This window comes from Hemiscyllium ocellatum, chromosome 5, assembly GCF_020745735.1.
Source record: "Hemiscyllium ocellatum isolate sHemOce1 chromosome 5, sHemOce1.pat.X.cur, whole genome shotgun sequence".
NCBI lineage: Eukaryota > Metazoa > Chordata > Chondrichthyes > Orectolobiformes > Hemiscylliidae > Hemiscyllium > Hemiscyllium ocellatum.
Window position 1 is genome coordinate 140,987,516 of NC_083405.1, and position 117,743 is coordinate 141,105,258.

General features: G+C 46.2%; 1 protein-coding gene across 2 annotated transcripts; it reads right to left on the bottom strand.

The window, feature by feature from the left end:
• Positions 1 to 22,002: 22,002 nt before the first annotated feature.
• On the bottom strand, positions 22,003 to 90,621 carry LOC132815910 (poly(U)-binding-splicing factor PUF60-like). Of its 2 annotated transcripts, XM_060825287.1 has the most exons (12): positions 90,550 to 90,621; positions 84,947 to 84,988; positions 81,836 to 81,922; positions 77,294 to 77,383; positions 52,375 to 52,440; positions 50,794 to 50,955; positions 46,966 to 47,058; positions 43,048 to 43,261; positions 35,245 to 35,435; positions 31,119 to 31,260; positions 26,885 to 27,123; positions 22,003 to 23,002 (listed from the first exon to the last, which is right to left on the bottom strand). In XM_060825287.1, the coding sequence occupies exons 1-12, from the start codon at positions 90,574 to 90,576 to the stop codon at positions 22,703 to 22,705; spliced, it is 1,653 nt and encodes a 550-aa protein (XP_060681270.1). In that variant the 5' UTR covers positions 90,577 to 90,621; the 3' UTR covers positions 22,003 to 22,702. The 2 variants fall into 2 exon arrangements, with proteins under 2 accessions (XP_060681270.1, XP_060681271.1); XM_060825288.1 differs by lacking the exon at positions 52,375 to 52,440 and having other exon boundaries at positions 90,550 to 90,619.
• Between the last annotated feature and the right edge of the window lie 27,122 nt (positions 90,622 to 117,743).

The window sequence follows — 117,743 nt, forward strand, 5'->3', positions numbered from 1 at the left end:
GGATGAGGAGGAATTGCTTCCCTCCGCGGGAATGGAGTCTGTGGGATTCTTGACCACAGAAGGGCTAGCCAGGCCGGGTCTTACACTCAGTACATTCAAGGCTGAGACTGAAGTTTTAATCCATCAGAAAATTAATGGTTATTGGGAAAAGACAGGGCACAGGATAAGGGATGATCAAATCAGCCATCATGCCAGTGAATAGCAGAGCACCGCTGATGGACTGAATGGCCTCACTCTGCTCTGACTCTCTTAGTCTATCTCTCCTGTCGCTCTCCAGCCTGGATGTGGTCTAGGAAATGGAGGTGCTGGGTCAGTTGGAGATCTTGGATGGAGCTTTGAGCTCTCAGTGAACTGGGACACAGGCTTCAGGTCAGACACGGAGCACATAAAGCAGCTCTTGGTGTTGAGGAGCTGAACTGTGCAGCTCCGTGTGTGTGTGTGTGTGTGTGTGTGTGTGTGTTACAGGCTCCGTTCCAAGGGGAGGCTGAAGGCCCAGAGACTCTCACTTTCCTCTCCCACTGCCAATCACCGAGACTGGGCTCCTCCACCAGGGGCTGGGAATAACCAGAGGAAGCGAGTGCTCCCTGATACAGTCTGAGTGAGGTTCTAACTTCACTCTCTCTCCCTCTCTGTCCGTCCCTCCCTCCCTCTCGGTGTTTCTCGGTAGTGGCTGTTCTCACCCTTTTCTTACGGGTGCTGCCTACCCGAGCTGGGAGCTGGCCACTGACTCCCTGATCCTGGCCAAGCGCGCTTCTGGAGCTGCCCTCGGGAGGTTCGTGTCCTGATTTGGAACGAGCCAGCCCCTTGTGTTGTTGCTGAGGGGGCGTAGGGTCTCTGTCTAATGAGAGAACAGCCCTATGGTCAGACTACTGCAATACAACAACAACCAGCCTCCCTGCAATGAAAGTCCATATCGGCAACATCTACCACTCTGCCCTTAATCATTTAGTCACTTGGTATGGATTAGACCAAACCTCTAAATAGATCAAGGAGATAGTGTAGACCCCAGCGTGATCTTATTTGAAGGGAAACGTAAGGGTCTGTGTTCCAGATGTGATTGGATTGGTTCTTTTCCAGACTTTTAACAAAACACCCTTCATTCTGACAAGACCATTAAAATATAAACCAGGGAACTGGCATCACTTTAACTCTATTCAAATATTTAATACAATAATATAGGAACAACTAATCAACGGTCCACATTTCACAGCAATGCATAAACACACCCTTGGCCAATTCAGCCAAACTTTCCTGACTTGCTATCTCCTCTAGTCCAAGAGGAAGGAACACTTAAATAAACGGCCTAACGGCAGAGAGGGAGCGAGAGAGAGAGTGAGAGTCCAACTCAAATTGAATACAAAACTTATACCCAGCTCTGAGAGAGCCTGACAACATCTGCACAGGCTGCTTTTATCAACCTCTAAAATAAACTCCAGCAGCTTTTCTCTAGTCATACATCGGGTGTGGGTGTCCCTGGCTGGGCCAATGTTTATTGCCCCTCCCTAATTGCCCAGAGGGCAGTTAAGAGTCACCCACATTGCTGTGGGTCTGGAGTCACACACAGGCCAGGCCAGGCAAGGATGGCAGGAGAGTAGGAGGATTGCAGGTGCTGGAGATTAGAGTCGAGTGTGTGGTGCTGGAAAAGTACAGCAGGTCAGGCAGCATCCGAGCAGCAGAATAGATTGCTGAACACAAAGACCTTGGAGTGCAGGTTCATAGCTCCTTGAAAGTGGAGTCGCAGGTAGATAGGATAGTGAAGGTGGTGTTTGGTATGCTTTCCGTTATTGGTCAGAGTATTGAGTACAGGAGTTGGGAGGTCATGTTGCGGCTGTACAGGACATTGGTTAGGCCACTGTTGGAATATTGTGTGCAATTCTGGTCTCCTTCCTATCGGAAAAATGTGAAACTTGAAAGGGTTCAGAAAAGATTTACAAGGATGTTGCCAGGGTTGGAGGATCTGAGCTACAGGGAGAGGCTGAACAGGCTGGGGCTGTTTTCCCTGGAGCGTCGGAGGGTGAGGGGTGACCTTATAGAGATTTACAAAATTATGAGGGGCATGGATAGGATAATAGACAAAGTCTTTTCCCTGGGGTCGGGGAGTCCAGAACTAGAGGGCATAGGTTTAGGGTGAGAGGGGAAAGATATAAAAGAGACCTAAGGGCAACCTTTTCACACAGAGGGTGGTGCGTGTATGGAATGAGCTGCCAGAGGATGTGGTGGAGGCTGGGACAATTGCAACATTTAAGAGGCATTTGGATGGATATATGAGTAGGAAGGGTTTGGAGGGATATGGGCCGGGTGCTGGCAGGTGGGACTAGATTGGGTTGGGATATCTGGTCAGCATGGACAGGTTGGACCGAAGGGTCTGTTTCCGTGCTGTACATCTCTATGATTCTATGTTTCGAGCAAAATCTCTTCATTCCTGATGAAGGGCTTTTACCTGAAATGTCGATTCTCCTGCTCCTCAGATGCTGCCTGACCCGCTGTGCTTTTCCAGCACCACACTCTACAGGTAAGGATGGCAGTTTCCTTCCCTAAAGGACATGAGTGAGCCAGATGGGGTTTTCCTGACGATGGATTCGTGGTTATTATTAGAGTCCTAAATCCAATCTTTTCTTCATTGAATTCACACTCCACCACCTGCTGTGGGTCATCACAGCATTACTAGAGTCTCTGGATTAACACTCCAGCTTTAATACCATTAGGTCATCACCTTCCTCCACCCCTGAATTTAAAATGTTAAACATTACTGTCCACTTACTAAAAAACAGAAAATCAAAGAAACACAGTAATTAGTTCAACACGACAGTCTGTAAGTGCTGAGTCACACTGCAATCGCACTCCTCACGAGGCCTCAACCTCTCACTGTAGCTGTGTAGAATGGTACATACAAAGAACAAAGAAAATGTACAGCCCAGGAGCTGGCCCTTCGGCCCTCCAAGCCTGAGCTGATCCAAGTCCCCTGTCTGAACCTGTCGGTCAATTCCTCAGCATCTGTGTCCCTCTGCTCCCCACCCACTCAGGCATCTGTCCTGACGCATCTTAAATGAATCTCCCCATGCCTGCCTCTACCATCGCTGCTGGCAACGTGTTCCAGGCACCCACCACCCTCTGTATAAGGTACTTACCGCGTGTATCCCCCTTAAACTGTTCACCTCTCACCGTGAAAGTGTGACCTCTCGTTGTTGAATCCTTCACCCTGGGAAAAAGCTTATCTCTACCCACCCTGTCTATACCCTTCATGATTTTGTAAACCTCGATCAGGTTCCCCCTCAATCTCCTTTTTTCTAATGAAAACAAACCTAACCTACTCAACCTCTCTTCATAGCTAGCACCTTCCATACCAGGTAACATCCTCGTAAACCTTCTCTACACCCTCTCCAAAGCGTCCACATCCTTTTGGTAATGTAGTGACCAGAACTGTACACAGTATTCTAACTGCGGCCGAACCAATGTCTTGTACAATATTAACATGACCTGCCAGCTCTTATACTCAATACCCCGTCCGATGAAGGCAAGCATACTATATGCCTTCTTTTTTTAAAAAATTTGTTTTTTTATAATATATTTTTATTAAGAAAAATAGATTTTTAAATATTACAACAAATACAAAACAGTGCAAAAATAGTACAAAACTAAACCCAAATAATAAAAAAATTCCCCAACCCACCCTCCTATATGAATGTATAAACATATATAGAGAAGTATAAAATTTTAAAAAAACCTAAACTAGCTATTTAACTAACAAAATAAATACCTACCTAACAACAAACAAATAAATCGTAATAACTCAGCTCACCCAAACAAAACACTCATACATTCACAGTTCCTCCTCCCTGGATATTGGACTCATGAAACACAATTGTTACAGCTATATAAAAGCCCTTGTTAGTGTGGCAGATAAATCTGTGTCCAGGTATTTCAAAAAGAGTTGCCATGTCTTGTAAAAATTCTCAGTTTTGTGGTGTACCATATTTATGAGAAAATCCAGGGGAATATGCTCCATAACAATCTTCCGCCAACCCGACAGGCCTGGGGAGTTTTTCTGATATCCAACCTAGCAAGATATTCTTCCTTGCACAGAATGTAAGAATATTGAAAAGTTTTTCCTTATGCGAGTCTGCAGGAAATACAATGGGTAGGCCCAAAAGGAGCGAAATAGGGTCCTTCTCCACCCCTACACCTAAAATCCCCTCCATTGCACCCAGCACAGCGCTCCAATATGTTTGAAGCCTGTCACAAGACTAGAGACAATGGGTAAGAGTGTCCATACAGACCTTGCACTTGGGGCATGCTGAAGATACCCCTGGTTTAAATTTTGACAAACGGTCTGGGGCTAAGTGGACCCTGTGGAGAATCTTCAACTGTAAAGCATGGATCCTATTGTAAATTGATATCTTCCTTGCATTCTCCCAAATATCCTCCCGTGCCTCTGAAGAAACTTCAACACCCAGCTCTCTCTCGCACATCTTGCAGAGTCGATCAGACTCACCTGAGGTGGCACCCCCCAACTGGTGATATAGAGTCCTGACAGAGAATGTACTCTTAGCCCTTAGTACCCCTCTTTCTGTGTCAGATTTGTAAGGATCAGTCAAAAGTGTGGTCCTTTTTTGAATAAAATCCTTAACTTGAAAAAAACGAAGGAGGTCTCTATGAGGTAACTCGTACTTCCGTCCTAACTGATCGAAGGACATCATTACATCTCCCTCAAATAAATCACCCATGCAACATATACTCCTAGCTGTCTGACATTTAAATCCTGAATCTATCATACCCGGTTGAAAACTCAGCATACCCACTAAAGGTGTAAACAAAGATGTTTTGCCAATATTACCTTGCCTCTGCTGAATTGCCCTCCATGCTTTAACAATATTGATGACTATTGGGTTATGGCAATATTCCCGAACTGTCCTCACCTTGTCCAAAAACAGCGAACTGGTAAGGGGGCACCGTGCCTGGGAGGCTTCGTTATCTAGCCACATTGAAAGAGGGTCCCCACAAACCCAATCACTTACATAGGCCAAAAGTGAGCTTAATTGGTAATTTTTAATGTCCTGAAGGTCTACTCCCCCAATCTGTGAGGTAACTGCAGTTTAGCTAATTTAATGAGGGGCTGTTTACGGTGCCAGATAAAGGCGCCGAACCAACCGTTCAGTCTCCTGAGAGTTTGTTTATTGAAAATCAGGGGGAGCATCCGTATAGGGTATAGCAAACGAGGGAGAATATTCATCTTAATAAGCACTATCTGACCCAACCACGAGACTGGAAGTGCCTCCCATCTTTGGAGATCTGGTTTAATTTTTTCAAATAATTGAGTAAAATTGGCTTTGACCAGCCGATCCAGAACTGGAGTAATGAATATGCCCAAATACACACAACCCCGCTGTGACCACCTAACTGGGAATCTATAGGCACTCTCAAGAGCCAACTCTTCCATAAGACCACCCATAGCCTCTGATTTGGCAAAATTAATCTTATGCCCTGAAAAAGCGCCAAATGCGTGAATGCATTATATCGGGCAAGGCACTGAGACTGCTGGATTTGTCAAGAAAATTAGAACATCATCTGCATGCAGCGAGATCTTATGTAATTTTGACCCCACTTCTGGAGCTGATATACTGAGATCCCCACGAATGGCCTCTGCCAACGGTTCAATCACCAACGTAAAAAGTAATGGTGAAAGGGGACAGCCCTGCCGGCTGCCCCTAGAAATATTAAAATTGCTTGATCGTATCCTGTTGGTAATGACCACAGCGAGAGGTACACTGTAGAGAACCTTCACCCATCTTATGAAAGCTTCACCCAGACCAAACTGGTCTAGAGTATAGAAAAGGTACGGCCACTCAACTCGGTCAAATGCCTTCTCTGTATTGGGAGAAATCACCAATCCCTGTACTGACTGCTGTTGGTATGCTTGACTTATGTTAAGCAGCCTCCTAACATTATTGGAGAATCTGCGACCCTTTATGAAGCCCATCTGATCCTCTTTAATAATAAAAATAATTTAAAAATAAAAATAAAAATAATAATAAAGGGTAACGCAAGAACCTTAGAGAGGATCTTAAAGTCCACGTTTAAGAGCGAGATGGGCCTGTATGAAGCACAGGAGAAAGTGAGGTTTGCAGATGCTGGAGATCAGAGCTGAAAATGTGTTGCTGGAAAAGTGCAGCAGGTCAGGCAGCAAAGGAACCCTGAAGAAGGGCTCATGCCCGAAACGTCGAATCTCCTGTTCCTTGGATGCTGCCTGACCTGCTGCGCTTTTCCAGCAACACATTTTCAGTTCCGTATGAAGCACAGTCTTCCGGATCCTTCCCTCTTTTAAGGATAAGTGAAATATTGGCCTCTCTCAGAGATGGTGGGAGACAAACATGACTGTGTGAATCATTAAACATACTCAGCATCGGGCCTGACAGTATACTTATAAATTCCTTATAGAATTCACTGGGAAGTCCATCAGGACCGGGCGCCTTTCCACTCTGAAGCTGCCTCACAGCTTCCTGCACTTCTTGCTCTGTTAATGGGGCATTGAGAAAGGACTGTTGTTTGGGAGTCACACCCGGGAGCTTCAGATCTCTAAAAAAGCATTCCATTTTGGCCTGCCCCTCCTCACAATTCTCAGACTGATACAACTTCGAGTTATGTGGCTGGAATGCCACATTAATCTTTTTAGGATCACATGTTAGGTTCCCAGACCCTCCCCTAATCGCTGTAATGGTTTGTGGGGCACTTCTCTTTCTGGCAAGGCATGCTAAGTATTTGCCTGGCTTGTCACCATGCTCGTATAACCTTTGCATTGCAAAAGCCAGCTCCTTCTTTGCCGTCTGCATGAGCATGGAATTTAGTGCAGACCGCAGTGCCGTAATCCTCTGTAGTTTGACCAACGAGGGTCTGTCAAAATAGGCCTTCTCAGCTGCCTTCAACTGTGCTTCAAGGAGACGTTGCTGCTCACCCTTCTGCCACTTCCTACTTGTGGAATATGAAATAACTAAGCCCCCAGCATAAGCTTTGGCAGTTTCCCAGAGAACAGATGAGCTATCAACCGAGCCTATGTTGATGTCTAGGAATGCCCGAAATTCCCTAGAGAAATACTCCACAAACCTTCTATCCATGAGAATAAAGGGGTCCATTCACCAGTACCTTGAATCCACCTTTCAACCATGAGGTACACTGGAGCACGATCAGAGATGGCAATATCACCAATCGTACAGGATGCCACCAGATCCAGGGTTACCGCAGGGGTCAGAAAACAATCAATCCTCGTGTGACATCTGTGCAGATTGGAGAAAAACGTGAAATCCCTACCTGTAGGGTGGAGACACCTCCAGACATCCACCAACCCTAATTCCCCACACAAACCCAATAACTGTTTAGTTTGTGCAGAGGGTATCGAGGGACCTTTAGGCACCCTGTCTACTGTGGGGTCCATGAGGCAGTTAAAATCTCCCCCTATAATGATGTGCCAAGACTTGAGACTTATCAGTTTAGAAAAAGCATCTACCAAGAATTTAAGAGGATGAGCTGGGGGACAATAAACATTTAAAATACCATATTCTTCCCCATTTATCAAGGCTTTAAGAATTACAAACCTCCTGTGTCTTTAACACATTCCAACAATTTAAATGAGAGATTTTTCCTTACCAACATAGCCACTCCCCTACCTCTGGTATTAAATGATGAAAAATAAACTCGGTCAAAGCCATTCTGCTATAATTTCAGATGCTCCTTGTCATCCAAATGTGTCTCCTGTAACAAACACCTTCTCCTTTCTAAGACTCAAGAGTACCTTCTTCCTCTTAATTGGGGAGTGACTTCCCTTGATATTCCAGGTACACCATTTAATCAAATCATTAGCCATTGTCTTCTGCAATTATATTTAAATTCCAGAGAGGAGGAACCCGAACCACAAATTGCTGAGCCTTAGTGTCGCATGGTCCACCAAATACAAAAACTACATAAACTAAAACCACTACATTTAACAAACATACAAAATTATTAAAAATAAAAAACAACAAAAACCAGAAATCAAACCAACATATAAAGTGCCAATAGCGCTGAGTAGGGGAACTCACCCCCTGCCCGGAGGGGGCAACTACCTGACCCGAACTGCCCATAAATAGGCATCTAACCATCTCAACCACCTTCACTTCTCCCAGCTAGAGCCGCATCGTAAGCACAAGCTAAAAAGAATAAACATCCCATAGAATATCAATATGAATTTAAAAAATTTTTTATGAAGAATAGGGAATAAATACCCACCCATCCTTTGGTATGTCCTAACTTAGAAATTCAAAATGTACATCTTAACCACCGCCAGACATAGTTTGAACAAAATTATTATCATCAATAGTGGGAAAAAACAGGGGGAAAAACAAAGCTCCAAATGGATTTCCTCCATTTCTTTTACAGAATGATAAACACATTCCCATGCAACAATATTTATACATACTACAATTGTTTAAAATTAGGTTAGTTTGTCCACAAAGTCTCTTGCCTTCTCCGATGTGTCAAAGAGATGCATGGATCCATCTAAGGTGATCCGAAGCACTGCCGGATATCTCAGGGAGTACTGAATCCCAAGCTCCTTCAATCTTCTCTTGAGACCATCATATGATTTTCGTTTCTGGAATCACTGCCGCTGAAAAGTCCTGAAAGAACATGATCCGAGACCCCTCGTAAGTTAGGGCCTTTGGATCCTTCCCCTGGAGACTGGAAGCCTCCATGACTCTCTCCTTATCCCGGTCATAGAACATAGAACATAGAACATAGAAGGATACAGCGCAGTACAGGCCCTTCGGCCCTCGATGTTGCGCCGACCGAATCCTACCTAACCTATACTAGCCCAATAACTTCCAAATGCCTATCCAATGCCCGCTTAAATGACCATAAAGAAGGAGAGTTCACCACTGATACAGGCAGGGCATTCCATGAACTCACAACCCGCTGTGTGAAGAATCTACCCCTAACATCTGTCCTATACCTACCACCCCTTAATTTAAAGCTATGTCCCCTAGTAACACCTGACTCCATTAGCAGTAAAAGGTTCTTAGTATCTACCCTATCTAAACCCCTAATCATCTTATACACTTCTATCAGATCTCCCCTAAACCTTCTCTTCTCCAATGAGAACAGCCCCAAGTGCCTCAGCCTTTCCTCATAAGATTTTCCTACCATTCCAGGCAACATCCTGGTAAACCTCCTCTGCACTCGTTCTAAAGCTTCCACATCCTTCCTATAGTATGGCGACCAAAACTGCACACAATACTCCAGATGAGGCCTCACCAGAGTCCTATACAACTGCAACATGACCTCAGGACTCCGGAACTCAATTCCTCTGCCAATAAAGCCCAGTACACCATATGCCTTCCTCACAGCACTATTTACCTGGGTGGCAACTTTCAGAGATCTGTGTACATAGACACCAAGATCCCTCTGCTCATCCACACTACCAAGTAGCCTACCATTAGCCCAGTAATCCATCTTCTTGTTACTCCTACCAAAGTGAACGACTTCGCACTTAGCTACATTGAATTCCATTTGCCACATTTCCGCCCAGCTCTGCAACTTATCTATATCCCGCTGTAACCTACCACTTCCTTCCTCACTATCCACAACTCCACCGACTTTTGTGTCATCCGCAAACTTGCTCACCCAGCTTTCAAGTCCTTCCTCTAGATCATTTATAAAGATAACAAAAAGCAATGGTCCCAAAACAGATCCTTGTGGTACACCGCTAGTAACTGCGCTCCAAGACGAACATAATCCATCAACTACTACCCTCTGTCTCCTTCTAGCCAGCCAATTCCTAATCCAAACCTCTAATGTATCCTCAATGCCATACCTCCGAAGTTTTAGCATTAGCCTACCATGGGGAAATGCTAATTGATGGAACCGCACCAGGAAAGGACGAGGGCGTTGACCCCGACCCGACCTCCGTGCTGCGGCCCAGTGAGCCCTCTCTATCTTCAATCCAAGTCTCCAAGTCAAGGAATTTCGGAAGCCAATCTTCAACAAATTCCACAGGCCGCTCACATTCCTTACCCTCGGGCAGACTGGTGATCCGAATGTTTTTTCTCCTGCCCCTGTTTACAAGATCATCCATTTGGTCACACAAATTATGAACCTGTGTCTTCAGGGTTTGGATCTCATCCTTGAATGAACTGGCATCAGCTTCCACCACTGTGACCCTGTGCTCCACCTCATCCATCCAGCTCTCCCAGCTGCTGCCCATGCTTCTGCAGCATGAGAGAGACTGGAGCCAGCTTCTCTTCAATCTATTTCCCCAACAGATTTCGAGAGCTGGTTCACCAGGTCCTGGAGAGTAATCGGCTCTGAGGCTGCTGCAGGCTGAGCTGCAGACCCAGCCTCAGATGCTCCTCCTCTCTTTTTAGGTATTTCTGGACAGCTGAAAATACGGGTAAGGCAATTTGTAAATGTTTCTTGGGGCTCCACAATCTTTCCAACGCCTCAAGAAATCCGGATGACCTGGGTTGGGTGGGTTAAAGGATCGTCTTGCTCCTACTGCGATGCGAAGCTCTGCAGTGTGATCGTCTCAGATCACTGCCATCTTAGATCCCCCCCCCCCCCCCCCCATATGCCTTTGTGACCACTCTATCCACCTGTGCAGCAACCTTCAGGGTACAATGGACCTGAACTCCCAGATCTCTCTGCTCATCAACTTTTCCCAAGGCTCTTCCATTTACTGTAATGTTTGCTCTTGAATTAGACTTCCCAAAATACATCACCTCACATTTGCCTGGATCAAACTCCATCTGCCACTTCTCCACCCAGCTCTCCAGTCTATCTATATCCTCCTGTATTCTCTGACAGTCCCCTATGCTTTCTGCTACTCCACCAATCTTCATGTCATCTGCAAACTTACTGATCATACCAACAGTGTCTTCTTCCAGATCATTGATGTCTATCACAAACAACAGTGACCCCAGCACTGACCCCTGTGGAGCGCCACTGGTCACCTTTCTCCATTTCGAGAAACTCCCTTCAACTACTACTCTCTGTCTCCTGTTGCTCAACCAGTTCTTTATCCATCTCGCTAGAACACCCTGCACACCATGTGACTTCACATTCTCCATTAGTCTACCATGGGGAACCTTATCAGATGCCTTACTAAAGTCCATGTGTATGACATCAACAGCCCTTCCTTCATCTATCAACTTGGTCACTTCCTCGAAGACCTCTATTAAGTTGGTAAGGCACGATCTCCCCCGCACAAAACCATGTTGCCTCTTACTGATAAGCTCATTCCTTTCCAAATATAAAGAGATCCTATCCCTCAGTACCTTCTCCAGCAACTTTCCCACCACCGATGTCAGGCTCACTGGTCTGTAGTTACCCGGAATATCCCTATTACCCTTCTTGTACAGGGGGACAACATGAACAAACCTCCAGTCCTCCGGCACCTCACCTGTATTTAATGATGCCACAAAGATAACTGTCAGGGCCCCAGCTATTTCCTCTGTCGCCTCCCTCAGCAACCTGGGATAGATCCCATCCGGTCCTGGGGATTTGTCCACTGTAATAACCTCTAGCCTACCCAACACATCTTCCCTACTTATGTCAACGTGATCCAGCCTGGTCAAACTTCTATCTCTAATCTCAACATCCATCATGTCCCTCTCCTCAGTGAACACTGATGCAAAGTAATCATTCAGAATCTCACCCATTCTCTCAGGCTCATCACACAGCCTTCCTTCATTATCCTTTAGTAGATCAATCCTTTCTCTAGTTACCTGCTTGCTTGTTATCTAAGAATAAAATGCTTAATTCTGCTCGCTAAAGCTATTTCATGACCCCTTTTAGCTTCTTGATTCCTCTTTTAAGGCTGGTCCTACTTTCCCGATACCCCTCCAGGGCCCGTTCTGTTCTTAGCTGCCTAGACCTTATGTACGCTTCCCTTTTCCTCTTGGCTAGTCGTATAATTTCTCCCGTCATCCACAGTTCACGAATCTTGCCCTTTCCTATCCCTTATTTTAAGATTAGATTCGATTCTCTACAGCGTGGAAACTGGCCCTTCGGCCAAACCAGTCCACATTGACCCTCTGAAGAGCAATCCACCCAGACCCATTTCCCTCTGACTAATCACCTAACACTACGGGCAATTTACCATGGCTAATTCACCTGACCTGCACATCTTTGGACTGTGGGCGGAAACTGGAGCACCCGGAAGAAACCCTTCTGAAAGGGGAGGGTGAACAGCCAGTTGTCTTGGTGCATACAGGCACCAACGATATAAGTAAAAAATGAGATGAGGTTCTGAAAGCAGAATTCAAGGATCGAGGCAAGAATGTAAAGAGGATTTAACAAGTTGCTAATCATCATGCCCTTCCTTCAACCAAGTCTCTGTGATTGCAATAACATCACACTCCCAGGCCCCAATCCATGCCCTAGGCCCATCTGCCTTACCCACTATACTCCTTGCAGTAAAGTAGATGCACTTCAGGCCACCAGTTCCTTTGTGCTCACCTGCTCCCTGCCTACTCCTCCCTTTATTAATGCTATCTTCATGATCCTTACAGTCACCAGTCTCCACCTCAGTGCCAACTTGTTTTCTCTTCTGGTTCCCACACCCCTGCCACATTAGTTTAAAACCTCCCCAACTGCAGGAGTAAAAACTCCCCCAAGGACATTGGTTCCTGTCTGGTTCAGATGTAGACTATCCCTTTCGTAATAGTCCCACCTTCCCCAGACCCAGTCCCAGTGTCCAACAAATCTGACCCCCTCCCTCCTACACCATCCCTCAAGCCACATGTCCATCCAGCCTATTCTTTCATTTCTACCCTGACTAGCACCTGGCACTGGGAGTAATCCCGAGATAACTACCTTTGAGGTCCTCCCCTTTAACTTCTCTCCTCGATCCCTGAATTCTGCTTTCAGGACCTCATCTCGTTTTTTTACTTCTATCGTTGGTGCCTGTATGCACCAAGACAACTGGCTGTTCACCCTCCCCTTTCAGAATGCTCTGCAGCCGATTGATTAGATTAGATTAGATTACTTACAGTGTGGAAACAGGCCCTTCGGCCCAACAAATCCACACCGACCCGCCGAAGCGCAACCCACCCATACCCCTACATTTACCCCTTACCTAACACTACGGGCAATTTAGCATGGCCAATTCACCTGACCTGCACATCTTTGGACTGTGGGAGGAAACCGGAGCACCCGGAGGAAACCCACGCAGACACGGGGAGAACGTGCAAACTCCACACAGTCATCCCTGACCTGACCCCTGGGAGGCAACATACCACCCGGGAGTCCCGTTTTCACCCACAGACCCGCCTATCTACTCCCCTCACAATAGAATCCCCTATGACTATGGCCCTACGAGTCGTTTTCCCGCCCTTCTGAACAGCAGTGCCCACCACGGTGCCATGATCCTGGCAACTGCTGCCCTCCCCTGGTGAGCCATCCCCCCCAACAGTATCCAAAACAGTGTACCTGTTTCGGAGGGAGATGACCCCAGGGGACACCTGCACTGCCTTCCTACTCTTTCTCTGCCTTTTGGTCACCCATTCACTGTCTCCCTCAGCAACTCTAACCCGCGGTGTGACCAGTTCACTAAACATGCTATCCCTGACCACCTCAGCACCGCGGATGCTCCACGGTGAGTCCATCCACAGCTCCAGAGCCGTCATGCGGTCAGACAGCTGCAGCTGGACACACTTCCTGCCAGTATAAGAGTCAGGAATGTCAGCCATGCCACGAGTCTGAGGTCTCCTGCCATTGTAAGCCTTAGCTTTATATCAGCAACGGCACGGTGGCACAGTGGTTAGCACTGCTGCCTCACAGCACCAGAGACCTGGGTTCAATTCCCACCTCAGGCAACTGACTGTGTGGAGTTTGCACATTCTCCCCGTGTCTGCATGGGTTTCCTCCGGGTGCTCCGGTTTCCTCCCACAGTCCAAAGATGTGCAGGTCAGGTGAATTGGCCATGCTAAATTGCCTGTAGTGTTAGGTGAAGGGGTAAATGTAGGGGTGTGGGTGGGTTGCTCTTCAGAGGGTTGGTGTGGACTTGTTGGGTCGAAGGGCCTGTTTTCCACACTAAGTAACCTAATCTAATCTCAGTAAAACCAAACAATGCACTTAAATATATAAAAGAAGAGAAAAAAAATAAAAGCCTTACCTTACAGAGTCTTTTTCTTCTGGTTGGGTTGGGTTGGGGTTGGGTGGAGAACGGGAGGGAGCTACTATACATGTAGTATCTCGGGTTCAGCCATTGCCCAAATATATACTAAATCCTTACCTTCTTGGCACCCTCCTGGTCTCCACATCACCTCCGCTCTGTCTCCCGCTAGTTATGAATGTGTTGCTGGGAATGCAGCATCCGAGCAGCAGGAGAGTCGATGTTTCTGACATAAGCCCTTCATCAGTGCGAGAAACAAAACTCACTCACAAATCAATCAGCCTGAGACAAAGCCTTGAAAACAAGGACAATTTATTACAGCCTTGCAAGTACCGGACCCTTCTGCAATCAAGCAGAAATGCGCGCGAAAACAGAACCTGTTAGCTTTCTTATTCAGTTTACAAGTTGCTGAATCATCCCTCCCTTTTCCCATCCTATGATAAGCCGGTTACCTCACTTGTGTTTTTTTCTCTAGTTATTTTCTTACCTGGCCATCCTGCTGTCCTTGTATGTCTGCATTCTTTGATCCTTGTTTGTTACAGCTTGTTCTTTTATCCAGTTTCTCTTATCATACTATAAGCTTTATTGGGAAATGCCCCGCTGTTTCTTTTTGTGGTCAGCTACAACCCTTCATAGCTATTTCCTCGCTCAAAACTATTTTCTTTAAAAGACCGTCTATATTCATTTAAGTCTTAGCCTTAAGTATGCTACATACTACAAGAATTCTGCGATTGTTTGTATAATATCCCCTTACCCCACAGCACCCCCTCACCCATCTGCAAAAACATTTCTAATCTCCCACATCAGGAATAAGGTTTGAGGGCTGGACAGGGCATATGATCTATCTGGACTTTAGTAAGGCGTTCGACAAGGTTCCCCGTGGGAGACTGATTATCAAGGTTAGATCTCATGGAATACAGGGAGAACTAGCCATTTGGATACAGAACTGGCTCAAAGGTAGAAGACAGAGGGTGGTGGTGGAGGGTTGTTTTTCAGACTGGAAGCCTGTGACCAGTGGAGTGCCACAAGGATCATGCTGGGTCCACTGATTTTCATCATTTATAGAAATGATTTGGATGTGAGCATAAGAGGTACAGTTAGTAAGTTTGCAGATGACACCAAAATTGGAGGGGTAGTGAACAGCGAAGAGGGTTACCTCAGATTACAACAGGATCTGGACCAGATGGGCCAATGGGCTGAGAAGTGGCAGATGTAGTTTAATTCAGATAAATGTGAGGTGCTGCATTTTAGGAAAGCAAATCTTAGCAGGACTTATACACTTAATGGTAAGGTCCTAGGGAGTGTTGCTGAACAAAGAGACCTTGGAGTGCAGGTTCATAGCTCCTTGAAAGTGGAGTCACAGGTAGATAGGATAGAGAAGAAGGCGTTTGGTATGCTTTCCTTTATTGGTCAGAGTATTGAGTACAGAAGTTGGGAGGTCATGTTGCAGCTGTACAGGACATTGGTTGGGCCACTATTGGAATATTGCGTGCAATTCTGGTCTCCTTCCTATTGGAAAGATGCTGTGAAACTTGAAAGGGTTCAGAAAATATCTACAAGGATGTTGCCAGGGTTAGAGGATCTGAGCTACAGGGAGAGGCTGAACAGGCTGGGGCTGTTTTCCCTGGAGCGTCAGAGGCTGAGGGGTGACCTTATAGGGGTTTACAAAATTATGAGGGGCATAGATAGGGTAAATAGACAAAGTATTTTCCCTGGGGTCAGGGAGTCCAGAACTAGAGGGCATAGGTTTAGGGTGAGAGGGGAAAGATGTAAAATGGACCTGAGGGGCAACTTTTTCACACACAGAGGGTGGTGCATGTATGGAATGAGCTGGTGGAGGCTGGTACAATTGCAATATTTAAAAAGTATTTGGACGGGTATATGGAGGGGTATGGGCTGGGTGCTGGCAGGTGGGACTAGATTAATCAGGGATAAGTGGTCGGCATGGACAGGTTGAATTGAAGAGTCTTGTTTCTATGCTGTACATCGCTATACCTCTATAACTACTGCATATTTCCCGAGGTGTCTCTTTCTCTACTTGTAATTCTTGTCTTTTCCTTTCCATTTCCCTTTGTCTTTTCCTGATCTTTGATCTTCAGGTGTTTTAATCTTATTTTCAGGTCCAATATGCTTCATCCATAACTGACCACCACCGGGGTCTGATGTTTCACTACCTGGAGTATTTGATCTTTCTTGCATATTTACTAATTCTTCAAATGCTGTGCTGGTACAAAGATTTCTGCTTTCTTACCCCGAGCAGACAAACATACCCCAGAGTGGGTACAGACATACCCCAGATGGGGTAAAAACAATGACTGCAGATGCTGGAAACCAGATTCTGGATCAGTGGTGCTGGAAGAGCACAGCAGTTCAGGCAGCATCCAAGGAGCAGTAAAATCGATGTTCTGGGCAAAAGCCCTTCATCAGGAATAAAGGCAGTGAGCCTGAAGCGTGGAGAAATGAGAGATATCCCAGAGTAATTCAATTCACCTGCTTTTCAGACGTTTGGCAGCATTTCAGCAACAATTCTGCCACCTGCAGGAAAGCCTTTGTAATGAGCAGTGCTTTTGTCTCATGTACACTACAGGCCATGGTTATTTATTTAACTTTTATTACTAACTAATATCCCAGTCAGATACTTGCTGTCTCTATTTCAAAACAACTTGGCTACAAGCCCAAATCTCTTGCTGTAACTCACTTGGGAAATGTGTTTATTCTTGAGTCTCATTGATCCTGGGATCACCACAAAAGTTAACGATTTAATCGAAGTGCTCCAAGTCACTGAATTATCTGTGTGATGGAATCCAGCTTACCGAAACTCTTGTGACACAGTGGTATTGCCCCTACCCCAGACCAAGAGGCCTGTATTCAAATCCTAACTGCTTGGAACAGGTTGATGAGAAAAATAAGTTAAATTAAACAACAACAAAACACTGATTATTATAGATAAGTAAATTTGCATCTCACTGGTTAAAGCCCTAACCACCTTTTTGAACCTTTAGATTAGATTAGATTACTTACAGTGTGAAAACAGGCCCTTCAGCCCAACAAGTCCACACCGACCCGCCGAAGCATACCCCTACCCCATAATTTACCCCTTCACCTAACACTACGGGCAATTTAGCATGGCCAATTCACCTGACCCGCACATCTTTGTGACTGTGGGAGGAAACCGGAGAACCCGGAGGAAACCCACGCAGACACGGGGAGAACATGCAAACCCCACACAGTCAGTCACCTGATTCGGGAATTGAACCCGGGTCTCAGGCGCTGAGACAGCAGTGCTAACCACTGTGCCACCGTGCCGCCCAAACCTCTCCAGACAAACACATACAGAAAAAAACAAAATGGCGTAATGGACAGGTGAAACGGAAAAGTAGCCCAGGAAATCACAGTCTAAAAATTCAATTGATTCGAATTAGAATTAGCTGTTATTGTCACATCTACTCAATGACTACAGCGAGAAGTTCAGATATCACCACTTAGTAAACGTAAAAGTACAATGTAACTTTGCTCAAAAACTGCATGAATCCAGGTAAGGCTCTGTTCATTCATTTTTTAGATTAGAATCAATCTAAACATTATGGCACAGACAACACACAGGGGGCTAACATTATCTGGGCTGACACCAATTGTTAAAAGTTAACCCAAGAATGTAACTTTTAAAAAGGTTTGTGATTTACATATGACAGAAGCGACCCTGTCTTAGACAGTACTATCTTTTGTGTTATGCTATTAATTTAGCTTTGATTTTTACTGATATTTTGGGTGGTTTGACCCTAACTCTGTTTTTCCCCATAGTGCACCATAAGTAACAGGGCCTATTTTCTATAATAGTGTTGCACTTGAACACAACTACAGTATTATAGGAGAACTATTTGTACTAGAGGCAAGAGAGTCCATTCAGTCTAATAACGGACGGGAGGGAGCTGTTCCTGAACCTGTTGGTGCGTGTGTTCAGATTTCTGTACCTTCTGCCTGATGGAAGAGGGTGTAGGAGATCATTCCCGGGGTGTGATGGGTCTTTGATGGTATTGGCAGCCTTTCCGCGGCAGTGAGCCGTGTAAATGGAGTCCGTGGATGGAAGGTTGGCTTCTGTGATGGTCTGGGCTGTGCACACCACCTTCTGTAGTTTCTTACAGTTACCGTACCAGGCCGTTACCCACCGGGACAGGATGGTGTCAATGCTGTACCTGGAGACGTTGGTGAGGGTCCTTATGGACACGCTGGATTTCCTGAGCTGCCCGAGGAGGAAGAGTTGTTGTTGTACCTTCTTGACCATCACATCTACGTGGGAAGGCCAGGATGGGCTGTCAGTTACCGTCACTCTGAGGAACTTGACACTGTCCACCCTCTCAACCCCCACTCCGTTGATGTAGATGGGGATATGTCCTCCTCCTCTCTTCCTGAAGTCAGTGATCAGTTGTTTAGTTTTGCCGACATTGAGAGAGGGGTTGTTCTCATTGCACCGTGTCACCAAGGCCCCCACCCCCCCTGTATTCTGCCTCATCGCTGTTAGATATCCGTCCCAACACTGGGGTGTTGTCAGTGAATGTGTAGATGGCGTTTGTTGGAATTTGGCTACACAGTGTCTAGGGAGTACAGTCAGGGGCTGAGAACACATCCTTGGGGGGCTGCAGTGATGAGGGTTATTGTGGGGGGGAGGTCCTGTTGTCTATCTTCACTGATTGCGGTCTGTGGGTCAGGAAGCTGAGGATCCAGTTGCAGAGGGAGCAGCCGAGACCAGAGTTATGAGAACAGTCTGGAGGAGATAGTGGTGTTGAAGGTGGAGCTGTATTCAATGAACAGGAGTCTGATGTTCCAGGGATGAGTGCAGGGCGAGGGAAACACCAGCTACTGTGGACCTGTTACATCGATTGGCAAATTGTAGAGGATTGAGGCAGGCTGGGAGACTGGAGTTAATGTGGGCCATGACCAGCATCTCGAAACACTTCATGGTTACTGAGGTCAGAGTCACTGGGTGATAGTCACTAAGGCACACTGCGTGTGCTTTCTTAGGAACTGGGATGATGATGGTCTTCTTGAAGCAGGTGAGGACTTTGGCTTGAAGGAGGGAGAGGCTGTTGATGTTGGTGAATACCTTTGTCAGTTGGTCCACACACAATCTGTGTGCTTGGCTGGGGACATCATCCAGGCCCATCACTTTCCTTGGATTATCTCCCAAGAAGACTGATCTAACATCTGGTGTCCGAGGGAACAGGTCTGTCTGGGACGGTTGGGGAAGGTGACCCCACACTGCTGGCATTCTGCTCAAACCCAGCATAGAAAGCATTGAGGGGTTTCAGGTGGGAGACTTGCTACAAAACATTCCAATTTATTGAAAAACAAAACTTCCCAGTGGGTATTACCACATGGTATCGTTTACCACAGGCTTCAGTCAGCAATATCAAAACTCCAGTGTTTGGCTGAGTCAGTTTTTCCATTGCCCTGTCAGTGTACAGATGGTAACTCTGTCTGAGAGAGTCTACATTTCACAAGTTTTGCTGGACAATGCTACCAAAGGTTATTCCCAAGCTGTCCATAAGATATATAAGCAGATTGAGGCCATTCAGCCCATCGAGTCTGCTCTGTCAATCAATCATGGCTGATATTTCTCAACCCCATTCTCTCATCCTCTCTGTGACCCTTGAACTCCTGACTAATTAAGAACCGATCTCTCTCTCAATGACTTGGCCTCCACAGCCTTCTGCAGTAATGAGTTCCACAGATTAACCACCCTCAAACTGAAGAAATTCCTTCCCATATCTGTTTTGAAGTGTCTTGCCTTCATGCTGTGGCTGTGCCGTTGGCTCCTAGTCTCTCCTGGGAGGAGAAAGTGAGGACTGCAGGTGCTGGAGATCAGAGCTGAAAATGTGTTGCTGGAAAAGCGCAGCAGGTCAGGCAGCATCCAAGGAGCAGGAGAATCGACGTTTCGGGCATGAACGTCATTCATTCCTGAAGAAGGGCTCATGCCCGAAACGTCGATTCTCCTGCTCCTTGGATGCTGCCTGACCTGCTGTGCTTTTCCAGCAACACATTTTCAGTTGTGGTCTCTCCTACCAGGAAAATATCTTCTCCACATTCACGCTGCCCAGCCCTCAGTATTCTGTAAGTTTCAATCAGATTCCTCCATAACTTTCTAAACTCCATCCAGTACAGACCAAGAGTCCTCAACTGCTCCTCATAGGACCAGCCCTTCATCCCAGGATCATTTTTGTAAATACCCTCTGGACCCCTTCAACACTAGCACATCCTTCCCGAGATACAGGACCCAAAACTGTTCCCCACATTCCATACACAGTCTGACCAGTTCTCCACAATCTCATTCTTAATAATCAACTCGAACATCTTATCAATGGCTGAGGTCAGGCTAACCGGCCCATCATTTCCTGTCTTCTTAAACTGCGATGTTCCATTAGCCATTTTCCAGTCCTCCCTGATTCCTAAAAGATTACCACAATACCTGCACAATCTCCTCAGGCACCACTTTCAGAACCCTGGGGTGTCACCCATCTGGTCCAGGTGGTTTATCCATCTCTAGGCCTCCCCAGCTCCTCCTCCTGAATGGCAGCCACTAGACTCACCTCTGCCCCGACTCTCAAAGTTCTGTTTTTTCTACCATGAGGAATGATGCAAAGTATTTATTCAATTCTTCCAGAATTTCTTTGTTCCCCATTATTACTTCTCCAGCCTCATTTCCCAGCAGCCAGCAACTACTTTTGCCTGTTACCTTTTAGATATCTTCCTCATCCTCCCCTGTGCAGGAGTCTTATTCCTTGGGGTGAATTGCTGCTGTGCCTCCCAAACTACCCACAGAAACCCCTGCCATTACTGCTCCACCATCTCCCCTGCTTGGCCCACCTTTCCAATCCACTCTGGCCAGCTCCTCCCTTGTGGCTCTCTACCTTCACTCAACGGTAATACTGTTACATCTGACTCCAGCTGCCCCCCCCCCCCAAACTGCAGGGTGAATTCTATCATATTATGGTCACACTGCCTCCTAGGGGTTCCTTCACCTGGGCAGTTTGGAGACTGCTACATCAGAGATTTGATGGATTCCTCGACAGGCAGCAGTTACTAGAGATACTCAGACACCAATTCTTTCGCTGACACACGGACAGGCTCTGGTCAGAACCACCTGCAATATTTAAAGGTGTAAATCTACTCGCCTGGACAGGGGCAGCTCCAAAACCACAAACAGCTTGACACTATCCAGAACAAAGCAGCCACTGGACAGGCACCACATCCACTCCTTCCAACACTGACACTCAGTAGCAGCAGTGTGTACCATCGATAAGATGCACTGCAGAAACTCACTTAGACAGCACCTTCCAAACCCATAACCACTTCGTCTAGAAAGAAAAAGGACAGCAGATACATACCACTGCTTCCAAGCCACTCACCATCCAGAATTGGAAATATAGTGCCATTGCTTCATCTTGGTGGGTGACAATCCTGGAATTCCCTCCCTAAAGGCAATGTGGGTCAACCTATAGTACATGGTCTGCAGTGGTTCACGAAAGCAGCTCACACTACTTTCTCAAGGGCAACCAGTGATACCCAAGAGAAAATGAAAGGGGAAAAAAATCAACTATTATCTGTTTCAGAGGTTATATTTTAGTGGACAGGTCAGTAACTACTGTCCTTTGTGTAAACATTCCAGAGCTCAGGTAACAACAAGCAATGACACCATTTCACCACCACTCAGGATTACACACAAGTCTCTCACCAAGTGCTGCAGCAGCAGCTTGTGGATAGGAGTTTCCAGACAATCAACACCAGTGTCCAGGAAATAAGGCTCTAATAGGCTGAGAGCATTGTTCAGAGGTTTCACACCAGAGAAAAACAGTCATACAACAACAAACTTCTTCATACAATGACTTTAATAGAAATGGAACTTAACTTTGCTACAACACAGTTAACACATCGAAAAAAATAAAAAGAATTGCAGAGTTTAACCATTCTGAAGGGTGAACTGGGCAGTCCGGTTCATTCCATGTCTAGAATTGGTCAATGAAAAACAAACAAGTCTTGTTCTTCCAGCCCTGAACATTAACAAGTGTCAGCTTCTGCCCAAACCCAGCAACAATTCACAGGGTCCATTCTCAGTGGAACACTAACTCTGGAAATTGTGCCTTCCTGTACCCCTCCCCACACCCCCAAATCCATGCCCAACCCCAACCCCCCCCTCCCTCTCACTGATAGGAATCAATCGCTGAACAAATCCATCTAACCAGTGACACTCTCAAAAACAGGACTAAACAAAAATCAGAGCGTCAGCCAGACAGCTCATGGATGTGAACTCTCAGGCTGTTCTACACTAGTACAAAGACTGCACTTTTACCCATTAAGAGTTGCTATTAAATGGAGGAAATGCACACTAGAACAGTTTTAACAAAAACAGCATTGTTGGACTTCATGAGTGGAAACCCACTGGATTCTTCTGCATTTGACAAAGGTTCCCAGGTCAGGACACATGTTGAGACAGAAGGCGTTAGGATCAAGTTCCTGAATATTGGACTCCACAACATGATGAGAGTTCCTTTAACAGAGTACAAGTAGAGTTCATGCAGATAGGTCACTGTTATCAAATCGATCCTGGTCATATATCTCAGCAATAACTTTCCGTCCTCCAAACCAGCGCCCATTCAAAGCTTGGATGGCTTTGTGCATCTCTGAAGCCAAGGAAAACTCGACAAAGATTTTGACAATCACCTCAGCATCTTCCTCCTCGCCCTGTTTTTCCTGGTAAATGATTACACGATTCACAGCCCCAAATTTACCACATTCTTCCGTCACTTCACCTTCCAGATCATCATCAATGTCCTCAGGACCGACCATGTTCCGTAGGACCATGACTGTGGACTGAAATGAAGGGAAAAGGTCCAGTTATTGTTCACATAAACACCACTCTTAACACTGTTCCCTCCATACTACCACCGCATACTCTCACACCTTGCTAAGGTCAAGCCCCCCCTCAGCCTGTTGCACCGATTAGCTTAGCTGTACACCAACTCAGTTCTTCAGTCTTTCACCCATTTCTTGTAATACTACTAGATTATCTGATAATTCTAGTCTTTACCGGACACTTATTTTGGAGCAGCAGCAGCCAGAAAGATGGGAGAAAAGCTGCAGGATCACAGCAAGAATCTTTAGTGCGGCTCTCTCTTTTTTTAAATATATAGAATATCTTCATTGTGGAAACAGGTCCTTCAGCTCAACCAGTCCACACCGACTTTCTGAAGACTGTCCCACCCAAACCCTTTCCCCTACTTTATCACTCTAAACTTACCCCTGACTAATGCACATAACCTGTACATCCCTGAACACTACGGGCAATTTAGCATGGCCAATTCACCTGACCCGCTCATCTTTGGACTGTGGGAGGAAACCATAGCACCCGGAGGAAACCCACGCAGACACGGGGAGAACATGCAAACTCCACACAGACAGTCGCCAGAGGCTGGAATCAAACCTGGGACCCTGATGCTGTGAGTCAGCAGTGCTAATCACTGAGCCACAACTTCAAAAAGATGAGAAAGTTTCTGCATTGGTGAGTATTGGGCACCTGACAATTACAGAGGAACCGTGACTATCTGAACGAGATGGGCGGGCACTACTTTGTTCAGATAAACGATTATTTGGTTAATTGATTAAATGCCTTTCACATAACATAGAACAGTACAGCACAGAACAGGCCCTTCAGCCCATGATGTTGTACCAACCATTGATCCTCGGAGTTTGAAAAGTCTGCTCCCTATTCAAGAGACTGCAGCAGCGCACAGCGTGCGAGACCCCGACCCCCTGCCCGGGGCAGCCAGACTGTACACTAACAAGGCTGCTGCTGCAACTGTCTTTGTGGGGTAAGTCTCCAAATAGCGCAGCGCACACACAAACTTTTTGACAGGGGGTCCCACCTCTGCCTTGTACAGGACAATGTTAGAGAGATTATCTGGGGAAGGGGGGTGGTGGTGGTGGGGGGTTAGGGTACACCCGTGTAGAACTCCAGGGAAAGCGTGGGGAGAGAGAGAGGATGGGAGGTCAATCATTTGGGGACGTGCCTGTTTAATCACTGTAAACAAAAGACATGATCAGTGTTGGAAATAAGACTTTGATGTAAGATTTCTATCCGGACCTCGAGATCGTCTTCGGATAATTAGAATTGGGATAATCGAGGTTCCTCTATACTGGTTAAACCCTTTCTTATCCCATGAGAGCATAATGTTGAAAGATAAAATTGGACTATCTCCCTGGACATTAATGTAATATTAAAAGGGGTAAACTGCATTGTCTTTGGGTGGAGGCGACATTCATGCAGGAATGTGGATGGTTTGTCATTCATTTGGGCAGCCATTTACCAACACTCTCATTCAGTTCCTTCCACTCAGAAATGCTTTCATAGCCATCCCCCTGAAGGTCAGACACATACCACCTACATGGTCTTGGGGAAATCACCGAGTCAGGAAATCATTTGCATAATGATTTGCCAGGATTAGGGCATTTACATTTGCATCAGCTGAGGATGACCTCACCCTACATTGTACCCAGGGTAATGTGGCTGTGTGTGTGTGTGTGTGTGTGTGTGTGTGTGTGTGTGGGGGGGGGGGGGGGGGGGGGGGGGGGGAGAGGTGTTGGGAGTGGCCGGAGTATCTGTGAGCATTACCAACTATCCTGGATAAGGGGTGTGTGTTTTATTTGTTCAGGGCCTCTGACTCGACCTGTGATGAGGGTCGGGGGTGGGGGGCACCGAGCTTGTACAACCTTTACTAAACTTCAACTGTTTTCAGAAGTTGGCAAGAGACAATATTGATGAAACAGAAACACCTCATGCTACAGCAAAGGAAGAAAGCCACAGTGAGTTCAGCTATATTGAGTGTCGAGAGAGTAAGGCAAGGCTGGATGGGTTTTAAATGCTAGGAGTCATAGGTAAGACTGATAAATTCAAGGTATAGATTGACATATGGAAACATGAGGCAGCACGGTGGCACAGTGGTTAGCACTGCTGCCTCTCAGCGCCAGAGGCCTGGGTTCAATTCCCGCCTCAGGTGACTGTGTGGAGTTTGCACATTCTCCCCGTGTCTGCGCGGGTATCCTCCGGGTGCTCCGGTTTCCTCCCACAGTCCAAAAGTGTGCAGGTTAGGTGAATTGACCATGCTAAATTGCCCGTAGTGTTAGGCGAAGGGGTAAATATGGGGAATGGGTCTGGGTGCGTTGCTCTTCAGAGGGTCGGTGTGGACTTGTTGGGCCAAAGGGCCTGTTTCCACGCTAAGTGATCTAATTTAATCATGATATTGTTGCCATCAAAGAAACATGGTTGAACACAGACTGGCTGGACTGGCAACTTAACATTTCCGGCTACAGGATTTTTAGGTGTGACAGAGGAGAGTGTAAAAAGGGTGTTGGTGTAACACTATTAATTAAGGAGCCAATTACTACATTAAAGGAGAGATGATATCTGGGAATGGTCCTCAAATGAGGCTTTGTGGGTAGAACACAGGATTATTAAGGGATAGTTACTTTATTGGGGATGTAATATAGGTCCCCAAACAGTCAGTGGGTATTGGTGGAGCACATAAGTAGACAGATCATACAGGTGTTTAAGAGTAATAATCCGGTATTTATACGGGGGGGGGAGGAGTTTCAACTTTCCCAACGTAAATTGGGATGAACATAGTGTTAAGGTTTAGAGGGAGCACATTTCTTGAAATATATCCAGGATAGTTTTTGTGTCAATACGTAGAGGGTCTGACAAGGGACAACCCAGTGCTGCATCTGGTTCTATGGTAGGCTCATCCAGAAGATTAAGATGCATATGATCCATGGTGACTTTGATTCAGAATTGGCTTGCCCACAGAGGGTAGAGGGTAGTGGTGGAAGGGTGTTTGTCAGGCTGGGGGTCTGGTGACCAGTTGTGTTCCGCAGGGATCTGTACTGAGACCTCTGCTGCTCATGATGTACATAAATGATGTGGATGAAAATGTAGACGGGTGAGTCAGTAAGTTTGCAAATGATACAAAAATTGGTGGAGTTGTGGATAGTGTAGAAGGTTGTCAAAGGACACAATGGGATATAGATCAGTTGTAGATATGGACGAGAAATGGCAAATTAAATTTAATCTATGGAAGTGTGAGGTGCTGCATTTTGGGTGATAAAATATTGTGTTCAATTCTGGTTTCCACATTACAGGAATGATGTGGAGGCTTTGGAGAGGGTACAGAAGAGGTTTACCAGGATGCCACCTGGATTAGCTATGAGCTATAAAGAGAGGCTAGAAAAACTCAGGTTGTTTTGTCTGGAGCAGTGGAGGCTGAGGGGAGATTTGAAAGAAGTCAATAACATTATAAAATGCATAGGTAGGGTTAAGAGTCAGAATCTTCCCCCCCCACCAAGAGTTGAAGTGCCCAATATTAGGCAGCATGCATTTAATGGGAAAGGGGAGAGTTCAAAGGAGATACGAGGAACAAGGTATTTTTGCAGAGTGGCAGGAGTCTGGAAATCACTGCCAGTGGTGGAAGCAGGTGTGACAGGGGATTTAGAGACAAGTACATGAATATGCAAGGAATGGAGGAATATGAACCAAAGACAGGTAGAAGGGACTAGTTAAATTAGGCATCATGTTTGGCAAAATATCATGGGTTGAAGGGCTTATTGCTGTGCAGTACAGTTCCATGTTCGATATCTTTTCCACAAATCCACTCCCCACACCCAAAGCCACTCAAGGCATCAGGTTCAATTATTAGCTCTTACCTCCTGCTTGCGTAGCAGCTTCTGCATCACCATGTGCCTTGCATTACTCCCTGAAATGCTCATGTGTTCTTGCTCACTCAGCATTTCCAGCCTTTCAGTATCAAGTAACTTCTCCTCATCCTCCTTCTTCACTTCTGTGGCAGTGCCAGCTGTAGGTGGGGTGGCCAGGACAGGGTTAACTACCCCCACCTGGGGGATAGTCACTGGAAGCGACACTGTTGGGCGGGTTGGGGTCACACCTGGAAAAAACAAGGATCCTCATGTTTACAGCGACTGGCCACCATGCAGAAATGCTGCAAATGTTACAGCCTTGATCAAAAAGAGGGCAGTAAATTCATGCCTGTAAGATTAATCTCAGGGATAGGAGAACTTCCAGAAATAATATGGAATAATATAAAGTCACTTGGACAAAAATGAATTAATAAAGTTAAGCTGGCTTTGTTTAAATCTTCGAGTAAAAAATGAGGTCTGCAGATGCTGGAGATCACAGCTGCAAATGTGTTGCTGGTCAAAGCACAGCAGGCCAGGCAGCATCTCAGGAATAGAGAATTCAACGTTTCGAGCATAAGCCCTTCATCAGGAATAAGAGAGAGAGCCAAGCAGGCTAAGATAAAATCCTTGTAGAGGGAGGAAGAGAGCTTCTTCAAGGAAGGCATCCTTGTAAGAGGATTCGCAGTAGGTTAAAATCTTCGAGTAAAAAATGAGGTCTGCAGATGCTGGAGATCACAGCTGCAAGTAAGTCATGTCCAACTAACTGGATTGTTTTTTTGATGGGGCAATAGTGTTGATCAGGGTAAAGAAAAATAAAAAGACGTTCTTGTTCGAGCAAAAACAGCAGAAAATTGAAAACATACAAAGAGAATACAGTTTGAAGATGCTGCACTCAATCTAGAATTCAGAAAAAACAGAAGCGCAGTATTTGGTTGATCCCCATTATTCAGGGTCCCTCAATGGCATCTTCCCTTGGATTTACTGCACAACTTGTCGATTAATGTTCCCAGTCCATTTAAGAGCAGTAACTTTATTCTCAGTGCAATAGAATGGGACACCCACAATCTAAGAGTGTATCTCGGACAGACAGTTACCCCTCATACTCCTTTAGAAAAGAGCTTCTCATTGGAGCAGATATCACACCCATCACTCACTCCATAATACAGCCCTGATGCTCACTGCATCAGTCCCCTCAACACCTACTCTCCCCTGCACAACCCCAACACTCATCTTCTTCTAGTGACCCCCTTTCCACTCACCCATTTCTTCCCCCAGCCCCAACTCAAACACCAGAACTCCCAGCAACCAGGCCACAAGGTAGACTTATAGACATAGAGATTCATACAGTGCAGAAAAGACCCTTTGGCCCATCGAGTCTGAACTGACATAACTATCATTAACAGCTCGCTAATCTCAATGTCCTGCAATTGTCCCATATTCTTTAATGTTACGATATTTCAACTGCTCATCCAAATATTCTTAAAGTCTGTAAAGTTTGCGTTGCCACTGACCTCCCAGGCAATGCATCCCAGATTCCTACCCTGCTGAGTGAAAACATTCTTCCCTAAACCCTCTCAGAATCTCCTTCCCGTTACTAAAACTGTGTCCTCTTGAGACTGTCAACAGCTGCTCTCTGATCACCCTGTCCATACCCCTCGGTCTGATCACCCTGTCCATACCCCTCGGTCTGATCACCCTCGGTCTGATCACCCTCGGTCTGATCACCCTGTCCATACCCCTCGGTCTGATCACCCTCGCTCTGATCACCCTCGGTCTGATCACCCTGTCCATACCCCTCGGTCTGATACCCCTCGCTCTGATCACCCTGTCCATACCCCTCGGTCTGATACCCCTCGCTCTGATCACCCTGTCCATACCCCTCGGTCTGATCACCCTCGCTCTGATCACCCTCGGTCTGATCACCCTGTCCATACCCCTCGGTCTGATCACCCTCGCTCTGATCACCCTGTCCATACCCCTCGGTCTGATCACCCTCGCTCTGATCACCCTGTCCATACCCCTCGGTCTGATCACCCTCGCTCTGATCACCCTGTCCATACCCCTCGGTCTGATCACCCTCGCTCTGATCACCCTGTCCATACCCCTCGGTCTGATCACCCTCGCTCTGATCACCCTCGCTCTGATCACCCTCGGTCTGATCACCCTCGGTCTGATCACCCTGTCCATACCCCTCGGTCTGATCACCCTCGCTCTGATCACCCTGTCCATACCCCTCGGTCTGATACCCCTCGCTCTGATCACCCTGTCCATACCCCTCGGTCTGATCACCCTGTCCATACCCCTCGGTCTTATCCACCTCAATCATGTCTCTCTCAGCCTTCCCTACCCGATAAACAAAACAATCCCAGCCTACCTTGTCTTTCCTTCTAGCTCAATTTCAGGGTTCACCAACCTGGTGAATCTCCTCTGTCCCTCTAGCGCTAGCATATCCTTCCTGTAGTGAGGTGACCAGAACTGCACACAGTACTCCAGCTGGGGCCTAGCCAACAGTTTATACAACATTACCTTCTTCTCGCTCTTGTACTCGATGCCACACCTAATAAAAGCAGATGTCATCTAAGCCTCCTTATAATCTTATTCATGTGCTCTGCTGACTTTAGGGATCTGAGAATCCTTACCCCAAGATCCCTCTGTTCCAGATGTAGGTTTGCTCAGTGAGCTGGAAGGTTCAGCTGAAAATGAACCATCAGCTCAGCAAGCAAATCTATATCCAGAACCTCAACCTGAGCTACAAATCTTCTCAAAACTCACTCATCCTTCTGTTCCTCTGAGCTACCCAGTGTCCTGCCATTCATTAAATACTCCTTCAACTTGTTCTTTCTTCCAAATACCATCTGCCATTGCTCAGCATATGACCAATCCATCTACAGCCTCGCACAATAACCACTTTCTATGCTGTTAGCCACATTACCGATCTGTCATCTGCAAACTTGTTAACATCTCCCCACACTTTCATTGGTATTTATCTATCTATATAATAAACAATATGGATCCCAACATCTCAGAACTGTACTGAGGAAGGGTCACTCCACTCTAAACATCAAGTTGGATTCCTCCCCACCAATGCTGCCAGACTTGCTGAGCTTATCCAGCAAGTTCTGGTTTTGTCTCTGATTTACAGCATCCAAAGTTCTTCCAGCTTTTGATTAAGATCCCAATACTGATCCTTGTGGTACCACCACTGGGCACCGGCCTCCAGTTATACAAACAGCCTTCTCCCACTAACCTTTCTGTCCTATTTCTGATCCATGTCACCAAGTTTCCCACAATTCCATGTGCTTTAATCTTCTTAATCAGTTTCCCATTTGGGACCTTGTCAAAACTTTTGCTGAAATCCATATAAACTACATCAACTGAACTTCCCTCATCCATACACACTTGATCACATTTTGAAAACCTTCCAACACATTTGTTAGGTCTGACTTCCCTCTGACAAAGCCATGACGACTATCCCTAATTCTCCATGCCTTTTTAAGTGGGTATTAATTCACTCCTTGACTCTCAGTCTGTAATTTCCTTGTTCATCACTACACCCTTCTTGAAAAGTGGAACCACATTAACCATTTGATACTTCCCCCATGGCCAGAGAGGAATTAAAAATTTTATCAAGTCCTCTGCAATTTCGGGCCTCGCCTCCCACAGCAGCCGGGGATGCAATTCATCTGGGCAGGGGACGTGTCCATTTTTTAAAGCCAGATGTGCCTCCAGTACTTTCCCATTTCCTAATGGAAACTGTGCAAGTTCCTCATAGTTCCTTTTCCTGAATTCCATACTTTTCCAGAGTGAAGCGAAGTATTCATTCAACATCCTTCAAATAGCCTGCACTTTCACATATAGGTTACCCCCTTGATCCCTAATGGACTGTATTCTTTCCCTAGTTAACCTCTTCCCTTTAATGTATTTATAAGATACCTTCGGATTCACCCTAACCTTGTTCACAAGTCGTTTCTCATGCCCCCATTTTGTTCTAATTGCTTAAGTTCCCTCTTGCACTTTTCACATTCCTCTACAGCTAAATTACTCCTTTTGGATTTGCTAATAGCCTTTCTCTTCGTCCTCATCCATTCTTGAATTGTCCTAGAGAATCATGTTTCTCTGAACCTACTGCTCCTACCTTTCACCCTAAAGGGAACACATGTTGGACCTATACTCTCCCCAGCTCCTTTCTGAATGGCCCCCACTGTTCTGTTGGAGACTGTGCGAACCTCACTGAGTTACTGACCTGTTATAACTCCTGGGGCTTGTGCTGCCATGACAGCCTGTGGCAACGCTCCGAGTGGCTGTGCAAGGGTCAGTGCTGGAGTGACCAGACCTGGTGCAGAGAGACCACTTACACCAAGTACAGCTGCTCCTGCAACTGCTTCCTGCAGCAAGAAAAATAGGCAAGGTTAGGCAAGTGCAAAGACATTCTCAAATAGTTTACAAGTCACACTTGCCAAAAGTTCAATTTTGTAGTATTCAAATAGTGCATTAGTAACAAGCTTAACTCCCCCCAACCCTAAAGGTTACAAACATCCCGATTATAAACAAGGTTCAGAATTTCAATGTATATGCAATATTACAACTGCATCCAATAGGTGGTCTTCTCTCCCACAATAGGAGAGCAGCAAGAGGAAGACCAGTCTGCTCAACAACCCTTCAGCCTCAGGGCACCTTTTATTCCACAAATATTTTGTACCTGAACCGTTTAGATGATGCGGAATGAGTTCAAAACTAAGCTGCATTGTGAACTGGAGAGAGCACCCTGGGCAGCCTGTTTCTGGGGGCACAGGGGAGAATGTGTGTCCCTTCATGGCAACGGTTGACAGTTATTACACATATGAATACTGCAAGACAGTCCCTGTCACAGGGTGCTTCAAGAACATGAACTGCAATCAATGTTTTTATTCTGGAACTGGTCAGTACTGAAATTAGTTCATTATAACGGGTCCCTTTTTGATGACAAGGTAATCACATTGGCTTGTGCCAAATCCTCTTTCAGCCCCACCAGATGATGTCAGTGTTTGTAGTCCACTCTCACCTTTGACCATCTATCGGAGTAATCCTCTATTGTCCTTCTTCCTCATCTGCTTGTCTAGTTTTACCTTAAATGTACTGTTCCTATCTGCTACAGTAATGCATTCCACATGCTCACCACTCTGCATAAGGGAGAGGTGTTTTCTGAATTGCCAACTGGATTCCTCAGTGCTGATCTTCATCTGATGGTCTCTAGTTATGGTCTATTCCACCCCACAAAAGGAAACATTCTTTCCGCATCCATGTGACCAAAATCTTTCATTTTACAGAGCAGACCAGACATCCCTGAGCCTTTTTTGGAGGTAAGAAACACGCTATTAATTCTGGCTTGCTATGCTACCCCTAGTATCGTCCTTAGGAATTTTCCCTGCATCCTCTGTAATGCTTCTGTATCCTTTTCCAGCATGGTGACTAGAATGACTAGGACTACTCCAAATTCTGGTCAAATTAATTGCACTATAGTTACTCCTCTAGAAATAAAACAGTGCTTGCTATGCTTTATGACCCTGCAGTGATTGGTGTATTTCCATCTGTTCCTCTATATCTCCTGGATTTCCATCGTCCAAATAATCAATGACATCCCAATTTGTCCTCCCAAAATGAACACCACACCAGGCTATCTTGAGAAAATTCTCTATGCTCAGAGACGGCAACATACAGGTATAGGATCTGAACCGCTCACTTACTTGCGTGGAACTTAATTTACCAACTTTTCTCTATTCTGCAGATTTAGTAGCATTCACCTGTAATTTACTGCAGCTTTCTTCGGTATTGTCCTTCCCCTAATTTGGAGTCACCCACAAATTTGGAATGGTGTTTTGGCTCAAAAGCTATCATCAGTATAAATTGCATACAGCAGTGGTCTTGGCAACTATCCTTATGGAATATCCCTTTGTACCCTCTGCCTCTCTGAATAACTATCCCTTGCTTCCAGAGACTGGCTCCCATCTTGAAGCCAGTGATGGATACTTGGTCTACATGTTATAAAGCACCTTATCAAAAGGCCCTTTGAAAATCCAGTTAAACTGCATCTGCTGTATTTTCATTGTTTACTACATTATATTTTTAAATACATTTAGTACATTTATCAAATAAGATTTTCCTTTTGAAATCCATGCTAAATGGTCATGATAATTTGTTTCCAAATGATTTTTCTTTATTCTTCCATGGAAGGATTCTGAATGTGTTAGAAACGGTACAAAGAAGATTCACTGATAAATTAGTTGATAGATATGAAGGAGGAGAGCTGAAAATGTGGTGCTGGTTAAAGTACAGCAGGCCAGGCAGCATCCTAGGAACAGGAAATTCGACGTTTCGGGCCAGAGCCCTTCATCCTGATGCTGCCTGGCCTGCTGTGCTTTAACCAGCAACACATTTTCAGCTCTGATCTCCAGCATCTGCAGACCTCACTTTTTACATGAAGGAGGAGAGGATGGGCTTGTATTTGTTTCAGTTGAGAAGAACAAGAGGTAACTTTATTCAGAATTACAAGATTCTAGGTGACTTGAGAGGGTAGATACTGAGAAGATGGTTCCTTTGTGAGGCACCAGAATTAGGAGGAAAACATTAAAACAAGGTGATCCCTATTTAAGACAAAGAGGAAGAGGATTTTATTCTCTCAGAGGATCATTAACCTTTAGAGTTCTCTTCTCAGAGTGCAATAGGGGCAGGTCACTGAACATTTTTAAGCCAAGGCAAATAGCTTCTGGACTAAGAAGGGAGTAAATGGTCAACAGGTTTAGCTGAAGACAACATGACTTCCCAACTCCTGTACTCAATACTCTGACCGATAAAGGAAAGCATAACAAACACCTCCTTCACTATCCTAGTACTCACAGGTAGATAAAACATTGAAGAATGCGTTTGGTATGACTTCCTTTATTGGTCAGCGTATTGAGTACAGGAGTTGGGAGGCCACGTTGCGCTGTACAGGACATTGGTTAGGTCACTGTTGGAATAGTATACACAATTCTGGTCTCCTTCCTAAATTTACAAGGACGTTGCCAGGGTTTGAGGATTTGAGCTATAGGGGGAGATTGAATAGGTTGGGGCTGTTTTCCCTCAAAAAAAGTATTGGAAACTGAGGGGTGACCTTATCAAGGTTTATAAAATGAGGGGCAGGGATAGGATAAATAGATAAAGTCTCTTCCTTGGCATGGGGGAGTCCAGACTAGAGGGCATAGACTTGGAGTGAGGGGGAAAGACATAAAAGAGAATTAAGGGGCAACTTTTTCAATGCAGATGGTAATATGTGTATGGAATGAGCTGCCAGAGGAAGTGCTGGATGCTGGTACAATTGCAACATTTCAAAGTGATCTGGATGGGTATATGAATAGGAAGGGTTTGGAGGGATATGGACTGGGTGCTGGCAGGTCAGACTAGATTGGGTTGGGATATCTGGTCAGCATGGACAAGTTGGACTGAAGGGTCTATTTCCATGCTGTACATCACTATAATTCTTGACTCTATGTGGACTTGAGGTCTACCCATCCAGGTAAGTGTGGAGTTTTCCATCACATTTCTAACTTGCATCTTAAAGACATTAGACAGGTTAAGAGGTGAGATACACACCACAGGATTCCTAGTCTCTGAGCTGCTTTTGTATGGCTAGTCCAATTCAGCTTCTGATCAAAGATAACTCCAGAATGCTGATTTTTCTCTTTATTAATTACTGGTATGAGGGTGTAGGTGGCTAGGTCAGCATTTATTGCTGTTCCCAATTCCCTAGAGGGCATTTAAGAGTTAACCACATTGTGGGTCTGGAGCCACAGGTAAGGATAGCAACTTCCATCCCTAATGGAAATTAATGAATCAGATGGGGTTTTCTGACAATCAATGGATTCATGGTCATTATTAGACTCTCAATTCCAGACAGTTTTATTTAATTCAAATTCTACCATGTGCCGTGGTGAGAATCGAACCTGGGTCACTGGAGAAACACTCTAGGCCACCAGCTCCCCAACCCAGCAGACAGGGCATCACATCTGGAAGAGGCAGCTCCAGTAGTGAAATGCTCCCTCAGTGATTCTCAGCCTTGGCTGATACTTGCTAATCATTTTGCACTTTCAGAGTCGTATACAAAGCCTGTAGCCTGACTACACATTCGAAGAGTCATTCTAAGAACTCTCAACGTGTCATTCAATCATGAGCTAGAGGAGGAATGGCAAAATAATTTTGTTTAATTTCTTGTGTACTCCCTTTAGCAGGGACTGGAGGTTTTAGCATTGGCACAGGTTCCAGTAGTCTTAGCATGAACAGATATGGCAGCATAAAGTTTGCCAACAGAAGGTCATCAGGTTCTGATTGGTATGACTGAAAGTGCCCATACCCACCTGAGCTGTGATCTTGGCTGTTGCTGCAGCTGCTGCCACTGCTGCTGCAGGGGGCAATCCACCAGGGGCTGCAGGTGTCATCAAAGGCATCGGGGGGGTCACCGCTTTGCCAACACGGAGAAACTGGCCACCAAGGTCAAACAGGTTCATGGAAGACACTGCATCTTGTGAAGATTGAGCCTTCTCATATTCTGCACAAAGCAAATAGGTTTAGTGTTTATATGAACAGGAAGGCTACAGATGAAGCACCTTAAACTGGGTCAGACGATCACAGTCAGATCCCACCATTCCCACACACACTCTGTTACAGAAGATCACACAGCCACACCCCAGCATTCCTGCATACGGTCACGTGATCATACAGAAGGCCAGCCCTGAGCATTTAGTGAAACTCCACGACGTCCGGTGGACTCTTTGCCCATAGTCCAAGCATCTCACTGAGCTCCCCTACATCACATCACCTGCTCTCAAGGAGCAACCACAAACTGGTTCAGTAGTGGGCTACATGGAACAAAGTAGTGCAATGAACAAAGGAACTAAAGAAAGGAGGAAGGTGAATGAAATTTGGTGTTTGGTAGCTTATTGGTGATGCTACACATTAGTTATTCACAGGCCTACTCTGACGATCTGAACTATAATCCCAAGGCAGCCGGGGAATTTAAATGTAACTTATTGGAATGTCCAGCATAAAAGAGAGCTTAAATAATGGTAGCCATGAAACTACCAAACTGTTATAAAATCTCTCTGGTTCACTAATGTCCTTTAGGGAATGAAATCTGTTGTCCTTATCCTGTCTAGTGACTGCACGCCCACAGCAATGAAGCTTATTCTTAATCCTTCTCCAAGACTGCTGAATAAGTCACTCAGATGTATCTAAACACTGAGTAACACCAACCTCAATGGCGTACCTACCAGTCTTGTCAGATACACTCATATACCAGGAGCAAGGTAGGAAGGGGACTGTCACCGAGCATGAAGAGCACAGAGGACGATGAGAGGTAGTAGACAGCTTTGGTGCTAAGTAGAATACGTTTGGAGGGGTGTAATTTGTAAATGTTGAGAGATTTCAGCAAACCCAATCAAGGAACACAAAATTGGCAAGCAGCAAGCAATTGTGAAGACAAATGTCATGTTAAACATCACTTCAAGGGGACAGGAGCATAAGAAAAAAGAAACCTTTTAGTATTTTGGCGTGGCCACGTCTGGAATAGTGTGCAGCTTTGGTCTCCATATTTAGGAAAAGTAGTATAGACTTCTGGGAGACAGTGTAGCACAAATTCTCTCGATTAGTTTCTGGGATGAGAGAGTTGCCCTCTGACGAGATACTGGGTAAATTAGAATCATAGACTACCTATAGTGCAGAAAGAGGCCATTTGGCCCATTGAGTCTGCACCAAACTTCCAAACCCAGCCTCCTACCTCTCTCTGTAACCTTACCATTGACAATCCACCTAACCTAATCTTTAGATTGTGGGAGGAAATTGGTGCACCTGGAGCAAACCCACACAGATATGGGGAGAACAAACTCTACACAGACAATCACCCAAGGCTGGAATCAAATTCGGGTCACAGAGGTAGCATGCTATCTACTGAGCCATTGTGGGGAGGAAAAACTGGGCCGTTATTCTCTGGTGAAATGAGAGGTAATATCATAAAGCACAAGATTCTCAAGGGGTTTGACAGAGTAGACATGGGGTACTCTCTCCTTGCGAGGAAATCTAGAACAGATGGGCACAGCCTAAGGATAAGGGATTCATCAAAGGCTGAGATCGGGAGATGTGCTGACAGTGATAGAGGTCTACAGCACAGAAAAGGGCTCAGGTCTGCATCATCAAATACTACCACCTAACTTTCTAGGAGTCAGCTCATATCATAGAACATTACAGCGCAGTACAGGCCCTTCGGCCCTCGATATTGTGCCGACCTGCCATACCAATCTGAAGCCCATCTAACCTACATTATTCCATGCACGTCCATATGTTCGTCCAATGATGACTTAAGTGCACTTATGTGCTTTGGCATCACAAATGTACATCTTGATAAGTCTCAAATATTATGTGTTTTTTTGCTTCTACCACACTTACAGGCAATAAATTCCAGATTCCCACCACCCTCTGGGTGAAAACAAACCTTTCCTCATCTTTTTCTAAACCTTTGATCCTCTATCCTTAAATCAATGCTCTGATTACTGATCTCTCCAGCAAGGGGGAACATTTCTTCCTGTCTTTCCTGTCCATGCTCTCTCAAATTTATACATCTCACTCATGTCCCCTTTTAAACTCCTCTGCTCCATGGAAAATAACCCCACGGTCCAATCTCTCCTCATAACTGAAACTCTCCAGCCCAGGCAACATAGTGGTAAATCTCCTGAGCACCCTCTCCTGTGCACACACATCCCTCCCATGATGTGGATTCCAGGACTGCACACCGTAACCTCGCTGTGGCCTAACCATCACCTCCCTGCTCTTAAATTCTATGCCTCAGATAATAAAGGCAACTATTTTTATTTTGCCATTGCTTACCTATTATTTACTTATCTATGCTATTCAACTCTGTGATCTGCCTGTATTGCTTTCAAGGCAAAGCTTTTCACTGTGCCTCGGTACACGAGACAATAAATTTAATTCAATTCAATTCAACTATCCCAACTGCCTCCTTCCCTTTATCCACCTGCCCTGATACCTTAAAGGACCGATGCACATACTTGAAGGTCTGCTTCCCAGGGTCCTACTGTTGATCACATATTCCCTTGACTTGTTTGTCCTGCACAGTGCATCACCTCATTTATCCAGAATGAATTCCATTTGCCACTGATCAGCCTCTCTATCTCCTCCTGTAAGCTGTACCCTTCCGCTATTTACCACCCAATTTTTGTATCAGGTCTAAGGGTTCTTCACTCATAGGGTTTTGAAGATTTGGAATTCTCTACCCTGGAGGGCTGCAGGTGCTGCACTATTGGAACATATGTGAAGCTGGGACAAGCAGGTTGTTGGTTCTCAGCAAATCAATGGATACTGGCAGTGAACAGGAACGTCAAATGAGGAAGCTCAGCCTTTTGAATGGCAGGGGAGACTCGTTAGCGTGAATGGTCTATTCCTGCTTCTATTTTGAGAGGTGTAATGGGAGGAGTATTGGAGAGTGGGGTCAATGAAGGAGTGAGATAGAGAAGGGAATGAAAGAGGGAGTTGTGAATACTCAATCGCTTGTTGGTCATCCAATTTTATAGACATTAAATCTGAATTCCATTCAAACCAACATGGACAGACATTCATGCTTATAACTTAGCAGCGGTAATGAGTGGCTCAGACACATTCACATTCAATTGAAAACTTAAAAGAATTTGAACTGAAATACAGACTTCCAATTCAATTTCTCCTTTCCCATTCCTGGATAAATGACTGGCTGTACCTGCAAGCCTCTAACTCCAGTGAACATGTACAAAAGTCAGACAATGCTCAAGTGCACGCTATTACAAATAAATCACAAGAGTCACTCTTACCTCTCTCTTTCTCACCTTTGTTCAACTTTCCATTATCTTGTTTACTACCCCTCATGGTGAGATCTGTTGCTCTCTGGCACACTTCCTTGTCTTTTCCTGAGGTCTCCATGCACTGTTGCTCCTCATTGCAACATGTTATGTTTCCACCAAAATTCTTCAAGAAATGGATCATGCAGTTTTTTCAGCTCCACGTGGAAAACGTTTCCCTCTCCTGTTGTTACTCAGCAGTTGAGAGTCGCCAGTAAGATAGCTGGTGGTGCTCACAGTACTGGTCAAACAGGAAAGCAGTCATACTAATCCACAAGGGCCCTCGGTGAGCTGGAAGTGCTATCATCACTTTGTCAGTAAAGGTTTGTATGGGCCTTTGGGCGATCTGTGAAGATATCCTCAGTGACCAGGATAGAGTCAGAAGCAGTGGCAACAACAATCTGCCCAAGATCTGAAAGTATCAGCAGGAAGTGCTGTATAAACTGAAGTCAAAACAACTGACTGGAAGATGCAGTTGCCGTGTTTATCCATCTAGTAGGAAATACAACAGCTGGTTTCTCGAGGAAAGTGCCAAGTGTTACCAGCTGTCCCTCAAGATTGGAATCAGGGCTCATCTTGGGGCATGGGAATTTTCAGCATCATATCGCAATCAGGACTTTTAGTAACTCTCATTATAATTCATTGATGGAATCTGAGTCCAAGTAAAAACTACAACAAACCTTTTCTTATATCACAGTAGAGACTGCACTATCTTGGAAGTGTGGAACAGGATCTGGAATATTGTTACAGTCAGTAATTGGACAGTGGCTAGCCATCCTGAACCCACACATCACTCAGTAAGCAATATTTTTATGGTGCTTCCACTGCTTCTTTTGCCGTTTCTAAACTGACTGAGACACTATTTTCCATTCTGCCTGCAGATCGCTGCTGTTCTGTACTCACCATCTTGAACGATCCACAAACTAGCAAGTGGCTTCTTCCAAATGTCATATTGTGGGTCTGCAAAGCGCTACAATCAACAAGACCTTCTGATCAAATCATTCATTCGTCATTACTCAGGAACTGGGCCCATTGTCAATATTACTTCAGAGTTACTTCTTCAGCAGTACACTGGTCTTCCACATTTCCCTTTAACAGGAGGTTCCCGCTCGAGACTAAGCTTGTGACATTTCACCATGCTGTTTGAAACCATTCGCTCTCATGGTTCACAAGTTCCAAACATGTAATGACACCCTTCAGCCCAAATAAATTAGTAGTAAGTCATTCATATGGCCGTACAAATAACTGATGGCAATTGGAGAGAGTAGTACATTCCTAGAGTGATCAAAATATCTGAATACACTAATTCCAGTAGTTCCAATCAAAGTGTCAAACATAGGTGCAAGTGGAGGAACTTATGAAGAAATAGAGGCTGAAGTTGGCATTTGCTGATGACATTACTTATTCATCAGAGTTGAGAAAAAGAAAGTTGCTTTTGTGGATTTGCTCCTTACCTTTAATGGTAGTTCAGTCTCATGTTTGATGAGGTTTGGAATGTACCAACCACATTTTTATGGTGAGTTACATTGTTAACTACACTAAGCAATAATGGCATCTACTGTCCAAATGAGTTTTCGGTAAACATATGGTCATTGCTCATCCAATCACTGGCAACTACAGTTGTACCAAATGAAGATAAAGATCATGCTCTTGTTTAATTCTTGATAGAAACCAGGCAGTGGAGACTGAAAGTTATATAAATACTGTGGCAGCTATAGCAGGCCAATACTAAACCGGGTCCATGGCATTGACAGATGACTGACTAATCACAGGTTAACTGTAGGGACCTGAAGGACCTACACAATCAACCACATGGTTCTTGCTAAGCCTGTAAGATAATACCAGCCCCAGCTGGGCAAGTAGTAAGCATTCAGGGCTCTGAAAAGGTGAAGTTACTTTTTGTTTACCTTCATATGTAGACTCAATGCTGTATCACCAATGGATATGTCAGAACGGTGAGAAACTGTGTACCATCTGTATTTGTAATTAGCTTTAACTGGACAATGCCAAACAGTTGATAGTGGAATCCAGGAAATCAGCCAAATTTGCCTGGTTTTCCCAATTAGATTAGATTGCTTACAGTGTGGAAACAGGCCTTTCGGCTCAACAGGTCCACACCAACCCGCCGAAGCACAACCCACCCATACCCCTACATTTACCTCTTTACCTAACACTATGGGTAATTTAGCATGACCAATTCCCCTGACCTGCACATCTTTGGACTGTGGGAGGAAACCGGAGCACCCGGAGGAAACCCACGCAGACACGGGGAGAACGTGCAAACTCCACACAGACAGTGGCCTGAGTCGCCAATCAACCATCAGCTGCATTAGCACTATGTTCCTACACAAGTAACAACCAAGCTCAGTCATTAAATAAGACTATTTCTTGTATAGACTCCTACAGAATACCAGAAACCTGTCTAGTAAAAGCACTTCTCATTAAAGGTCAAAATCCTTTGTCAGATCCAAGAATTCTATTTGATCCAAGCAGTAAATCAGTGAAATAATGTACTTTACAACCCCAAAGCTCCCCAATACAACTAGAAATTAATTACGTACCGTCATCTGACCCTACACAAATCTGATTCTTTTCTCAACCCATATATTAAATTACTTGACTATATTCAAATACCACCAACAACCCACCATTTCCACACCCAAAAATTAATAGAAATTTATCATCACGTGTACTTTTATATGAAAAATACAGTGAAAAGCTTTTCAGTCACCCCACCATGGCGCCTACATCAATGACAAGTCATTCAAAATAAATAAAGAAAAAATTAGTAAAAGTTCATTACAGCTGAGTTAATGGCTCCATTTAAATATACCCAAATATCACTCATCTTCCACCATCTACTCATAAAATTCATAAAGCCAGGAAACTCAATGCAGAAGAAAAGCCCAAACTAATAGCTCACGTCAAATGTTTCCTCAAGTTCTGCTTTCTACTACAGTGCAACCAATTTAAAACAGAACTAACTGGCAGATAAACATAACAGAAGACTTAGCAGGTGAATCATCAAATATCAATATAAAGTGCCCGTGCCAACTAGTTTTTCAGATGTAATTAATTACCAGGACCTACTCTGCCTCTACATTAGGCCTCAAATCCCTTCCGGTTCCAGATTTTGCTGGCATGTTAGTAAAAACAAAATCATTGCTCACCTTGTTCATTTTGGAGCATTCACTGAGTTCTAATGATTCTAAAATTGTTGGCTAATCACAACAATTGATCTCTATCAGGATCATTTCTCTACATTAAACTCAAACACAAACTGAGCTGAACATTCAGGTGTGGAAAGCTTTTTGAGAGCCACAGAGCAAAAGTCACCAGTGCTTTTCATTATTCTCCTTTACAAGATGTCCATTTAAATATGGACATTGACTGAACACATTATATAGTAGCTAGCAGACAGCAGTACAGCGTACATCAAGGTCAAGACAGAATGCCCAACAATGTCAGTCTTGAGGACAAAAGGCTGCTTATGTGCAACTTTGTATAGATGAAGAGCATCCAGATCCAGAAATTCAACGTGACAAAGATGGCACAAGTCTCGGATAAGTGAGTTACAGTGAAAAGCCAAACATTAAAAATGCAGTGTATCTGCAACCGTGGCAGTGCCCAGGACATTGAAGTGACTTTTGCATATATAACCTTTCCTGACAAGTGCACTTGTCAGCTCCCATGAATGTGCAGAGATTTATACTTGAAGCTGCAGGAGCAGCAGCAGCAGCTAAATGGAGGAGGAAAGAAGGGATGATGGTGCTAAGGAATGAATACTTTTCCACTTTGCTCCCAGTTCTGGCATTAGCAGTGGTTGAGATGAAGCATATGACTTGTCCTTGGATTCTAGCAATGAGATTTTTCTTCCGGTCACTTCTAGTGCATCAGGATATTTCTTCCAATTCTGATGTCATTGGTCCTAGCAGCCTACCAATGCTAGACAAGTGGCACTCTGACCACATTTAGAGGCCAGGATGCTTTGCAGCAGGAGAGGAGGAAAGAGGAAAACAGGAGGATCAAATGACAAAAAGAAATTGTGCAGAGTGTTGAAACTCATTGTTCAGGATTTACAGAAAGCTGAGAGGAGTCCTTCACTCCATCTACCTGGGTCGGAGTGATTGCCAAATCCCTGAGATGAAAGATAACATCATTCTGTCTAATTTAATCTTAGCTACCTGCCAGGCCTTTGATTTTAATTTTGTAAAATGTGTGTGCCTCCCTTTTTCCGCAATACCATCACAAAACCAGTATTACCAACAGAACACTCACCAATGAATCCATATCCTTTATGCTTCCCCGTTGTGGGGTCTCGGGCCAAGGTGCAGGATTTAATCTTTCCAAAGGCCTCGAACACACTTTTAATGTCATCATCCGACAGATCCGGGTGAACGGACGCGACATAAATTCTGTTAAACGCCCTGGCTTCCTCTGCAAGCTGGTCTATGATTGGTTGAGCTTGTCCTATGTTACTCGGTCTGCCAACCTGTAACAAAAGAAACCCCCGCCAATTACAGACCAAGCTAGAAATGAATACGAACCATGCCACTTCTCCTGGAAAACACGGGCTAGGAATAGAGATGCCACCTGAAATCTTCCCGGGACATTGCAAGTAACCCAGAAACATTGGCAAATGGCACCATTAGTCATGAAATTGGGGGCACCTCACAGTCTGTTCCCATTAGGAAGAGGCCATTTTTGAGTTAATATTTTTAAACAGACCTCGCTCATCAGGAACACTGAGTGTTCAAAAGGAAAAGCTTTGTGTGTTTTACAGGAGAGCATGTAGCATGCTGGCACATCTAATTAAAGGGAAACTACACCTCATTTAAAAAACAGTAAATTTCCTGCTCCCACGCACAGTCCCCTGCCAAGCACTCTGAGTCACATGCTGCAATGCTGCGGAGAAATCCACCCCGTAGCTTCGCGTTTGTTCACCACCGGGAGGGGATAGGGACACGGGGAGGGAAGGATATACGCAGTTCACACGCCTACTCACAGTGCATTCTAGGCAGAATGACATCACTGCAGCTGCACTGTACAAAACCTTCCACAGAATTTACTTACCTGTGGAAGACTTGTACAGGGCAGCTACAGAACAAGCAGACCAGAGTGATGCCACCCTACCTAGAATGCACTGCAAGCAGGAGAAGGAACAGCGACACCGGGCAGTGGGAGAAAATGCAATGTCACGAGCTGGACTTCTCCCCAACACAGCAGTGTACAACTCAGAACAATTGGCAGAAGTCTGCACCTGAGAGCAAGCTATTGAAACTTACCACTTTTTAAATGGGCTGAAGGCCCCTTTAACAGATATCAAATACAAGTGGGTTGTCTGTGCATGTTTACTGGGAGTGCCCTGACTTGTTCCCCCAGCCAATCGCAGGATATCATGATGGTGTGGTACTGTCTATCAGCACTAAAACGCAACCTGCTGCGGAGACAGGCCGGAACTATCACAGTAAACATAACGGGTGGTGAGAAAGAAAAGATCAGAGACTGGTTTCAGAACTTTTCAGCATTTATTGTTTAAAATAGGAATTACAAGTTGCTTTGATGTTGGTGGGAGAACCCTCATCCTCCAATCGATGTGAAATGTCCAACATGACAGATAACTTAAGAAGGAGGGAAGCGAATGGGAGGAACTGGGAAAGGCTTCCTAAAACAGGATATTCCAAGTATTTAATCCACTGAAGAATTATTTATAATTTATGTGGAACGTGAAATAAGAGAAAATCTTCGGAAGCGTGGGTCAGCAAGAGCTCCACCTAATATTTTCTTGTGATAATTGTCAAAGTCAATAAACCAGCTCCAAGCACAAAGGAGCTTAATGTTCCAAGAAAGAGAGAGGTGGTTTGGGATTGTAATGCAGGCCATCAGAGAGTGGTAGAATAAGATGAAGACATCTAGATGTCAGATGGAAAAGTAATGAATAAGAGAGACCAAAGAATACCAAGATTGGTAATGCCTGGATCCTAAGGGTCCAGAGTCAGTTGCCTCTTTTCATTCTCTGTGGCCTGGAATGCTAGGGCCCACTAGGAAATTCCATGTGGAGTCTTCGATCTTCGACTACTATGAAACAGTAGATTCTCTGATCAGTAAAGGTCAACGTGCGACCCACAGTAGCCTACACATTTCACTGGAGGCAAGTATGCAAAGATCATCGCAGTGCCTGCACAATGTCCTCTTTTGTATCTCACACAAAAGCTTTCAGAGTCAGCGGGAGCAAGACAAGAAAAGATGCCATGTACTTAATGAAAAGAACAGACCTCTTGTCAAATGAGAAGTAATTTTAAAAAAAAACTATTGGGGAAGATAAATACTTTTATTTCGAAGAGGAGAGAGAAACCATGACCCTGGCCCTTTGCCCTAATCCCAGGCAAATTAAAATATCAGGCTGGCTCCTGGAGGTGCAGTCGCTTAGAATGTCGAGTGTTCCCACTGGCTGCGGGCACCTTAATGCTGGAATTTACAGCTGCTGATCCTTCTGAACAGAATGGCTGTCGGACTGGTGAGGAGGGAGAGGTCTACAGCCGAGTCCTGTTCTACATAAAAGCTTGGAGGAGACACAAAGAAAAGAGAGGTCGTTTCTAAGCACATAACAGGAATGGTTACGGTAGCATTTATAAAGTCAGCAACAACCCAGAGCTTAAACAAAGTCACCAGAAATCTGCTTCTATCAGGCTGGAGGAACTGACATTAATCTTGGTGGGATTCATTGGAAAGCCATAAAAAGGGCTTCTCCCCTTGACTCCCAATCACCAAACCTCAGCTGCATCGTTACCATGCCATAGTGTCTGAGAGGAGACATTATCATTTCCCCAACTGTACATTAAACCTTCATACCCCCATTTGCTCAACATTATTCACTATGAAGTAAACTAGTCTTTCCACATCCCTTCTCACCCTGCATCCATTTTTAGATCCCCATTTCAACTAAGGTATTCTTTACCTGTCACCTAGATACATTCATTTTTCTGCCCCATCCCAAACACATTAATCCTCCAAAATCTAACATTACATTCGCATAAGGTGGTTAGCAGCTCTGCAACGCACTTCCTCATCCCTACTCTGTCTGATTCAACCTACTAGCTGAATAACCGTTATGGATTTCCTGGGAATCCCAGCCCCACACTGGTCCCATCACTCACCTCAGGTGAGTCTGCCTTTCAATTTGTCACAATGACAATGTCAGTACTTGGTTTTTATGGCATTACTCAGCCAACAGGTACGAGTCACAGTGAACCCCCTTGTATACTCTATTTAATTCTGGAATTAAACATGGACATTGCCAGAAAAGAAGGTAGATGTGTAGCTTGGTCTTAAATAGGCAACTCTAGCCCCCTCATGCACACCACACAGGGTAAACAAATGGACAGCCCTCTGCAGCTAATGTGCCAAAGTTCACTGTGCACTACATCAGTTCCTCCATTTATGCCACACTGATTGCAGCTACTATGTTTTCGTAATCCCATAACCTATTCCTAGCCTTACTTACCAACTCAGCTGAGAAGTCTCAGCTGGAGTAATAAACAGTTGACTCTGGTCCAGTTGTCACAGCTGATGTGCAGAGGTGACCTTATTAGCAGCTATGGCACGTACTGATCTATATCAATGCGCCTTTAACTTAACACCCTGAATCAGTGAAATCGGAATGTCTCGTATGGGGTTAAAGCTAAGCTTAGAAAACAAAAAGAACTGACTTTGATGAAAGAAATGTTCCACCATTAAGTGTTCATCAGAATTCTGGTGGAGTCATCCAATTTTTGACTTGATTGCTGGGATAACGAACATTGAAGGAATTAAACTGGCTACTATCTACAAACCATTTTAAAAGCAAAAAAAAATTCAGTTTTGCTTTGCATCTGAAGGGCCTGTTTTAATCATTGCTGACAAGATGACAATGTAATGAGTTTTCACAGTTGTCACCAAAATACCATATAGATAGCTGACTGTATCATTAACCAACATGTAACCATGAGTTGACAATCGTCACGTGTTTAAGGGAACAATGGAAATCAGTGGGGTCTTGGGATTTTCTGTTCTGAAGTCACCTTGTGCTTTATTTTTAGTGGAGCACATTGCATTTCATCATTGCATATTTGGAAAAAAAATTAAAAAGAATCAAAGGTTTTGTGGAGACTCTAATCTGAACAGATAGCTACACATTCAAGTGATGAAGTTGCTTACCTTAATGTTTCTGCCTCCCAGCATCACCGAGTTCATCTGCTCAAGAGCAAGCTGAGCTGCCTCAGGAACTTCGTACTCCACAAAGGCAAAGCCCTAGAAGCAAAAGGAATGGCCTCACTCTCAGCTCTTCCATAGCACAGCATAAGCTACAGATCTTGTACCAGCTGACCCCTGTCACCTGGTACGCGTAAAATGAAGACTTCACAACCACATATTAATCACTTAGGTGAATGCTTAGCCCAACATGACATTAGGAACTGCACTTAAGAGTTTCATGCTTAAATTTCTTCATGTTTCTCCTCTAAGCTTACCGGCCAAGCTACTCATCAAGGCCTGCAGTCAGGCTAGCTGATTCACATCGGCACACATCTGAAAGTGTATCTGGCCCATTCCAGTTTGACTAGAGTGCCGCATCAAAATGTTTCTTAACAAGCCCATAAGACATAGAAAAGTAGGCCATTCAGCCCATCCAGTCTGCTCTGCCATTCAACGAGATCACAGCTGATCTGATAATCCTCAATTCCACTTTCCTGTGATCAAATTATTAATCAAAATTTGCCTACCTCTGCTTTGTATATACTGAGCAACCAGGCTCAACAGCCCCATCTGGTAAAGAATCCCACAGATTCACTACCAAGAAATATTTTACTTACCTTGTCAAGTCTCCTAAGGATCTTGTATGTTTCAGCAAGGTCACCCCTCAAATGTTCTAAACTCCACGGAGTACAGATCCAACCTACTCAATCTCTCCTCATAAGACAGTCCCTCCATAACGGAGATCAGCCACGTTCACCTTTTCTGGACTGCCTCCAGTATATCTTTGCTCAGATAAAGCACTCAAGGGTGTTCACAATATTCCAGCTGTGGTCTGCGCAGATTTTCTAACTAATATCTTAATTCCATCTAACCGTGATTGCAGAATGCAGGAAACTAACTTAATAGTTTTTGCTGGAGAAGGTAAGAGGAGGAGGCCATTCAATTCGTGTCTGTTTTACTATTCAATCAGATTCTGGCTCGAGGCCCCCAGCTATTACTGCCTAATGAAGACCAAGTCGAGCCTGAAAGTTTGATTTAATCCTACATCCACAGGCCTGTGGGGGATACAGCTCCAGATTTCCCCTGTCAATTGAGTGAAGAAATGCTAGACCCTAAATGCTCAAGCTCTGGATTCCACCTGCAAAACCAGTTTCTCTTTGCCTACCGAACCAATTCCTTTGCCATTTTGAACATGTCAATCAGAAAAGAGTTTTCAAATTCAATCTATCTCCATAATTTAACCTTTTTAATCCCAGAATCATTCCAGGGAATCTGTCGCAACCTACAAGTACAACATATAGCCATCCTGTTGTGTGGTGGCCAGAACTGAACACAACTACTCTAGATATGTTCTGATCAAACACGTGAGAAACTTCAACTTCCTCGCTTTTGAATTCCAATCTTCGAGGTTTAAGCACACCACCCATTAGTTTTTTCAGTAGCTTTTAGCAACTTCTCTATATGGTTACTCAACCGTCTTTCCATTAAGAAAACTAAAGCGGAGATGATCCTGCTCTGCCCACAAAGTTCAGTTATGAAAATATGAATTAACAGGAACGAGCCATTCACCATTTTAAGCCTGGTCCACCATCATGACTAGTCTGATTGTGGTCTCAGTACCCCACATATCTCAATACTGTTTAGCTTCCTTGTTAATACAGATTGTACTTCAGCTTTATCCACTCAATCGGCCATGTCCCTTCAGAACTTCTTCGCGAATATCAGCCACAAACAATTTTTATTTGGTCACCCCATATCACTAATACATATTGAAGAATGGGTCTTAGTGTAAAGTCCTGGGGAACACCACTTGTACAGCCTGCCAAATGATCAGCCTTCTTAATCTCACTGTTTCCCACTTCCCAACTAGTCCACCTTGGATTACCTCCAACTTCATGCAAGCTCATTTTCATTTACACTTAGTGTAGACCCATACCAAAATGTCAACTGGAAGAGCACAATGATAATTCCTATTGACCTCAGTCAAAAAACAGAATCCAAATGAGGAAATTTCAGCTGTATTAATCCTCCTCTTCCAAAGCTGACTTCATTTATGCACTGTACCAGAGGATTAGAAAGCTAACATCATATCACTGCTCCAAAAAGGGACAAAGGAACAAACTCAAGCCAGTGAGCTGATCTTTTGGAATTCATTACCTGAGGTTTTGGATAAATACAGGCCAATCTGGGATTCAGCATGATTTTGTGAAAGTTAAAATAAAGTGGAAGCTAATGCTGGCAAATCACAGGGCAACACAATGAAAATGTCTAAAATAACAGAAGGATAAAGAGAAGCAGGCCCTCGCCAGCTGAAGGGTCTATAACAGTAGACCACAGAAGATTAAAAACTTAGGAAATTCGGTACAAGCAGGCAAGAGAGCTGCAATTCTGAGGAATTCCTGTCCAGACTTACTGGGCAAGGCAGAAACTATTTCAACTTTCAGGACTAAACTGGATACGTGAACGAAGGAACAAAGGGAACAGTGCAGATAAACATACCAATGCTGAGTTGAATTGGTCTGAATGGCCTGTTTTGGTGTTGCAAATCCTACACACTAGTGAAGATGACAAATTTTGAAATGTTGTGACTTCAGTAGCACTGAAGATAAAAGCAATGAATGATTGCACACAATAACAGTAACTCTCAGTTGCACACCATAGCAAGTATATATAAATTTAGAAAAAGGCCCATGGCCACTCAAAGAATGACTGCCTAGGATAAGGGAATTAGTTCTAATTAATTTTGGCTTATATTTCTTGGCATGAGGTGATCAAGTTTGTGGAAATGGGAGTTGATTTCCTCCTCTTGCATGGAAATTCGTAAAGATAGAAATAAACATACAACACAAAGTGCCAAAACAAGTCAACGCTGTATCCTTCCTCAAACAATACTTTAAGGGCATGGACAGTACAGCTGTTAATTAATGAAAACTAATACCTCCTTGGGAAGATAGAGATGCAGAATGATAGGGAAGAAAAATTAGGATAAACGAACCAAGAGAGCAGGCCTCTGGTCTTTTTGTGATCACTCAGTTCTCCTACTTGGAGGGAAGATTGCTCCAACTTCTCCATCTTAAAAAACACAATCCTCCCAAAGTCACCAGAGTGACCCTTCTCTGCATCACCTCCAGATCTCTCTCATGAACAAGAATCATACCAGACTTCAACTGTTAACAGGTTTCGCTCTCTGCAGAGCTGCTGAGTTCCTCCAACATTCTGTATTCATTCTGTCTACTCTTGTCATGTAATTCCAAACTGGCCAGTTGATTGCTGCTCCAATTACAGGCACTTTAAGCACGCAAGCCAATAAACCTCGCCATTTCCACCCATCCCTTAGCTTCACACTATGATACACCTCCATCTATTTAAAATCATGAAGTGTCAATATTCTAGGATTAAAGGGAACACCAAAACAAACTGTCCTCATTCTATACTTGTGACAATGTTGTGGTTCAACTCTACAGTTTTCCCATTTTACTACACTGCAGTCAGCTTGTTATCTACGTTTGAAATTAGCTCCCCAGCCTGCTAATTCTCATGACTATCTTGAGTCAATCCAGAACGTGACCAAATGTTGCTTATCCCAGAGTCTAAATTGCAACATTGTGGGAAAACCAGCAAGGAGATCAGCTTAATTACAAGTGGTAGAGGCTCCATGATGGTTAGGATCCTGAAGATGAATGCCAGTTTTAGTGCCACTAGTTTCACTGAGCCTCCAGTGATACTGAGCCACCTGTTTCATGCTAATTAGCCCTCAATAATACAAAAGCAAGCAATGAAAGAAAAGAGAACCTTGTGTTTCATTGTGACAGAGTCCCATGACATGTCGATGCTCTTGATTGGTCCAAATGGAGCAAAAGCCTGTCGGATGGTATCCTCCCCCAGCTCATAATAAATCGATCCAACGTAAACACGACACATGATCGCCAGCGCACGCTGTCTCTGTGCTGCCATCTGATCCAGAAAGGAATGAAACAAGTGTGAATACGTACATCCAGGCAACACTAATCAAAGCACCCTAACAGACAGAGTCTGGACAGTAGGGACAAGTAACACAGCATTACTGCATGTGGCTAAATAACAGGCTGTATCTTTCAGGCAACTTAGCTGCTACACTGCAATATGCAGATCTCAGTTAACAAATGCCATACAAAATAATTAACTAAATAGAGAAAAAAAGCTAGCACTTACTGTGGATTGTACAGCCTCAAAAAGCACATTTTGATTTGTCAGAATGGTCCCATTGGTTATAACTATCTTTTACAGGATGGAACGGTAAACTATCAGTTTGAAGAATGGCAGAAGGGGCCTTCACTTCAACTAAACTGCAGTCTCTGCTCACAATGCTCCAACGAGCTGAATGGCAGGGAGTCTTCTCTGTAATCCTATCTTAACATCCTGTCTGCAATCTCATTTAGTCAAGTTGTTTCACAGTGGGTCAGCAATGCAGCACCAACTGCACACTCACACTCAGTTTGGGAGGTAGGATGGGAGAAGATTGGAGAAAGCAAGAGAGATTCCCAGAACTATACCAGACCAGAACTTGCCATCAGATATGGTCAGAACTTGGGAACTCTGAGCCAGTTCAACACTGGGGGTGACACCTCAATCCTTGTGCAAGGGCCTCATCCTAAATGAAAAAAAAGGGAAGTGTTTAAGGAAAAGGTATGAACAGGCCAATCACAAAATCCCACAGCACTAATGGTGACAAAGAGGTGGCCTGGACTATGTTCTCCCCTTGAGTGGGAAGGAGACAAAGCACTGCTGCAAATTTAGAAAGGTCACAAGGGGACATGGAGAATAGAGGGAGAAAGAATTAAAAGGGGGGGGAAAAAAAAAGAGAAAACATAAAATCTCTACCCACCCTTTACCACCACTTCCACAAAAAGAAAGCTGACATAACAGTTGTGGAAATCGTTCAAAAAACAGTCCAGATGTGATGAGAAGGGAAAACACACAGACATGTAAATGTCATTGTAAACTGTAAAGCTATTTGTGCAACCTTCCTTGAAGCTTAACAATCCCACTTTTAAGTACAACAAAAGAACCCCTTTGAAAAACCTCCAAAAAAAATGTTAATCAAACCAGTATTCTCAACAGAAAAGAGCAAGTCCTAATTGCATAGCAATTGATAACATTTGGTCGCTCTCACTCTCTCTCTATCCTCTCCACTCCACCTGACAAACTGTCTAAAGCATTAGAATCTGCAGTTACCTTTCATGCCTGCACAGGTGCTTACTACGTCAGATTACGACCACTCTGCAGCAGAGGAGCTAAGATCGCTTACTGTGGGCTTTTAACCAAAAAAAAATCACATTGCTCAAGACATTTTCAAAACTCCAAGTGTTAGTGCTTTTTGACAAAAGTCCCTACCTGATCTTTGGAGTCGAGACAATCGCACAGTTCCCAGCATGCCCATTTTCGAAAGGAACCCAGTGTCTGATGAGAGGAAGTCACTTATGAAAAAAATCTAATAAAGCCTTTTTTTGTTTAACTTTGAGGTGACAGTAAGTGTTATGGATGTCGGTACGCCAGAGTTCCCACCAGGCTTTTAAAAATTTTAATGGTCTGAAAAATTAAGTCCCCTTTGAGTTTTTGTACTGAATGGCTAAAACCATAATTAGTAGTTTTTGTTATTAGTGTACTCTCCCATAGCCAAAACTTCCATGCATACTGCACTCATGACAGAGAATGTATAAGGTTAGATACAGTGAAGCCCCCTTATTGTTACTTCTCTATACCCCCCTTTTCACACTGTCTAGTATGCCCGAAAACACAAATCTGGTCCACTGTCAGATTGGTTCAATCAGTATCTAGTGCTTTAATCTGATCTCTGACTCTTCCTGTCCTGCTCCCACCTCTTGGAAATGACCAGGACATACGGACTGTATCATCCTCCCATCTCTGAAGATGGCTGCGCACTGACAGAATAGGGATGAGTTTTTGAGGAAAGTCATTATAAATGCTAAATTTGCAACAAAATTCAGAAATAAGGTGGGGGAGGGAGAGTGTGTGAGTGGAAGGGAGCAGGGAGTGGAGAATTTAAAAACAAACAGCTTACAGACCACACGCTGAAAAGGACCCAGAGTACAAGCAGCCACCAGACCTAGAGCCATTCACCAACAGCACAGCAACACACGGACCTTCAGTAGTTTGACAGGCTGAATGTGACAATAAAAGGGCTTCCATATCGAAAGCTTTTCACTATGGGACTTACTTTGTCTCTGGATTTATTACAATTCCTAATATCCCTTCCCCAAGCTTTAACTATCCTCAAAAGATCAGAGAAAGGGCAAATCTACAAGATTTTAAAATAATAGGAACCCTGATGTACACGTACACAATTTAAAGTAAGCTCATTATTTAAACAAAAAGGAACCCAGACTCCAATCAGAGACAGACTCAGGTTTTATATTATTGAGGTGACAAATAAAGTGAGGATGTGTGTACACAAACAAACAGTCAGAATGTGAAGACTTCAAACAGGAAGACAGAAAGTGCCCAGAACCCAGTGTTTGAACTGTCAAAACAGCAAAACTACTGGGCAAAAATAAGAAAATTAATGGATTGCAAATTGTAATTGAGAGCTCTAACCAGCAAGGGGGAGACTCCAGCCTAACACCATATGTGCAAAGGTAGGCATTGCGAGGATTTAAAAAGTTGAGAGAGATGCCCACTGCCATGGTTCAACAGCCCATGCACTAACACTGTTGCCTGTAGAAAAGCTCTGAGTGGGAACCGCCATTTTACAATGCTCTAGCAAATCATGGAACAAATTCATCTACAATGCAACCCTTTATTCAACCCTCCAGCACATTAAAAAACCTGCTTCTATAGCAGATGGAAGTGGAAGGCAACAGAGTAACAGCTAACTGGAATAGGGCAATGGAAAGCACAGCACAGTTCACACAGTACCACCATTAATTTACAACATTAACAGTTCCAATGCACAACTTTTATCCTTCATGTGGGTTTTTTTAGGACGGGGCAGGTTGTGGGGGGTGGAATGACTCACTTAAATCCATTAGAGCCCATCACTCCTCATTTGGACTTCTGGCTGTTGCTACAGTGCAAATAAATTCAATCAAAATGACAACTGATATCCTACATGGTGGTGGGCAACATTACCTACTCCTGTCAACCTCGACTTGGCAACATTTACATGCTGCTCCTTGATGACATCATCCAGAACGATAGGTTCCATATGTAGAAAGATTGTTCCTTCAACGTCACCTTCCAAATCCCAGCTCTACCATCTAGAAAGACAAGGGCAGCAGATGCCTGGGGTCACCAGCACCTGCAAATTGCTCAGTATCCTAATCTTCAACTATGTTCCTTCACAGAGTCAAAATCTGGCAATACTTACTCGAACAGCAGACGGTGAAATTAGATTCAATAAACCAATGTCCTTTAGGGAAGGAAATTTGCAATCTTTACCTGTTCTGGTTTACATGTGACTCCAGACCCACAGCAATATGGTTGACTCAATTACCCCAAGAAATACCATGGGTCAGAATGCAGCTCCATGTTCTCCAGGGCAATTAAAGATGGGCAATAAATGTTGGCCTAGGCAGCAATAATCAAATTGTAAACAATGTCACACCCCACATTCACTTCTCCACCCTGCCACTACATTTGATCAGACAATCTGCACGTCCACCATCCAGTGCTAAATAAACAGCAATTATCAGCCAAGAAATACTGGGAAGACACCTTCACACCTTTGTGGGCGGCACGGTAGCTCAGTGGTTAGCACTGCTGCCTCACAGCACCAGAGACCTGGGTTCAATTCCTGCCTCAGGCAACTGACTGTGAGAGTTTGCACATTGCTTGTGTGGGTTTCCTCCGGGTGCTCTGGTTTCCTCCCACAGTCCAAAGATGTGCGAGTCAGGTGAACTGGCCATGCTAAATTGCCCGTAGTGTTAGGTAAGGGGTAAACGTAGGGGCCTGGGTGGGTTGTGCGTCGGAGGGTCGGTGTGGACTTGTTGGGCCGAAAGGCCTGTTTCCACACTGAAAGTAATCTAATGTAATCTAAACATCTTTACCACAAATTCCACTCCCTCGTCACTAACTCTCCTTTCTCTCTGCCCACTGAAGCTGAATGAGCTTCCAACCAGTCACTTTTGTAGCAGTATCCAATCCTGCCTCATCTCCAATTGTATATTATTCTCATCTTTCACCATTACTTCTAAACTTGACAATTGCAAAAGTCTCCTGGACAGAGTCTCAAATTGAAAATGGCAATGTTGAGCTCATTCAAAAATCACTTTTTCACAATCTATCGCTCTCATCAATTTCTTATGGCAGCACCCCAGTGTTCTCATGCTCACTTTTAAATCACTTCCTCCCACCAGTCCCTCCGCCAAACCCAATAGCTCCACCATTCCCCATCTCCACAATCTCTAAAGTCGCCTTTGAGAACATATCAACTTAACCATTCCAGCATTGGTAGGCTACGTGAAAAGCTGTAGAATTCTCACCCCAAATCTCTCCACTTTGCTCTTACCACCCAAGCCCTTGTTCACATGTCTTCATAGCTCATGACTCAATCTCAAAGTTTATTTGATAAATTGGTTTGTTTGACCTATGAGGCGTCTTGGGACATTGTACAAAGCTGTAAACATTACATTAATGAGAATGATCACGGATTGAAAACAGCTCCAGAGCATCATACCAAGTTAAATCTCCAGGTTCATACAGCCATTAACCAGTTACCTTCCACCTAATGTATACTGCTGTCAAACTCAAGTGACTCATAAAAGCACCTTTAAACACATTCACCAAATTCAAAGTGTCACACAGTAGCTAATTTATAGACCTTTGAATTAATTCGTGAAAACAGGCATGGTTGGTTAGTGTTTAGTGCCAACTTGAATTCCCCTGGAGAAGCTGGTAGCGCGCTGAAAGGTTTGTAATACATATTACTTGGAACACAGATCATTTTAAATTCCAGGCAGATCGACATGAAGTTTTTTTTTAAAAAATGTCATCCTCAGTCTTTCTGGAACAGTGACCTAAATCCAGCATTACCCAGAGAGTACTTAACTGCAGATGCCTGTGGAAGAGGTTTAAAGTTGATGACAGCCATTGTAAAGACATTAAGGTCTACTCAGAAGCATCAGGACCAAGTCCAGATGACAACACGGATAAATTCAGAAACAAGTTCTAATGTTTTTCCAAGCAAAATGTTTCAGTGCAATTCAAGGGAAACTAGTCATGACAAAACAAATGTTTAGCTTGTGAAGTTTCAAGGCCAGGAGAGTTTTGAAAGAAATTTGCAAGTTATTACAACTGAGAAACTTGTGAAGAGTCCATGTCAGTAGACATGATATGCTCTCAAATCTCTCCTCAGTCTGTGGTAAAGAACTAAAAACAATTCACGTAGAAACTCTCACAATTGAAATAGGGATATAATTTCTCCATCCTGGAGCTGCTGCAATGGACAGTTTTGGGAAATATGTTGAAACTTTGCTCTGATGTTTAAGATATTTCTAAACTCAATCGGTAAGGTTCATTTCTTGTGCGTTTTCACTCGTGGGACATAGGTATCACAGGCTGGGTGAGCATTTATTACCCATTTCTAGTTGTTTTTGAGATGGTGGTGGTGAGTTGCCTCCTCTAACTGCTGCAGCCTAACTCACAATACCAAGGGAAGGAATTCCAGAATTTTACCCAGTAGCATTGAACGAATGGCGATATATTCCGAAGTCAGGATGCGAAGTAGCTTGGGGGGAAACCTGAAGATGGCGAGGTTCCCATATACCTGCTGCGTTTGTCCTTCTGGATGGAAATGGTTGTGGAATGTGCTGTCTGAAGATCTTTGGTGAATTTCTGCAATGCAGCTTGTAGGTAGTACATACCATTGGAACAGAGCATCAGTGGTGGAGGGAGTGAATGTTTGTAGGTGTAGCGGTAATCAAGAGGTTCTGGATGGTGTGAAGCTCAAGCTTTGTTTAAACTCCACCCATCCACACAAGTGGGTAGTATTCCATCACACGCCTGACTTGCATCTTGTGGAGGGCTATCAGGCTTTAGAGAATCAGGGAGTTACTCACTGCATTATTCCTTGCCTCCGACCACTTAGGCCACTGTTTATGTGGCGAGTCCAGTTGTGCTTCTGGTCAATGACAACCCCCAAGATGTTGATAGCTCGGGATTCAGTGATGGTAACACCACTGAATGTCAAGGGGTAGTGGTTACGTTGACTCTTATTAGAAAGAGTGAAAGCCTGACATTTATGTGGTGTGACTGTTACTTGCCAGACCAAATCTGGATATTGTCCAGACCTTGACGCATTTGCACATGAACTGCATAATTATGAGGAGTTGCAAATGGTGCTAATATTACACAATCAGCAAGTATTTCTACTTCTGACCTTAAGATGATGGGAACGTCATTCATGTAGTTGAAGATGGTTGGGCCTAGGACACTATCCTGGCAGACTCCTGCAGAGATGCCCTGGACCTGGGATGACTGACCTACAACAACCATGTGTTGCTGGTTAAAGCGAAGCAGGTAAGGCAGCATCCAAGGAACAGGAAATTCGACGTTTCGGGCAAAAGCCCTTCATTAGGAATGAGGAGAGTGTGCTAAGCAGGCTAAGATAAAAGGTAGGGAGGAGGGACTTGGGGGATGGGCGATGGGCGATGGAAATGTGATAGGTGGAAGGAGGTCAAGGTGAGGGTGATAGGCCGGAGTGGGGTGGGGGCGGAGAGGTCAGGAAGAAGATTGCAGGTTAGGAAGGCGGTGCTGAGTTCGACGGAATCGACTGAGACAAGGTGGGGGGGGGAGGGGAGAGAGAAGGGGAAATGAGGAAACTGGAGAAATCTGAGTTCATCCCTTGTGGTTGGAGGGTTCCCAGGCGGAAGATGAGACGCTCATCCTCCAACCGTCGTGTTGTTATGTTCTGGCGATGGCGGAGTCCAAGGACCTGCATGTCCTCGGTGGAGTGGGAGGGAGAGTTAAAGTGTTGAGCCACGGGGTGGTTGGGTTGGTTGGTCCAGGCGTCCCAGAGGTGTTCCCTGAAGCGTTCTGGAAGCGTTCTGCAAGTAGGCGGCCCGTCACCCCAATATAGAGGAGGCCACATCGGGTGCAGCAGATGCAATAGATGGTGTGTGTGGAGGTACAGGTGAATTTGTGGCAGATATGGAAGGATCCCTTGGGGTCTTGGAGAGAGGTAAGGGAGAAGGTGTGGGCGCAAGTTTTGCATTTCCTGCGGTTGCAAGGGAAGGTGCCGGGAGTGGAGGTTGGATTGGTGGGAGGTGTGGACCTGACGAGGGAGTCACAAAGGGAGTGGTCTTTGCGGAACACTGATAGGGGAGGGGAGGGAAATATATCCCTGGTGGTGGGGTCCGTTTGGAGGTGGCGGAAATGACGGTGGATGATATGCTGTATACGGAGGTTGGTGGGGTGGTAGGTGAGAACCAGTGGGGTTCTGTCCTGGTGGTGATTGGAGGGGCGGGGTTCAAGGGCGGAGGAGCGGGAAGTGGAGGAGATGCGGTGGAGGGCATCATCGATCACGTCTGGGGGGAATCTGCGGGCTTTGAAGAAGGAGGCCATCTGGGCTGTACGGTATTGGAACTGGGAACCCTCCAACCAAAAGGGATGAACTCAGATTTCTCCAGTTTCCTCATTTCCCCTCCCCCCACCTTGTCTCAGTCGATTCCCTCGAACTCAGCACCACCCTCCTAACCTGCAATCTTCTTCCTGACCTCTCCGCCCCCACCCCACTCCGGCCTATCACCCTCACCTTGACCTCCTTCCACCTATCACATCTCCATCGCCCATCCCCCAAGTCCCTCCTCCCTACCTTTTATCTTAGCCTGCTTGGCACACTCTCCTCATTCCTGATGAAGGGCTTGTGCCCGAAACGTCGAATTTCCTGTTCCTTGGATGCTGCCTGACCTGCTGCGCTTTAACCAGCAACACATTTTCAGCTCTGATCTCCAGCATCTGCAGACCTCACTTTTTACTACAACAACCATGACCATCTTCCTGTGTGTCTGGCATGATTCTAACCAGCAGAGTTTTGCAAGTGGCTTTAAAGGTTATTTTATTTTTTGAAAAGAGTTTGTGAAGCAGAGGTGCTCAGCAGTCTGGGGTAATGAAAACAAGTTGGGCAGCCTTGGGTTTTCTTTTAAACAACGTGAATGGGTGGGACCAGCTCTCAGATTTATTTCTGGGTATCAGCTTTCTCAGTAGCCTCAAAAGCTATTGGGGGTGGGGGGGTTGCAAAGTTGGAAGCTTCAGTGAATGTCACTTAGCTGCCACTCTGAATTTTCTCTTGAGGTTTTCCCTCCTGGATGGGAGAAGTGCATGGGACAATCTGTGTCTGAATTTTCCTTTCTTGCCAAAGGAGGAGTTTAGGAATATTACTGTAGTGGAACAGTTAATTGGCAATTACTGTATCTAGCTGAAAATGTGTTGCTGGAAAAGCGCAGCAGGTCAGGCAGCATCCAAGGAGCAGGAGAATCAACGTTTTGGGCATGAGCCCTTCTTCAGGAATGAGGAAAGTGTGTCCAGCAGGCTAAGATAAAAGGTAGGGAGGGGGACTGGAAATGCAATAGGTGGAAGGAGGTTAAGGTGAGGGTGACAGGGCCGGAGTGGGGACGGAGAGGTCAGGAAGAAGATTGCAGGTTAGGAAGGTGGTACTGAGTTCGAGGGTTGGGACTGAGACAAGGTTGGGGGGCAGGGAGGGAAAATGAGGAAACTGGAGAAATCAGAGTTCATCCCTTGTGGTTGGAGGGTTCCTAGGCGGAAGATGAGCCGCTCTTCCTCCAGCCATCGTGTTGCTGTGGTCTGCCGATGAAGGAGTCCAAGGACCTGCATGTCCTTGGTGGAGTGGGAGGGGGAGTTGAAGTGTTGTGCCACGGGGTGGTTGGTCGGTCTGGGTGTCCCAGAGGTGTTCTCTGAAATGTTCTGCAAGTAGGCGGCCTGTCTCCTCAATATAGAGGAGGCCACGTCAAGTGCGGTGGGTGCAGTAAATGATGTGCGTAGAGGTGCAGGTGAATTTGTGGCAGATATGGAAGGATCCCTTGAGGCCTTGGAGGGAAGTAAGGGGGGAGGTGTGGGCGCAAGTTTTACATTTCTTGCGGTTGCAGGGGAAGGTGCCAGGAGTGGAGGTTGGGTTGGTGGGAGGTGTGGACCTGACGAGGGAGTCACAGAGAGAGTGGTCTTTTCGGAACACTGATGGGGGAGGGAAATATATTCCTGGCGGTGGATCCATTTGGTGGTGGAAATGACAACGGATGATACAAAGTATATGGAGGTTGGTGGGGTGGTAGGTGAGGACCAGTAGGGTTCTGTCCTGGTACTGTATCTATTAAGTTTTCCAATAGTTTAGTTAAAATTAGAGGAATTTAAAATAACTTCAGTGTTTAAATAATCTGGAACAGATACTTTATGTTTGCCTTAAAATAAGAAAACGTTATGGTCTAGGCTACCTTAAAATATTTTGAGGGAGTCTGTACGCGGATTCTCATTGATTTTCCAAAACTGTATGGTGAGGCTCAAGTGTTTCCAGGTGGTCGATGCCAAGAATTCTGTCTAGTCTCATCTCTAGCTGTGGCTTTATAGTCACATATCAGCTGGGCCAGGTAAGTATGGCAGGTTTCCTTCCCCGAAGGACAATTAGTTCATTGAATTCAAATTCCACCATGTGCCATGGTAGTACTCAAACCACAGTCCTCAGAACATTAGCTGAACTTCTGGACTAATAATCTAGTGATCATAGCACTCGGCCAGCCCTTTCCCTTTTGTTAATATCTGCGGCTTCGTAAAATGTGCTAGTTAATTGCTGAAACATTCAAACAAATTAAACAAGTCAGATTTCATTCTGGGTTGCAACTTGCCCAGCAATACCATCACAAGTTGAAGCTTGTTTGGCATCAAAATTAATTGAAGTTAATAGGGGAGAGTGACAGGGATTATATAACAGTCCATTATTGGAAACCATTAAGGCTAAGTAGAGATGAAGCAGAAAACTGAAGGTTGAAATAAAAACAACAATGTCTGAAAACAAGATCTTGAAGTGATTACTTAATTTCAAGTTTACCTCCTCATCCAAAACATTAAGTCATTAGTTGAATCAGGCAGGTCTGATTCAGTATGTGGATGTACCTACTCAAGAAGGTGCAAAACCTCACCTACTCTTGGGAAATAAGGCAGGGCAGGTGATGGGGGTGTCAGTGGGGGAGCACTTTGGGGCCATAAACCATAATTATATTAGTTTTTAATTAGTGTTGGAAAAGGATAGACCAGATCTAAAAGTTGAAGTTCTAAAATTGGAGAAAGGCCAATTTTGATGGTATTAGGCAAGAACTGTCAAAAGCTGATTGGGGGCAAATATTTGCAGGTAAAAGGCTGGAAAATAGGAAGCCTTCAGAAATGAGCGAACGAGAATCCAAAGTGGGAAAGGGAAGGCTGGAAGGTATAGGGAATGCTGGATGACTAAAGAAATTGCAGGTTTGGTTAAGAAAAAGAAAGTGCCTACTTGCTATAGACAGGATAGATCGAGTGAATCCTTAGAAGAGTATAAAAGGTAGTAAGTGAGGACTGCAGATGCTGGAGATCAGAGCTGAAAATGTGTTGCTGGAAAAGCGCAGGTCAGGCAGCATCCAAGGAGCAGGAGAATCGATGTTTCAGGCATGAGCCATTCTTCAGGATTGAGGAAAGGGTGTCCAGCTTTTTGAACTCCGAGCTCCTCACCTACCACCCCACCAACCTCCAGATACATCGTATCATCCATCGTCATTTCCGCCACCTCCAAATGGACCCCACCACCAAGGATATATTTCCCTCCCCTCCCCTATCAGCGTTCTGAAAAGACCACTCCCTCCGTAACTCCCTCAACAGGTCCACACCCCCCCACCAACCCAACCTCCACTCCCGGCACCTTCCCCTGCAACCGCAGGAAATGTAAAACTTGCGCCCACACCTCCCCCTCACATCCCTTCAAGACCCCAAGGGATCCTTCCATATCCACCACAAGTTCACCTGTACCTCCACACACATCATCTATTGCGTCCGCTGTACCCGATGTGGCCTCCTCTATATTGGGGAGACGGGCCGCCTACTTGCGGAACGCTTCAGGGAACACCTCTGGGACACCCGGAGCAACCAACCCAACCACCCCGTGGCTCAACACTTCAACTCCCCCTCCCACTCCCCAAGGACATGCAGGTCCTTGGACTACTCCAGCGCCAGACCATAGCAACACGATGGCTGGAGGAAGAGCAGCTCATCTTCCACCTAGGAACCCTCCAACCACAAGGGATGAAATCAGATTTCTCCAGCGTCCTCATTTCCCCTCTCCTCCCCTTCCCCCCACCCCTCCTTGTCTCAGTCCGAACCCTCGAACTCAGTACCACCTTCCTAACCTGCAATCTTCTTCCTGACCTCTCCGCCCCCACCCCACTCCGGCCTGTCACCCTCACCTTGACCTCCTTCCACCTATCACATTTTCAACACCCCTCCCCCAAGTCCCTCCTCCCTACCTTTTATCTTAGCCTGCTGGACACACTCCTCATTCCTGAAGAAGGGCTCATGCCTGAAACGTCGATTCTCCTGCTTCTTGGGTGCTGCCTGACCTGCTGTGCTTTTCCAGCAACACTTTCAGCTATAAAAGTTAGTAGGAGTATACTTAAGAGGGAAATCAGGAGGGCAAAAGGGGTATATGAGCACTTTAGCAAATAGAATTGAGAATCCAAAGGGTTTTTACAAATACATTAAAGGACAAAGGGTGACTGGGGAGAGAATAGGGCCCCTCAAAGATCAGCAAGATGGTCTTTGTGTGGAGCTAATAAACTAGTATTTTGCATCTGTATTTACTGTGGAAAAGGATATGGAAGATACAGAATGAAGAGAAATAGATGGTGGCATCTTGCAAAATGCCCAGATTACAGAGGGGGAAGTGCTGGATGGCTTGAAACATATTAAGGTGGATAAATCCCCAGGACCTAATCAAGTGTACCCAAGAACTCTGTGGGAAGCTAGAGAAGTGATTGCTGGGCCTCTTGCTGAGATATTTGTATCAGCTATAGTCACTGGTGAGGTGCCAGAAGACTGGAGGTTGGCTAACATGGTTCCACTGTTTAAGAAGGGTGGTAAGGACAAGGGAGGGAATCCTGAGCGACGGGACGTACATGTATTTGGAAAGGCAAGGACTGGGATAGTCAACATGGCCTTGCGCGCAGGAAATGTCTCGCAAACTTGATTGAGATTTTTGAGGAAGTAACAAAGAAGATTGATGAGGGCAGAGCAGTAGATGTGATCTGTATCGACTTCAGAAAGGCGTTCAACAAGGTTCCCCATGGGAGACTGATTAGCAAGGTTAGATCTCATGGAATACAGGGAGAACTAGCCATTTGGATACAGAACTGGCTCAAAAGGTAGAAGACAGAGGGTGGTGTTGGAGGGTTGTTTTTCAGACTGGAGGCCTGTGACCAGTGGAGTGCCACAAGGATTGGTGCTGTGTCCTCTACTTTTTGTCATTTACATAAATGATTTGGATGCGAGCATAAGAGGTACAGTTAGTAAGTTTGCAGATGACACCTAAATTGGAGGGGTAGTGAACAGCGAAGAGGGTTACCTCAGATTACAACAGGATCTGGACCAGATGGGCAAATGGGCTGAGGAGTGGCAGATGGAGTTTAATTCAGATAAATGTGAGATGCTGCATTTCGGGAAAGCAAATCTTAGCAGGACTTATACATTTAATGGTAAGGTCCTAGGGAGTGTTGCTGAACAAAGAGACCTTGGAGTGCAGGTTCATAGCTCCTTGAAAGTGGAATCGCAGGTAGATAGGATAGTGAAGGCGGCATTTAGTATGCTTTCCTTTATTGGTCAGAGTATTGAGTACAGAAGTTGGGAAGGTCATGTTGCGGCTGTACAGGACATTGGTTAGGCCACTGTTGGAATATTGCGTGCAATTCTGGTCTCCTTCCTATCAGAAAGATGTTGTGAAACTTGAAAGGATTCAGAAAGGATGTTGCCAGGGTTGGAGGATTTGAGCTATAGGGAGAGGCTGAACAGGCTGGGGCTGGTTCCCTGGAGCATCGGAGGGTGAGGGGTGATCTTAAAGGTTTACAAAATCATGAGGGGCATGGAAAGGATAAATAGACAAAGTCTTTTCCTTGGGGTGGGGAGTCCAGAACTAGAGGGCATAGGTTTAGGGTGAGGGGGGGGAAAAGATATAAGAGAGACCTAAGGGGCAACTTTTTCCACAGAGGGTGGTACGTGTATGGAATGAGCTGCCAGAGGAAGTGGTGGAGGCTGGTACAATTGCAACATTTAAAAGGCATTTGGATGGGTATATGAATGGGAAGGGTTTGGAGGGATATGGGCCAGCTGCTGGCAGGTGGGACTAGATTGAGTTGGGATATCTGGTCGACATGGACGGGTTGGACCAAAAAGGTTTGTTTCCGTGCTGTACATCTCTATGACAGTAAAGGCAATAACTGATGTAGCATTAACTGCCATTTGTGGAAGAGTGTTCCAAACATCTCTCCAGAACAGCCTCTAATATTAAACTTTGTTTTGTAAGCTCCAACCAATGGAGGTAGTTAAACTTCATCTACCGGTCTTTCAGAAGGACTGAGCAGATCACCCCTTAACCTTTTAAATTCTTGAGAAAACAGTCTTTATTTGTATAATTTCTCCTTGCAACAAGCTTTGACACCAAGGTATCATTCTTGTAAACCTGGGCTGTACTTCCTCCAAGGCACGTTTGAATTGAAAGAAAAAAAGTGGATAACAGAAGCAAATTAACCAATGAAAAGGGAGAAGAAAAACAACAAATCAGAAAGAAGTAAAAACAGGATAATGGAAAGACACATTAAAACATAAGGTTTGAACTCTTACAAAATTAGTGAAATTAGATCTGACATTAGAGCAAAGTTTAAAGTATAAAAACATCTCAAAGACTGATTCCAATGAGGGAGCTGACTTCTTAGAAATCTGCATCTAATACCTAAATTTACAGGAAATGGAGTTGAAAGTATTTCATTTCATTTGAAAGAGGTAGCAAAACAGATGTGTGAACTAAAAAAGTTTCAACCTCAAATGTTAGAGCATGCTGACCAGTCCAGTTATATGTATACCAACTCATGGGAACAGGAATCTGCAGGAAATGAAATTACTGAAAAAGCAATGCTTACGAGCTTATTGATTAAAGGTTTGTTCCTTCCTTGTGGTCCTATCAGATTTGAAGAATTTGCAAGTGAAAAAAATGTTGTGGAATCAGTGTTTTTGACCACTGGAGAAAAATGAAGGTGGTAAGGGAAATCTGATTATGTAACAATGCAGTCGTAATTTTCCAACAATTCTTCAAAAGTATACAAGCATGCATCAAGGATCAACAAGTCTGAAAATCAGCTCTGGCAGACACTCATGGAATCCTGGAGACAGTTAGTATGGGAAGATGGTCATAAGGGAACTCAAGGAAATTGAGAAATAAAAGAAATCTGTGGATGAAAGTACTATTAGTTTTAGGGAAGAAACAGAAGGAGACCAAAATAATAAAAGGCTAAAATCAAAAAGGGATAAAGAAATAACATGCCTCCACTGTTGGTGCTGAATACACCAGAGGCAATGGATAAAAATTAAGTGAGAGACCAACTGCAGTAGTAGGAATGCCTATGGAATCCTCAGGAAAGAAACGGCTATCAAAGTTATAGAACCATGAAAAGAACAAATTTCTTCAGAGAATGTACTAAGGAAGGAGAAATGACTATTGATAAATAGAATCACAGCTGGAAGTTCAATGTATTTTCTCTCTATTTTTGAAATCAAGCAGTTATATCAGTAAATATATTAACACACTGGAGCAACTGATTTATCTTCTAGCAGGGTTAAGAAAGGAGAAAATATTCATTAGAGGTGTACGTAGAGGTTATATGCCAGTCTCATTACAGAGAGCGAAATTAATGTGTGACTTGATAGTTGGAGAAGTTGTAGCCTGCATAGTGAAACAACTTGCAATTAAGGATTTAATTTTAATCTTGGAAAGTAGTCTGGCTGAATCAAATATTGGCATCACTAGGATTTTGGAACAACCAATAGAGGTGAAGGAAACCAAAATGTTATAGGAGATAACTAGTTAAGATTTTTTAAAACACTTGTGACTGAATAAGGATTGGACAGCTCAATCATAGCGTAGGATGAAAGGACTTCGGAATGGTTCAAAATTCCAAAGGCAGGTCACCAAGATATTTGGAGAGAGGCTAAAACAAATATTTTCACTGGCAAAGATTACACAAATGGATAAAATTTTCCCAGACATGTCAGATGGTGAGAAACCCCAATCAATAACTGCTTTCATGAACTGTCTTGCAGAGTCTTAAAGATTACAAAGAACCCCAGTCCAAAATCAGAAATAATTCTGGAAGTGTCAACTATTTCCTGAAGAACCACCTTTGGAAACAATTTCTGCTAAAATAGGAGTGGAACGGTGATTCTATTCAAAATAAATACAATCAGATCATACACTGCATTTTGTCACAAATATTTAAAGATGGGATCAAACACCCCCTATGGACTAAGAGAATTACCAGGGAAAGGGTGGGATAGATTGGAGACCAAAGGAGCAACCTATGCATGCAGACACTGAGCATGGATGAGTACATCTTATTTGTATTTAGAGGTAAAAATATTATATCCAGAGATTTCAGTTGGGGCCCGCAGGTTCTAGAACACGTTGACTTTAATGAGGTATTAGAAGTTTAACAGGCATAACAGATGCACAAATCCCTAGAACCTGAAACACCCCCCTCTGGGAGGGGAGGGAGGAGATTGTTAGGGCCCTGGCAGAGATATTTAATCAAGGTTTGTGCGAAGATTTGTAGCTCGGGTGCTTGTTGTCGTGGTTCTGTTCACCGAGCTGGAAGTTTTTGTTGCAAACGTTTCGTCCCCTGGCTAGGAGACATCATCAGTGCTGTGGAGCCTCCTGCGAAGTGCTTCTTTGATGTTTCTTCCGGCATTTATAGTGGTCTGTCCTTGCCGCTTCCAGGTGTCAGTTTCAGCTGTCCGCTGTAGTGATTGGTATATTGGGTCCAGGTCGATGTGTCTGTTGATGGAATTTGTGGATGAATGCCATGCCTCTAGGAATTCCCTGGCTGTTCTCTGTCTGGCTTGCCCTATGATAGTAGTGTTTTCCCAGTCGAATTCATATTGCTTGTTGTCTGAGTGTGTGGCTACTAGGGATAGCTGGTCGTGTCGTTTCGTGGCTAGTTGGTGTTCATGTATGCGGATTGTTAGCTGTCTTCCTGTTTGTCCTATATAGTGTTTTGTGCAGTCCTTGCATGGTATTTTATAAACCAGATTAGTTTTGCTCATGTTGGGTATTGGCTCCTTTGTTCTAGTAAGTTGTTGTCTGAGCGTGGCTGTTGGTTTGTGTGCTGTTATGAGTCCTAGGGGTCGCAGTAGTCTGGCTGTCAGTTCTGAAACGCTCCTGATGTATGGGAGTGTGGCTAGTCCTTTTGGTTGTGGCATGTCCTCGTTCCGTGGTCTATCTCTTAGGTATCTGTTGATAAAGTTGCGCGGGTATCCGTTTTTGGCGAATACCTTGTATAGGTGTTCCTCTTCCTCTTTTCGCAGTTCTGGTGTACTGCAGTGTGTTGTAGCTCTTTTGAATAGTGTCCTGATGCAGCTTCGTTTGTGTGTGTTGGGGTGGTTACTTTCATAGTTTAGGACTTGGTCTGTGTGTGTTGTTTTCCTGTGTACCCTTGTGGTGAATTCTCCGTTCGGTGTTCTCTGTACTATCATGTCTAGGAATGGGAGTTGGCTATCCTTTTCTACTTCTCTCGTGAATCGGATTCCTGTGAGTGTGGCGTTGATGATCCGGTGTGTTTTTTTCTATTTCCGTGTTTTTGATGATTACGAAAGTGTCATCGACATATCTGACCCAGAGTTTGGGTTGAATGTGGTGGGGCTGTTTGTTCTAACCTTTGCATAACTGCCTCTGCTATGAGTCCCGAGATTGGTGATCCCATGGGTGTTCCGTTGATTTGTTCGTATATCTGATTGTTGAATGTAAAGTGTGTTGTGAGGCATAAGTCCAGTAGTTTAAGGATGCCGTCTTTGTTGATAGGTTCCGCCTCCTGTTTTCTGTTATGTATGTCCAGTAGGTTGGCTATTGTTTCTCTGGCTAGGGTTTTGTGAATCGAAGTGAACAGTGCCGTCACGTCGAATGAGATCATGGTTTCTTCTTTGTCTATGTGTGTATTCCTGATAGCGTCCAAGAATTCCTGTGTTGATTGTATGGAGTGTTTGGATCCGCTGATCAGGTGTTTCAGTTTCTGTTGTAGTTCTTTGGCCAGTTTGTATGCTGGTGCCCCTGGTAGTGATACTATGGGTCTGAGTGGGATGTCTGGTTTGTGTACTTTGGGTAGTCCATAGAATCTGGGGGTGTTGTTGCTTTCCGGTTTCATTCTTCGTAGGTCCGCTTTGGTTATCTGTCCGTTTTTTTTAATAGATTCCTTAGAGAGTGTTATTTATTCTATTGGTGAGTTGTGGTGTGGGGTCCGAATCCTTCATTTGGTAGGTGTTGGTGTCTGCTAGTAGGTGTTGTGCTTTTTTGATGTAGTCTGATTTATCTAGGATGACAGTCATTCTGCCTTTATCTGCTGGTAGTATGATTATGTTCTTATCATTTCTTAGTGCTTTCAGTGCTTCCCTCTCCTTAGTGTTGAGGTTATGTGTTTGTCTTTTTCTTATCATCATAGGTACGACCGTTTGTCTCACTGTTTGTTGTGTCTCTTCAGTCAGTCCATTGTTCCTGAGTGTGCATTCTAGTGCTGCTAGGAAGTCTGCTGTCTTGGCGTCTCGGTGGTTGTAGTTGAGTCCCTTGGTCAGTATAGTTCTTTCCATGTCTGTGAGCTGTCTGTGGGAGAGGTTTTTAACCCAGGTGTGTGTTGTAGTGTCCTCTTTTTTGTGTGTTAGTTTGGCCAGTTTTTCTTTTAGTGCCTTTTTTTGCGATGTGTTGTCCTGTTCTGTCCTATAGTGACAGCCTGTTCTATGGTCCGGGTCCATTCATGATTAGCGGTCTTTGAAATTAACGACTTTTGGCGCGCAGAAAAGGATAGCCAACTCCCATTCCTAGACGTAATAGTACAGAGAACACCGAACGGAGAATTCACCACACGGGTACACAGGAAAACAACACACACAGACCAAGTCCTAAACTATGAAAGTAACCACCCCAACACACACAAATGAAGCTGCATCAGGACACTATTCAAAAGAGCTACAACACACTGCAGTACACCAGAACTGCGAAAAGAGGAAGAGGAACACCTATACAAGGTATTCGCCAAAAACGGATACCTGCGCAACTTTATCAACAGATGCCTAAGAGATAGACCACGGAACGAGGACATGCCACAACCAAAAGGACTAGCCACACTCCCATACATCAGGAGCGTTTCAGAACTGACAGCCAGACTACTGCGACCCCTAGGACTCATAACGGCACACAAACCAACAGCCACGCTCAGACAACAACTTACTAGAACAAAGGAGCCAATACCCAACATGAGCAAAACTAATCTGGTTTATAAAATACCATGCAAGGACTGCACAAAACACTATATAGGACAAACAGGAAGACAGCTAACAATCCGCATACATGAACACCAACTAGCCACGAAACGACACGACCAGCTATCCCTAGTAGCCACACACTCAGACAAGCAATATGAATTCGACTGGGAAAACGCTATTATCATAGGGCAAGCCAGACAGAGAACAGCCAGGGAATTCCTAGAGGCATGGCATTCATCCACAAATTCCATCAACAGACACATCGACCTGGACCCAATATACCAATCACAACAGCGGACAGCTGAAACTGACACCCGGAAGCGGCAAGGACAGATCACTACAAATGCTGGAAGAAACATCAAAGAAGCGCTTCGCAGGAGGCTCCACAGCACTGATGATGTCTCCTAGCCAGGGGACAAAACGTTTGCAACAAAAACTTCCAGCTCGGCGAACAGAACCACTAGAGATATTTAATACTTTGCTAACCACAGGTGAAAGGCCAGGTGACTAGCAGATAGCTAATGTCATTCCTTTGTTCAATAAGGGAAAAATTCAAAGGAAAAAGGAGGGGCAAGGTTTTTTGAAACTAAGAGTGGTAAGGGCCTGGAACATGCAACCACAAGTAGTGGAGTCAGATATAACAGGGGGGTTTAAAGGACTTTTAGATAAGCACAAGAACAAGCAAGGAATGGAGGGATATGGACGATCACCAAATAGAAGAATGAGTTTTATTCGGCCTTGTGCAACACCATGGGCCGAAGGGCTTGTTCCTGCTCTGTTCTAAGTTCTAAAAAGACCACAGGGTGTGGCCAATTAATTAAACACTAGTTAGTCTGAATCAGCGGTAGGAAAATTGTTAGAAAAAAATTCTGAAGGACAGGATTATTTAAGACTTAGAAACAAGGTTTCACCAGAGATCATCAATAGACTTAGAGGGAGATCCTGCCTGACTAAATTAATTGAGTTTTTTTTGAAAGGAGACTAAATATATTGAGGGTAGTACAATTGATGTGGTTTACATGGACTTCAGTAAAGTCTGACAAGGTCCCACATGGAAGGTGGGTCCAAAATGTAGAGCATGGGGTCCAATGCAAGCTGGCAAACTGGATCCAAAACAGATTTCAAAAGAGGAAAAGTGTGATGGCGGAGAGCGATTTTTTAAAATTGGAAGCCTGTGACCAGTAGGAAACAACAGGGATCAGTGCTGGGACTCTTACTTTTTCCTATGTACATTACCTACTTGGATGTAAATGTAGATGGTGCAATTAGTTAGTATGCAGAGGACAGGAAAATTGGCAGTGGTGTCTTTGATAGCGAGAAGGATGGTCTTGGGTTATAGTCTGATATTGATCAGCTGGTAAACTGGGCAGAGCAATGGCAGATTGAGTTTCATTTCATCAAGTATATGGTGCATTTTGGAACATCTAAGGAGGGAAGGATATACACAATGGTAGGTCCATGGGGAATACCAAGCAAAGTGACCTTGGTGTACAAGCATGCAGACTCCTGAAAATGTCAGCCCAGGTAGAAAGGATGGTGAAGGCTACATAAGAGATGCTTTGCCTTGGTTAGACAGGATGTACAATAAAGGACAAAGAAGTCTTGTCACAATTTTATAAAACACTGGTTAGGCCACAGATTATATAATGTGCGCAATTCCGGTCACCACACTGGTCAGGACACACCTGCATTACAGGGGGTGCAGAACATTTACCCTGCTGCTGCTTGGGACAAAAAGTCTCTTATGTGAAGAGACCGGATAAGCTGGGTTGGTTTTCCTTTAAACACAGGAGGTTGAGGTGGGGGACATTATTAAAGTGAGGAAGAGGGGGTGTAGAGTGGATATGAAAATGGGTTTTTTTTTGGATATACAGGGTATGGAACATGCTGTCTGAGGGGGTGGTGGAGACAAATACTCTTGCAACATTTAAAAAACATCTGGATGAGTTCTTAGAATGCCAGGGCGTAGTATGCTATCGACTCAACGCAGATAAGAGGGACTAATTAAGAGTTCATTGGTTGACATAAACATGATGGGCTAAAGGAGCTGCTCCTATGCTCGATTATGAAATCATGTATAGTTTGAAAATAAAATAATTCACATCTTTTGAATGTCACTCAAAACCTCAAGTATTATGAGAGTTGACAAACTTTGAAGGCTGCTCCATCATACATTATGACCATGGCTGATCATTCAATTCATAGCCTGCTGCCAGTTTTCCTCCCACATCCTTTGATCCCTTTAGCTTCAAAAGCTGTAGTGAACTCCTCCTTGAAATCATTCATTTTGGCCACAAATGTTTTTGTGGTAGTGATTCCAATGGCTCACCACTCTGGGTGAAGAGATTTCTCCTCAGCACTAAGTGATTTACCCTGTATGCTTAAACTGTCACCCTTGGCTCCAGACTCCTCTGCCATCAATAACCTCTTTCCTTCATCGACCCTGTCCTGCTTGAATTTTATCACTCGGAGATTCCCTCCCACTCCATTCACGTGAACTCCAGTCTGAGGATTGGGCAGCTCCATTGACAGACAGTAACATGCCACAAGAGGCTCACAAGCTCCATGGCAAGTCACCAAGACATTTGGTGAAAACTGGCTAAAACAAGAATTTTTGACCTCAACCAGTCCAGTCCCCCCTCATATTTCAGTCTTGCTAGTCCAGTAAGCAGTCTGGTGAATCTTTGTCACACATCCTCTATAGCAAGAGCAAAATGACAATATTGTCTATTTCAGTGTGATCTCATCAAGGTCCCCACCTAACTGTAGCAAGACATCCCTGTTCTTGTACCCAAATCCTCCTCACTGTGAAGACCAAGATACCATTTGCCTTTACTGTCTGGTGCAACTCCAGGCTTACGTTAAGCAACTGGCATACAAGGACACCCACATCTCTAATTACAATTTGCATTTGCACAATCCAGGGTAAAGTCGTGAAAGGAGTGAATTATGTAGAAACCTAGCAAGTTGAGATAGGGGCATTACCTCTCTGGATTGGAGTCTCTAATCAATTGGTTTGGCAAATGGATCCAAACAATTGACTTAATGTGCATTTAAGAACTTTAAGTGTCACTTGAATTGTTTTTCTCTCATGTACCTTATGTTTTGCTGTTAACGAATACCTGAAGTCTCAAATCTCTTTCAGCAGCTGACCATCATAACTTCAGACATGTTTTACCAAGCCAAGATTCATTCTGGGATCTGACCATTCTAACAGCAGCATCAGCCAGGATCTCAACAGGGATAAGCTGCATTCTCGAACTACTGCCATCCCTCAGGGTGTCAATACATCCACAGTGCTGCCGGAGACCGAGATCTATAATGTGGACCCAGTGACACCAAAGGAATGGCAATGTGTTTCCAAGTCAGAATGGTGCGAGCAGTGGAGAGGAACTTGCAGGCAGTGGTGTTCCCATGTACCTGCCGCCTTTGTTCTTCTGTTTTGAGGTGGTCAGAGGATTGGGAGTTGCTGATAAAGAAGTTTTATTGAGTTTGTGTGGAATCATTACCAGCAGATTTTGAACCCTACTGCATTAGTTCAGGCGTTCTGTTTGCTGGCTCTAAAATTACTACTACCATTACCAGAATACACAGGGTAGAACATTTTAGGACTGATACAAGGAAACATTTCTTCACTCAAAAGCTGAAGGAGGTTCTCAACCACAAAGGCCACGTCATTGACAAGATAGATAAATGTTAAGATTTAAAAGACATTGAGGGGTATGGGGAGAAAGCAATAATGTCTTGAGAAATAATAGCCATGATCATACTGAATGGCAGAGAAGGATCGATGCACTGAATGACCTACACCTGCTTCTAGTTGCTACATCCCATCCTAATTCAGAGGGCAAAGTAAAACATTTGTGGAGAGCAGCAACAGCTGTGAAGGTGTCAGTCATAATTCCTGCAATGAAGTCTATTTTATTAACGACCACAGCACCATGTACACCAACACTTTCAGTGAAATACCATATCGCTGCTAGTCCCTCCAACAATATCTCAGCTGGCAGCACAATCAGACAGGCTGTTTCAAAACCAACAAACCCGGAGGCTGAAGTGTCAGGTGATAGTGCTGTGAAGAGTGTTAGATTGCTCGACACTGACTGGACTTCTTCACAGGATAAGAAATGCAGAGTCCTCAAAGTAAACCCACTATTCAACACGTGGAAATCTGTGAAACTAAAGTTTTAAAACCATGAGACGTCTGTGGAGTTAGTGAGGTAAGAATATTGATGGTGTTTGGACAGACAGATGAACAGCAACAAAGGGGAAGTGGAGGTATGGGTGGGGAGGAAAACAAAACTTTTCTCAAGTTAGAAATTGGGCAAGGATTTACTCAGCACTCAGTAGCTGCCAGTGTTTGATGTAAGCCTGTCATTCCCTCACCTGGTCTCAGATAAGAAACATGATCAGTGAGGAACCTTCTGGAGGGCACTGCATTAGCCAAACACCTAACTCATTCCACACGTGACAATAATCCAGTCACATGGATGTAACACCCTTCATCTCCCTGTTTCATTATATACTAAAAATATTCAGAATCTTATGGAGGTTGAGAACTTACTTTTTTGACAATACAGAAATGGAGAAGAGGAGAGACCATGAATATGTAAAGACGTGAATATAAGCATTTTTCAGCATGAATTATCAACACAAATTATTTGAGCATCAATGTTTTGAGAAGGGGTTCCGAAAGTTACACGATTTCTAATAACCACACCAGTTTTGAAATTGTTCAATGTCCTTATTTGAGCCAGACACTATCAATGTTAGGTCAAGTGCTTACATCTTTAAAATGACAAATGAAATCTAAGATCAAAAAACAGGGTAGAACATGTTTTTTAAGCTTAAAACAGTTAGAGTTGCTTTCATGTGACAGTTCCAACACAGTCAATGTCATCCCCAGAAATGGCAGAGCTCACAGGGGACCTCTCAGAGAATGCCAATGCTTTCTCACAATCCCGAGTAAAATATCAGGGCACAAAGATGGAATAGATCTAATATTAGTTCAAAAGATGTTCCACCCAAAAATCCAAACTTAATTAGGTCATCAGGGCTGTAACTGCATAAAATAACATTTATACAATCCAATGGAATAAAGAAACTTCTCCATGATGCTCCGTTCACCACGTTCACAACAACCCTTTTACAGTGACTGATAGGCACGTTTTAGATTGGTGGTGCTGGAAGAGCACAGCAGTTCAGGCAGAATCTGAGGAGCAGTAAAATCGACGTAAAGCCCTCTTTTGCCTGAAACGTCGATTTTACTGCTCCTCAGATGCTGCTTGAACTGCTGTGCTCTTCCAGCACCACCAATCCAAAATCTGCAGTCATTGTTTTTTTTTAACCTGATAGGTACGTTGTCGGGGTCTGCAATAAGGGAGTTTGCCAAATAAATGGGACTGACAATCAGGAATTAACCCTAAAAAACAGAGATCTTGAAAACAACAAAAATAAAAGATGCACTGCATTTTAGAGAGTGGGATACCAGTACAGCATAAAAAAGCATAAAGCAACCTCCAATAAGAGACTTGTGGATCCTTCAGCAGTCTGCTCATTGCAGCGCTCCATTAGGAAACAGCCTGGAATTTTCATACCAGCAAGTGAGGAATCCTAGGGTCCACTAACTCAAGCTCTTCCGCAAAACAGAAGAGTCTCAAAATTAATGGCAGATAGAAATCTGATGAGAAAAGGGTCTTTCCCCCAAACCAATACCGTACCAGCTGCCCAGCACACATGGATCCCAGCACGAGCTGTCCGAGACAGTTCTGCCATTCAGGATGATTGGCCTGCAAACTAACTTTATGAACCTATCTTTTCCCCATATCCCTTCATACCTTCAGATAACAAATATCTAACAATCTCAATTAATAATAGCATTTGATTAGACCTCAATTGGGTTTTGCAGGAGAAACTGCCAAACTTCTTCCACCAGAATAAACCTGATAAACACGTTGTCAGGGTCTGCAATAAGGGAGTTTGTCAAATAAATGGGACTGACATCACGAATTAACTAAAATGTAAACCCTAAAAAACAGAGATCTTGAAAACAAAAAACAAACCAATGGATGCACTGCATTTTAGAGAGTGGGATGTTTCTGATGTTTTAACCCAAACACCCCCATAACCTTCTAAATTCCCAGATGGTGTGCAAACTTTCCTTCAATTTAAACCCTTGAAGAGCAGGTTATCATTTTGACTAAATCTACACTGTACTCTGTCAGGGGTTCACATATTCCTGAGGTGTGGCCTTGAGAACTGATTGCAGTAAAGGACAGTTCAGACAAGTGACAGAACTTGAAGTATCCTGACCTGCAAGGAGACTATCGTAGAACTTCAAGAGAACACAAACATGCGGACTGAAAGGGTGAACAAGGGTACAATTGCAAGTAGGGGAGAGTAGCCGATGGGCATGGAGATATGTGGACAAAATCAGTTACAAGTTGCAGGGCTAACAGTAGATCAGACATACAAGATCTCTGGACTTGAAAAAGGAGATAAGTACAAAAGAAAGGAAATTATAGTAAACCTTTACAAAAAGGAAGGTTCACCCTCAGCTGGAGTACGGTGTAGGACACTACACTTTATCAATGTGAGCATTTGAAAAGGTACAGAAAGACATAAGAGACCTCCTTTATGTGGATAGATTGGACAAGCTGGGGTTGTTATCCACAAAGATAGTTGAAAGGAGATTTGATAACGTTCAAAATAACAAGGGGTTGAGACAATAGTGAAGGAAAAACTGCTCCTGCTGGGGGAAGGAGCAAGAAGCAGATTAATTACTCGAAACAAAAAAATTTGCAGGGTTGTGTAGGAATAGTGATGGGAATGAAACTAATAGGTTTTTTTTCCCAGAGGGCTGACACAGATACAAAGTTTACAGCTGCTTCACTTCATTATGATTTGGAGACGTCTGCAACCGAGTGAACAACTGACGCAGGACTTCTATCTCACTGTTTCCCCAGATTTAAAGGCCAGTACTCCATTAGTATCTTCCCTAGACTTACTAAGATTTTAATCTGTGCATCTGCTCCACAAAGCCTTTCCACCTTGCCATTTACAAAGTTCCCCATTTAATTATTATTTTTAAATACAAAGTGGATGCTCTCATTTGTCTAGCTTAAAATTGAGCAGTCACTTCAATCTCTAAAATGTTATGCTTCATCTGCATTGCTAACAATGCTTCCTTTTCAAAACTGAGCCGTGCTACACAGATCCCAATTGGATATCCCACACCGCTTCGGTACAGAGTGGGATGCTTCAATCAACAGGAAGTAAGTACTAAACAAATAGCTCCAGTCTCTTTACCTCAAGCTGTTGCAAAGGGCTTCCTAAGTGTTTACCCAAGCTAAAATTTGTCATTTACGTTCTTCACAAGCTGATCAGAGTCAGATACAAAGTGTACACTGCATGGAGTGCAAAGCTGAACTTCTGCCCCCAGTGACATGTCAGAATCCTTGGGATCACATGCTAGGTCCAGCTGCTTCTTAATGGTAGCATTGAGAATTTACAAGAACAGTGCATGAGCCACAAGCCTGATTTTCAGTCCAGAGCAACTGAGCCTCAAATAAAGCTGTCTCTTGGTAATAAGCTAGGAAACTGCTAACATTTCAGTGAGCACAGGGGATCCCACCTCAGAGAGAAGTGCTCAACCTTTACATTAAAAGATGGACCAACTGCATCTGCAGGTAATGCAGCACAGTACCAGTGACAGCTACAAAAGCAGGACCATGGAAACCCCACAAAAAGGACTCACCTGTAAGTTAGTGAGTTGTTGCTGCTGGTGAGCAATAGTTTGCTTCACTAATACACTCTTAATGCTTTGTTCCATTGCATACTTCTTAGCCTGAAAGAGATAAGCCAAAATATGAAGCTTCACTGGTACAATTCCTCAGCTGAGATAATGTGCATCCATATTGATTAGACACGGAAGGTTTCTATGATACATGCATAGATACAAGAAACAAGTCCTTTGGCCCCACGCCGAACAACAGATACCAAATTACAGTAATCCCATTTACCTGCATTTAGACCATAAGACATAGGAGTGGAAGGAAGACCATTCGGCCCATCGAGTCCACTCCACCATTCAATCATGGCTGATGGGCATTTCAACTCCACTTACCTGCATTCTCCCCATAGCCCTTAATTCCTCGAGACATCAAGAATCTATCAATCTCTGCCTTGAAGACATTTAGCGTCCCGGTCCCCACTGCACTCTGCGGCAATGAATTCCACAGGCCCACCACCCTCTGGCTGAAGAAATGTCTCCGCATTTCTGTTCTGAATTGACCCCCTCTAATTCTAAGGCTGTGTCCACGGGTCCTAGTCTCCTCGCCTAACGGAAACAATTTCCTAGCATCCACCCTTTCCAAACCATGTATTATCTTGTAAGTTTCTATTAAGTCTCCCCTTAATCTTCTAAACTCCAATGAATACAATCCCAGGATCCTCAGCTGTTCCTCGTATGTTAGACCTACCATTCCAGGGATCATCCGTGTGAATCTCCGCTGGACACGTTCCAGTGCCAGTATGTCCTTCCTGAGGTGTGGGGACCAAAACTAGACAGTATTCCAAATGGGGCCTAACCAGAGCTTTATAAAGTCTCAGTAGCACAACGGTGCTTTTATATTCCAACCCTCTTGAGATAAATGACAACATTGCATTCGCTTTCTTAATCACGGACTCAACTTCCATGTTTACCTTCAAAGAATCCTCGACTAGCACTCCCAGATCCCTTTGTACTTTGGCTTTATGAATTTTCTCACCATTTAGAAAGTAGTCCATGCTTGTATTCTTTTTTCCAAAGTGCAAGACCTCGCATTTGCTCACATTGAATTCCATCAGCCATTTCCTGGACCACTCTCCCAAACTGTCTACATCCTTCTGCAGTCTCCCCACTTCCTCAGTACTACCTGCCTGTCCACCTAACTTTGTATCATCGGCAAACTTCGCTAGAATGTCCCCAGTCCCTTCACCCAGATCATTTATATATAACGCGAACAGCTGCGGTCCCAACACTGAACCCTGCGGGACACCGCTTGTCACCGGCTGCCATTCCGAAAAAGAACCTTTTATCCCAACTCTCTGCCTTCTGTTAGACAGCCAATCCTCAATCTATACCAGTAGCTCACCTCGAAAACCATGGGCCCTCACCTTGCTCAGCAGCCTCCCGTGTGGTACCTTATCAAAGGCCTTTTGGAAGTCTAAATAGACCACATCCACTGGGTTTCCCTGGTCTAACCTACTTGTCACCTCTTCAAAGAATTCCAACAGGTTTGTCAGGCATGACCTCCCCTTACTAAATCCATGTTGACTTGTTCTAATCAGACTCTGCTCTTCCAAGAATTTAGAAACCTCATCCTTAATGATGGATTCTAGAATTTTACCAACAACCGAGGTTAAGCTGATTGGCCTATAATTTTCCATCTTTTGCCTTGATCCTTTCTTGAACAAGGGGGTTACAACAGCCATCTTCCAATTATCCGGGACTTTCCCTGACTCCAGTGACTTTTGAAAGATCTCAACCAATGCCTCCGCTATTTCCTCAGCCACCTCCCTCAGAACTCTAGGATGTACCCCATCAGGGCCAGGAGATTTATCAATTTTAAGACCTTTTAGCTTTTCTAGCACTCTCTCTTTTGTAATGGCAACCATAGTCAACTCAGCCCCCTGACTCCCTTTAATTGTTGGGATATTACTCATGTCTTCCACTGTGAAAACTGAAGCAAAGTACTTGTTAAGTTCTCCTGCTATTTCCTTATCTCCCATCACTAGGCTTCCAGCGTCAGTTTGAAGTGGCCCAATGTCTACTTTTGCCTCTCGTCTGTTTATGTATTGAAAGAAACTTTTAGTATCATTTCTAATATTACTGGCTAGCCTACATTCATATTTGATCCTCTCCTTCCTTATTTCTCTCTTTGTTATCCTCTGTTTGGTTTTGTAGCCTTCCCAATCTTTTGATTTCCCAGTGCTCTTGGCCACTTTATAGGATCTCTCTTTCTCTTTAATACATTTCCTAACTTCCTTTGTCAGCCATGGCTGTCTAATCCCTCCCTGGATAATCTCTCTTTTCTTGGGGATGAACCTCTGTACAGTGTCCTCAAATTATACCCACAAACTCCTGCCATTTTTGCTCTACTGTCTTCCCTGCTATGCTCTGCTTCCAGTCTATTTTTGTCAATTCCTCTCTCATGCCCTCATAATTACCTTTATTTAACTGTAACACCATTACATCCGATTTTGCCTTCTCTCTTTCAAACTGCAGACTGAACTCTACCACATTATGATCGCTGCTTCCTAAGGGTTCCCTTACTTTAAGATCTTTTATAAAGTCTGGTTCATTACATAGCACTGGGTCCAGAATAGCCTGCTCCCTTGTGGGCTCCATGACAAGCTGTTCCAAAGAGCCATCCTGTAAGCATTCCATGAATTCCCTTTCTTTGGATCCACTGGCAACATTTACCCAGTCCACTTGCATATTGAAGTCGCCCATGATCACCGGTGGGAAGACCTTTTCTTCAGGTCCCCTCTTACCACTTACTCTCCACCTTCTAAACAAGAGAGCATACATTTAAGTGCCTGTGCTTAATTTTGTAAGCCAGTTGGAAAACAGAGGAGAACCACCTATGCAAAGTATTCAAGAAGAATGGATATTCAAAAACTACAGTCCGCAGATTCCTCAAGAACAAACCACGACAAGCAGACCAAACACAGCCAGAAACCCTAACCACCTTACCATACATCAAAGAAGTTTCAGAAATGACAGCCAGACTACTAAGACCCCTCGGAATCCTAGTAGCACACAAACCCACCAACACTCTCAAACATAAACTAACAAACTTAAAAGACCCAGTACAACCCATGGACAAAACCAACGTCATCTATAAAATTCCATGCAAGGACTGCCACAAACACTACGTAGGACAAACAGGAAGAAAGTTAGCCACCAGGATACACGAACACCAGCTAGCCACAAAAAGACACGACCCTCTCTCCCTCATAGCCCTACACATGGATGAAAAGAACCACCATTTTGACTGGGACAACACATCTATCCTGGGGCAGGCTAAGCAAAGACATGCCAGAGAATTCCTAGAGGCCTGGCACCCCAACCACAACGCCATAAACAAACACATAGATCTAGATACCATCTATCAACTCCACTTTTCCCCATTAAACACCATTTGCCACCTCACAGCCCAGTACTGCAGCTTATCTATATCCCAGCTACCTACATTTGTCACGATTGGCCTTAGTCTTCTATGCCCTCATCCAGGTTATTTATAAAAATGACAAACAGCAGAGGACTCAAACAAATCCTTGTGGTACACCACTGGTACCTGAACACCAGGATGAATATTTTTCAACCACCCAGTCTTCTTTCAATTCGCCAATTTCTGATCCAAAATGCTAAATCTCCCCCAATCCCATGCCTCTGTATTTTGTGCAATAGCCTACCGTAGGAAATCTTATTAAATGTCATATTGAAATCCATATACACCACACCAAACACTTTACCCTCAACCACCTGGTTGGTCACCTTCTCAAAGAACTCTTAAGTTTTGTGAGGCACGACTAACACTTTACAAAACCGTGTTGACTACCCCTACCCCTTTCTAACTATATCCTCTTAAATCCCTTTCCAACAATTTACCTACAACAGAAGTAGGGCTCTTTGCTCTATAATTCCCAGGGTTGTCTCTACTCCCCTTCTTGGACAAGGGGATAGTACTTGCTATCCTGCAGTCTTCTGGCACTATTCCTGTAATTAATGACAAGAAGATCAAAGCCAAACGCTCTGCAATCTCCTGACTTCCAGAAAATCCTAGGATAAAATCAATCTAAGCCAGAGGATTTTCACACTTCCCAGAACTGCTAACACCTCCTCCTTGTGAACCATAATCTCATCTCGTCTAGTAACCTGTATCTCAGTACTGAAGACTGAAGAACACAGTATTCATGCTTCCTTTCACCAAATGTTTGTGTGCAGCAATTGCAGGGGCTGCAAAATGACTGATTGTTTTGGGACAGCCCTTTGACACCTCCACCATGAGACAATCACACTTTAAAGAGACATGCAAAATATTTGCCAACTTCACATGATTCAATAAGTCTACAAAAAGTAACAAATTATTTATTAGCCCAAGATGTTAGCACAGTGGAGTACATTTGGAATAGCCCTGCATCCAAGACGACAATGGGGTAACGCACTGTTGAATCCTGCCCCCATATCCCTAAATGCTTCAATTACTTCCAATTTGATCCAGTTTGAAATACAACCTTCAGATTTTGTCACCTTTTGCAATGCTTCCTGTTGCTCAGGGTTAAGAGGTGGCAGGCCAAGTTTTGACTGCCCATTCTCCAGCTTCATAATGTCACCACCCTGAAATAAAGCAGATTGTAATGTTAACTTTTCAGTTTTCATGAGGCACACTGCAACAAACAGACAGGAATGTCCATGCTTTAATACAAACCGTGGACCATAACCCAACTGCAGGAATTCAAGGAGGCAGTTCACAAACACATCAGGGCAATTAAGGACAGGCAAAAAACCTGCTGAGCTAAACACCCAGCTAACGAACGACCTCAAAAAAATTCCGTGTGGTGTAGAACAACTGGGAGTAAGTGCACTGCTTCTCGAGGAAGGATTGAATAGACTAGACTTATCGCCACTGGATTTTAGAAAAATAAGTAGCAACTTCTTTGAAACATACAAGGTCCGGAGGACATACTGGAGAAGAAAAAAAAGGTTCAATAGTATTAGGAGATTCATGAGTCAGGAGAATAGATAAGCACTTCAATGGCTGCCAACACGACTCCAAGATGGTATGCTGGGGTGTCACACCACAGCTATTTGGGGCAGAGGGGATTACACTATCTTCGTGCAGTTTACAGACCATTAACTAGTAGGAAAAGTGTACAGGAACAAATCTGCAGGAAAATTAGTAATGCAGACACCATGGAGTATTTATAATGGACAGAACTTTAATTATTTAAATATTGACAGGGATACTGCTAATACAAGACACAGCAAGGACCCTGGACAGTGTTTACAGGCATTTCCTGCAGCATGTGACCAATCCCAAAAAAGGAAGGATGTAGTGCTGGACCTGGCCTTAGAAATGAGGTAGGCCAGGGGGAATCAAGTGTCGGGGGGACATTTAGGACACAGTGATCATTGTATCGCCACGATTCAGAATAGCATTGGAGAAAAGAAAAGCACTCAGTTGATGAGCTGGAGTCGGAGGTTCAAACACTGACATTTTTTGAGGTGAGAAGCCTTAATTGACTATTTCAGCAGGCAGTTACACCCCTTACATGAACTACCTCTAACTCAGCCGGGGACTTTTCACTGCCTTGACTTCTATCTCTACGTTACAGGATGTTATTCACTTGGAATGTATCGGCTGATCTGTGTGAAGGTCCCCTTACAGCTTTGTGTGCTTCATAACTGACTGCCTCAGCATTATCAAATGGGTTGGATTGATTTTTAGTAACTATATCATCCTTTATCTCTTCTGCAGGATGTTTTTGTGTACATAATTAAGAATCACCCCCACATGCATCATCCTCTGCTAAATGCCTAGCCACAATATGAAACAATGTACTTCACTGCTCATATTTTAAGTACTATTCAACTGAAAGTAGAAACCACCATGATGTCACCAATGTAACACCTCTTTCAGAGTGCTGCTACACCATAGTAGTTTGGTTTTCCCAAGAGGCAGGATAAATACCATACTAATTGTGGCTAACTCCCTTCATGATCTCTTATTTGAGTAACCTTATCCAGCACTACAACTTATTGTAGTGGTTCTGTTCGCCGAGCTGGAAGTTTTTGTTGCAAACGTTTTGTCCCCTGGCTAGGAGACATCATCAGTGCTGTGGAGCCTCCTGCGAAGCGCTCCTCCTTCGCAGGAGGCTCCAGAGCACTGATGATGTCTCCTAGCCAGGGACGAAACGTTTGCAACAAAAACTTCCAGCTCGGCGAACAGAACCACTACAACAAGCACCCGAGCTACAAATCTTCGCACAAACTTTGAACTACAACTTATTGCCTTGTTCTTCTTCTGACCTTTGAATAGTGCCTACTTTCTACTACATGCTCACATATTTTTGGATTTCTAGTTTCCATCCTTAAATCACCCTTTTTAAGGATCTACATATGCCTCACATTTGAACAAACCCTTTTGACATCTATTGGATGATTCCATTGGACCATAATATACAGGAACTGAATTAGGCCATTCAGCCCATCACGTTTGCTTCAACATTCAATTATGGCTGATGTGTTTCTCAACCCCATTTTCACAGCTCTGTGCGGTAATGAGTTCCACAGATTCACCACTCTGGCAGAAGAAATTCCTCCTCATCTCAGTTCTAAAGGGTCATCTCTTCACTTTGAGGCTGTGCCTTTGAGTACTCATCTGCCCTGCCAATGGAAACATCGCCATGCTTCTCCGTATTCTGTAAGTTTCAAATCAGAACACCCTCATCCTTCGAAACTCCACTAGGTATAGGCCCAGAGTCCCCAACCACTCATTTTCGTAAACTTCCTCTGGACCTGCTACATTGCAGTCTGAACAGAGACATATACAGCGGGGAGAGGCAGGGGTTGTTCCAGGAGGAAAGGCAGATATGGAACCTGCCAACCAATCAGCACCTGTTCTCCTGGCATATATACTGTTTCAGATGTCGACCATGCACGTTCAAAGACTTTAGCAACTTGTTGCTAATACTCAAGTAGACAGTAAAATAAGTCATGGTTTGGCTCAATTTTCCAAATCTTTGAGAAAACTGACATTTAACATTGCAATTTTTGTTCTCCACCCGGTTTCAGATTTTGAACCACTTTTGAACAATTGGGCCATTTCAGAGGGCAGTTAAGAGTCAACCATATCGTGGATCTAGAGTTACACGTAAACCAAAGATAGGAGACCATCTTCCCTAAAGGGCATTAATGAGCCAGATGATTTTTTTTTAAATCAGCAATGGTTAAGTGATTGTCAACAAACCAGTTCTTAATCCCACCTTTTATTAGATTAAAATTTCAGCACCTGCAGCATTAGGATTCAAACCTATGTCCCCAAAACACCAGCCTGGGGTTCAGGATCCCCATATGAAAGGAGAGAAAACAAATATACCTCAAATATTCTGTTCCCCTTTTACAATGGGTTGTTTGCACTCTGACCAAACACGGTGTAACATATGTACTCACACTCCACCCCATCTACTCCACAGGACAGGTCATATCCTTACCCCCTTTCGTCAGATTCAATAGGTTTCTGCTCCTGCCATCACTATGGTAACTAAAGCCAAGAGTCTGTTCAAAGTCAAGGTACACCATTTCAAATCAGTTTGTTGAATGAGTATGACAGTGACGAATAAAGCTTTCAGATAGACCTACCAACATCATCTGCAATGTGGGGCTTCCCAAGGGTTCCAGCATCTGTTAAATTAAACAACAATTTTCAGAATTTAATAACCACAATCCCACCTGAACTTACTGGACAGTACAGCTCAAGAAAGAAATGCTGGAGATCACAGCAGTTCAGACAGCATCCATGGCAAGACAGCAAGCAAACATTAAGTCGAGATGAATCTTCACAGCTGAAGAATCATATAGACACAAAACATTAGTTTGCTCTGTCTACATAGATGCTGTCTGATCCACTATGACCTCCAGCATTTGTTGCTGGAATCTGTGCTGGAAGCATCAGCAGTAATTTGTTTCCACAGGTCCAGCTGGCATAGCTTTGGGTGTAATGCTTCAAATTTTCCCAAAAGGTTGAGTTTCTTTGAGCACAGCCAACTAAATTCCGTCAATGTTGAAAATATTTCCACCTTTGTTGCAAATGACAAACTCTGGAGAAACCCCCTCCCGTGCAGCCCCCCTCCCCCCCCGTATAGCCCACCCCATCCCACAGCACCCCCCACAACAGTCCCCCCTCCCCCTTATAGGCCCACCACCCCACTGGCCCCTCCCCTTATAGCCCCCCTCCCCCCCATAGGGCCCCAACCGCTCCCCCCTAGGGCCCCCACACGCGCCCCCCCTCCCCCCCATAGGGCCCCCACACGCGCCCCCCTCCCCCCCATGCGCCCCCCTCCCCCCCATAGGGCCCCCACACGCGCCCCCCTCCCCCCCATAGGGCCCCAACCGCCCCCGCCGCGCCCCCCTAGGGCCCCCATAGGGCCCCAACCGCGCCCCCCAGGGCCCCCACACGCGCCCCCCTCCCCCCCATAGGGCCCCAACCGCGCCCCCCAGGGCCCCCACACGCGCCCCCCTCCCCCCCATAGGGCCCCAACCACCCCCCGCTAGGGCCCCCACACGCGCCCCCCTCCCCCCCATAGGGCCCCAACCGCCCCCCCCAGGGCCCCCACACACGCGCCCCCCTCCCCCCCATAGGGCCCCAACCGCCCCCCCAGGGCCCCCACACGCGCCCCCCTCCCCCCCATAGGGCCCCAACCGCCCCCCCCCTAGGGCCCCCACACGCGCCCCCCTCCCCCCCATAGGGCCCCAACCGCCCCCCCCTAGGGCCCCCACACGCGCCCCCCTCCCCCCCATAGGGCCCCAACCGCCCCCCCAGGGCCCCCACACACGCCCCCCTCCCCCCCATAGGGCCCCCACACGCGCCCCCCATAGGGCCCCAACCTCCCCCCCTCCCCCCCATAGGGCCCCAACCTCCCCCCCCCTAGGGCCCCCACACGCGCCCCCCTCCCCCCCATAGGGCCCCAACCGCCCCCACCCTAGGGCCCCCACACGCGCCCCCCATAGGGCCCCAACCTCCCCCCCCCCCCTCCCCCCCATAGGGCCCCAACCGCCCCCCCCTAGGGCCCCCACACGCGCCCCCCTCCCCCCCATAGGGCCCCAACCGCCCCCCCCCCTAGGGCCCCCACACGCGCCCCCCATAGGGCCCCAACCTCCCCCCCCCCCCCTCCCCCCCATAGGGCCCCAACCTCCCCCCCCTAGGGCCCCCACACGCGCCCCCCATAGGGCCCCAACCTCCCCCCCTCCCCCCCATAGGGCCCCAACCTCCCCCCCCCCTAGGGCCCCCACACGCGCCCCCCATAGGGCCCCAACCTCCCCCCCCTAGGGCCCCCACACGCGCCCCCCATAGGGCCCCAACCTCCCCCCCCCGCACCCATAGGGCCCCCACACGCGCCCCCCATAGGGCCCCAACCTCTCTCCCCCCCCCCATAGGGCCCCCACACGCGCCCCCCATAGGGCCCCAACCTCTCTCCCCCCCCCCCCATAGGGCCCCAACCTCCCCCCCCCTCCCCCTCCCCCCCCCCATAGGGCCCCAACCTCTCTCCCCCCCCCCATAGGGCCCCAACCTCCCCCCCCTCCCCCTCCCATAGGGCCCCAACCTCCCCCCCCCTCTCCCCCCCATAGGGCCCCAACCTCCCCCCCTCTCCCCCCCCATAGCCCCAACCTTCCCCCCCTCTCCCCCCCCATAGCCCCAACCTTCCCCCCCTCTCCCCCCCCATAGCCCCAACCTTCCCCCCTCTCCCACCCCCCATAGCCCCAACCTTCCCCCCTCTCCCACCCCCCATAGCCCCAACCTTCCCCCCTCTCCCACCCCCCATAGCCCCAACCTTCCCCCCTCTCCCCCCCCATAGCCCCAACCTTCCCCCCTCTCCCCCCCTCCCCCCCATAGCCCCAACCTTCCCCCCTCTCCCCCCCCATAGCCCCAACCTTCCCCCCTCTCCCCCCCCATAGCCGCAACCTTCCCCCCTCTCCCCCCCTCCCCCCCATAGCCCCAACCTTCCCCCCTCTCCCCCCCCATAGCCCCAACCTTCCCCCCTCTCCCCCCCTCCCCCCCATAGCCCCAACCTTCCCCCCTCTCCCCCCCCTCCCCCCATAGCCCCAACCTTCCCCCCTCTCCCCCCCCTCCCCCCCATAGCCCCAACCTTCCCCCCTCTCCCCCCCCTCCCCCCCATAGCCCCAACCTTCCCCCCTCTCCCCCCCTCCCCCCCATAGCCCCAACCTTCCCCCCTCTCCCCCCCCATAGCCCCAACCTTCCCCCCTCTCCCCCCCTCCCCCCCATAGCCCCAACCTTCCCCCCTCTCCCCCCCCATAGCCCCAACCTTCCCCCCTCTCCCCCCCCATAGCCGCAACCTTCCCCCCTCTCCCCCCCCCATAGCCGCAACCTTCCCCCCTCTCCCCCCCCATAGCCGCAACCTTCCCCCCTCTCCCCCCCCATAGCCGCAACCTTCCCCCCTCTCCCCCCCGATAGCCCCAACCTTCCCCCCTCTCCCCCCCCTCCCCCCGATAGCCCCAACCTTCCCCCCTCTCCCCCCCCTCCCCCCCATAGCCCCAACCTTCCCCCCTCTCCCCCCCCTCCCCCCCATAGCCCCAACCTTCCCCCCTCTCCCCCCCCATAGCCCCAACCTTCCCCCCTCTCCCCCCCCATAGCCCCAACCTTCCCCCCTCTCCCCCCCGATAGCCCCAACCTTCCCCCCTCTCCCCCCCGATAGCCCCAACCTTCCCCCCTCTCCCCCCCGATAGCCCCAACCTTCCCCCCTCTCCCCCCCGATAGCCCCAACCTTCCCCCCTCTCCCCCCCGATAGCCCCAACCTTCCCCCCTCTCCCCCCCCTCCCCCCCATAGCCCCAACCTTCCCCCCTCTCCCCCCCCTCCCCCCCATAGCCCCAACCTTCCCCCCTCTCCCCCCCCTCCCCCCCATAGCCCCAACCTTCCCCCCTCTCCCCCCCCTCCCCCCCATAGCCCCAACCTTCCCCCCTCTCCCCCCCCATAGCCCCAACCTTCCCCCCTCTCCCCCCCGATAGCCCCAACCTTCCCCCCTCTCCCCCCCCTCCCCCCCATAGCCCCAACCTTCCCCCCTCTCCCCCCCTCCCCCCCATAGCCCCAACCTTCCCCCCTCTCCCCCCCCTCCCCCCCATAGCCCCAACCTTCCCCCCTCTCCCCCCCCCATAGCCCCAACCTTCCCCCCTCTCCCCCCCCCATAGCCGCAACCTTCCCCCCTCTCCCCCCCGATAGCCCCAACCTTCCCCCCTCTCCCCCCCGATAGCCCCAACCTTCCCCCCTCTCCCCCCCGATAGCCCCAACCTTCCCCCCTCTCCCCCCCCTCCCCCCCATAGCCCCAACCTTCCCCCCTCTCCCCCCCCTCCCCCCCATAGCCCCAACCTTCCCCCCTCTCCCCCCCCTCCCCCCCATAGCCCCAACCTTCCCCCCTCTCCCCCCCTCCCCCCCATAGCCCCAACCTTCCCCCCTCTCCCCCCCCTCCCCCCCATAGCCCCAACCTTCCCCCCTCTCCCCCCCCTCCCCCCCATAGCCCCAACCTTCCCCCCTCTCCCCCCCCATAGCCCCAACCTTCCCCCCTCTCCCCCCCCATAGCCCCAACCTTCCCCCCTCTCCCCCCCCCATAGCCCCAACCTTCCCCCCTCTCCCCCCCCATAGCCCCAACCTTCCCCCCCCCTCCCCCCCCTCCCCCCCATAGCCCCAACCTTCCCCCCTCTCCCCCCCCTCCCCCCCATAGCCCCAACCTTCCCCCCTCTCCCCCCCCCATAGCCCCAACCTTCCCCCCTCTCCCCCCCCATAGCCCCAACCTTCCCCCCTCTCCCCCCCGATAGCCCCAACCTTCCCCCCTCTCCCCCCCGATAGCCCCAACCTTCCCCCCTCTCCCCCCCGATAGCCCCAACCTTCCCCCCTCTCCCCCCCCTCCCCCCCATAGCCCCAACCTTCCCCCCTCTCCCCCCCCTCCCCCCCATAGCCCCAACCTTCCCCCCTCTCCCCCCCCTCCCCCCCATAGCCCCAACCTTCCCCCCTCTCCCCCCCCTCCCCCCCATAGCCCCAACCTTCCCCCCTCTCCCCCCCTCCCCCCCATAGCCCCAACCTTCCCCCCTCTCCCCCCCCTCCCCCCCATAGCCCCAACCTTCCCCCCTCTCCCCCCCCATAGCCCCAACCTTCCCCCCTCTCCCCCCCCATAGCCCCAACCTTCCCCCCTCTCCCCCCCCCATAGCCCCAACCTTCCCCCCTCTCCCCCCCATAGCCCCAACCTTCCCCCCCCCTCCCCCCCCATAGCCCCAACCTTCCCCCCCCCTCCCCCCCCATAGCCCCAACCTTCCCCCCCCCTCCCCCCCCATAGCCCCAACCTTCCCCCCCCTCCCCCCCCCATAGCCCCAACCTTCCCCCCCCTCCCCCCCCATAGCCCCAACCTTCCCCCCCCTCCCCCCCCATAGCCCCAACCTTCCCCCCCCCCCCATAGCCCCAACCTTCCCCCCTCTACCCCCCCATAGCCCCAACCTTCCCCCCTCTACCCCCCCATAGCCCCAACCTTCCCCCCTCTACCCCCCCATAGCCCCAACCTTCCCCCCTCTCCCCCCCCATAGCCCCAACCTTCCCCCCCTCCCCCCACCATAGCCCCAACTTCCCCCCTCCCCCCACCATAATAACCACCACCACACACCTCCCACGGCCCCCCTCCCCCTTATAGCCCCCACACCCCCCTCCCCCCTATAGCCCCAAATCTCCCCCCCATAATAATCACCATCTCCCCCCCACACTATAGCCCACAACCGCCATTGTCCCCCCACCACATCCCCATGGCCCCCCCACTATAGCCCCCCTCCCCCCTATGGCCCCAACACCCGCCCAACTTCCCACCCCATAATAACCACCCCCCGTGGACCCCCTCCCCACTATAGTCCCCACACACACACCCTCCCCCCATGGCCCCAACGCCTCCCCCACTATAGCCCCCCCCACGGCCCCATCCCCATCCCGGAATCTGCACCGTGTTGAAGATGCACCTTGTACAGTCCGGAACCTGTCACGCTGCGGCCCACCTCCCCCCCATTCCCCGCCCCCATTCCCCCTTCCCCCTTCCCCTTCCCCTTCCCGCGGGGCCTCCGGGGCCTGTACTCGAGGGAAGCCTCACCATGCCGCATTCCCCCTCCCTCACCGCGTGGCTGCGATCACTATCCCCGCCCCCTCCACTGGGTCCCCCTGCGGAAGTGAAGCCGACCGCCAGGCCCCAGGGCCTGTTACCTGAGGGAAGCCTGTGAGAGACGCCATCCACCCTCCGAGCTCCTGACCCTGAGGAGCCGCCACTGCCACCGCCCGCCGACCCGAGATCTCGCGAGAACCGTTGGCCGGGCCGCTGAGGGTCACGTGATAGATCCCTCGCCCCGGGAGCCTCACGTGTGACAGATTCCCCGCCCCCGAGGTGTCACATGGCGCCGAATCACGCCCCGCTGGGGGTCACATGGCGTCGAGCCACGCCCCGCGCGAAGATCACATGGTGCTGAGCCACGCCCCTCGGGGGCACGTGTATCTGAACTCCGTCAGCGTGTTGGTCACATGGGAACTGTGCTCCGCCCCAGCAGTGTGTCACGTGGGACGGAGCCCGTCCCATTGTGTGCCGCCATCTTGTGAAGAACAGCGGAGTCGGCATTGTACTAGCGCCTTCCTCTTATCTGCGAGGTTCTCAATAACTGTTCCCTTCACATTCATATTGAGCATAAGAAAAGTAAAAAAATAACGGTTTGATTACATGGGTGGAGATCCTGTCCAAAGTGGGGAAAAAGGGGGACAAAGAGGGTGAGGTGTCTGACTGTAGGTGGACAATAGACAATAGGTGCAGGAGTAGGCCATTCAGCCCTTCGAGCCTGCACCGCCATTCAATATGATCATGGCTGATCATCCTTAATCAGTATCCTGCCTTATCTCCATATCCTTGAGAGCTCTATCCAACTCTTTCTTAAATGAATCCAGAGACTGGGTCTCCACTGCCCTCTGGGCAGAGCATTCCACACAGCCACCACTCTCTGGGTGAAGAAGTTTCTCCTCATCTCTGTCCTAAATGGTCTACCCCGTATTTTTAAGCTGTGTCCTCTGGTTCGGCACTCACCCATCAGCAGAAACATGTTTCCTGCCTCCAGAGTGTCCAATCCTTTAATAATCTTATATGTCTCAATCAGATCCCCTCTCAGTCTTCTAAACTCAAGGGTATACGAGCCCAGTCGCTCCAGTCTTTCAGTGTAAGGTAATCCCGCCATTCCAGGAATTGACCTCGTGAACCTACGCTGCACTCCCTCAATAGCCAGAATGTCTTTCCTCAAATTTGGAGACCAGAACTGCACACAGTACTCCAGGTGTGGTCTCACCAGGGCCCTGTACAGCTGCAGAAGAACCTCTTTGCTTCTATACTCAATCCCTCTTGTTATGAAGGCCAGCATGCTATTAGCCTTCTTCACTACCTGCTGTACCTGCATGCTTACCTTCATTGACTGGTGGACAAGAACACCCAGATCTCTCTGTACTGCCCCTTTACCTAAATTGACGGGGTCTCTTCTGTAAGTGGAGAGGACGGGGTCTCTGTGGTGAGGACGGGGTGTCAGACGGGGGAATGAGGAGGTGATGGGGGTGTCTGACTGTAGGGGATGGGATTTCTAACTGTGGCGGGGGAGGATGATGTGTCAGACTGTGTAGGGGGAAGAGGCCAGGGTATCAGACTAGGGGACGGGATGTATGACTGTTGGGGGAGACGATGGGGTGTCTGACTGTAAAGGGAGAGGATGATGTATCAGATAAGGGGACAAGGAGACGACGGGATATCTGACTTTAAGGAGACAGGATGGGGTGTCAGACTATGGGATGAGGAGAGGACAGGGTGTCTCACTGTAGGGGGTAAGGACAGGTTGAAAAACTGGGGGACGAGGAGAGGGTGGGTGTTTGACAGTAGGGATAGAGGATGACTTGTCTCTGTAGGAGATGAGGAAGGGGTGTCAGACTAGAGGATGAGGAGAGGACTGGATGTCTGACTTATAGGGGGAGAGGACAGGATGTCTGAGTGGGGGGAGTGACATGCCTGACGTAGGGGGAGAGGACGGGGTGTCAGGGTGTGGGGGAAGAGGACGAGATGTCTGACTGTAGTGGGGGGGAGGGTGATGTGTCTGTAGTGGGAGAGCACAGGATGTCAGACTAGGGGACGAGGAGAGGACGGCGTCTGACCGTGGGGGAAGAGGACAGCATGCAAGTCTGTAGGGGGAGGAGAACAAGGTGTCTGACTATAAACGAGAGGACGTGGTGTCTGATTGTAGGAGAAGTGGATGAGGTGTCAGACTGTGTAGGGGGGAGGACGGGATGTATGACTATTGGGGAGACGGGTGTCTGACTGTAGGGGGAGAGGATAGGGTGTCAGAAAAAGGGATGAGGAGAGGATGTTATGTCTGATTGTAGGGGAAGAGGACGGGGTGTCAGACGAGGAGATGAGGAGAGGACGGAATTTCTAACTGTAGGAGGGAGAGCATGACGTCTCCGACTACAGGGGGAGAGGACAGGGTGTCAGACAACGGAACGAGGAGAAGACGGGGTGTCTGACTGTAGGGGATGAGGCAGGGATCTGACTGTAGGGGGAGAGGACGGGCTGGCAGACGAGGAGAGGATGGGGCAAAAGCAAAAAACAAAGGGTCAATTAGACTGGAAACGTCAGCTCTTTTCTCTCCTTACAGATGCTACCAGACCTGCTGAGATTTTCCAGCATTTTCTCTTTTGGAGAGAATGGGGTGTCTGACTGTAGCGGGGAGAGGATGGGGTGTCAGACTAGGGCAAGAGGAGAGGACGGACTGTCTGATTCTGGGGGAAAGTGCGGGGGTCTGACTGGTAGGGGGAGAAGACGGGGTGCTCTGACTGTAGGAGAGGACTAGTTGTCTGACTGTAGGGGGAGAAAACAACTTGTCTGACTGTCAGGGAGAGGATGGGGTGGCAGACTTGGGGACGAGGAGAAGATGAGGTGCCTGATTTTCGGGGGCGAGGATGGAGTGTCTGTCGGGAGTGGGGGTGAGGTGTCTAATTTGGGGGAGGTAATAATGTGTCTGAATGTAGGGAGAGAGTACGGGATGTCTGGATGTGGGGAGAGAATGGGGTGTCAGAGTAGTGGACAACGAGAGGACTGGGTGCCTGATTGTAGGAGGAGAGTATGGGGTATCTGTATGGGGAAAGGACAGGTTGTCTGACTGTAGGAGGAGAGGACAGGGTGTCTGACTGTAGGGGGAGACAACAGGGATTCTGGCTGTAGAGGGAGAGGACGAGGTGTCTGACTTAGGAGGATAGGCAGGATGTCTGACAGTAGATGGAGTGGACAGGGTGTATGTTGTAGGAGAGGATGGTGTGTATGACTGGAGGGGAGGAGGGTGAGGTGTCTGTAGGAGGACAGGACAGGGTATCTGACAGCAGGAGGAGAGGGTGGGGTGTCTCACTGTAGGGAGAAAGAAGGAGGTGTCTGATTGTAGGGGAGAAGGACTGAGTGCCTGACTAGGTGAGGAGGATGGGGTGTCTGTAGGGGGGTAGGATGGGGTGGTAGGTCGAGGTTTCTGACAGTAAGAAGATACAACAGGGTATCTAACTGTAGGGGGAGAGGACGGGGTGCCTGAATGTAAGAGGGGAGGATGAGTGTGTCTGACTGTAGGTTAAGTGCTGAGGCTAAACGCCAGCTCACGGACACCTCCTCCTACTGCCCCCTTGACCATGACCCCACCTCCCACCACCAAACCATCATCTCCCAGACCATCCATAACCTCATCACCTCAGGGGATCTCCCATCCACCGCCTCTGACCTCATAGTCCCACAACCCCGCACCGCCCGTTTCTACCTCCTGCCCAAAATCCACAAACCTGACTGCCCCGGCCGACCCATTGTCTCAGCCTGCTCCTGCCCCACCGAACTCATCTCTGCATACCTCAACATGATCCTGTCCCCCTTAGTCCAAGAACTCCCCACCTACATTCGGGACACCACCCACACCCTCCACCTCCTCCATGATTTTCGCTTCCCTGGCCCCCAACACCTTATCTTCACCATGGATATCCAGTCCCTGTACCCCTCCATCCCCCATCATGAAGGCCTCAAAGCCCTCCGCTTCTTCCTTTCCCGCGAAACCAACCAGTACCCTTCCACTGACACCCTCCTACAACTGACTGAACTGGTCCCACTCTGAACAACTTCTCTTTCCAATCCTCCCACTTCCTCCAAACCAAAGGAGTATCCATGGGCACCAACATGGGCCCCAGCTATGCCTGCCTCTTCGTCGGATATGTGGAACAGTCCATCTTCCGCAACTACACTGGCACCATCCCCCACCTTTTCCTCCGCTACATCGATGACTGTATCGGTGCTACCTCATGCTCCCACGAGGAGGTTGAAAAGTTCATCCACTTTACTAATATCTTCCACCCTGACCTGAAATTTACCTGGACCGTTTCAGACTCCTCCCTCCCCTTCCTTGACCTTTTCATTTCTATCTCGGACGACCAACTCAACACGGACGTTTATTATAAACCTACCGACTCCCACAGCTACCTAGATTACACCTCCTCCCACCCTGCCCCCAGTAAAAACGCCATCCCATATTCCCAATTCCTTTGCCTCTGCCGCATCTGCTCCCAGGAGGACCAGTTCCAATACCGAACAACCCAGATGGCCTCCTTCTTCAAAGACCGCAATTTCCCCTCAGACGTGGTTGACAATGCTCTCCACCACATCTCCTCCATTTCCTGCTCCTCCGCCCTTGAACCCTGCCCCTCCAATCGCCACCAGGACAGAACCCCACTTGTCCTCACCTACCACCCCACCAACCTCCTGATACATCGTATCATCCTTCGTCATTTCCACCACCTCCAAACAGACCCCACCACCAGGGATATATTTCCCTCCCCTCCCCTATCAGTGTTCCAAAAAGACCACTCCCTCCGCGACTCCCTCGTCAGGTCCACACCCCCCACCAACCCAACCTCCGCTCCCGGCACCTTCCCTTGCAACCGCAAGAAATGCAAAACATGCGCCCACACCTCCTCCCTCACTTCCCTCCAAGGCCCCAAGGGATCCTTCCATATCCGTCACAAATTCACCTGCACCTCCACACACATCATTTACTGCATCTGTTGCACCCGATGTGGCCTCCTCTACATTGGGGAGACAGGCCACCTACTTGCGGAGCGTTTCAGAGAACACCTCTGGGACACCCGCACCAACCAACCCAACCGCCCCATGGCTCAACACTTTAACTCCCTCTCCCACTCTGCCAAAGACATGCAGGTCCTTGGCCTCCTCCATCACCAGACCATGGCAACATGACGCCTGGAGGAAGAGCGCCTCATCTTCCACTTAGGAACCCTCCAACCACAAGGGATGAATGCAGATTTCTCCAGCTTCCTCATTTCCCCTCCCCCCACCTTATCTCAGTCCCAGCCCTTGGATTCAGCACTGCCTTCTTGACCTGCAATCTTCTTCCTGACCTCTCCGCCCCCACCCCCTCTCTGGCCTATCACCCTCACCTTAACCTCCTTCCACCTATAGCATTCCCAGCGCCCCTCACCCAAGTGAGCTTGGCACACCCTCCTCATTCTTGAAGAAGGGTTTATGCCCGAAACGTCGATTCTCCTGCTCCTTGGATGCTGCCTGACCTGCTGCGCTTTTCCAGCAACACATTTTTCTGCTCTGATCTCCAGCACCTGCAGTTCTCGCATTCTCCCTGTAGGGGGAGTGGACAGGGTATGTGACTAGGGGGATACGATGGCATCTGACTGTAGGAGGTGATAGAGGTTGGGGTGTCTGACTGTAGAAAGTGGGAGGGGGAAGGTAGGGTGTCGGACTGTAGCAGGTTGGGGGGAAGATAGGATGTGTGTAGGAGGCAAGGGGAGGATATGTAAAGCAAGGTGGAGCTGTCTGCACTATAAGATGTGAACGTGCACGTATCAAATGTAGGAGGCATGGCATGGAGAAGGTATTTGACTTGGAAGTGAAATAATACGGTTTATGTCTAGGCAGGAAATGTGGGGTTCTGATTTGAGGAAAGGAGGAGGGGTCTGGAACTGTCGGATGTGAGGAGGAAGTACACAGAGGAACCTCGATTATCTGGCATCTGATTATCTGAATATTGGATTATCCAGCAAGTCCCGATGCTGAGCTAAACTATGTTATCTGGCATTTGATTATCCAGAGTTGGATTAATCGAACAAAATACTGCCCACCCATGTCCTTCGGATAATTGAGGTTCTCCTGTGAAAGGTGAAGCCACATGGTATCAAGGGTGAACTGGCAGGATGCATACAGAACTAACTTTGTTCTCGGAGACAGGGTACCTGTGGAAGGATACTTTTCAGAATGGAGGGCTGTGACTAGTGATCTTCCACAGGGATCAGTGCTGGGACCTCTGCTGTTCGTGATCTACGTAAATGATTTGGAGGAAACCTCACTGGTCTAATTAGTAAATTTGCAGATGATACAAAGATTGGTGATGTTGTGGATAGTGCGGAGGATTGTCAGAGGATACAGATCATGGTTGTGGGTATGTTTGCCGAGCTGGGAAGTTGATTTGCTGACGTTTCATCCCTTTGGAGTGCTTTGGAGCCTCTTTTGAAGCGATGTCGTACTGTGTCCTCTGGAATGTATTTGGGTCCGTTTCTTCTGCTACCAGTTGTTTATTGTAGTGGCCGGTATACTGAGTCTAGGTCAATGTGCTTGTTGATTGAGTCCGTGGATTAAATTAGATTCCCTACAGTGTGGTACTGGCTCTTCGGCCCAACCAGTCCACTGTGACCCTCTGAAGAGTAACCCACCCAGACCCATTTCCCTCTGACTAATGTACCTAACACTATGGGCAGTTTAGTATGGCTAATTCACCTGACCTGCACATCTTTGGATTGTGGAAGGAAACCAGAGCACACCCATGCAGTCACGGGGAGAATGTGCAAACTCCACACAAACAGTCACCCGAGGCTGGAATTGAACCTGGGACTTTGGTGCTGTGAGACAGCAGTGCTAACCACTGAGCCACCATGATGAGTGCTATGCTTCTAGGAATTGTCTGGCTATACTCTTTCTGGCTTGTGCTGTGATTGTTTTGCTGTCCCACTCGAATTTGTGGTCCCTGCCATCTGTGTGTATCTGTGGGTATCGGGTCTTTTGTCCTGATCGAGAGTGTGGTGCTGAAAAAGCACAGCCAGTCAGGCAGCATCCAAGGAGCAGGAGAATTGATGTTTCGGGCATAAACCCTTCATCATGAATCTTTTGTCCAATTGAGTTGTCTGAGCATGGCTGTCAATTTATGAGCTGTCATGAATCCCAGTGGTTGGAGAAGTCTGGCTGTCAGTTCCAAGACGGTTTCTATGTAAGGTAGCGTGGCTAGTGAGTTCGGTCCTAATATGTCCTTGTCACGTTGTTTGTCTCTTAAGCGTCTGCAGATGAATATCCATTCTTGGGGAATACTGTAGACATGTTCTTCTTCCTTTCATAGGTTGGGAGTGCTGCAGTGTGTTGTAGCCCTTTCGAACAGGGTCCTAATGCAGCTTGTGTGTGTTTGGGTGGTTGCTGTTGTAATTCAGGACCTGATTGGTGTGTGTGGCTTTCCTGTACACTTCTGTGGTGCATTCACAGTTCTATATTCTTTGTACCATAAGATCCAGAAATGGGAATTGATTGTTGGTTTCCTCCTCTCTGGCTAGAGTTTTGTCAATTGAAGTGAACAGTGCCATTACATCAAATGAGACCATTGCTTCCTCCTTGTCTATGTTTATCTAGGAATTCCTGTGTTGATTGTATGGAGTGTTTGGATCTGGCAATCAGATGTCTTAGTCTTTTTTGGAGTTCTTTTGCCAGTTTATGCGATGGCATTCCAGGCAGTGCCACAATAGGTCTGAATGGTATGTTTGGTTTGTGTACTTTGGGTAATCTGTAAAATCTGAAGAGTATTGTTGCTTTCTGGTTTTAACCTTTGTAGGTCAATCCTGGTTATTAGTTCTTTTTCTGAAGGTTCCATAGTGTTGTTTATTCTAGTGGTTAGCTGTTGCATGGGGTCAAACTCCCTCTGTAGATAGTATGGTACAAAGTTGAAAATTACACAACAGGTTATAGTCCAACAGGCTTATTTGGAAGCAAATAAACCATATAATCTGGCGTGTGATTTTTAACTTGTGCATCCTAGTCCAACACCGGCACCTCCAAACCTCTGTGGGTAGGTGTCGTTATCTGCAAGTATTTCTCTGCTTTCTGAATATATTTGGCCTTGTCCATGATAATCATCATTCTGCCCTTTGTCCACTGGTAATATGATTATGTTCTTGTCATTTTTGAGTGTTTTTAAGGGCTTCTCTCTTTTTGGTATTGAAGTTGTTTGTTTGACTTTGTTAGTAAGGGTATTTTATCTGGCTGTTTGCTGTCCCTCTTCAGTTAGTCTGTTAGTTCTGAGAGTATATTCTCGTGCAGCTACGAAATCTGATACTTTTGCATCCCTGTTATTGTAGTTGAGTCCCTTGGCTAGTGCAGCCTTTTCTGTGTCTGTAAGCTGTCTGTTGGAGAGGTTTCTAACCCAGGTCTCTGTCATGTTATCTTCTATGCTGTTGGTTAGCTTTGTCATTTTGTCTTGTAATGTTGTTCTCTTTCTGTACGTGATTCTGTTCTGTCCTATGGGTGATGGCCTGTTCAATTGTCGCAGTCCAGTTTTGATTGGTTGTTTTTAAAATTAATGATTTTTGGCATGGACTTTCTTGACTATACCTGGGAAATCTGTTCCATGTGCCTGTAATCATAATCTGGACCATCCTGAGATTGTTTTGTCTGACTGTTTCCCTGGCTTGTGGGTTGTTGATTGGTAGTCTGTATCTGACACAGGGTGGTTATATTTGATTCCTTTGGCATTCATGTAGGAATCAGAGTTGTTTGTAGGTAGTGCTTAGATGTTTGGTACAGGATTCCCATTTCCCTTGCTTGTATTTGCATCTCTCGCCCATAGGTGTTCAAGGTTGGTGTAAAGATTTGTAGCTCAGGTGCTAGTTTGTCATGGTTGTGGCTATGTCCCTAGTAACCATACACACAGGTGACAATGAGATGTTAAAGGGTTAATTTGTTCTGCTGACATGTAAGAAATTGGATGTCCCGGGGGGTAGTTTTCTGTCTTGCAGACAGGATGTGACAATCTAATCCTGCTCTGTAAATGCTGCAGTTTAAGGAATAACCTAATCACACATTGTTTCTGGAAATAATCTAATCACTTTACATTGTTTTTGGGTGACATGTGACTATTGGGAAGTGGCAGGGGATGGTGTCTTGAGTGCACGATTGACTGTGATATAAAACCCAGTATAAAGGGAGGACGGTTCCCTTGTTCAGAGATGTTTGCTTCACACGCTCCACAAGCATTGCGAAGAGTATTAAGTGATCCTCCAAAAATGAGTACTTAAATAAGTCGTGGCTGTTCACACAAGTTGTTGTATTGCAATTGCATTGAGCGGGTAAGAATCTCAAGAAGGGAACCTAACAACAGGGACCACAAATTTGACTGGGACAACACAATGATCGTAGGATAAGTCAAAAAGAGAGCAGCCAAAGAATCCCTAGAAGCGTGGTACTCATCTACAGACTCAAATCAGCAAGCACATAGACCTAGACCCAATATACTGGCCACTACAACAAACAACTGGAACAGGCAGACGGAAGCAACAGATACAGAACCAATAAATTCCCGAAGACATAGTACAGCAGCGCTTCACAGGAGGCTCCGAAGCACTGAATTTGTCACCTAGCCAGGGGACAAATGTCTGCAAATGAACTTCCCAGCTCAGCCAACATACTCACAACCACTGACAACTGGTACCCGAGCTACAAACCTTCACACAAACCTTGATGGATATTGATCAGTTGGAGGCATGGGCAGGAAAATTGCCGATGGAATTTAATCCAGACAAATGTGATGCATTATGGAAGATCTAGTACAGGTGGAAATTATACAGTGAATAGCAGAAACTTTTGGAGTCTTGATATGCAGAGGGATCTGGGTGTGTAGGTCCACAGGTTACTGAAGGTGGCAGCGCAGGTAGATAAGGTAATAAAGACATGCTTGCCTTCATTAGAAAGGGCATTAAGTATAAGGATAGACAAATTATGCTGCAGCTTTATACGACTTGGAATATAGCCCACAGTTCTGATCACCTCACTACCAGAGGACACTGAAAAGAATCACTAGGATTTACCAGCTCCACAAATATGATCAGACCATAGGAGCAGGAATTAGGCAATTTGGTCTTTCAATTCTGCTCTGTCATTTGATCATGGCTGATAGGTTTTCCATCCCCATTTTCCCGCTTTCTCCCCGTAACCTTTGATCCCGTTGGCAATCAAGAACTTAACTATCTCTGTCTTAAGTATACTCAATGACGTGGCCTCCACAGCCCTCAGTGGCAATGAATTCCATAGATTCACCACTCTATAGTGTTTCTATAGTTGTCTTTATTCAACTGTGATACCATTACCCGAATGACCCACCATCACTAGTATCCTTACATACAGGTGAGGAAGGACACCTCTTTGACTGGGACAACACATTCAACCTAGGACAGGCCAAACAGAGACACGCACGAGAATTCCTCAAAGCATGGCATTCCAACTGGAACTTTATCAACAAACACTTGTCATACCTGCCAATTTTGATCTGTGCCACCAGCTCATTAACCTTACTTTTTATACTGCGTGCGTTCAGATATGACACTTTCACTCCTGTATTGACTGTCCCTCTTGCAGTGTTTTTTAAGTTTGATTCCTAACCTTTTCCAAACAGTCTGTTCTATTTTGTGTACTGAAAACTTGAATCGTCTCTCCTGGGTTCTCCTTTCTTTTCATTGTTTTCATATGTTCCAATGCACCCCCATCGCCATTAATCTGCAGCTTTGCTTCCCATTGGTCATTATACTTCTTGGAGTTTTACCCTTCCCATTATCCCCAGCCTCAATGATGGAGGAGCCCAGTACATCAGTGCAACAGATAAGGCTGAAGCTTTCGCAGCGACCTTCAGCCAGAAGCAGCTGAGGAGTCACAAATTCATGGATTCATACAAAGCAGAAAAGGCCCTTCATCCCACAGCGTCTGCACTGATATAACCACCATTAAAAGTGCACCAATCCCAATTTCCTGTATTTGTCCCGTATCCTTGAATGTTATAATATTTCAAGTGCTCATCCAAATATTTCTTTTAAAGGTTATAAGGTTTCTGGCCTCCACTACATTCCCAGGTAGTGCATTCCAGATTCCCACCACCCTCTGTGTGAAAAAGCTTTTCCTGAAATTCCCCCTGAATCTCCTGGTCATTGTGCTAAAACCATGTGATTGATGCCTCAGCCAAGGGGCACCTTGTCAATACCCTTCATTGCTTTATACACCTCAATCATGTCCACCCTCAGTCTTCTCTGCAACCAGAACTACATGCTATGGCCTAACTAACGCTTTGTACAACTCTAACATTACATCCTTGCTCTTATACACCATGAATGGTGCAATCATTGTGCAATCATTGGCGAAGATCCCTGCTTCTGACCTTAGAATGGAGGGATGGTCATTGACAAAACAGCTGAAAATGTAGAAGGACTGGCACCTCTTATTAGGTACATGGCATCTTTTATCGTGGAGAGGCTGGTGCACAGACAGCCACCACATGGACCTTGGCAGATAGGGGTTGAAGGAGAAAGTGAGGTCTGCAGATGCTGGAGATCAGAGCTGAAAATGTGTTGCTGGAAAAGCGCAGCAGGTCAGGCAGCATCCAAGGAGCAGGAGAATCGACATTTCGGGCATAAGCCCTTCAGATTTCCCGAAGAAGGGCTTATGCCCGAAACGTCGAATCTCCTGTTCCTTGGATGCTGCCTGACCTGCTGCGCTTTTCCAACAACACATTTTCAGATAGGGGTTGAAGGCCAGTGACATGGAGACCAAAACAATTGGCAGCTCTTCTCTGTTGCAGCCTTTACATAGAACATAGAACATTCCAGCGCAGTACAGGCCCTTCGGCCCTCGATGTTGTGCCGACCTGTCATACCAATCTGAAGCCCATCTAACCTACACTATTCCATGTACATCCATATGTTTGTCCAATGACGACTTAAATGTACTTAAAGTTAGTGAATCTACTACCGTTGCAGACAAAGCATTCCATACCCTTACTACTCTCTGAGTAAAGAAACTACTTCTGACATCTATCCTATATCTATCACCCCTCAATTTAAAGCTATGCCCCCTCGTGCTCACCGTCACCATTATTGGAAAAAGGCTCTCCCTGTCCACCCTATCTAACCCTCTGATTATCTTGTATGTCTCTATTAAGTCACCTCTCAACCTTCTTCTCTCTAACGAAAACAGCCTCAAGTCCCTCAGCCTTCCCTCCATACCAGGCAACATCCTGGTAAATCTCCTCTGCACCCTTTCCAAAGCTTCCACATCCTTCTTATAATGCGGTGACCAGAACTGTACACAATACTCCAACTGTGGCCATACCAAAGTTTTGTACAGCTGCAGCATAACCTCATGGTTCTGGAACTCGACCCTTCTATTAATAAAAGCTAAAACACTGTCTACCTTCTTAACAACCCTGTCAACCTGGGTGGCAACTTTCAAGGATCTGTGTACCTGGACACCGAGCTCTCTCTGCTCATCTACACTACCAAGAATCTTACCAGTAGCCCAGTACTTTGCATTCCGGTTACTCCGACCAAAGTGTATCACCTCACACTTGTCTGCATTAAACTCCATTTGCCACCTCTCAGCCCAGCTCTGCAGCTTATCTATGTCTCTCTGTAACCTAAAACATCCTTCGTCACTATCCACAATTGTACTGACCTTAGTGTCATCTGCAAATTTACTAACCCACCCTTCTACGCCCTCATCCAGGTCGTTTATAAAAATGACGAACAGCAGTAGACCCAACACTGACCCTTGTGGTACACCACTGGTAACTGGACTCCAGGATGAACATTTCCCATCAACCACCACCCTCTGTCTTCTTGCAGCAAGCCAATTACTGATCCAAACTGCTATATCTCCCACAATCCCATTCCTCCACATTTTGTACAATAGCCTACTGTGGGGAACCTTATCGAACGCCTTGCTGAAATATGCTTTATATGCTTTTGCAACTGTTGAAATGTTCTTATCGAAGCTTGCTCCACCGTTGAGGTTTTCATGGATCGCACTTTGTCTGGAAGCTCCTCCTTGACCCTGGGTGACCCTGCCAGGATAGTTTAGCTGTCAGGTTCCTAGGTATGCACAAACCTGCCCACCACAACAAAGTGGCAATCTCAGACAAGAGCTGAAGATGGGTTGGGCTTAGACACTACCCAGAGGAACACCTGCAGAGATGTCCTGGAGCTGAGGTGGTTGACCTCCAGATATCTTCCTTGTGTCTTTTTGGTCATAATGAATTGCCAGAGACTGATCTCCATTGATGAGTGGTGTGTACAGCAGATGCCCAAGGATTGTACTTGGACTTGGTCTCCTTGGTGCGGGTCACAGTTAATTCCAGGCTATATTAGAGTCTATCAACATTGAGAATGTGAACGCTGAACAAATGAGGGTGGATCACACTTCACGTGTACCAGTTCAGCAATTATTCCAAACAACCTGCATCCTCATCCAAACTCAGATTGCCAGATCAGCTTTTCCTCGGCATGTGAAACTGTTTAATCAGCAATTAGAAAGGTCAGTTCCTTGAGGCTGGTTTAAGAAAGCACAACAGAAACAAACATGTCGGAACCAGCACTGATGCAGTTCCAAACAGTTGTATTGCCTGAAGTCCTGCCTACACACACTAATCTGATTTTGTTGACGCAGCCCACACCTCATACCAGCTAAGACTTGATATTTGGAAGGGCGAGGTTGGTGAATTTCTGCTGTGCGTCCTGTTGAAAGTACACTGAGCATCGGAGGTGGAGGGAGAGAATGCTTATGGATGTGGTGCCAATTAAGTGTCCTGCTTTATCCTAGTTGGTGTCAAGTTTCATTACTGCACTCAACCAAGTGTAAAATATTCCATCACACTCCTGACGTATTCCCTGTAGCTGGTGAACCAAGCTCTGGGGAGTCAGGAGGTAAGTTACTCACTGCAGGATTCCAAGCCTTTGACCTGCTATTTTAGACTTAGCAATTATATGGTTACTCCAGTTGAGTTTCTGTTTGGTGGCTGTTGATAGTTGAGAATTCAGTGATGGTAATGCCATTTAGTATTGAAGGGAAATGGTAATATTCTCCCTCATTTGAGGTGGTCATTGCCAGGCACTTGAATGGCATTAATGTGACTTGCCAGTGGTCAGCCCATGCATGCATGTTGCCCAGTCTTGTTGCATTTTGACCTGGACTGCTTCAGTATCTGAGGAGTCACAGATGGTTCTGAAAATTTGAGGAAGTGATGTGAGATTCGAACACACAGGCAGTCCAAAGATCACAAAGCAGTGAACCTTTATTCCACTGACAGCTATATGAAGGAAATTAAGGTTGGAAACTTAGGAACCTAATACCCAGGAGCAGAGAAGGCCATTAGCCCTTCAATCCTCCAACTTTCAATATGATAATGGTTGACCCTCCATCTCAATGCCAAATTTCTGATTTCTCTCAATACTCCATGAAGCCTTTAAAATCTAAAAATATTATCTCTTTCTTACCGAAATGGCAGCTCACCACCTACTTCTCAATGATAACCAAAGGAAGGCCCAACTTGCTGGCCCAGCCTGTGATGCCCATGTCCCATGAGTGAATGAAAAAAATTCCCAGTGACTTGCACAGTCTTCTGTTGTAACAAATTCTACAGGTTCACTATCCTCTGAATGAAGTTATATTTCCTCATAGCCAACCCTATATCCTTAAACTGGCCCCCCTGGTTTAAGTCTGCCTAGTTCTATTAGAATTTTATATGTTTCACTCAGATCCCATCTCATCCGTCAAAATTCTAGTGAATACAATCCCAGTTCTGAAGAAATGTCACAGGACTCAAGCATTAATTCTGTTTCTCTCTTCACAGATGTTGCCAGACCTACTGAGTTTCTCCAGCAATTTGTTTTTGTTGCTGCCATTCCCAGTTTCAGCACTCCCTCTAAGACAAGAGTAGATTGATATTTTTGAATCAGCCCGATGAGAGATGTTAGTACACGTCTTTGGAACAAGTGGGACTAGACCTGAAGCTTACTGGCTTAGAGATGGGGTCACTACCACAGAACAGATGATCGAGAGTAGGGGGTGGTAATTGATGGGGTGGTAATTGGCCGTGTTGGATTTGTCCTGCTTTTTATATACAGGACATACCTGGGCAATTTTCCATATTGTTGGGTCGATGCCAGTGTAGTAACTGTACTGGAACAGCTTGGCTCAGGGAGTGGCAAGTTCTGGAGCACACGTCTTCAGTCCTATTACCGGAATGTTGTCAGGGCCCACAGCCTTTGTAGTATCCAGCATCTCCAACCGTTCCTTGGTATCAAAAACTGTCTCAACATTGGAATCAGACAGAAATTGCCAGAAAAGCTCAGCAGGTCTAAGAGCAACTGGAGAGAGAAATAGAGTTAACGTTAGTTCTGAGAAGAGCCACTGGAACCAAAATGTTCAGTCTGATTTCTCTCCACAGATATTGCCAGACCTGCTAATCTTTTCCAGCAATTTCTATTTTTCTTTCTGATTTCCAGCATCCGCCTTCTTTCAGTTTTTATTTTGTCTAAAGATTGGCTTATATGATGTTGGGGACATTTGGACGAGGCTGAGGTATTGAGGCCCTGCTACTTGTGGTTTATACAAATGATTGGTGGGGTTGCAAATAGCGAGAAGAATAGCCTTAGATTACAGGAGGATACAGGCAGGCTGGTCAGATGGTCTGATCAGTGGGAAATGGGATTCAATCTGGAGATATGTGAGGTGATGTACTTGGGCAGGACAAACAAGGTAAGGGAATACTTGGTGAATGGTAGGACACAGGGAATGCCTGAGGATCAGCAGGACCTTAGTGTGTATATCCACAAGGAGAAAGTGAGGTCTGCAGATGCTGGAGATCAGAGCTGAAAATGTGTTGCTGGAAAAGCGCAGCAGGTCAGGCAGCATATCCACAATCCTTTAAAGACAAGTAGACATAGTGGTGAAAAAGGCAAATGGGATACTTGCCTTTCCTAGCTGAGGCAGCGTTTAAGAGCAGGGAGATTTTGTTGGAACAGTATTGTTATGGGCCAGACCAGATACCCACGAAGTATATTATTGAGACAGCCTAGACTCTAACTTTTTTATTTTAAAAACCACTAGTACCAGAGATTGTGTTCCTGATATGGTTCAGTTGGTCCACCACTAAACTTTAGTCAAAACACACTTTACTCTTACAACACTTAAAATACAACAACAAAAAAAGAATTGGCGCAACTTTACTCTGTCAAAATACTTAACAAGATAATACATTAGTGAACTATTACTCATCAGCTGTTTCAGTCAAGGCAGCATCTGATAAACACACCATTGATAAAGACAATTCAGCAACACCGTTATGATTTTCACATCCTGTTTCTCTCTGGTTCAGTAGAAAGAAACACTCTGTTCCTTTTGATTTTTAGGAGGAGGTGTCTCTGTCTAAGAGTTCACTTCAGCTGCAGAGGCCTCGGGATTTCAGCCATCCTAAGGTCTGAATTGGGGATGTTTGCTGATGATTGCACAAAACTCTGCACCATTTGCAACTCCTGAGACACTGAAGCAGTCCGTGTCCAAATGCAGCAAAATCGGTACAATTTCCAGGCTTGAGTTGACAAGTATCAGTTAATATTTAAAATCGTAGAATCATACAGTACAGAACAGGCCCTTCAGCCCATCAAAGCTGAACCAAAAAAAATTATACTGGTTGCATGTTCCCTACTAGGCCCATAGCCTTCCCACCTATCTGCTCCACCCTCCCTACCATCCTATCACAAACACCTCTCATCTGCATCCATCTATTGCCATCCCACCTACCTTCCCCCCAACCCCACCCACACCACTCCATTTATTTCTCAGCTCCCCTTCCCCCTCCACATTCCAGATGAAGGGTTTGTCCCAAAACATTGTCTCTCCTGCTTCTCCAATGCTGCCTGACCTGCTGTGCTTTTTCCAGCGCCACACTTTTCGACTCTGACTCTCTGGTCCTCACTTTTTCAATAGATTTGAATGTTCAAGTAGGCGAAAGTGAGGACTGCAGATGCCGGAGATTAGAGTCAAGAGAGTGGTGCTGGAAAAGCACAGCAGGTCAGGCAGCATCCAAGGAGCAGGAGAATTGACACTTTGGGCAAGAGCCCTTCGTCAGCTATGAGGTTGTGAGCCGAGGGGGTGAAGAGATAAATGGGAGGGGGTGTGGGGCCGGGGGGAAGGTACCTGAGAGTGCGATAGGTAGATGGAGGTGGGGGTGAAGGTGATAGGTCAGAGAGGAGGGTGGAGAGGATAGGTAGGAGGGAAGATGGACAGGTAGGACAGGTCATGAGAGCAATGCTGAGTTGGAAGGTTGGAACTGGGATAAGGTGGGGGGAGGAGGGAAATGAAGAAACTAGTGAAATCCACATTGATGCTGTGTGGTTGGAGGGTACCGAGGCGGAAGATGAGACGTTCTTCCTCCAGGCATCAGGTGGTGAGGGAGTGGCGATGGAGGAGGCCCAGGACCTGCATGTTCTTGGTGAAGTGGGAGGGGCAGTTGAAGTGTTCGGCCATGGTGCGGTGGGGTTGGTTGATGCAGGTGTCCTGGAGATGTTCTCTGAAGCGCTCTGCGAGTAGGCGTCCTGTCTCTCCAATGTAGAGGAGACTGCATTCGGAGCAACGGATACTGTAAATGACGTGTGGAAATGCAGGTAAAACTTTGATGAATGTTGCTTATTATTCTACTAAGCTTGACCCTGTTGCTCAGTGTATGCCTTCCTGCATCCAGATTCTCCCTGCCATCCATACTATGGGATTGAGTGGCTGTAATATAACTTTACATCAAAATGTAGAAGTCTGTACCTCGCACTCTGCAGCATCCTTGCTTACCTCTAAACATACTTGACACCTCAGTGCAGCTCGTCTCAGTCACTATGAGATCTCACTACTTCAGAATCCACTTCCCTCCTTTAAATACATTAACCCTGCTACATTCCTGCAGGCAGAACCTCTTGAACTGTCTGATACTCTCCCATGATTGTGTTTTCATAAATGACCCTGTTACTAAACCATGTCCTGATCTTACGGATCAGACTCTTGTCAACCTGGACCTCACACTTTATGTCAATGGTTCTGCTTCTATCTCTCTAGAGGGCAGACGCATGTCAGGAAATGTGATTGTCACTTTGTCCCAAACAATAGAAACTTATTCCGTCAATCCACCCTGTTCTGCCCAGCAAGCTGAACTCACCCATGTCTGTATAATTGCTAAAGGAATGTCAACTAATATCTATAATGATTCTCACTACACTTTTTGGATGTGTCATGATTTTGGTCAACTCTGGCAGCAACATGGCTTCCTTACCTCATCAGGAACCCCTATCCTCAATGCTGTCTATGTTGCTAATCTCCTCAGTGCTATTCAACTTCCCTCTCAATTGGCAATTATCAAATGTTCTGCTCATTCCTCTGATGCTTCCGATGTCACTGAAGGCATTAATGCTGCTGATGCAGCGGCTAAGAAAGAAGCTTTTGAGCAAAAAGACACGGTCACTCAAATACTGGGTCAATGAAAAGATTATTGGTGGTGTGGATGATGTGCAGAGGGATCTTGGAGTCCACATATATAGATCCCCAAAAGTTGCCACCCACGTGGAAACTTCTGTTAAGAAAGCATACGTTGTGTTCGGTTTTATTGGTAGAGGGATTGAGTTCCAGAGTTATAACATCATGCTGCAACTATACAAAATGCTGGTACGGCCACACTTGGAATATTGTGTACAGTTCTAGTCGCCCCATTATAGGAAGGATGTGGAAACATTGGAAAAGGTGGAGAGGAGATTTACCAGGATGTTGCTTAGTCTGCAGGGAAGGTCTTATGAGGAAAGGCTGAGAGACTTGGGTCTGTTCTCATTGGAAAGAAGAAGGCTAAGGGGGGATTTGATAGAGACATACAAGATGGTCAGAGGATTAGATAGGGTAGACAGTGAGAGTCTTTTTCCTAGGATGATGACATCAGCTTGTACAAGGGGGGTATAACTACAAACTGAGGGGTGATAGATTTAAGACAGATGCCAGAGGCAGGTTCTTTATGCAGGGAGTGGTAAGGGGGTGGAATGTCCTACCTGTCAATGTAGTTAACTCAGCCACACAAGGGAGATTTAAACAATTCTTGGATAAGCACATGGATGATGATGATGGCACAATTTAGGGGGATGGGCTTAGATTAGTTAACAGGTTGGCGCAACATCGAGGGTCGAAGGGCATGTTCTGCGCTGTATTGTTCTATGTTCCTTACCTCTGTTCTAAAAGGTCTTTACTGTAAGGTTATTCCTTCGGTCTGAGTCTCTCCTAGCAATGGAAATATCTTCCCAACATTTAATCTCTTCAGGCCATTCTGTATTCTGTATGTTTCAATTATATCCCCCCTCATCCTTCTAAACTCTATCGCGTATAAACCCAAAGTCCTCAAACATTCCTTATTTGTTCAGCTGTTCATTCCTGGGACCATTGTCATGAATCCCTTTTGAACTTCCTGAGATATGGGGCCTAGATCTGCACACAATACTCCAAATGTGGTCTGACCAGAGCCTTATAGAGCCTCAGAATTACATCCCTTCTTTTATTTTCAAGTCGCCTCAAAATAAATGCCACCATTACATTTGCCTTCCTATCTACTGACTCAACCTGCAAGTTTACCTTGAGAGAATCCTGGACTAGAACTCCCAAGTCTCTTTGCACTTCAGATTTCTGAATGTTCTCCCTATTTAGAAAATAGTCCACACCTCCATTCTTCCAACCAAAGTGCATGCCCTCACCCTTCCCCATGTTGTACTCCATCTGCCACTTCTTTGCCCACTCTCCTACCTTGTCCAAATCCTTCTGCAGCCTCCCCACCTCCTCAATGCTGCCTGATCGTCTACCTATCTTTGTGTTGTCTGTAAACGTAGCCAGAATGCCCTGAGTTCCTTCATCTTGATTGTTATTGTATGAAGTGAAAAGTTGTGGCCCTAACACTGAGCCTGTGGAACCTCACTTGTCACCGGCTGCCATCCTGAGAAGGAGCCTTTTATCCCAGTCTCTGTTTTCTGTCAGCCAGCCCAGCTTCTATCTGTGCTAGCACCTTGCCCCTAACACCATGGGCACTTAGCTTACTCAGTAACGTCCTGTGCAGCATCTTGTCAAAGGCCTTCCTGAAGTCCAGGCAGATAACATCCATTAGCTCTCCTTGGTCTAACCTGCTCATTACTTCCTCAAAGAATTCGAGCAGATCTGTCAGATGTGACCTCCCCTTGATGAAACAATGCTTACTTGGCCGTATTTTACCGTACATTTCCAAGTATTCAGAAATCTTCTTCCTCACAATGGATTCCAGGATCTTACACACAACCAAGGTTAGGCTAATTGGTCTGTAATTTTCTATCTTTTGCCTTACTCCCTTTTTAATCAGGGGTGTCATGTAAGCGATTTTCCAGTTGCCTGGGATCCTCCACGATTCTAGCAATTCCTGAAAAATCACCACTAATGCCTTCATTATCACTTCAGCTATCTCCCTTAGACCCACCTGGTCCAGGTGATTTATCCACCTTCAGGCCATTCAGTTTTTCTAGCACCTTCTCCTTGGTGATGGCCACCAGACCCAGCTCTGACCCCTCACTCTCTTTAACTTTTGGGATATTACCCGTGTCTTCCACCATGAAGACTGACGCAAAGTAATTATTCAGTTCCTCAGCCAGTTTCTTGTTCCCCGTTACTGTGGTTGAGATGTTTGAGAGTGACATTTTCCTAGGAGTGACAATCACCAACAAGTTGTCCTGGTTCACCTACGTTGATGCAATAGTTAAGAAAGCACAACAATGCCTCTTCTTCCTCAGGAGGTTAAGGAAATTTGGCAAGTTCATAAAGACTCTTACCAATTTTTATAAATGCACCATAGAAAAGATTGTATCCAGGTGTGTCACAGCTTGGTATAGGAATTAATCTGCCCAAGACCGTAAGAAATTACAGAGCATTGTGAACATAGCGCAGTCCATCATGCAAGCCAACCTTCCAAACATGGACTCCATCGATACTTCTCACTGCCTTGGGAAAGTAGCCATCAAAGGGAGGTGAGTATAACAGTTTAAAATACTTACCTCAGGCGTCGGGGCCTCCAATTGTCGAGAGGTGCGAGGCAGGAGTGGAGAACTGCTGGGAAGGTGACTAAAAAACAAAATTTTTTTAACAGAGCAGCGAAGAGAGAGGGCGGAGAGAAACCAGGGCTGCTGGGAAGTTTTTAAGTGGGTGAGATCTAAACCCGAGGCCCTACACCGTAGGGCCTCCCTCCCACCCACCCACCTCCTCTAACCTTACTAAGAGTCTGTAAATTCGGTAAGTTTTCAGATTTCTCATTTTTATTTCCTTTTTCTTTTCTTCTCTTCCTTTGTTTAGCCCTGTGCCGGCTTTCAGCATAGCGGGATGTGGATGTTCGGGCAGTTGCATGTTCCTCCTGCAGAATGTGGCAGGTAAGAGACACAACACATGTCTCTGCCAACCACATCTGTGGGAAGTGCACCCTACTCCAGCTCCTTGAAAACTGAGTTAGGGAACTGGAGCTGGAGCTGGATGAACTGTGGATCATCCGGGAGGCTGAGGGAGTTATTGAGAGGATGTACAGGGAGGTGGTCACTCCCTCGACACAGGATAAGGACAGCTGGGTTACAGTCAGGGGGACGAAAGGGAACCAACAGATAGGGCAGGGATCCCCTGTGGCCATTCCCCTCAGCAATAAGTATATCATTTTGGATACTGCTGGTGGGGACGGTCTACCAGGGGAAAGCCCTAGCTGTCAGGTCTCTGGCACTGAGCCTGGCACTGAGGCTCAGAAGGGAAAGGGGGAGAATAGAAAAGCGCTAGTGGTGGGGGACTCAACAGTTAGATGGATTGGCAGGAGATTTTGTGGTCAGGAACGGGACTCCCGGAAGGTACCTTGCCTCCCTGGTGCCAGGATCCGGGATGTCACCGATCGGGTTTACAGGATTCTGAAGGGGATAGGTGAGCATCCAGAAATTGTGGTACATATTGGCACCAATGATATAGCCAGGAAGGGGATTGAGGATCTGAAAAGTGACTACAGAGAGTTAGGTTGGAAGCTGAAGAGCAGGATGGGTAGAGTAGTGATCTCAGGTTTGCTACCGGTGCCACGAGACAGTGAGGTGAGAAACCGGGCGAGTGCAGCTTAACATGTGGCTGAGAGACTGGAGCAGGAGGGAGGGCTTCAGGTACTTAGACTATTGGGATACCTTCTGGGGAAGGTGGGACCTGTACATGAAGGATGGGTTGTACCTGAACTGGAGGGGTGCAAATATCATGGGTGGGAGGTTTGCATGTGTGGTTTGGGAGGGTTTAAACTAGTTTGGCAGGGGGGTGGGAATCAAAGCTACATATCTGAGAGGGGGGCAGTTGCAGAAGGGACAGTGACATGATATAGTGAATCTATCGGGAAGGTTCTCACGTGAGGAAACAAAGGGATTGGTTAAAGTGTGTCTGCTTTAACGCAAGGAGTGTCCGAAATAAGACTGACGAACTTAGAGCATGGATCAGTACTTGGGACTATGATGTTGTGGCCATAACGGAGACTTGGGTTTCACAGGAACAGGAACGGTTGCTGGATGTTCCAGGGTTTAGAACGTTTAAAAAGAACAGGGAGGGTGGAAAAAGAGGAGGGGGTTAGTCTACTGAGTCAAAATGAATGGAAATTAGGAACAGCAAGGGAGTAGCCATCTCCTTGGGGGATTTCTAGAGACCCCCTAATAGCAGTAGAGAGATTGAAGAACTCATAGGCCGGCAGATTTTGAAAAAATGCAGATGTAGCAGGTTTGTTGTTGTGGGTGATTTTAACTTTCCCGATATCGACTGGAACCTCCTAAGTGCAGATGGTTTGGATGGAGCTGTTTTTGTCAGGTGTGTTCAGGAAGGTTTCCTTACTCAGTGTGTAGACAGACCAATGAGGAGAGAGCCCATTTTGGATTTGGTTCTCAGCAATGAGCCAGGACAGGTATCAGATCTCGCGGTGGGAGAACACTTTGGTGACAGTGACCACAACTGCCTCACATTTACCACAGTGTTGGAGAGGGAAAGGAGCAGTTACCGAGGGAAGGTATTTAATTGGGGAAAAACAAATTATGACACTATCAGACAGGAGTTGGGAAGTAGAGACTGGGAGCAATTGCTCCACAGAAAGGGCACCGCAGACATGTGGAGACTGTTTAAGGAGCAATTGTTGCGAGTGATGCACAGATTTGTTCCTCTGAGACAGGTAAGGAGGGGTAAGGTTAAGGAACCTTGGATGACGAGAACAGATGAGGTTCTCGTCAAAAGCAAGAAGGTAGCTTACGTAAGGTGGAGGAAGCAAGGATTTAGCATAGCTTTAGAGGATTACAGGCTTGCTAGAAAGGAGCTCAGAAATGGACTGAGGAGAGCCAGGAGGGGGCACGACAAAAGGCTTGGCAAGAAGGATTAGGGAGAACCCAAAGGCATTTTACTCATACGTGAGAAATAAGAGAATAATGAGGGAGAAGGTAGGGCCGGTCAGGGATAGCGGAGGGAACTTGTGCAGGGAGTCTGAGCAGATAGGGAAAGCCCTAAATGAGGTTTTTTGCTTTGGATTTTCACTCAGGAAAGGGACCTTGTTGTGAATGGGAACTTTGAGGAGCTGGGGTACAGGCTTGACTAGATCAAGATTGATGAAGTTGATATGCTGGAAACTTTGGAAGACATTAAGATCGATAGGTCCTCAGGGCCAGACCAGATTTATCCCAGGCTGCTCTGGGAAGCGAGAAAGGAGGTTGCTAAGCCGCTGGCGAGGATCTTTGCCTCCTCACTCTCCACAGGAGTCGTACCGGAGGATTGGAAGGAGGCGAATGTTGTTCCTCTTTTCAGGAAGGGTAATAGGGAAATCCCTGGCAATTACAGACCAGTCAGTCTTACGTCTGTGGTCAGCAAAGTGTTGGAAAGAATTCTGAGGGATAGGATTTATGACTATCTGGAAAAGCTTAGTGTGATTAAAGGCAGTCAGCATGGCTTTGTGAAGGGCAGGTCATGCCTCGCAAATCTTACTGAGTTCTTTGAGGATGTGACGAGACAGGTCGACGACGGTTGAGCAGTGGATGTGGTGTATCTGGACCAGCAAGGCATTTGATAAGGTTCCCCATGGCAGGCTCATTCATAAAGTCAGGGAGTATGGGACACAGGGAGATTTGGCGATTTGGATTCAGAATTGGCTGGCTGACAGAAGGCAGAGAGTGGTTGTAGATGGAAAGTATTCTGCCTGGCGGTCAGTGTTGAGTGGGGTCCCACGGGGCTCTGTTCTTGGGCCTCTGCTCTTTGTAGTTTTTATAAAGGACTTGGATGAGGAGGTTGAGGGGTGGGCTAGTAAATTTGCTGATGACACAAAGGTTGGAGGTGCCGTTGATAGTTGTGAATGCATGGAATGCGTTGCCAGCTGTGGTGGTGGAAGCAGAGTCACTGGGGACATTTAAGCGACTGCTGGACGTGCACATGGATAGCAGTGAGTTGAGGGGTACGTAGGTTAAGTTATTTTACTTTACATTAGACTTATCCTCGGCACAATACCATGGCCAAAGGACCTATTCTGTGCTGTACTTTTCTATGTTCTATGACCATCTCAAAGAATCCTCCCACCCCAGTTATAGGCTCTTCCAACTTCTGTCCAGCAGATCATCGAAACGCTTAAACACACTTACCAACAGTTTCAAAAACACCGCTATTAGACTTCTGAATGAATCTCTCTAATTTGAAATTTAATGTTGACCTTGCTCTTTCTGCACTTTCTCTGTAGCTGCAACACTGCATTCCTCGCTCTGTTGCCGCACTCTTATGCACTTTGTATGGTATGATCTAGTATGGGTTGGGTCCAAAGATGAGCAGGTTAGGTGGATTGGCCATACTAAATTGCCCATAGTTCCCAGGGATGTATATGCTAAGTGGATTAGCCATGGGATATGCGTGATTACAGGGACAGAGTGGGTTTGGGTGGGTCTGTGCACAGAGTACAAAGCTTTTCACTATACTTAAGTACATGTGACAATGATATATCAAGATTTTGTAATAAACACGAACAATGAAAGTTAGCAGGTCTGGCAGCATTTTCGGGGCCTGAAAACTGCTGATTGGTAAATTATAAACGAGTTCAGTTAGAGAATACTGCCTATCTCTCTTTAACAATGTGAAACAAAGCTGTGTGAGGATCTTGATTGAGCAAGTTCTCAGGGGATTAGGGATGGGCACTATCTCACTGCCTGGGGTGACTGTTTGTGTGGAGTTTGCACATTCTCTCCGTGCCTGAGTGGGTTTCTCCCCACAGTCCAGGGATGTACAGGCCAGGTGGGTTAGCCAGGGGGAATGCAGAGTTACAGAGATAGGGGAAGAGGGTGGGTCTGTGTGGGATGCTGTTCAGAGAGTCAGTGTGGACTCAGTAGGCCGAATGGCTTCCCTCCACACTGCAGGAATTCTATAGATTAGATTAGATTACTTACAATGTGGAAACAGGCCCTTCGGCCCAACAAGTCCACACCGACCCGCCGAAGCGCAACCCACCCATACCCCTTACCTAACACTACGGGCAATTTAGCATGGCCAATTCACCTGACCTGCACATCTTTGGATTGTGGGAGGAAACCGGAGCACCCGGAGGAAACCCACGCAGACACGGAGAGAACGTGCAAACTCCACACAGACAGTTGCCTGAGGCGGGAATTGAACTCAGGTCCCTGGTGCTGTGAGGCAGCAGTGCTAACCACTGTGCCACCGTGCCGCCCAAATTCTGTGGTGAGACTGAAGGATGTTGTCAGATTCCTGACTTCCATTCACACAGGCACAGTCTACTCCAGCACCTCTCACTATGAACTAGAACATAGAACATAGAGCAATACAGCACAGAACAGGCCTTCGGCCCATGATGTTGTGCCGAACATTTGTCCTAGCTTAAGCACCTATCCATGTACCTATCCAATTGCCGCTTAAAGGTCACCAATGATTCTGACTCTGCCACTCCCACAGGCAGCGCATTCCATGCCCCCCACCACTCTCTGGGTAAACAACCTACTCCTGACATCCCCCTATACCTTCCACCCTTCACTTTAAGTTTATGTCCCCTTGTAACATACTGTTGTACCTGGGGAAAAAGTCTCTGACTGTCTACTCTATCTATTCCCCTGATCATCTTATAAACCTCTATCAAGTCACCCCTCATCCGTCGCCGTTCCAATGAGAAAAGGCCTAGCACTCTCAACCTATCCCCGTACGACCTATTCTCCATTCCAGGCAACATCCTGGTAAATCTCCTCTGCACCCTCTCCAAAGCTTCCACATCTTTCCTAAAGTGAGGCGACCAGAACTGCACACAGTACTCCAAATGTGGCCTTACCAAGGTCCTGTACAGCTGCAACATCACCTCACGACTCTTGAATTCAATCCCTCTGCTAATGAACGCTAATACACCATAGGCCTTCTTACAAGCTCTATCCACCTGAGTGCAACTTTCAAAGAACTATGTACATAGACCCCAAGATCCCTCTGTTCCTCCACCTGACTAAGAACCCTACCGTTAACCCTGTATTCCGCATTCTTATTTGTTCTTCCAAAATGGACAACCTCACACTTGACAGGGTTGAACTCCATCTGCCACTCCTCAGCCCAGCTCTGCATCATATCTAAGTCCCTTTGCAGCTGACAACAGCCCTCCTCACTGTCCACAACTCCACCAATCTTCGTATCGTCTGCAAATTTACTGACCCACCCTTCGACTCCCTCTTCCAAGTCATTAATAAAAATTACAACAGCAGAGGACCCAGAAGTGATCCTTGCGGAACTCCACTTGTAACTGGGCTGCAGGCTGGGATAACTGTCAACTTATTCCCCACAGGATCACATCTGTTTTTTTAAGATAGAAATCAGTGTGTCACATAATACAGAATACTAACCCATTCAGCCCATCAAACTGATACTGTTCTTTGAAAGAAGTCTACAATAAAACCCACCCACTGTCCAGCTTATTTCCCATAATTCTGTAAATGCTTCATTTTCAAATATTTCTCCAATTTCTAAATGTGGCAACTGAATCTGCTTCAGATTTGGGAAGGGTTTTACGATCCACCTTGGGCAATGCGTGAAGGTACAGGTTTTGGGGACGGGATGTGGGTTTAGAGAGGGAATAAGGATATATGCTTGGGAGGGGTTTAAGGTGCAGGGTTGAGTGGGTAGGATATAAGTTTAAGGTGGGAATTAAATTTGGGTTTGGAGAGGGGTTAGT

Excerpts from the sequence above, each read along its gene's own strand:
- LOC132815910 (XM_060825287.1), bottom strand. The coding sequence starts at position 90,576 with ATGGCGTCTCTCACAGGCTTCCCTCAG. Across the intron at positions 84,989-90,549 it reads CTCTCACAGGCTTCCCTCAG|ATGCTGGAACCCTTGGGAAG; the intron begins GTAACAGGCCCT and ends TTAATTTAACAG. Across the intron at positions 47,059-50,793 it reads CTGTCACAATGAAACACAAG|GGCTTTGCCTTTGTGGAGTA; the intron begins GTTCTCTTTTCT and ends TTTTGCTTCTAG.